Source organism: Lepus europaeus, chromosome 11, assembly GCF_033115175.1.
Source record: "Lepus europaeus isolate LE1 chromosome 11, mLepTim1.pri, whole genome shotgun sequence".
Lineage (NCBI taxonomy): Eukaryota > Metazoa > Chordata > Mammalia > Lagomorpha > Leporidae > Lepus > Lepus europaeus.
In genome coordinates this window covers 104,708,028-104,844,734 of record NC_084837.1, presented here as the reverse complement: position 1 = coordinate 104,844,734, position 136,707 = coordinate 104,708,028, and the positions used below count along the sequence as shown (strand labels likewise).

The following is a 136,707-nucleotide window of genomic DNA, read 5'->3' as shown; positions in this document are numbered from 1 at the left end:
GAGCGAGAAGGGGCCCCACAGCCGAAGGGGCGGCAAGAAGCTGCAGGGTCGCTTCCCCAGAGGCCCCCAGCCCCAGCAGGAACCTACGGAGACTCAGCAGGCGGTGCTCCTGCTTCAGCCCCTTGAGCTCGCGGGACACGAAATTCTTCATCTGCTTAATGTCCATCCCACGCCGGCGCTGTGGGAGACGCCCCTAAGGTCAACTCCTGGGACCCCAGGCACGAGAAACCACCCGCCCTCTGCTGCCACCCACTCTGAGACACACTGGCCCAGGGTCAGAAGGGGAGCCACTGAGGCTTGGAGCCTCACATCATACTGGGCCTGCAGGTTCCGGGCCTTCTGGCTCAGGAAGCCAAAGACATTGGAGAAGTGCTCGTTACGGATCTCGCTGAACACCTGTGTGGGGAACAAGACAGGCGTGGAGGTCAGAACCATAACCTGCTCCTTCCCACCTCATCAGCATGGCGACGATGGCACAGGCCGTGCTCCAGACGTACAGGATCAACAGGTCCATGTCCAGGGCCTACTCAGTGCCCAGGGGACGCTGCCCTCCCAGAGCCGGGGCCCAGTCCGCACCTTGTCCTCAGCATTGAGCAACACCTTCAGGCTCTTGTCCGAGGATGTCACTTCGGGGCCAAAGTCGACACTCCCTTTGAGGATGGGGGGGAAGGGCATCAGGGTCACCAACAGGGCCTTCTCCTACCCTGGCCGAATGCTGGCAAAGATCTCCCTAAGGACTGGGAAGCGGCCGTGCCCTTAGCCCCCCAACAAGCCCTACCCCATGTGCACCTTGCCATGGCACTTACCACACTTGATGCGGAAGGTGTCATCCACCAGGCCCTCGTAAACCACCTGGGAGCAAAGCGCCGTGACGAAGTCCACGTCTGAAACCAACATCCTGACCGTGAAGGCACAGGCTGGCTGGCCTTCCACCCGGTTTGCTGAAGATCAGCTCAGATACTTTCCAAAGGACCCGAGCCGTATTCCTCATCAACACTGGGATTCACAGCCCTGACTTCAGGATCCTAACTTTGCACCATGAGGCCCATGTTCCCGAGCCTTCCAGGGAACAGATGAGAGGAGTGCTGGCCCAATTTACCTCTGTCCAGCAGAAATATATGCCCGATTTCTGGCCTTCGGCCCTTGGTTTCACCATCCTCTTCCTCTTCCAGTTGCCTCCACAATTCATAGGACATCTGCCAGGGCCCAAGACATTCTCAATCTGGTGTGCTGGTCCCTGCTGCAGCCCCACACCTACAGAAGCCAACCGCTCCCACATTGATACTTCTCACTCCTGGGAGGGGAGGCAACTGTGAACAATATGAACCTGTTCTACCCGCCCCAAACCAGTGAGGGAGGAAGAAGCCAACATCAGGTACTGACATACTTCCAGCCCACTGGGCCCCACGTGTGTCCCCATCCCTCGACACCAAGATTCAAAGGCCCTGTCCCCAAGAAAAGGAGACTTGGGAATATTGCATAGGAGGCGCTGGCCCTTTCTGTTAGCTACAGAGCGCTCCTCCCTGAGCAACTCTTCTGGAACAACTGAAGGGAAGTGAAGAATGAGCACCCTATCCCAGCTGCCCCTGGGTGATCCCAGGCCAATTCAGAGCAGGGGCACAGGCTATCGGGCAACAGTGCGGCTGGCGCTCTTACCTTGGCACACCTGCCAATGCCATAGCAGTTGGGAAAGGGCCCATAGAGGGTGCTGAGAAGATGCAAAGCCTGAGCCACGGTGTTGATCCAGCGCTGGTCTCCTTCCTGCAGGGATGGGGATCAACCTGAGGTGCCCTAGCTGGAGAGGCACCAGCCCTAGACACCCTGGAAGAGAACTGCAGAATGTGGGGACACCCGACCCGGCCCACGTGGTCCTGAAGGGGTCTCATGGAGATGAACCTGTAGTCTTTAACCCCCAAATCACTATCATTTGTGATCATGTGTTGCACAGAGGTTAATTCTTATTTCTAGCCCATTGGACCCCACGTTTGTCCCTAACCCTTGATACCAAGATACACAGACCCTCATTTACCAGGAAGTAGTCCCTGAAGAATTCTGGCAGCTCCATGCTCAGCAGATCCACATCAAGAGGCAGCAAAGAGAAGGCCCATTCATCACAGCTCACATCTGCAGGGACAAAGAGTATCAGCCGCCCTGCGGGAGGTAGCGAGCTCCCCATCAAGAGTGCCAGGGTCAGGCAACAGACACACGAGAGCCTGCCACCGCCGGCACTGCATCTACCACGGGAGACTCCAGGAAGGGCAGAACACAGTCCCTGTGCACAGCCTGGTAACGTAAGCAGGCACGCACACAGCAGCCTGTGACCCAGTGTAGCGCATGCTATGTGTGGTGCTGCAGTGCTGGCCAACTGCTGACAATCTAACAGGCCACCTACAGGTAGGACCACGCATGCCAGGGGGCCGGGGTGAGCAAAGTGCACATGCTTCCAGTCGTCGGCAGCTTATCATCTAGTTTGGGAGACAAACTATAACACAAACTCCTTGATTACAGCTGTGCTCCAAAGAGGTAAAACAGCACACAGGAGGCACAAGTGTTAGAGGAAGCGAACCACATCTAGGGGTATGGGAGGCACGGGGGGCCCTGGTAACGGTACTGGGCTTTCTGCTGAGCCACGCCAGGGTGCCATGGTCTGGCTGGGGTGGCCTGGAGAATAGGGTGGGGAACTGTACAGAAAGTTCATGGCAAATGCTGAGATGGAGGCAGGCATTTGGCACAGCAGATGTGACCCTACTTGGGATGCTCGCATCTCACATCAGAGTGCCCCTGGGTTTGAGACCCAACTCTGCTCCCAACTCCAGGAGGCAGCAGGTGGGTCCCTGCCACCTATAAGGGAGACTTGGGTTGAGTTCCAGACTCCTGGCTTCAGCTTGGCTCAGCCCTGGCCTTTGCAAGCATTTGAAGAGTGAACTGGCAGACAGACAATTCTCAGTCTCTTTGCCTTTCAATAAGTAAATGAATAAAATAAAATGCAAGTTAGGGAAAAGACTATGCACAGATGCAAAGATTGTCTGCACCAAAACAAACTTCTCTTCCCAATTTCCCATGAACTTTCTGAAGGGAGGGGAGGCCCAACCGCCCCAGTGGGAGCCTCGGAGGGCGAGAATGGAGCATCCCTTTCAGCCCCTCCCACGACTCCTGTCCTAACGGACAGGAATGAGACCAGGAGAGCCCTGGGTTCAGGCTCAGCCGTTCTCCCCTCTCCCTTCCACTCATGTTCGTCTCCTCTTACCTCCATAGATCCCCTCTTCCTCCAGCACCATCTCACACGCGTAAAACTGAAAGAGAAAAGGACGCTGGTGAGCAGTCATCGGCTTCTTCACTCTTCCCGTGCCTCTGGAGCCGCCCCACAGCCACTGACACAGACAGCACAGCCGTTACTGAACACGGCCAATGAGACTGCAATCCAGAAGGGACCACCGCAGTCCCCACACCCGACTCATTTGCATGCGTTTTATGCACACACTAAGGCAATTGCTTTTTGATCTCTCGGAGGGACAGGAAGAGCCTTGCACGAGGAGGGTGAAGTGTTGCAGGCAGAGGAGGGAGGAACAGCCTGACGTTGTCCTGAAATCACAGAGGAGAGGCAAAAGGGAACGAGCAGTGGGGGCAGAGACTGAGCTGACCCCACTCACTAGTTCATTCCCCATATAGCTCCAATGACCAGGGCTAGGTTGGGGCTAAAACCAGGAACCAGGAACACAACCCGGGGCTCTCCCGTGAGTGGCAGGGGTCCAACCACTCAAGCAATCATCACTGCCTCCCCGGTCACATTAGGAGGAAGCTGGAGCCACAGCCACACTTAAGAACTGAACGCAGCCACTCCAGTATGGGAGGATAACACCCTCCCTCTGTGAACTGCCTTCAAGATTTATTTCTTGGGGTTGGAGCTGTGGCGTAGCGGGTGAAGCCACCGCCTGCAGTGTTGGCATCCCATATGGGCGCCAGTTCTAGTCCCAGCTGCTCCTTTTCTGATCCAGCTCTCTGCTATGGCCTGGGAAAGCAGTGGAAGATGGCCAAGTCCTTGGGCCCCTGCACCCATGTGGGAGACCTGGAAGAAGCTCCTGGCTCCTGATCGGTGCAGCTCCAGCTGTTGCGGCCAATTGGGGATGGCCATCTGCTGGATGGAAGACTTTTCTCTCTTTGTCTCTCCTTTTTTCTCTGTGTAACTCTGACTTTCAAATAAATAAATAAATTTTTTTTTTTTTGACAGGCAGAGTGGATAGTGAGGGAGAGAGAGAGACAGAGAGAAAGGTCTTCCTTTTTGCCGTTGGTTCACCCTCCAATGGCCGCTGCGGCCAGCGCATCTCGCTGATCCGAAGCCAGGAGCCAGGTGCTTTTCCTGGTCTCCCATGCGGGTGCAGGGCCCAAGCACTTGGGCCATCCTCCACTGCACTCCCGGGCCATAGCAGAGAGCTGGCCTGGAAGAGGGGCAACCGGGATAGAATCCGGCGCCCCAACCGGGACTAGAACCCGGTGTGCCGGCGCCGCAAGGCGGAGGATTAGCCTGTTAAGCCACGGCGCCGGCCAATAAATAAATCTTTTTAAAAAAATATTTTTTAAATTTTATTCGAAAGGCAGTTACAGAGAAAGAGAAGAAGAGACAGAGAGAAAATGAAAAACAAGATCTTCCATTCACTGGTTTACTCTCCAAATGGCCACAACAGCCAGGGCTGGGCCAGGCCAAGGCCAAGAGCCTGGAATTCCATCCAGGTCTCTCAAGTGAGTGGCAGGGGCCCAAGCACACAGGCCATCTTCTGCTGCATTTCCCAAGCACATGAGTAGGGATCTGGATTGGAAGTAGAGCAGCCAGGCCTGGAAGCAGCCTCTATATGGGATGCTGGCACTGCGGGCAGGGGCTTAACCCATAAGGCCAGCCCTTCTGTGAGCTTTTTGAAGATCCTGTGTATAGCCTTGGGAGTCAATGACCTACCTGTTGTGTGCGAAATAGATGGTTTGTCCAAGAGAAAAGTGGGTGGGGGAGAGGGAAGCTAAGGATGTGACCCTAGGGGACACACAGAGGGCAAGCCTGGCAGAGAAGACTGAGAAGGAGCACTCAGGCCACAGCAGAGGACAGAACCAGGCAGGGAAGAGAGGAAGGCCAAGGAAGAACGAGAGCAGTGTCAAACGCCAGCCGGAGAAGTCATGTCAGGCGAGCACTAAGGAGACACCACTGGATTCAAGCAGGGATCTCAGGGAGACTAGAGGAAGAGACACGGGAGAGGAAGCAGTCATTGTACACAGGAGTCTGGCCATGAAGGAAGGGTGAACCTGAGCGGAGAGAGAGGAAGGCAGAGTGTGTTTGAAAGGAAGTAAACAAGAGTGAAGACAGACGCAGACAAAGCAAGACAGTGGCAGGGCCAGAGCTGTGGCGTAGCCTGTAAAGCCACCTTCTGCAGCACTGGCATCCCATGTGGATGCCGGTTCAAGTCCCGGCTGCTCAGTCTCAATCCAGCTCCCTGCTAATATGCCTGAGAAAGCAGAACATGGCCCAAGTACTTGTGCCCCTGAATCCATGTGGGAGACCTGCAAGAAGCTTCTGGCTCCTTGCTTCAGACTGGCCCAGCTCTGGCTGCTGCAGCCTTCTGGGGAGTGAACCAGTGGATGGAAGATATCTTCCAGTTTCCTATGTGGAGGCAGGGGCTCAAGCACTTGGGCCATCCACTGCTGCTTTCCTAGGACATTAGCAGAGAGCTGGATCAGAAGAGGAACAACCAGGACACAAACCAGCACCCATATGGGATGCCGAAGTGGCAGGCAGAGGCTTAGCCTACTACTCTGCCATAGTTCCAGCCCAGGGTCTACTTTTAGCTATTGTTTCTATTTCCTCTAGAATTTTTTTAGAAAAGTTGAAGAGGGGGCCAGCGCTGTGGCTCACTTGGCTAATCTTCTGCCTGCAGTGCCGGCATCCCATATGGGCGCCGGGTTCTAGTCCCGGTTGCTCCTCTTCCAGTCCAGCTCTCTGCTGTGGCCCAGGAAGGCAGTGGAGCATGGCCCAAGTGCTTGGGCACCTGCACCCGTGTGGGAGACCAGGAAGAACCACCTGGCTCCTGGCTTTGGATTGGCGTAGCTCCGACTGTAGCATCCATTTGGGGGGTGAACCAATGGAAGGAAGACCTTTCTCTCTGTCTCTCCCTCTCACTGTCTGTAACTCTACCTCTCAAATAAATAAATAAATAATCTTAAAAAAAAAAAAAAGAAGTTGAAGAGGAATAAATCCCTCTCAGCTTTACTTTCTTCCTTTTTTTTTTTTTTTAAGATTTATTTATTTATTTGAAATGCCGAGAGAGAGAGAGAGAGAGAGAGAGAGAGAGGCAGGATTTCCATCTGCTGGTTCACTCCTCAAATGGCTGCAATGGCTGGAGCTGTGTTGATCCAAAGCCAGGAGCCTGGAGCCTCCTCCAGGTCTGCCATGTGGATGCAGGGGCCCAAGGACCTGGGCCATCTTCCACTGCTTTCCCAGGCCACAGCAGAGAGCTGGATCAGAAGAGGAGCAGCCAGGACTCAAACTGCCGCCCATACAGGATGCTGGCACCACAGGCGGCAGCTTTACCCGCTACGCAACAGCACCAGCCCCTCAGCTCTACTTTCTGTGCGCTCTAGGTGTGACACACATTATAGGCCTACAGCTGGCAATACAAAGGCCTGGACCATCCTTCCTTCCAATCTCAGACCGAGACACCTATGATGCACCCAGCTGCTGTGGAGGTGACGGGGAGCTTTGTGGAATCAAGAAAAGGAGTCGGGACGGTTAAGATGCTGCCCGAGATACCCACGATTCACATCAGGGGGCCTGGATTGATAGCCAGCTCTACCCTCCATAGCAGCTTCCTGTAACGTGCACCCAGGGAGGCGGTGCGTCAGGGATGGTGAACGTATAGCTTGTCGGAAGGATAAGGCTCACAAAATCATGAGGCCTGGTCCTCCCAAGGCAACCACGGGTGGGACTTGAAATTCAACAAATCTATAGCAATCTCATTTTTAAGTTAATAATTTTGTATGGCCCGTGAGTGATGGTTTGTAAGAAAGGACCACGGTGTATTTTCGTAACGGACTTGGCTTAGCCTTAGCGCAGCCATGATACTAGGCCTCAGTAGCATGTAGGACAGGGCTGCACACACCCTGCAGGAGGTCAACTGCTGAGCTTGCTTTGCTAGCAGTGTTCTACTTGTTATCTTTGCGACCTTCAGCAATTCTGTAATCTGTAACCACGGGATGCCTGTTACACAGTGCTCTTGCCTCTGGCTCCCGGAGCTCTGAAGATACCAATGTTAACTCCGCTTCCCCTGTCCTAGATCTGCCCAACCCCCACGCCTAGGAGAGACTTGTACTTTACAGGTTTCCCAACCAGTGAGCAACGGAGTGGGGGGAGGGCAGGGACCTCTTCGAGGTGGGGATAGGAGGAGCTCAGTGTCTGAGGGTGGCACCTGCTCCCACAGGCTGCTCCCCTCTCTGGAGATCAGACCACAATAAACGCCTCACTTTCTGCTTCTTTCATGTTTCTGAGTCCATCCTCTGGCGAGCAGGTAGTCTCAGAGGGGCTTATTTCCCTCCGTTATAAATATCCAAATGGCCCTTGGCAGAAAAATGGTCCCGTACCCCAACAGTAGGCAAAGCCTCCGCCTGCGGCACCAGCATCCCTTATGAGTACCAGTTCATGTGCTGCTGCTCCTCTTCCCATCCAGCTCTCTGCTGTGACCTGGGAAGGCAGTGGAAGATGGCCCAAGTGCTTGGGCCCCTGCATCCACGTGGGAGACAAAGATGGAGTTCCAGGCTCCTGGCTTTGGCCTGGCCCAGCATTTGCAGCCATTTGGGGAGTGAACAAATGGATGGGGAATCTTTCTGTCTCTTTCTCTCTGTAACTCTGCCTTTCAAATAAATAAATCATTTTTTTTAAAGTCATAAAATCAGGGCTTTATTTTATGATGCAGTGTTATGGTAAAGAATGTTAACCTTCAAACAAGTAGAAGAAATAAAAAGAAATGGCGACACTGGGACGGTCTGCACCCGGGCGGGGGAGGAGTCTATGCTAAGCCCCTGTGTGAGCGTGAGCTTCAGTTCTCTCAGGTGCTCCAGGGTGGGTGCAGTGATCTGGTCTCAAAGCTGCTTCCCTGCATAAGAAAAGGCCTCCCCCATACATATGTATACTCATTATGTACCAATTAAAAGTTTTCAAAAATAAAAAAGGCTTGTCCAGTGTGTGGCGGTGTGGCTTCAGGAACCCAGGGCCCATCCAGCCACACGACTGGAGGGTCATACAGGGGTGGGCACGAGTACGGTTTGTTCCATCTGCTGTTGAGGGAATACAGGGAGAGTCACAGACCAGCCATACCATCGGACACCAACCCCAGACAGGGATTTGTGTTGCACGGATGCATAGCAGGTTCTACTTCCAAAGTATGAAGCTTTTCATTTACAGAAAGCTACGGCCAGCACCGTGGTGTGGAGGGTAAAGCCACTACCTATTTTGCCGGCATCCTATATGGGCACTGCTTTGAGTCTTGGCTGCTCCACTTCCAATCCAGCTCCCTGTTAATGCACCAGGGTAAAGCAGCAGAGGATGGATGGCCCAAGTCCTTGGGCCCCTGCACCCATGTGGGAGACCTAGAAGAAGCTCCTGGCTTCAAACAGGCCCAGCCCCAGCTGTTGCAGCCATCTGGTAAATGAACCAGCAGATGGAAGACCTCTCTCTCTCTCTCTCTCTCTCTCTCTCTCTCTCTTTCACTCTGTGTCCCTGTCTCTCTCTCACTCTTTCAAATAAATCAATAAATCTTTGAGAAAAGAATGAGAAGTCAACAGCAGGCTCGTGGTTTGGTCACCATAATTTGCTTTGAGGGAGACAGCGCTTCTGGCCCCTGACCCTGCCCAGGCCCCAGGCCTGTCCCTGACACTCCACTGCCACGGGATCTAAGCTCACCTTCTGAGGGCTGAAGATCACCTTGTATTTCCGAGTTCGGCCAGCCACTTTGTCAGCATTGACGAGATCTACAGAGAGAAGGAACAGAGCCTTAGAGCCAGGGCCACCTGTTGCACAGGAAGCAGGGACGCCATCTCCCTCTGAAGGTGCTATGGCCGACCCGAGACTCTCTTCTCATTCAAGGGAGCTTCCACCAAGCCCTCAGATCCTGCCCTCCGTCTCCCCAGGTCTGCCACACAGCGACGCGTGCTGCACAGCGCACTCACTGGCAATGTATCGCATGTTCCTGATGCGGGGTCTCACCAAGAAGCACAACCTACAGGAGAGAAAGAAAAAAGACAGTGAGGAAAAACCATGACATGGTGACAGGAGCTTGGAAGACACTAAAGCAGTATCAGCTCTTCCACCATCTGCCCTTCTAGACGGGGCCTATAGGCCTCACCCCAGCCACAGCGAGGCCAGTCACCTCGGCCTGCCACGACCAAGCACAGAGACACGTCCCACTACAACAGGGGGGCCGTGCAGAGCTGGGACACTGACTGGCTCCACGGTGCAGCTGGGAATTCCTGTTCTCAAATAATCTGCAATTCAGTGGGCAGAAGATATATATATGTATGTATGCAGTATATTAATATTCGAGTGCTAAAATAAATACAAGAAAGTAGAAGAAAATAAAGCTTTTCACACCAGGGTCCACAGATGGCTTTTCTACATATACAGAAGAATTTATTTTCTTTTAAAAGAGGATAGAGGCCAGTGCTGTGGCATAGCAGGTAAAGCCGCCGCCTGCATTTCTGGCAACCCATATGGGTGCCGGTTCAAGTCCCGGCTGCTCCACTTCCGATCCAGCTCTCTGCTATGGCCTGGGAAAGCAGCAGAAGATGGCCCAAGCACTTGGGCCCCTCCACCCACGTTGGAGACCCAGAGGAAGCCCCTGGCTTCAGATCGGCACAGCTCCAGCCATTGTGGCCAATTGGGGAGTGAACCAGTGGATGGAAGACCTCTCTCTCTCTCTCTCTCTCTCTTTCTCCATCACTCTACGTTTCAAATAAATAACCCCCCCCAAAAAAAAAAAAAAGAAAAAAAGGTACAGCATCATGGCATAGTGGGTTAAGCCATCACTTGTAATACTGGCATCCCATACTAGTGCCAGTTTGAGTCTCGGCTGTTCTACTTCTGATCCAGCTCCCTGCTACTGCACCTGGAAGATGGCCCAAGTGCTCAGGCCCCTGCCACCCTCATGGGAGACCAGGATGGAATTTGGCTTAGACCAACTCTGCCGCTGCAGTCATCTGGGGAGTGAACCAGTGAAAGGAAGATCTTTCTCTTCCCTCTCTCTCTGCCTCCCCTGCCTTTCAAATAAATAAATAAATAAATCTTTAAAAGAAAAAAACAAAACACAACAGGGAGTGTTGACTACATGTCTACATGCCCAGTGAGCAGGACACATATAAAAAGCAGCTGTCGCACGAGCAACAAATCCCTGCACGGGGGGACAGGGCTGTGCTCTGAGGGGTGGGAAGATTTTTTTTTCAACTTTTAATAAATTATTTATTTTAGAGGCAGAGAGACAGAGAGAGACAGACACAGAGAGCTGCTACCTACTGGTTCACTCCCCAAAAGCCCGCAAAGCTGGAGCTGGGCTGGGGCCAAGCTGGGAGTCAGGAAGTCGATCCAGGTCTCCCACATGAGTGGCAGGAGCCCGGTCACTTGAACCATCACTGCTGCCTCCTAGGGTCTGCACCAGCAGGAAGCCGGAGTCCGGATCCAGAGCTGGGAGTGCAACCAGGCGCTCCAACGTCGGACAGAGCCTCTGAGCCAGCATCTTGACAGCTTAACCAAATGCCACACCAGGACAGGAATTCTCTGAAGCACTGAGGGCAGGAGGGAGAGGCAGAGGGACTGTGCCTGCACGGAGCTAGGACGGTGTGGAAGCACATGTCAGCCCTGAACCCTATATTCCTTTGTGCTCTACGTCACATGTTTCAGGCCGGTTTAGTAAGATTAGAAATACACATTTTGTTCATTTTTAAGTGAATGAATAACATTTTAAACTTAAAAAAAAAAAAAAAAACCAAGAGGACACCAGAGAGACAGGCTGGAAAGGCAGTGTGTGACCCCACACTGGTGAGGGCCTCGGGGTCTGCGATGAGCGATCTGGGCTGTGTGCGCTACAGTGAAGCCTTGAAGGTTCCAGAGAAGCAACAGTGAGAATCATTTGAAAGGCGGATCCATCTGGTTATAGACAATCACACGGATGAGACGGGAGCTGCCAAGCAGAGGAGAGGCGGCCCCAGCAGGAGGCTAAAGTGATGTCCTAGGCATGAAACTGCAAAAGCCCTGGAAGCGGAGCGTGCCACACCCACACGCTGCGTGCCAGGTCCCTGCAGGACCCATGCGCCCGGGGAGAGACAGACCAGCAGACACTCACTGTTCACTGGAGCTGAGGGCTGGCTTGTTCTCCACCTTGTACAGCTTGTCCACTTCGTGTTGCTACAGGGAATCCAACAAGACAACAGACGCAAGAGCGCTTGAAACGCGCAGAAGCGCAACACAAGACAGCTGACTTCTTAGGAGCCTCCTATTTATTTATGCAGCTTCTAGAACCAAACTGCCCCCCCCCCCCCCACAGCTAACCACTGAACCTTCCTCCCACCTGGTCTGCGGGAAAACCAAAGGTAAAACAATGGAAACACCAGCATCAATCTCCCTCTTCCCCCCCTCCCCGGGGCAGCTGCCCTGTATTTACCCCACAAGGGGAGGCTCCCTTCAGACACCTTACTGTTCATCGAGAGACAAACAGCTCAAAGACAAAAGGGGCCCCACCCCCCCTTGGGAAAGGCACGGTACCTTCAGGATGGACACGTTGGCAATTCGATCCAAAGGGCTCATGAGATCTGCCTCGATGAACAAATCTTTTTTTCCAGGAAGCTGGAAGGGGGGTATGGGGGTCACTCACAGGTCCCGCAGCCTCCCACTCTCATCACACAGAAGCACAGTCCCGGAGTCGGAGGGCTGCCAGACGCCACCGGACCTCACCTGCTCTGTGTCCACAGACCACAGTTCTCTGTGCACTCGCCTACTTCGCCTTCTCACGTTCTGTACCAGCAGGAAGACACTAACTCCTCCTCATTCAGCCCTCCTGCCCGCCCGTGGCCTTGACCTGCACCTTGGTTCCTCTGCCCCACTGCTTCCTCCTCCACTCTGCTTCCCAACAAGCCCCTCTCCTGCTGCACAAAGCCAAACACGGCGAAAGCCTACCCTGCATCCTGCAACCCTCTCGACTAACTGCTAAGTGTCTTTCCAAATAGCAGTTTCCTCCTGATTACAAAAATAACATACGTTCAATACAGAAAACTGAGAAGACCCAGGTCGGGATTAACCCTACCAACATCTCATTCACTCACTCCCCACGCTCTGCCACCTGATTCCTGCACCATCTCTCCTTATGGCGCCCACTCAAGTGTTCAGAGGAAGGAGAGGGCACAGCTGGTGACAGAGAGGGGGAAGGTGTCGGAAGTTGCCTCTCAACCAGGCCTTGACAAATGGGTAGGGTGTTGACAGAGACATAAAGGAGACTCCAAACAGTCATGGAAAATGGAATCTAAAGACACATTTATTTTGGTACAAAAGTTTTGTTTGAGGGACTGGCGCTGTGGCATAGCGGGTAACACAGCCGTCTGCAGTACCAGCATCCCAAATGGGTGTCGGTTTGAGTACTGGCTGCTCCACTTCCGATCCAGCTCTCTGCTATGGCCTGGGAAAGCAGTAGAAGATGGCCAAGTCCTTGGGGCCCTGCACCTGTGTGGGAGACCTGGAGGAAGTTTCTGTCTCCTGGCTTCGGAAAGGCCCAGCTCTGACCACTGCAGCAAACCAGCGGATGGAAGACCTCTCTGTGTCTCTCCTCTCTCTGTGTAACTCTGACTTTCAAATAAATATATAAATTTTTTTTTAAAAAAAGTCTTGCTTGAAATCCATGCATAATTGTTTTTTTTTTTTTCCTTTCACAATACGAACTTTCCACAAACTCGTCAAAGAACCTTCACATTGAGGGCGACCAAGCAAAGGTAAAGGCACAGCACAGGCTGAGCAGCAACAGAAGAACAAGGGCTTCCACGGGGCTGAAGCACAACACACAGGGAGGGCAGTGGCTCTCAGTCAGAAGCAGCTGTGACCCCAGGGGACATCGGGCAACCTCCAGTAACGTTTTTGGTTGTCTGACTCAGACTAGGGGGTGTTATTGGCCTTTAATGGGTAGAAGCCAGGAATGTTGCAAACATCCTGCAATGGCCAGGATAGGACCCCCAGATAAAGAATTATCCAGGGGGCTGGCGCTATGGTGTAGTGGGTTAACACCCTGGCCTTGAAGCAATGGCATCCCATATGGGTGCCGGTTCAAGTCCCGGCTGCTCTACTTCCAATCCAGTTCTCTGCTGTGGCCTGGGAAAGCAGCAGAAGATGGCCCAAGTTCTTGGGCCCTTGCACCCACGTGGGAGACCTGGAAGAAGCTCCTGGCTTCTGGCTTCGGATCGGCGCAGCTGCGGCCGTTGCAGCCAGTTGGGGAGTGAACCATCGGATGGAAGACCTCTCTCTCTGCCTCTCCTCTCTCTGTGTAACTCTTTCAAATAAATAAAAATCTTTAAAAAAAAAAAAAAAAAAGAAAGAAAGAAAGAAAAGAATTATCCAGTCCAAAATGTCAACAGTGCCAAGGCTGAGAAACCCTAAAGGAAGGCTGAGTCAATTAGAAACGGAAATCTGGGGAGCTGGTGCAACAGTCCGAGCAGCCCCAGCACGTGGCATGGTGAAGATCTGACTCAGGCGTGGCGGCGTGCTCAGAAACAGGTGGGAGGTGAGTGCAACACGGACTGCATGTATGGATAGAACATGGAACACACACGGAATACACGACTTCAAACACTTGAGAGACCGTGAAAGGGCTAACAGTACTTGTAACTGACAGTAGGGTTACTGGTGACTTTTCCCTTGCATTTTCCTTGGTCTTCAACATTTCCCGTAATGTGCAGTGTCATTTCACAATCACCACCAAAAACATCACGTGTAAGGAAGTATCCACGGGACTCAGCAGCCCGATGGGTGAAGATGAAACACAGGTGATGCCGACGTCTATTTTCCTCAGTTTGGAGAGAGTGAGCTCCCATCCATTGGCTCATTCCCCAAATGCTCACAGCAGGCAGCCAGGAAGCCAGGAACTCCAGCCTGGCCTCCTATGTGGGTGACAGGAATCTGATTACTTGAGCTATCACTATGGCCTCCCAGGGCCTGCATTAGCAGGGAGCCAGACTGGGATGGGGATCGGGAGTAGGAACCTGAGTCACGAATTGACCCAGGGGCTCCAATATGGGATGAAGTATTTTTTTTTCTTTCTTTGAAAGGCAAAGTTAGACAGACAGAGATTTTCCCTCTGCTGGTTCAAATGCCCACAACAGCCAGGGCTGGGATAAGCTGTAGCCAGGAGCTGGGACTCAACCTGGGTCTCCCACGTGGGAGGCAGAGACCCAGGCACCTGAGGCATCACTGCTGCCTCCCCGGGTGATGCAGCGTACAAACCAGTGTCCTAACCGCTGGGCCGAATGCCCGCCCCATGGTGACGGGTAAGCCCGCACAGCAGTGCTCACTAACAAGAATCAAGTGAGCAGTCAGTGTGGAGAACGCTATTGCACAGAGATGCCCTCTGGCCATGCCGAGTCACCCCATGGTCTCCTCTGCCTCACCTGAAGTCCCCTTGCAAGCTTCAAGTCTTGGTCTCTTCTGCTCTCTTTCTTTCAAGATTTTCTTTATTTATTTGAGAGGTAGAGTTACAGGTAGAGAGAGTCTTCCATCCACAGGTTCACTCCCCAAATAGCCACAATGGCCAGAGCTGGGCTGATCTGAAGCCAGGAGCCAGGAACTTCTTTTGGGTCTCCCACACAGGTGCCAGGGCTAAGGCCTTGGGCCATCTTCTACTGCTTTCCCAGGCCGTAACAGAGAGCTGGATCGGAAAAGTAGCAGCTGGGACACGAACCGGTGCCCATATGGGATGCCATTGCTAGAGGCGGAAGCTTAGCCTCCTTTGCCACAGCACTGGCCCCTTCCACTCTTTCTTCTTCTTCTTCTTCTTTTTTTAAATATTTATTTATTTTAAAGACAGCATTATAGAGAGAGGTTGAGCCAGAGAGAGAGAAAGAGGTCTTCCATCCTCTGGTTCGTTCCCCAAATGGCTGCAACAGTGAGAGCTGAGCTGTTCCGAAGTTAGGTTCCAGGAGATTCTTCTGGGGTCTTCCACATGGGTGCAGGGGCCCAAGGAGTTGGGCCATTTTACACTGCTTTCCCAGGCCACAGCATGGAGCTGGATTGGAAGAGAAGCTGCCAGGACTTGAACTGGTGTCCATTTGAGACGCCGGCGCTGCAGGCTGGGGCTTAAACCCGCTGCACCACAGTGCCGGCCCTTCCACTCTGTTTCATGAAGATCTCACTGTAAACTAGTGGGTTTAATGAAATTGCATCTTTTTTCAACTCCTCAGACTTCTGTTGAGTGTCTTCTATATGCAAATCACTGCGTTATCACTGTATAGGTAGAGCATTTATAAGAGAAATAGATCCGTAGCACATACAAGGGAAATAAAACACAGTCCCAGACCCTCTGAGGTTCTGCGATGTCTCCCGCCTCTGCCTCTTCATCCCAGCCCACGGCATGGAACTGTCGCTCCACATTTCTACCTGCTCCATGTTCCGAGCTCCACTTCCTACTGCCATTGTGCCTTCACCGCAGCCAATCCAAAGCAGTCACTGTCCCCCATCTAATTGTTTTCATTTCCATTCACTGTTCAGACACAAATACTCATTGAGCACAGGGCGCGTGCTCGCTCAGAGCCAGGTGCTCACTGGGTGTACAGTGCGGAACAAAGCAGACAAGCGCCCTTGTCCTTGAGCACTTTCCAATCTAATGGGAAACATGGAAGTAAGCAAATGTCTGAATAACTCAACAAGGAATCTGTCACACGCACAGTGCCAGCGCCATCTTCCTCATAGCAGAGCTTAAACAACCCTGACATAGGTTTGCGCCTCTTTCAACCTTTACCACCGATCCATGAGCCGAGTCTTCCTTCACAAGGACTTAACAATCCATCACTTCCCTTCATCCCAATGCCACCAAGTTTGTGTGGGGCTTTGATCCAGGGTCCTAACCGGCCTCCTGCTGTCCACTGACCCCACCTCGCACATCCCTATCAGAGTCCTCATCAAGGCGCTGGCTCTTGTGGGGCAGCAGGTTAGGCTGCCGCCGCAGCACCATCGTCCCATGCGGCACTGCCAGTCTTGAGCCCTGGCTACGCAGCCTGAGATCCGACTCTGTGTCAGTGCACGCGGAGACACCTGGGCCCCCGCCACCCACGTGGGAGTTCTGGATGGAGTTTCTGGCCGCTGGCTTCAGCCTGGCCCAGACCTGGCTGTTTCAGCCATTTGGGCAAGTGTCCAGCGGATAACAGACCTCCCTTTCTGTCTCATCTTTTCTCTCTGATGCTTTGCTTTTCAAATAAATAAATCTTTAAAAAGGAATCATCATCAAGGACTACTTCATGCCACAATGGGTTAAAAAAAAAAAAAAAACCTCCTGGCTGTCTGGTGCCCACCGCGTAACTTCTGCAAGCTCTTGTCCCTGTACATATCTTGCCCCTCCCTGGGTGTTCAGCGTGGCTCCCCCCAGTCCATCTGAACGAAGCATGCTCTCCAGCTCTAGAATCCCCTACACTCTCCCCAGCTAGAGCTGACCACTCTGAACTCCTAGGGTCCCGAGCTCTCACTCAGTTGCCGCCTGATCCCCTGTGGTGATGTGTTTCCTATGGCTCCCACTGCAGGGTAAGATCCCTAACGGCAAAGACGTCCTCGCCCAGTGATGAGTGAGCTGTGCTGTCACCCTTGCCTGTACGGAAAAACGTGATGTTCAGTAACTCAGGCTCAGCGCCAAGCAGCTCCTACTACCCTCCGAGCTCGCGGAAGCGCTGAGGGCCACACCGAGGCCAAGAACAACAGCAAAGGGCATGCATCCAGGGGGTGCCGAACTATTGGTTCAGTAAAGGCGCCAGGCGTGGGGCACAGACCTGCTCCAGGAGGTAGATGAGTTGGTCTCGGGCCAGCCTCTTGAGCATGGAGAAGTCAGGTAGCTCAGGGGCGTCCGGCCGATGGGGAAAGGCCATGGCAGCGGCCACCTGGGCTGCCCTTCCTACTGAGAAGAGACACAGCCCAGGGAAGAGCAGAGAGCAGCCCAGGAAGAGCTAGCCTCAGGCCCGACGTGGACGCCCACTGCCCCAGCACTCCAGGAAGGAATGGCCACCTCCCGGCCTCACAGCCGCAGCCTCGGGGACCCTCGTCCCAGACCTGCGGCCACAGTGTCCCGCCCGGATGCACTCTGCAGGTAGCAGGTTCAGTCTGTGTGCCTGCACCCCGCGGCGTGCGGGGAACCCCGCCTCCCGCCGGAGACAGGCCACTTCCTGGATCTCCCGGAAGTCCCTTTTGACGGGCTCAGCGCTGGGCATGCCGGGAAGGGGACGGCGTCCCGAAAGGTACATTCGAAAAAGCGGAGGCACGAACGGACGCTTCCATCGGGTTCCTGGCCGCAGGGAATTTTCCGAGGATAAAGTGATTATACTCGAGCTAATTTTTTAAGGCTCCTGGGCTCCCTCAAGCTGGGCCCTTGCTCGGTTTTCAACAACTCCGTAGAATGGGCGAAACCGACGCAGAGTCTGGAGGGCGCGGATCGCTGAGGTCTTTGCTGTCAATCAAAGTGAGCCGCGGGCCGGGGATCCCTGGCTTCAGAGACGGGGAGACCGGGACGGAGGAGGGAGCTTACTCCCGCCGGCTGCGTGGCCCTCTGAAGTGGGAGCTTTGACTCGTGAATGCCCTTTGTGGAAAAATGGGGAGACTGCAGCAGACTCAGTAAAAACAAGTAAGGGAAACAAGCCAGCTGGGATGCTAGGGGAACTAACCTAGGGCGAAACGATTGTCGGAGCAGTGATCGCCTTAGGCATGGGGACTGAGAAGTAAATATAGGGTAACGGCAGACCCGTACCTATCGATAAAAAAAAAAAAAAAAAAAAAGGCAAGCTTATGGGGCCGCCGCTGTGGCGTGGCAGGTAAAGCCTCCGCCTGCAGTCCCGGCTGCTCCTCTTCCGATCCAGCTCTCTGCTGTGGCCTGGGAAAGCAGTGGAGGATGGCCCAAGTGCTTGGGCCCCTGCACCCCCGTGGGAGACCCAGAGGCGGCTCCTGGCTTAGGATCGTCCCAGCTCTGGCCGTTGCGGCCATTTGGAGAGTGAACCAGCGGATAGAGGACCTCTCTCTCTCTCTGCCTCTTCTCTGTGTAACCTTTCAAATAAATAAATAAATCTTTTTTTTTTTTTTTAAAGGCTTATGAAGACAGGGAGGGAGCAGCCTGGCAATGCCTGAACTCTGATCAGCCACACCATCACACTGCTGTGGGCGGAGCAGCAGCATGTAGGGCCACCTTTAAGACACCACAGAAACGAAGTCAGCTGTAATCTAAGATACAAGAAATCACTCATCCTCTCCAAAAAGTAAATGGCAAGGGGAAAATGAGCGAGGGCAAACCACTTTAGAGTAAAAGAGCCCAGGGGACATTGCAACAAAATGTAACGTTGCAGTGAGCCCAAAGAAACCAAGTGTAAAAGTAGCTTCTGGAACAAGGAGAGCCCACTGTCAGCCTATCAGCTGGTGTTAAGGAGCTACCAAATCTTTCCAGGTCTAATAATCGTTTGTGTGTTCATATTAAAAACGAAAATAAGTGGCCGGTGCTGTGGCATAGCAGGTAAAGCCACCACCTGCTTTACTCCTGGCTTTGGTTTGCAGCCATTTGGGGAGTGAACCAGCAGATGGAAGAGCTCTCTCTCTGCCTCTCAAAAAGTTAAATAAATCTTAAAAAAAAAAAAAAAAAAAGGAAAATAAAAAGGACTCCTGATCTCTTGGAACTACATACTTACACAGAGGAAATATGGTATCTGGGATTGCTCTAAAATTACCTAGAGAGAGTAGGGCAAGTATATGGGTAATAAATGAAAAGATGGGCCACTTTTTTAATATTTCAATTTGATAATAATATTTTTATTTTATTTTTTATTTTTTGACAGGCAGAGGGGACAGTGAAAGAGAGAGAGACAGAGAGAAAGGTCTTTCTTTGCCGTTGGTTCACCCTTCAATGGCCGCCGCGGCCAGCGCACCGCGCTGATCGGATGGCAGGAGCCAGGTGCTTCTCCTGGTCTCCCATGGGGTGCAGGGCCCAAGCACTTGGGCCATCCTCCACTGCACTCCCGGGCCACAGCAGAGAGCTGGCCTGGAAGAGGGGCAACCGGGACAGAATCCGGTGCCCCGACTGGGACTAGAACCCAGTGTGCCGGCGCCACAAGGCAGAAGATTAGCCTATTGAGCTACGGCGCCGGCCTATAATTATTTTTTTGACAGGCTGAGTGGACAGTGAGAGAGACAGAAAGGTCTTCCTTCCGTTGGTTCACCCCGCAATGGCTGCTGCGACCCGCGCGCTCCAGCCGGCACGCTGCAGCCGGCGCACTGCGCTGACCCAAAGCCAGGAGCAAGGCGCCTCCCCTGGTCTCCCATGCGGGTGCAGGGCCCAAGAACCTGGGCCATCCTCCACTGCACTCCCAGGCCACAGCAGAGAGCTGGACTGGAAGAGGAGCAACTGGGACAGAATCCGGCACCCCAACCGGGACTAGAACCTGGGGTGCCGGTGCTGCAGGCAGAGGATTAGCCTATTGAGCCATGGCGCCAGCCAATAATTATTTTTTAAAGATTTATTTATTTGAATGTCAGAGTGACAGAGATCTTCCATCCTCTAGTTCACTCTCCGGACCTGCGCTGATCCTAAGTCAGGAGCCAGGAGCTTCTTCCTGGTCTCCCATGTGGGTGCAGGGGCCCAAGGAGTTGTGCTATCTTCTACTGCTTTCCTAGGCCATAGCAGAGAGCTGGACTGGAATGGAGCAGCGAGGACTCGAACTGGTGCCCACATGGGATGCTGGCACTGCAGGGGGCAGCTTTAGCCACTACGCCACAGCGCCGGCCCCAAGGAGAACCACTTGTTGAAGCTGGGTGATGGGTACACAGTTCAGTGCACCATAACATTCTACTTTTGTGTTTGAAAAGTTCTATGCTACAAGGTTCAACAAAAAGCAAACCTTCTCCCCTCACAATGGGCTTCAAAGATTCACCTAGGATTTTATGCTGAGCCCCTCTCCCTCCCCCTTAGTGGGCTTGACTCTTGGCTGAGAGCAAGGCACACCGGGTAGACGGTGGATTTCACTCTGACGCCCCCTTGAAGCACACAAGTGAAGCTTGAGCCCACGGGACACAGGGACAAGTCCCCTCCGCTGTAGTTTGCCGGCCTCTCGAGCAGAGCCCCAACACCGCTGTGAGGCGCTGCCGTGGAGCCTCGTCACCTAGGCCCCAAAGTGCAGCTCCACCTCACCCAGTGCGGTGCTGATGTTCGTGTCCTCACACTGGAGTGCCTGGGGACAGGACCTATGGACTCTCACGACCCTAACCCAGTAGAACAAACAAACTGCCTCCCATACCATATTCCAGCCTCCCAGACGGAAGTTCTGTCCCTCTGCCTTTCAACTAAATCCTTAAAAAAAGAAAAAAAAAGAAAAGAAAAGAAAAAAACAAAACAGTGGCACAGCCCTTTAGGTCGCTGCTGGCAACGCCAGCATCCTACAACGCAGGGCCGGTCTGCATCCCAAGCACTCTGCTTCAGATCCAGCTCCCTGCTAATGCACCCAAGAAAGCAGAGGAAGATGGCTCAAGGACTTGGCCCTAGCAACCTATGTGGCATTTGGAGTAAGTTACTGGCTACTGGCTTCGGCCTGGCCCAGCCTTGGCTGTTGCTGCCATTTGGGGCGTGAGCCAGCAGACGGAAGATCTCTGGTTGTCCTGCCTTTCACAGGCCAGGAAGGTAGCAGATAATTGTTCAAGTCCTTGGGTTCCTGCCACCTGCGTGGGAGCTCTGGCTTTCTCCCTTTCACTTGGCCCAGCCCATTGTCACGGAGCCAGCAGACGGCTAATCTCAAATCCTTTCTCACAAACATCCTTAAAAAAGTAAAACACCACCAAAAGTACCCCACCCTCACCAAGCAGGGTGCTCTACAGAGCCCCCTCTTGGGGATTTCTCTCCGCCCAGCTGTCTCCCCGTGGTATCCATCCCCCTCCTTTCCCATTTCCTGCTCTCCAAGGTTCAGAAACCTCACACCCCAGAGACCACCAGGCAACACAGACTGCTACGTTTTCACTTTATTTTTCTACATGTAAGGAAATAACCAATTGACCGGGCAGTTCCAGAACTGCTAGTGTTCACTCATCGACAAGGAAATGAGGTTAGAAGGCAAACTTTTCACCTCCTCCCAAATGTATATTGCACAAGAATCACAGAAGCTCCTAACACATGCAACACTGGCTTGCAACACAGAGCCCGAGCAAGAAGGGAGAGCATGGAGATTCACAGGGGGCAGACGAAGCAGTGCTCCGGGCAGCTTCCCTCTACCCAAGCAGCTGCTGCTTCCGCCGCCCACTTCCTCTATCGCAAGGTGGCTGATCCACATGCAGAAACCCAGGCAGTTCTGAAAACACCGGCCCACCTGTGCTTCACAAGGCATCGCCACAAGGCAGGCCCCCGCTCAGATTCTGTACAGGAAGTTCCCATTGCTGTCAAAGAACTCCCGCCCCCTCTGCACTACTCTGCTGCTGAAGTTCGGGGCACCAGCTCCCCCCGCCTTCCAGTCTTCCAGCTTCTCGTCACTCGACAGCTGGCTCCCCTTCCTTCTGGGCCCCGTGCAGTCCCGGGTGGGGGGCTTCGCAAGCTCCCTCTGCCGAGCCCAGGCTGCAGCTTCAGGCACCAAGCCCTCCTCCTGCGGGCCCTGGGGTCCTGGATTCCTTCCTTTTTGTCTCCTTGGTGAACCTGCACCAGGCGTGTTTGCGACTGCTCTCAGAGCTGTGCTGGGACTCTGACCTTTGGATGAGGCTTCTCCTGGCACCAGCAAAGCCCCTGACACAGAGTGGCCTGCAGGGAGCCGCGGCGGCGCGTGGGCGAGCCCAGCTCGCTCAAGGACTTTCTGATCCTGCTTCAGTTTCTGTTCCAAGGAGGGTACAAATTTGCTTTTTAAAACCCTTCGGATCACATCAGTGCTGACATCAAAGCCTTCAGCCAACCTGGGAACTGACCAGGTCTCTGCAAACTCCTTATGCAGATACCTGTGGAAAAAAGATTTTCAAGTTGAGTGTCCTATTAGAATAGCTATCGATAATATTAGTGAGAAGCAAAAGGAGGGCTTGAGGAACTGCAGATATTATCACTCTCTGTGCCAGTTAAATGGCTGTGTTCCATTCCCGCGTGCCATCAGCAACATCGCACCCCTCGTGGTGTCAGCTCAACACCTCCCACTGCTGTCTAACACCCACCTTAGATCCTGGGACGAAGGACTCCCCTTCCTTCCAGGGGCACACAGTTTAACACAGATGGCCGAATGGTGACTATTAGGCTGCAGGGAGAACACCAAAAGGGAAACCCAGGGGCGGGCGACCAAGTCACCAACAAACAGCCTGGACTAGGCCCTCATCAAGAAGTCCAAGCTAAAGCTGGTCTGGAGGGTTGAAAAGCAGTCACGTCAAGAGAGGGGAGGGAGGACAGCACGTGAAACGCCGATCAGCAGCTCTGCTGGGACTCGGTTCAAAGGCCAGGCAGGGGCAAGATCACCTTGCATTTAGGTAACGTGAGCCAGGGAAGGATTTCAGGCGCTGCAACCTCATGAGTAGCTTTCTATTCTCCAGCTCTCTCAGTGGTCGATTTACAGATCTCTGTCTCTCCCTCTCTCTGTACCTCTCCCTTTCAAATAAATAAATGAAATCTAAAATAAATAAATAAACACACACACATATTTCCATCTGAAAGGCAGAGTCAACAAGAGGACAGAGTGAGTGAGTGAGAGATCTTCTGTAAGCTGTTTCACTCCCCAATGGCTGCTTCTTCCAGGTGGCCCCCGTGAGCGCAGGGGCTCAAGGACTGGGGCCATCAGCCACTGCTTTCCCAGGTGCACCAGCAGGGAGCTGGATTAGAAGTGGAGCAGCCGGGTCTCCAACCCATGCCTAGACGGGATGCTAGCATTGCAGGCAGAGGCCCAACCTACTCCAGCTGGCCCCAAAGGAACTTATTTATAGTATGTTTCTTTTCATGAGTGAGATGGTGAAAATAATTCATATTTGGGGGGGGGGGGCTGGCACTGTGGCATAGCAGGTTAAGCTGCTGCCTGTGGCGCTGGCATCCCATATGTGTGCTGGTTCAAGTCCCAGCAGCTCCACCTCCGATCTGGCTCACTGCTAATGCACCAGGGAAAGAAGCAGAGGATGGCCCTGGCCCTTGGGTCCCTGCATCCATGTGGAGGCCTGGGAGGGGCTCCTAGCGCAGGACTGGCCCAGCCCCGGTTGTTGTGGCCATCTGGGGAATGAACCAGTGGATGGAAGCTCTCTTTCTCCCTCTGGGGCTCTGCCTTTCAAATAAGTAAAATAAATCTTAAAAAAAAAAACAAACCTTACATTCATATGTGCTTGTATTTGCATAAAGAACTCTGGAAAAAGACACAAAAACTGTTTAAAAAACTGTACCCATAGGCTTTTCGGCCAGAACCCTCATCTTCAGTAACTCGCCAAGATGACGAACAGAAAGGGAAAGAGAGAGGCACCCGATACGTGTTCTCCAGGCATCTGGAGAAAACGCGGGGTTCTTCCTTTGCGCGTTTACAAGAAAGGCGACAGCGCACACATCAAGGGAACGGGAACTGTTCGTAAAGGAGCGCCCCCTAGAGGCCACGGCGCCACCAGCAGAGTGGGCGGCATTACTCGGCTTGCTGTTGGCCCGGCTGCTAACAAAGGCCAGATCCCGGCCAGGAGAATCCTTGTGCGCACTGAGCATGACAAGCACCCTAGGAGGCAAGAGGGCTTCCTGAAACGTGTGGAGGAAAACCATCAGAACAAGGAGGGAGCCAGGGAGAGGCACCCGGTTCAGCTGAGGCGCCAGCCGGCTCCACCCAGGGAAGCCCACGTGGCACACATGGAAAGGGGCCTGAGCCGCCAGAACCCACTCCCCACGAATTCATGGCATCACAGGTGTTAAAAAAATAAATAAACCCTCTGGACTGTAAAAAACACATCAAAAACCGTACCCACAGGAGACCAGCGGACAAATAGTGTTCACTGTTAGTTAGCACAATAACAACAACAAAAAATTACAACCACGGGTGACGGCATTGGCACAGAGGGTACAGCTGCCACTGTGACACTCAGCACCCCATATGGGCACCGGTTCACGTCCCAGCTGCTCCACTTCTGACCCAGCTCCCTGCGAACGGCCTGAAAAAGCAGCCGAAGGCAGCCCAAGTACTTGGGCCTCTGCCTCCAATATGGGAGGCCCGGATGAAGTTCCTGGCTTCTAACTGTGGCCAAGCCCAGCCCTAGCTGTTGCAGCCATCTGGGGAGTAAACCAGCAGATGGAAGATCTTGCTACCTCTCTCCCTCTATCTGTGTAATAAAATAAATAAAAAACTGCAGTTACCAAAATTAAAAAGAGAACATCAAGATCTACTATTCAGAAATTAAATGTTGAGGTGTCTGCAATCTACTATTTTAAAATTTCAGCAAAACTTTCAGCTGTGACCAATTGTGTGACGTCAAAAATTGTGAAACCTAGATGCCAGGCTTACGGAAACAACGCGTTACTCTGTTTTCTGTCAGAAAATTTCAACAATAGAAAGAGAAACGTGGGGTGGGCACTGTGGAGCCGGCGGTGAGGTTGCCGCCTGCAGGGCCTCCGTGGGTTCCGTCATGGCTGTTCCGCGGCCAATCAGGGTCCCCATGACCAGCTTCTAAGGCGAGAAGACGGCCAAGTCCTGGGATGCCCGCCGCCCACGAAGGAGCCCTGGCTGGAATTCTGAGATCCTGGCTCGGGCCTGGTCCAGCCGTGGCTGTCGTGGGCATCTGGGGACTCCATCAGCAGATGGAAGGTATCTCGCTGTCACTTTAAGTTTTCCAAAAAAGAAAAAAAAAAAAAATCGTATAAAGAGACCCAGGGAGTCAAACCCGCGTTCGAGACCCTAGTTATCCCCCACTCGTCATCACGGTACGGTCCCCCCAGCCTTACCGGATCTGCTCCATGGACTCCCACGTCAGGGTTCTGGGCGGGGCACCAGGCGCCTCCATGTGCCTCCGAATCTTCTGGAATCGGATTGCTTTTTTCTGTCGTTTCAGGGTGCTGGGGGAGAGAACCAATGGCAGAAGCCACGCGTGGAAGCAAGATGGGTTTCGAAGAGCCTGGCTCGGGGCTGAACCACGGGGCGGCCGGGCCGAGGGTGCCGGCGTGCAGCTGCTCCGTGCACCGCCCCCTGGAACCTAGCATCTAGAACAGCAACTGCCCACAAGCAAGCCGAACTCTACACACACGATGAAATACGCCACGAGCGAGGAGACCGGCGGTCCCCAGGGAGCCGAACACACCTCCCCTGCGCCCTGACAAAGGGGAAGACGACACCGGGGCCGCTGCGGACGCCACGGCAGGACGCCCGGCGCCAAGGGGCGCGGCCTGGAGCGCCGGGGCGCCGAGAGCCCCGCTTCAAGCCGAGGGCCCGAGGAGAAGCTGGTACCTCTCCAGCTCCTGCAGCTCCCGCTCTTCGGGCTCCCAGTCGGAATCGGGGTCCGGCTCGCGGCCCACCGGGCCCGGGCCCGCCACGCCCCGGGTCGCGAACCCACAGCGAGAGACGGCAGCGCGGACACGCCCGCCCAGCAACAGGCTCAGGGTACCCGCCATGTCGAGGCACACGAAGCTTCTGCTCGCAGCCCTGGACGCGGCAGCACCGGAAGCTGGAGGGCGGGACCGGAAGCGGAAGCAGTGCTGGGACCGGAAGTAGGGGGGTAGCACGTCCGTCCGGCTCGCGGGCCGGGGAGATCTGGGCTCTTGGTTGTTTGCGCCCCACCCTGGGCGCCTAACTGTGGTGAGGGGTTTCCTAGAGGAAGGCGAGGGTCGAATTGAGGTACAGGACGCGCCTGGAAAACGACATAAACTTTAATAAAAAGATTCAATTGCCAAAAGCCGCCCCCTTTTCCCAGCCTGCCCAGGCCTGACTGTCGCCATCACTCAGCGGGAAGGGCGCCCCGTTGGCCGGCTGCTGAGGCTACCCAGGCCCCGTGCGGTGGGCACTCGGCTCCTCCGGGAACGGGGCTGCTTGTCGCCCGGTTGATCTCCAGCCCCAGGCCGCACCCAGGGTTCGAACCCATCGCCCAGCGAGTAAAGCACGGGCTAAGGTGATGAGCGCGATGGCAGCCGTGGCTCCCCTTCGCCGTTGAGTCTTTGTGGATCCCCAAGCACTCTTAGGGCTATTCTTGGTGTCTTTTGGCCTCATGCAGCCGGGGGTCCTGTGTTCAAACTGGAACCCGGTGGCCGTCGTTCGTCGAGCAGGTCGAAGGCCCTCTGGGCACCGCAGGGGCGTCTCCGGGAGAGGTCCGGTGCTGGGCTTTCCCTCCTGCGTTTACCTGTGCTGGGTGATGTTGAGGGCACCGGATGGCTGCGCGGGTGCAGAGGCGCGGCAGAGGGTGAGGCGCTTGGTCGCTATGTGTTCAGAATGTATCATGGAGGGCAAAGTGCATCCAGTCCATGATTCACTTGCCGCTCTCTCCGGTCGCAGAAGGTAGCCCTGCTTTGGGGTTAGGGTGGGCGGCACTGATCCCGTCAGGGTGCGGTTTATGGCTTCTAGCCTTCTGCTGGCTTGGCCTTCTGCAGTGGAAACATGGGTCCCTCAGAGCCGATACTTAGAGACGTCCTTACCTCTTTCCCACCTGTGGTCCAGTTACCAGCACAGGGGAGCGGCTTCCCATGCTGGATGCCGCCCACCAGGTGTTACAGTTGGGGTGTTTCCTTGTCCGGTTCCCTGTTAACCGGTGCTGAGATGCTGTAGCGCTACCATTTCTAGCATTACAAAGAGGGCAACACAGGGGCCCACTCCCCTCCCCGACTCCCAGGACTGCTCTAAGTGCCATATTATCTCTTGGGAGCATCCCGTCCGCGGTAGTTGCTAGTGGGAATTGACACAGGTCGCAATGACCAAAGGCTAGTTTCGTATACTTACTGCCAGTGAGCCTGAATCTAGTGCTGGAAAAATAGTGCCTCCCGGATCTCTTCATTGACAAGAAACGGGGGCTGACTGCTGGGTCTCCTGTCCAGCTGAAGCTCTTGGACTGCAGGTGGCACCGGGGCTGGTGTGGCATCGCAGCGTCCACGTTTGTCAGCGGCCGTAAGATCCTAGGGATCAATTCCTGGGGCCGAACCAGGTGCAGGAGGTGAGGAGTGACCTGCCTCGCAGCAGGGCCTCTCAGGAACATCAGTGGGACCAGATTCGCCATCTGTGGTTCCTGATTGCCCGGCCCGTCCTGGTGACATCTAGGCTAGAGGAGAAGAGCAGCCTCTTACCACATCTCTTGGGAGGCCAGGTGGAGTGTCGGAAGAAACGGGTCACTGAAAAAAATCTCCTCCAGGCCGTGGCCACTGTGTACCCAGTCACTCCTTTGGGGTTCAACCAGAGACAACAGGATCCAAAAGGTTTGCCACCAGCCCGGGGAAGAGTGAATGCAGCAAGACTGTTGACCCAAGACTGTTTACTTCTCTCCCTTTAGATCCGGGGCACTGGCAGTACTTGGGAGAAAATGACACAGAAGCCACCGGGGGGTGGCCTTGCTCTCTGCCAGTCATTGGGTCTGGGGTGACTATAAGACACAAATATATAGAACAAGTCTCTGATAATTGAGAGGGTCGGGGACCACGCCTTGGTGGTTGTCACTATCAAAAACGAGGGAGTCTGGGAACAGGTGAAACCAACAGACCCTCTCCCAGGCCCAGCCGTACTCTGCTTTCCCAGGCTCCGCTGATGGATACCATCACATAAACCTCCTCTGGTGCGACCACCACCATGTGTCGGTCCCACAGCCCTGCTTCCCTGGGTCTGGGGGAGGAAGCTTCGTAAGGACCCTCACCCGATACTCATGAAGCTTTTTCTGGCCCTGGTGACTGGGGTGCAGCATGCGGGTGAGCTGCTGTGTGATACCCATGCTTCGGATAAGATTCTCCCTTTGTATCAGGGCCTTCAACCGCTCCAGCTCCTCCTCTTCCACGATATCTTGAGGTTGCATGGTGTCCAGGTGCACTGGGACCAGCTACAAGGTACAGCAGGAGAAATGCAGGCTCTCCAAGGTGCGGCTCAGACACCTTGGAGCCAGGAGTGCTGCGGGCCACCTGCCCACCTGCCCTCCCTTCCCTGAACCTATGCAAGGCTCCTTTGCTGTCCATTCTCTCACCTTCCTGTTCCAAAAAGTCAGACTCACTGATTAGAAATTCCTCTCTCTCTCCCTCCTCTCTCTCTCTCTCTCTCTCTCTCTCTCTCTCTCATACAAGGGGAGGAGAGGACAGCATATTCCTTCCTCTAGGAGTCCCGACCCATTTGCCTGCAGGAAGGTAAGAGCCACAAAGCCCCCGACACCTCTCTCTCCTGGATCCGGTTCCTGTGAGCCAGGTGAGTGGCAGGGCCCCGGGGCCTCGGCCTGACACGGCTCCTCTCCCCGGCAGATTCGCCCTGGTTCTGGTCCTTGCTTTCCTTTCGCCGTCTAGCACCCGAGGTGTCGTGCTGTTCCTGCTTCAGGCGGATCTCTTCCAGCTGCTGCCTGACAAGACACAGCAGGCAGCTTCAGACACTGGAGAAAGCGTGTTGGGGAGAAGGGGGCTGAGGGAAAACGAGTGGGGAGAGGAGGAAGTTAGGATCTGTTCTCTGGACGAAATAGCCAGCATCATTAAGAGACCGATGACGGGCTGCAGCTCCTCTCCCGCTGCTGGCGAGCAGTGGGCTCCCTGGGTACAGAGGAGCACATGGGGCAAAGTACCTGGCACACTCCTCCCTGGCCTTGGAGGCTGCGGTCTCCTGGAAGAGGGAGCTGTTGTGTTTGAAGAAGGGAGCATACTTCTCCATGTTGGGCCCAGGGTAGATGCGCCGGTATCCCCCGAGGTGGGAATCCTCGTAGCGCTGCTGATCCAACATTGCCAAATGCGATGACTCGACCTGTTCCCGCCTGGGGAAACCAAGCACAGGGGAAACCCGGGGGGACCAGCTGAGGCTTCTAGAACCTCCCACCAGCTGCTTGGCCACCCAGGCCTCTGACCATGTGGGCAAAGCTGCTAGGCCTGTCTTTGGCCAACCCCACAAGTGTAGGCTTTTAGGTTTCTGGTTAGAAAGGGTAATACAGGGGCCAGCATTGAGGTGCAGCGGGTTAAGCCACTGCCTGCAATGCTGACATCCCATTTGAGCGCTGGTTGGAGTCCTGCTGCTCTGCTTCCGATCCAGCTCCCTGCTAATGCACCTGGCAAAGCAGCAGGAGATGGCTAGAGTACTTGGGTTCCTGCCACCCACGTGGGAGACCTGGATGACTCGAGTTCCAGGCTCCTGCCTTCAGCCTGGAGCAGCCCTGTGTGTTGTGGCCATCTGGGGAGTGAAACAGCAGATGGAAGATCTCTCCCTCTCTCTCTCTAACTGACTTTCAAATAAATAAGTCTTTTTTTAAAAAAATGTGAGAGATAGACAGTGAGAGAGAAGAGACAGAGAGAAAGGTCTTCCTTCCATTGGTTCACCCCTCAAATGGCTGCTACAGCTGGAGCTACGCTGGTCCAAAGCCAGGAGCCAGGCGCTTCCTCCTGGTCTCCCCTGCAGGTGCAGGGCCCAAGGACTTGGGCCATCCTCCACTGCCTTCCCGGGCCATAGCAGAGAGCTGGACTGGAAGAGGAGCAGCTGGGACTAGAATCTAGTGCCCATATAGGATGCCGGCGCTGCAGGCAGAGGATTAACCAAGTGAGCCACGGCACTGGTGCAAAATAAATCTTTTTAAATTAAAGACAGTAATACATATTTACTACAGAAAATATAGAAGTGAGAGAGAGATACAGAGATAAAGGTCTTCCTTTGCCGTTGGTTCACCCTCCAATGGCCACCGCGGCTGGTGCGCTGCAGCCGGCGCACCGCGCTGATCCAAAGCCAGGAGCCAGGTGCTTCTCCTGGTCTCCCATGGGGTGCAGGGCCCAAGCACTTGGGCCATCCTCCACTGCACTCCCGGGCCACAGCAGAGAGCTGGCCTGGAAGAGGGGCAACCGGGACAGAACCCTGTGCCCCGACCGGGACTAGAACCCGGTGTGCTGGCGCCGCAGGCGGAGGATTAGCCTAGTAAGCCGCGGTGCCAGCCAAACCTCCCATGATCTTAATGTAATCTTAGTGTATTTGTTGTGTGAAAGGAGTCCAGGGAGGGACCTCTGGAATTGAGATCCTGGTTTTGCCTCTCACTAGCTCATGTGCCTGCTCTTATTCTTGCTCTCTTTCAAAATGGGGCCACACAGCAATATTTTTAAATGTCTGCCTAGTGTATAATTGTACTTCTGTCCATTTAGTGCAGTAGTTCCCAACCATCTGTCCTCACTTTTATGTAAAAAATTTTGCCGGGGCCTTTGCCGTGGCGTAGCAGGTAAAGCCATCGCCTGCAGTGCCAGCATCCCATATAGATGCCGATTTGAGTCCCAGCTGCTCCACTTCCGATCCAGCTCTCTGCTGTGGCCTGGGAAAGCAGTAGAAGATGGCCCAAGTTCTTGGGCCCCTGCACCCGTGTGGGAGACCCGGAAAAAGCTCCTGGCTCCTGGCTCTGGATTGGTGCAGCTCTGGCCACTGCGGCCAACTGGGAAGTGAACCATCAGATGGAAGACCTCTCTCTCTCTCTCTCTCTTTCTGTCTGCAGCTCTACCTCTAAAATAAATAAATAAATAAAAAGCTTTAAAAACAAAAAACAGCTAATAAAATCACATAACATTCCTCATGTTCTAATATGAAAATAAAATACATGGCTAAGCAGGTGGCAGAGAGAGTGGGAGTTAGGCAACTGAATAAATGAAACATTGCTTTGCATGAACACACAGCCAAGTTCCCTCCGTGCTTGGGAACACTGATTGGCTCTGGGGAGGAAGACTGGGTAGAAGAGGGAGAGAAAAGACTTCACTGCTATTTTCTTCTTCTTCTTCTTCTTTTTTTTTTTTTTTAATGTGAGAGGCATAGATAGAGAACTCTCATCAGCGGGTTCATCCCTTGGATGCCTGCCAGAAAGCTGGGAGCCAGGAACTCAATCCAGGCCTCCCATGTGGGTGGCAGGGACCCAAGTGAGCCATCACTGCTGCTCCCCAGGGTCTACACTCGCAGGAAGCCGCAGTCAGGAGTGGAGCCAGCTGGCAAAGCCAGGTCCTCTGATTTGGGAGAGGAGCATCCTGCCCGGTAGGCCAAACGCCTGGCCCTCACCGTATCTTCTGAATGTTGAACAAACTGTTTATGATACAAACGGTATTATTTTCTCTGCCAAAAATTGGTCTCACAAGCGAATCAGCCCCACAGTGTTCGCCTTTTTCATTGTTCTGTTTGTTCCGCAGGCTCCTCTTTCCTGAGAGACTTCCGCTCTAGGGAGAGCAGTAGTGGAGAAGACACATCGCACAGTGAGACAGGGCAGACACCCGGCGCACCTGGGCTCTCGGGGCTGTGCGTGGCACTGGAACAGCCGCTCCTTCACTCGCCGCTTGTCTTCCTCCATCACCTTCTTCTTGTCACAGCCGCGGAGGTTGACCAGGGTCATGGCATCACAGAGGAGCGCGTCCTTCACCTCCCGGTCCAGGCGGGAGTCCGTGGTGAAGCTGGGAGAGTGGTTTACCTGCCGGGAGGTAGGAGGTAGGGGGCGGGGTGGGGAGGGGGAGCCTGGCTCCGCCCAGGGTCGCTGGGATGTTTACATCGCGGCCCACACAAAATCATCCGCTTAAACACATGGTTGCCTTGGCAGGTGGGTCTCTTGCGGGCCTCACTGGAGGGGGTAGGAGAGACCTTCCCTGTCATGGCCTCGGCCAGGGAGGCTGGATGCTGTGGCGTCCCAGGCCACAGGACTCTGACAGAGATCTCTCCAAGTCACAGGCTGGCAGGAGCAAACCGGGCAGTGTGGCTTCTGGATAGAGTGGTGTCTTAGAGGCACAGCTTATGCTAGTGACACAGGGGACCCCACATCTGGATTGCGGCGCTAGAGCCAGAGGCCGCCAAGGTTTGACTCAGCAGCTTCCAAGGGTGGCCATCTCACAGCTGCAGGTTCCCCCCCCACCAGGGCTTCCTCGTCCTTCCCCCCCCCCCCCCCCCCCGTTCTGCCCGTGCCACCACCTGGGTGTCCCGTTCAAGGAGAAGCCTCACCTCCAGCAGCCAGGGCTTTAGCTTGTGGTCCAGCAAGATGTCAAAGCCAAGGATCTCAAAACAAGCACATGTCCCTCCGCTCAGGTATTGGGGGAAGCAGGTTCGGTAGTTGTGGCGGAGCACAGAATGGGCCGAGATGATGGTTTTGATGATGATGTCCTCAATGTCCCCCCACAGCTCTCGAGGCTCGTAGCTGTGCTCACGTAGCCAGGTGTTCAGTGTTGACAGCTTCCTGTGAGGCCCAGGGCTCAGAGGAAGACCTCCCGACAGGCCAGCAGGGCCTGGCCACAGGCAGCAGGCTCTCAGGCACTAGCCCACACTCTGTGCCTGGACCCAGTGCTGCCTTGGGGCCTCTGGCAGCGGGGAGCGGGAATGAGCTACCAGGTGGGGTTTGGGGCTGCACGTAAGAGCTCAGGCCCGGGGCAAGGGGCTCTGAAGGCAGAGTTTTCCTGAGCTTCTGAGGCTGTATGGCTAAGGGGCAGAGGAGGCAGGAACCAAGGAGTCGGGAGTACCTCTTACTGCCCACGGCATCATCCCGCACAAAATTCTCATTGTGCTTGTTGATCGCATAGTTGGTCAGGTGCATACAGACGTCATCCTGGGAAGAGCAGCCCCACGTCTCAGCCTCACGGTCTCAGCCCCACAGTCTGTCTCAGCCCGCCTCGCAGGCCCTTTGTTGCCTGTTTGTCACCCCTGCTCTGCAGGATTGCTTGCTCCTGTCCCTCCCACCAGGGGACTTCTCTCCTCGAAGAAGAAGAGGTTGTGCCGGGCTCCCCCAGAGAGTGACTTTTCCTTAGTCCCCACCCCTCCACAATGCTCTCCTCACAGCTGTCACTGGCTCCTCCCTTCCTTCCTCGTCCTCCAGTGTCAGTGGCAAACCTCTCTACCTAGGACCCTCCTGGAGCTTGGGCCCGTGGCAGTGGGAGGGACGGGGGTGCCGCCCGGCCCCCTTACCAGGTTGTTAGAGCTGGGCTCCACGTAGGGCATGGTGGCAAAGCGGGCCAGGCCCTCCTCGTACATGAAGATCCGCAGGGGGTCACAGGATGTGATCAGGACGTAGACGCGCATGTCGAACTTGAAGCCATCGATGAGGAAGGGCTGAGAGCGTGCAAGGCCGCGAGGGGGTGACGGTGACTCCTTCGCGTTCCTCAAGGCGGGCCCCACACTGCTTTAAGCGCTTCACACACCTAACAGCTCGTGTTAACTTTCACAGCCACGTCAAGCGGTGGCTGTGCCGTGCTCACTTAACAAATAACGCAAACAGGCAAAGCAAGGTAAGAAGCCTGCCCGAGACCACATGATCTAAGAAATGGAAAATCGGAGATTCGAACCTAGGGCTGGTTCCATGCTGCCTCCAAGGTCACTGTGGCGGGGTGGGGTGAGGGAGGGGGGAGCAGGCAGCAGAAATGGTGGGAGCCTCCGACCGGCTTCCTCTGGGGTGTGGGAGATGGGAGGTGCCCCCAAGAGCTGGGGGCGGGACGCCCTTCACCTTGGAGATGTACTGCTGGCAAATCATGTGCTCCCCCGGCTTGATGTCCCGAGGATTTCGAGTGATGAAGATGCCGCGTCCCTGACAGCCACTGTCGGGCTTGCAGATGTAAGTGCGCGTCTTTCGCTGGCGGCCATAGGACTGGAAGTCCCCGTAGCTATGTGCGGGCAGGGGGCTGGTCAAGGGTTGCAGCCTGGCTGTCCCCCTGCCCCCGGGGGTGGCTTCCCGCTATCTAGTGCAGGCTGGTCCTGAGCACCCAGGCTCAGACCCACATCCTTTGACCCAGCTGACACTGTCCTCGTCCACTGCCACCCCGCTGAGCAACTCCTAGGCCGCTGGAGGGAGCGGAGGGCGATGCGGGCTGGGAGCCGGGCTCCACTCACTCGGCCGGGAGGCACCAGGTGCGGGGGAAGATGCTGTACTCGGAGGGGTAGAGTTTCTGCATGCGGTTGAGGTTCCGCGCCAGCAGATCTTTGCGGCAGATTTCCGTCATGCCGGGGAAGTGGTTGATTTTCTGAAACGAGGCACAGGTGGGTTTACGGCCCTATTCCCTACCCGGCAGAAACGGCGGTTCCTGGGGGCTCGGGCAGCCTCAGAGCAGGAGCCAAAGACTGAGCACTGTGGCCAGGACCCTAAGGGGGAAAACCGGAAGCTTCCCTGAGGCCGGAGAGGAACCTCTCCTTGGCCTCCTCCTGACACAGCCACGCTGAGGGTAGGAAGTGAGAGGTGGGGGGAAGAGTGTCCAGGAGCCAGAATTTTGACCTTGGAGCCGCCTTGTAATTTCCCTCTGGACACCAGGACTGGTCCCATAAGCATCAGGGGTGCATGGCAGCCCAAGGTGTGTAAGATGACAGCATTTCTCAAAGGACTGTGGCCAGCAGCCCCGGGACCGCTGCCACGGCCCCCGGAGGACATGGCATTGCTGGGGCGCCTGTCGGAACCCCTGGCCGCTCTGATCAGCAGCACCAGCCCTGGGCTAAGGTGGAGTGCTGCTTGTTGCCTTTCTCATCACCACCTGGGTGTACCTGATCTCTCTGGGCCTGGGGTCCTCTTCTTCACCAAGGGACACCCGCCTCTTGGGGCTGTTGGTGAAGCGAGGCGGTGTGAAAGCACTTAGCACAGGGCCTGGTGCACAGGAAGCCCCAGCCTTCTCAGCTCACAGCTGTTGGCCTGGCCGTCTGTAGCCACTCCACCTCCTGCCCTCTCCGGGGCTCCTCTGCTAAGACTAGTTCTGGGATCCCTCCTGGCTCTCCCCTACCCCCAGATTAGCCTGCAGAGCCTTTGAAATTCCGGCCCTATGTTGCATCGCAACACCTGGGGCAATGGCAGACCACAGATCGAGCAGGGGCCCCTCCGGGTGATCAAGCCCTGTGCCGACTTAGCCATTTAGCCGTCCTAGTTCAGGTAAGCTCATCCTGATGTCTGCACCTCCAGGGATCTCCACCAGGGGGCTCAGCACAAATACCTGTCACCCAGCCACATGTGGCCATCTCAATTGCTAACAGCACCACAAAACCCAATTTGAGAATTAAAAACAAACAAACAAACAAAAAACAATGAGGCCGTCACATTCTTCTTGCGGATCCTGGCCCATCTTCCTCGCTTCCTCGCTGCCTGGCAGAATCCCACCCGGCCTTTCAAGGAAGCTGTCTCCCAGACTGCTCCCCAGGTCCTGCTCATCCACCACAGGTGCCACCAGGCAGAGCACGTTTCCTTCAGGAAACAGACGTGCCCCACACCCAAGTGGAACAGGAGCCCCTAGGGTGTGGCCTTCCCCGCCTGCACGGGGACTCGGTCACAGAGCGGCAGCCTCAGGTGCACCCTGGATGTTGGTACCTGGAACCTCTTCATTTCCATGACTCGTTCCAGCGACACGGAGCAGTCTGTCCAGTACACAGTCCACTCTTCCTCCTCCCCCACCTCCTTCAGGCCACACACTTGGGCTGCCCGTCGCACTGTGAAGACAGCAAGGTCAGGGCAGGCAGCTGGGATGGGTCAGGACCACCCCACCTCGGGGCAGCTCCAAGATCGGCTGCCAGGGCCCTTCCAAAGCACGGGGCAGAGAGAGCTGGAAACAGGGTCTTGGTTCCTGTCTGTCCTCTGGTGCCAGGGGCCCCTTGCACGGATGCCAGTGGGGACAGGAAGGGGGGAAGATTGCTAACCTAGCTGGGAAGTTTTTTGTTTACTTTTTAACAACTGAAGCCCTTCAGACTTCCTTAAAAGGGACTGGCAGAATTACACTGCCCCCTGTGACGCCAGTGTTTCATTTGAGTGCTGCTCCACTTCCTATCCGGCTCCATTAATGCACCTGGGAAGGCAGCAGAGGACCACCTAAGTGCTTGGGGCCCACGTGGGAGACACGGATGGAGTTCCAGGCTCCTGACTTCAGCCTGGCCCAGTCCCGGTTGTGGCCATTTGGGGAGCGAACCAGTGGATAGAAGATTCTCTCTCTGTGTCACTCTGCCTCCCAAAAACATCTTTAAAAAAAAAAATCCTTTAAAAAACTGTTTTAACTTTTTCTCATCCCTGGTAAATTTGGGAAAGGGGGCAGTAGTGACTCTCGGCCATTTGCCTTCCTGGTTACTAACTGTGGCCCTCCCACGGGGAGAGCAGCAGGGGTAGGTGTCCCCTGTGTGAGGAGCCGGGCTCTCACTCACCACTCTCATACTTGCAGCTGGTCAGATTGATGGCCAAGAGTCTGGAAGAAAACCAGGCAGAGTGGGAGACACACACGGACCCCGGGCTGCTAGGCACCCCAGGGAGAGCCCGCAGAGTCACAGCGAGGGGGACACAGATGGGCTGGCATTCCAGGCGCAGCCAGCCCAAGAGTGGTTCTGAGTTTTGCTTCTGTCGCACCAGCTCTTTCCCCGTTGCGAAAGCTACCAGGAGGACCTGAGACCCCGGCCCGTGGAAGGCTGAAGGGACGGCCAGGGGTGAGGGGTGCTGGGAGAGGTTACCTGTGTTTCCGCCTTCTCTTTCTCCTCCCAGCTTCTAAGTCATCGGTTGGGGCTATGATTTTCTTTGGAATTTTCTTGGCTACAATGGATAAGGGAATCCCATTCTCAAATGCCTTACATTCATCCTTTAGGGGTGCCTGCGGTGAAGGGTTAGACGGAACGGGAGCTTCCCCTTCAACACACTCCTCCTCCTCGGGGCCCTCGTCCTCAGCGTAGTCTTCCTCTTCTGAGTCACTGCTCTTACAGGTGCTCGGCTCCATCCTCCTAGGTACTGCGGGAGGAGGTGGGGGTGAATGACCCGGCAGACCTCTCGCGGGGAGTCCGCACCCCCCACCCAGGACCTTGACGGTCAGTGTGGCTGCAGGGGCGGGGGATGCCCGGGGCTGTGGAGCCGTCCCGGACCGCACCGGCTCGTACAACATCACGGCGCACGCAGGTTTGGACAGCGACAGCAGGGCCATGACCTTGGCTTTGTTTGGGGGGGGGGGGGGGAGTTAGGCTGGGGAACGTCTGCTATTAAAGACAACCAGATACCCAAGGTCTCCTAGGCCGGCCCTTTTCCCTGTCCCAGGCTTCTCTTATGTTTTACACACTGGGGCCAGGGCTGGATGGCAGAGGAGACCCCTGGGGCTCTGAGGGCGGCGGGGAGAGCCCGCAGCGGACGCTGCCCACTCCAGGTTCCCAGGAGAGCTGAGGGGCTCGCTCATGTCCGCCCTCCGACAGCTCCAGCTCTTCCTGGGTGCTGCCCGGCTTCCGGGGCCGCCTCGCCGTGCCGCAGGACCGCCTGTCCCCTCCGGTCGCGAGGGGGGAGCCCGCTCCCCCTCAGGGGCCGCGCGTAGCTCCGAGACCCCGGCGGCGGCGGCGGCCGCCCCTCCGTCGGCACGACAGCAGCCGCCGCCGCCGCCGTCGCCATGGACACGGGGGCGGTCCCCGGCGGCGGAGCGTTGTGGGGGGCGGGGCCTCCGGGGGCCACACCCCCAGGGCGCCGCCGGGGCCATCTTGGGCCGCGCCGCAGCGGGCCGAGCCGGCAGGGCGAGGTGCGGGCGCCCGCGCTCTCTGGGCTGCGTCCCGCTTCCCGCCGGCTCCCCCACCCACAGCTCCTTGCTCCTTTACTGCTGCCTCCTCCTTCGCGAGCTTCACCCCTCCACGCACAGACCGGCGTGTCCACTCAGCTTGTCTTGTGTGGCCAGATCCATAGGCCGCTCACATTTGCCCATTCTTCAGGATGTCGTGGACACGGGCAGGTGTCCGGGGTGCAGCAGTGGTGCTGCGATCCCACACCGGAGAGCCTGGGTTCAAGCCGCAGCTCCGCCGCCGCCCCAGCTTCACCCTGGGGAGCCCCAGATAACTCAAGTGCTTGTGGCCTGGCTTCCGCCTGTCCCAGCCCCAGCCAGTGTTGGACATTTGGGGAGTGAACCACTGCATGGAAGATGGAAGACCTCTCTCTGCCTCTCAAATAAATAAAAATGCGTTTTTAAAAATGCCCCTTCTTGGCCGGCGCCGTGGCTTAGGCTAATCCTCCGCCTTGCGGCGCCGGCACACCGGGTTCTAGTCCCGCCGGATTCTGTCCCGGTTGCCCCTCTTCCAGGCCAGCTCTCTGCTGTGGCCCGGGAGTGCAGTGGAGGATGGCCCAAGTGCTTGGACCCTGCACCCCATGGGAGACCAGGAGAAGCACCTGGCTCCTGGCTTCGGAACAGCGCGGTGCGCCGGCCGCAGCGGCCATTGGAAGGTGAACCAACGGCAAAAGGAAGACCTTTCTTTCTGTCTCTCTCCTCTCTGTCCACTCTGCCTGTCAAAAAAAAAAAAAAAAAAAAAAGCCCCTTCTTGAGATGCTTTGCAGTCCCTTGGTTTCCACGCCAGTTGTTTTTCCCATCACGTCGACAGACATGCAGACTTGCAGGCACTGCTCTTGGGATGTGGTCCTCGCCTGGTCCACATTTAGCAGCCTCCTGACGGGGGTCCCTGATTCCTGTTCATCCATGCTTCCCACTGCAGCATGAAATGCAAACAGTGCTCCCAGCACGCCTCCCCAACCCCATCAAAGCACTGCCGAGCACCTGTCAGAACCTCTTCCCATGGCACCCTCTCCCTCGTGTTCCAACATGAGCCCCCATAGACCTTGTCTGGGTTTCACTCTGACCTCTCGTCAACTTGTATGTGCAGGTGAGCCGAGGAATCTGAAGTCAGTAACCACCATGCTCAAAGCTCAGGGTTCTGAGCGTAAAGCGTGCCCCTTCGAAAGTTCAGAAAAGGCTTCAGTCCAAATTCATTTCTTAAAGATTCGCAAAGCGGGGGCTGGCATTGTGGCACAGCAGGTGTAGCTGCTGCTTGCAAAGACATGGGCATCCCGTACCAGATCACTGCTTCTAGTCCTGGCTGATCCACTTCCAATCCAGCATCCTGCTGTTGCACCTGGGAAGGCAGTGAAAGATGGCTTAAATCGGTGGGTCCCTGCTACCCATGCCGGAGACCCTAGTGGAGCTCCTGACTTCGGCCTGGCCCAGCCCTGGCTGTTGCAGCCACTTGGGGAGTGAACCAGCCGATGGAAGCTCTCTCTCTCTCTCTTTCCTCCTCTCTCTTTCCACCTGCCTTCAAATAAATAGATCTCAAAAAAAAAAAAAAAAAAATTCACAAAGCATATAAATGGCTGAGAAACGTCATAGTAAATAAAATCCAATGGCTTTCTTTTTATAGAAAAATGCATTTGGGCTGGGTAAAGCTTTCCATTGAAACATCAGTCCTAGGGAGAAAGAGGGAAAAATCCTGGTATTTAACTTACCATCTCAGACACAAAATCCACTTTCTGGTAATGGTCGTTTGCACTCCTGAGAGTGGAATGAAGTGTTACTGGAGGTTGTAGCTGCAGAAGCTTGCAGAGAAAGGTGTTAAATGTACTGCAATTTGCCAAAACCATGACGGTGGCAAAAAATTAAATTGCTGACAGAATTTTTACAAGCTGTTTTCCTTATAAAATGGCTGAAAGGTACATATTCTGCCTCACCCCAAGGAGGCTGTGTCGTATCTTTGGGGATATAAAACCCCCAACTAAAATTCTACATTAAAGCTTTCTCATATAGGCCTAGACACAAGGAGCCACCTGCCTGAAGGCCTAACTCTGGGCCAGTGCTCACACACCGTGTTAGTGGACACAAGGTGTCTGCTGGTCATTTGGGGTGGCACCAAACAGTGGCAGTTGCTCGTGACACAGAGACAGTGAGGGAGGCAGAGGTCTCTAAAGAAGCTGCACCCAGGGGCCGGCACTGTGGCGTAGCAGGTACAGCTACCACTTGCTGTGCCAGCATCCCACATGGGCACCAGTTTGAGTCCCGGCTGCCCCACTTCCCATCCTGCTCCTTGCTGATGTGCCTGGGAAAGTAGCAGAGGATGGCCCAGTGCTTGGGCCCCCGCAGCCATGTGGGAGACCTGGATGAAGCTCCTGGCTCCCGGCTCTGACTGTTGCACTCATTTGGGAAATGAAGCAGTGGATGGAAGATCTCTCTGTAATTCTTTCAGATAAATAAATCTTTAATAAAAATAAAATTTCCATTTTGACTCACATGTAGATGACTTGGCTCTGGATTTTGTGACTTGCCTACATCATTGGGAGCTTGTGAAGTGCCCCTGCCTGGGGCTCAGGGGCTGCAGGACAGCACGGCCATCAGGGAGAGGCGGTCCCAAGTGCCCACTGTCCCAGCTCAGCCCTGATGTCTGCCTGTAGGTCAGGCTGCTCGTTGTTCAAAGGTCAACACCCGAGAGACAAGAGCCGATGCAAAGACCAGGCTTACCCTAGAAGCCAGCAGTCCAGGGAGAGGGCAGACATCACTGTCACCAATGCCACCGGGTGCGGAGGGGAGGGTGGTTACCGGAGCGCGTTTGATGGGTAATTTTCCTCAGCTCAGCTTAGAAATAAGAAGATGGGAAACAATTTGCAAAGAAGTGGAAACTTTATTTTCTCTTTTGCATGGCGACAGAAAAAGTGTCTCGTCTGAGGAGCTGAGACGGAGAGCCCCGAGCAGGACGCTGGTTTTCAGGAAGTGCACGGGTTGTTAAGGCTCTACTGTTCACCGGGTCATTCTAGGGGGTTGCCCACTGCACAGGGGTTTCACATACTGTAAGCTGACTGGCTCGGGGCCCATGGAGATAGCAGGGGGTGTCTTGGAGACAGCCCGATTTCCCCTTAGGGGGCTCAGCCCCCCTCTGCCAGTTCTGGATGAAAGATTGCAACTTGAAGCTGTGGTTAAAACCACAGGCTCCCACATACAGAACAGGAAGCTACAGTGCAGGTAGGTGCCGGCGGGCCTCGAAGCAAGCCTACCAGTCACAGCCTGCAGCCCACTTGCATGACATTCTCCCAATGTCTGAGGGGCCCACAGACACCCAGCCTCGGGGACGGCCTCCACCAAGACCATCGACAATCCTGAGTAGCAGGAGAGCTTTTGAAGGACACAGAGGTCAGGAACAAGGGGAACAGAGGACAGGGCCAGCCACACGCTGGCCTCTGGCCAGGCGATCGGGGCTGGTGGAGTCACAGGGCTTACTTTCCGCCAACGGACGTATATCTGGTCATGCTGGCCGAAGCAAGCCAGATTATTTTGCAACTTCAGCCGGCTCTGTCAAGGCCAGTTTCTGGAACTCTCAAGCAAGCATTACATTTATCTGTTAAGTTAAACCAAAGTCTGATAAGCTGCAGAGTTGGCAGTCAGCTTTGGTTAAGCAGCATGGAGTCCTCTGATAACAAACGAGTTACCAAATCTGACATTTGTTACTCGGCAACTTCAAGGTTGCCAGGCCACCCCGTTTTCCTGCGGGATGGCCCGTGTGAGGGCATTCCTAACTCAGTGCTGGGGAGTGCAGAACTCAACGTGGATTTCCAGAAGGTGCACCTGGACAGAGCAGGGCCACAGGTAAGGGAGCTAAAGAAATAAAAACCAGCAATAGAGGCAGGCATCGGCACAGTGGTTAACATGCCGCTTACGGGACGCCTGCATCCCTTATGGAAGTGCCCGAGTTTAAGTCCTGGCTCCGTTCCCGAATCCACTTTCTTGATACTGTGCCCTCTGGGAGGCAGTAGGTGATGGCTCAGGTAGTTGGGTTCTTGACACTCACTTGAGAAACCTGGACTGGAGCCGGTGCTGTTGCGTAGCGGGTAAAACCACCGCCTGCAGTGCCAGCATCCCATATGGGTGCCGGTTCAAGACCCGGCTGCTCCACTTCCAATCCAGTGCCCTGCTAATGGTGAAAAACTGTGCAGAAGATGGTCCAGGTGCTTGAGACCCAGATGAAGATCCTGGCTCCTGCCTGGCTCTGCCCTGGCTGTTGCAACCACTTGGGGGTGGGGGTGAACCAGTCAACAGAAGACCTCTTTCTCTCTCTCCATCACTCTATAATTCTAATAAATAAATAAATAAATATTTTTAAAAAATTAAAACAAGGGAAGAAGCAGACAGAGTGAGAACAGAGAAGAGCATGCAGCAGGCTCATGAACTACCATTCTGTTAACATCTGAGAGGTCCAGGAGGACAAAGTCTGTAGAAAGGGGTGTGCGGGGCCAGCGCTATGGCGCAGCGGGTTAACACCCTGGCCTGAAGCACCGGCATCCCATATGGGCGCTGGTTTGAGATCCAACTGCTCCACTTCCGATCCAGCTCTCTGCTGTGGCCTGGGAAAGCAATAGAAGATGGTCCAAGTCCTTGGGGCCCTGCACCCGCGTGGGGGACCCAGAAGAAGCTCCTGGCTCCTGGCTTTAGGAACAGCCCAGCTCCGGCCGTTGCAGCCAACTGAGGAGTGAACCATCGGATGGAAGACCTCTCTCTGCCTCTCCTCTCTCTGTGTAACTCTTTTAAATAAATAAATAAATTTTTTTTTAAAAAAAGAAAGAAGTGTGGAACTCTCGCACACACTCCCTTAAGTTTGCTCCCCACCTGGGGTCTAAGAGGAGGTGAGAAGGGGCAGGCGCTTGGTGCAGCAGGTAAGACAGTGCACTTGGGGGCCTGCATCTCCTGGAATGCCTGGTTAGAGCCCTGGCTGTGCTGACTCCAGCCTCCTCTTATGTTTCTCTGGGAGGCAGCAGGCGACGGCTCAAGCATGCGGGTCCCTGCCACCGACACAGAGACCCGGATCGAATTCCTGGGTTCCGGCTTTGGTCTGGCCCGGTCCTGGGCGTTACAGACATTTAGGGAGTGAATGAGTACACTGAAGATCTCCGCCTCTGTCTCTCCGCCTTTCAAAGAAATACATTCACGAAAGACAGAGAGCGAAAGGCGAGAAGCAGTCACAGGTCCACGAGTGCTCAGGCACCAGATTTATTCCGCGGTTTCTCCCCAGTTCAGGTCTTTACTTCCCTCACACTGCGACAGGCAAGAAGGCACGCGTGAGACCCACACCTGGATGACCGTGATGAGCAGCCCTACGGGAAGGGACTCCGATCAGATAGAAGAGAAATGCTGTGGAAGGGTCATTGTTCCTCCTGCTCCATCAGGGCCACCAGCGCTGCCTGCACCTCGTGTGCCTGGGCTGGGGGCAGCAGGGAGTCCTGAATGAGGGCCACCGCAGCCGTCTCCGTCAGGCTGCTGAAGGCCTCGGACGTTTTGATAGGGAGGTGCCCAGCCAGCTCGCAGAGGGCGACGTTGAAAGCCTCGGCTTCCTTGATTCCAAAGCTGGACTTCCGGGCCCACAGAATGACCCGGACGCCTGTGAGGGCTGAGGAGGGGGATGTCTTCCCAGGCGGGGTGCCCCTGGTCACAAACAAGTTATGTGCAATCTCACGGTCGGTCAGATAGTCAGTGGCCCGACACACTCTGCTTACCAGGGCGTCCAAGTCAGGCCCTGGCCCGCTGGTGTAAAAGAGGAAGCCAGGAGCTGGGAGGGTATGGAGCAGGTGCAGCAGGCCCCCAGGGCCCAGGGGCACGCTCGGCGCCCCCTCCACAGGCAGTCTGTGGGCCAGGTAGTAGCCATGGAGGTGGAGGTGGTTGACTGAGGCCAAGCCGCCCAGGCTGTTGAAGCCGACACGGAAGCCTGGGTGTGCGCTCAGCAGCACAGCCTCGACCCCGGCACGCAGTGCCCCCGGCAGCAGGCGCTGGGGGAGCCCACGGGCGGGCTCGGGCACCAGCAGCACGTGGCCCCACTCCAGGGGGCTGACGTTAATCACCACGAGGATATCTTCTTGCCGGAGAGCCCCGGGGACGCGGGGCTCCCGGCGTAAACGGAAGAGGATTTCTCCTGGCTGGATCTTGTTGAAGTTGAACTGCTCTGGGTCGAAGGGCTGCCTCACGCTCCGGATGTGCTGAGGGCGCCTCCTCTGCACGCCTCGCTCCACATTCAGCTGAGCTATGAGCCCCAGGGCCCCGGGGAGGGACCGGGTCTGCAGCTCCCCCAGGCGGTAGCGGAAGAGCCCGAGCTCCACTCGCTGACTCCAGGCAGAGCGCAGCACAGAGTCGAAGCAAGACAGTGCCCACGTGTCCAGGGCGCCGGCTGCACTCTGGGGCCACTGGATGCCTTCCACCACCAGGTCCTGCTGCCCATAGGTGAAGTCAGGAATCGCTCGCCCTTCCCAGTCCTCGCTGTTTGGAGGCAGCAAGTAGGAAATGTCCTCTGGGCCAGGCTGAAGAGCCATGGAGCTGACCTGAAACAGCCGCAGGACACAGAAAATACAGGACGGTAACCCACTTGCAACGACATTTGCTTTTTGTTATTCCTTTGGAAAACACTTAGAAAACACAGGAACCACTCAGTTTCATCACTTACAGGTGAGCATGTGCTTGTTGTACATTAACAATACACATCGTGGAGCCAGTGCTGTGGTGCAGCAGGCTGGGGCACTGCTTAGGTGCTGGTTAGAACCCCACCTGCTCGGCTCTGACCAGCTTCCTACTGTGCACCTGAGAGCCAGCGGTGATGGCTCCCTGCCACTCACGTGGGAGACTCCGAGGGAGTTCTGGGCCCCTGGCTCTGGCCTGGCCGACCCTTGGCTGATGAGGGCGTTTGAGGAGTGAACCAATGGATGGAAGCTCTGTCTCTTTCTCTGTCATTCTGCCTTTCAAATACATCTTAAATGTATATATATATATAGAGAGAGAGAGAGAGAGAGAGAGAGAAAAAGAGAGAGAGAGAGAGACTAATTTTTCTTTGTAAATACATATGCTTGTTTGAAAGCATACATATGTAAATACTCCCCTAGTGGAGGAAAAATGAAGATAAACTACGCCCCTTATTCTAATACCCAGGAAAGCATCACAATGTACATTCCGCCTCACTGTCAAGTACAGGTGGATCTTGATTTTTTAACCAAGCTTCAACTGCTACACGTTGTTGGTTTCACCCTTTCATACATATTTTGTGAACATCCTGTACATTCATCTTTGCAGCTGTATTTTTATTTCCCTTTAAATAAAATCCAGGGCAGGCTTAGCAGAACAGCAAGTTAAGCCTCTGCTTGAGACGTCTGCATCTCATTACTGGAGAGCCACTTCGGGTCCAAGTTCCCCACTTCCAACCCAGCTTCCTGCTAATGCACCTGGAAGCAGGTGACAGCCCACTTAGCTGGGAGACCCTGGATGAGCTCCTGTCTCCTGGAGCCCCGGACTCAGTGGCTTCAGGAAGGGGGCCTGTTAGTGACCCAGACAGGACTTCACTGTTAGGACCTGGTGGGCCACTGGGACACCAATGGTCAACTCCGCACCTGGAAAACTGGACACAAGCAAAACATCCCTGAGGATAGCACTGTGGCACGCCACTGTCTAAGATTCTGCTAGCTTGACTCTGACATTGACAGCTCCTTGCCAGGGACATCCTGGCCTGGCCAGACCACTGTGCACATGGTTGATCCCGATAAACACCTACCAAGGGGGCTTTCTGCCCGTATAAGCCCACTTCCTCATGGTGGATGATGGGCTCAGCCATGTCCACATGGCCCCCTCCCAACAACATAAATAGGCCACTGGCCACTGCCTGGAAGGCTGGGCACTCCCTTCAGCACGCCCCAACCCCCCACCTCCGCCAACCACCTGCTCTCGAGCTGGCTAGACCTCGAACTCCACTGTGCTGTCCTTTCTACAGTGCAAGTCTTTCCTGCTTTAACTGGCTGCCTTCTCGCCTTCTTCAAGCCCTAAATAATCCTAACCCTAACATGCACAAGGAGGAATTATCTCAGTAGCATCACTTCGGTCCAGGTTTGGGTTGCCTCTGCTCTGCTGGTCTGGAAAGTCTGACATTAATATAACAAAAAAAGAAACACAGAAAACATACAAAATCGCCTGTCGCAAGTCAACTTGGGGAGTGGACGTTTAGCCTGGCGGTTAAGATGCCCACAGCTCACACTGCAGTACCTGGGTTCAGTTCCTGCCACCCACAGGGGAACTGGAGTGCATTCCTGGTTACTGGCTTTGGCCCAGGCCAGGACCAGGCACTGCAGGCACTGTAAGGGGTTAACCAGCAGATGAGAGCTCCGTCTCTCAAATTAATTACTAAAAAAACAAGTCAAGCTAGGGGCTGGCACTGTGGCATGGTGGGCAGAGCTGCCCCCTGCAACACCAGTACCCCGTGGCCTGGGAAAGCAGTGGAAGATGGCTCAAGTGCTTGGGCCCCTGCACCCACCTGGAGGAAGCTCCTGGCTCCTGGCTTTAGCCTGGCCCAGTCCTGGCCACTGGGGCCATCTGAGGACTGAACCAGTGGATGGAAGATCTCTCCCTCTCTCTCTCTAACCCTTTCAAATAAAAAAAATATATATATATTTTTTAAAGTCAAGCTGAGTTTAATGGGTACATAGTTTCAGGCTTTTTTAGGATTTATTCATTTATTTTAAAGAGTTATGGGGTGGGATGAGAGTCGGGGGAGACAGAGATCTTTCATTTTTTGGTTCACTCCCCAGTTGGCCTCAACAGCCAGGGCTGGGCCAGACTAAAGCCAGGAGCTTCTTCCAGGTCTCCCACGTGGGTGTAGGGGCCCAAGCACTTGGACCATCTTACCCTGCTTTTCCCAGGCCATTAGCAGGGAGCTGGATCAGAAGTGGAGCTGAGACACAAACCGGAGCCCATATGGGATGCCGGGGTCGCAGGTGGCAGCTTTACTGGCTACACCACAACACTGGCCCTAACGTTTCAGTTTTGTAAAGCTAAAGTTTTGGAGACAGGTTACACAACAATATGAATGTACTTAATGTACGGAACTGCGCATACACTTAGAAAGTTAAGGTAGTCAACTATATGTGAGATTTTTTTTTTTTTAAAGATTTATTGATTTGAAAGAGTTACAGAGAGAGGGACAGAGGGAGGGAGGAAGAGAGCAAAATCTTCCATCTGCCGGTTCATTCCCCAAATGGCCGCAACAGCCATTGCTGAGCCAGGCCGAAGCCAGGAGCCAGGAGTTTCTTGCAAGTCTCCCATGTGGGTACAGGGGCCCAAACACTAGGGCCATCTTCTGCAGCTTTCCCAGGCACGTTAGTAGGGAGCTGGATCAGAGGTGGAGCGGCCAGGACTCAAACCTGCCCCTAGGTTTTTTTTTAAACTGCTATAAATTTTTGTTAGTTTTTAAGTCAAGGGAAGGAGTGGGCTTGGCCTTAGGATACTGGTGGCATTTCCAAGCAGGGAAATGGAGGAGTTGGGGTAGGAACAGGCTGACTAGGGGCAGCCATTTTGGGCCCGATGTGGTGGTGTAGTGGGTTAAGCCATTGCTTTGACACTGGCATCTCCTATCCCAAATCTGAGTGCCAGTTTGAGTCCTGGCTGCTCCACTTCCGACCTAGCTCCCTGCTAACGCACCTAGGAAGGCGGCTTCGGCCTGGCCCAGCCCTGGCTGTTGTGGTTGTTTGGGGAGTGAACTAAGTGGATGGAAGATCTCTCGCTCTTGCTTTGCCTTTCCAACCAATAAATACATAAATCTTAAAAAAAATAAATACCTTGCGGCGCCGGCACACCGGGTTCTAGTCCCGGTCGGGGCACCGATCCTGTCCCGGTTGCCCCTCTTCCAGGCCAGCTCTCTGCTGTGGCCAGGGAGTGCAGTGGAGGATGGCCCAAGTATTTGGGCTCTGCACCCCATGGGAGACCAGGAGAAGCACCTGGCTCCTGTCATCGGAACAGCGCGGTGCGCCGGCCGCAGCGCGCTACCGCGGCGGCCATTAGAGGGTGAACCAACGGCAAAGGAAGACCTTTCTCTCTGTCTCTCTCTCTCTCTCACTGTCCACTCTGCCTGTCAAAAATTAAAAAAAAAAAAAAAAAAAAAAAATAAATAAATAAATAAATAAATAAGTTTTGATTGTTGAATTTTAGATGCAGCCTGGGCACCCAAGAAGGGAAGTGGTGTAGGCAGTGGGAAAGTCAAGGCTGGAGGCCAAGGGTAAGGTCTGGTCTGGATATAACTTTGGAAGTCAACGACATTTAAAGCCAGAGCCTGGGACAAGACTAAGACAACACCCAAAGGTTAAAAATATGAGTAAAGACACATCAACAGATAGATCTACAGAAAGTAAATCACTCAGCAAGAAGCATTAGGAACGAAAGAGGAGCACTTTATGGCGACCCATCAGGAGTGACTCCTAGCAGGATTAAACCTTCAGGGAACCGGAAAACACCGTTAGAGGGACACCAAGAGAGGGAATACTGGTAGCGCATCTATCTTGTGCCAGGCATGGGCTGGGGGCCTTCCAAACCCACTGTGAGCTGGGGATCCCATGCCAGCCGCCGTGCGCATCCCACCTTTACCATTCACCGGCCCTGTGGGCCCGCGTCCCTGTAAGGACAAAGTCTCCCTCCCGACGTGGCCTGCGGGCTGTCTGTGCCCACACATGCCATCTCATCTCGTACCACCCCTTCCCTTGCCCACTCTTGTCCTTACTCTTAGCAAGCCTGTTTCTGCTCAGGGTCTTGGTACTTTCTATTCTTTCAACCCCAGTACCCACTTTCCAAATGGAAAAATCTCTCTCAGTTTCTGCCTTCTAAATGCAAATAAATGAAAATTAAAAACAAGATAAAATGAATGAGCAAGGCAGGCGTTTAGCCTGGTGAAGCCGCGTTTGTCCTGCAGCAGAATTCCCAAGTTCAGTGCGCAGTTCCGGCTCGATTTCCGGCTAGAGCAGTCCCGGAGGCGGCAGTGATGGATCTCCAGTAACTGGGTCCGAGACACCCATGTGAGAGGCCTGGACCGCGTTCCTGTGTCCCAGCCTCAGCCCAGCCCGGTCCCGGGCTCTCTCGCTACCTCTCACATATATCAGTGTATCAGCAACTCAACTCTCCTCATTGTGTGGGGAGCTGGCCAGGCAGACCAAGTGGCACATCAATACGGTCCATATTGTACAAAACCCAGCAGGACGCAAAACGATGAGCAGCTTGTTCTGTGGTGAGAGGTTCAGAGGCAGCCGAAACGCCTGGGAGACATGGACTGCAGCTGACCGACCACCCGGGCCCAAGCCCAGCTCCCACATCTTCACCGTGAAGGGCAGCCCTTGGCTGGCCAGTGCTTCCTCTCCGCAGGCAGCGCCGGACACACAGCAATGGCTTCTTGTTCTAGAAAGACCCGGTCAGGACAGGGCTCTCAGGCTCTGCAGCTCACACAGGATCTAGCGAGCACTGCTGGAGGCGCTCTCAGACGACCACCGTATTTGGAAGTGCTGGGAAAACTCAGTGGTTCGGCAAGCACCTGCTGAAAACCTGCTACGCATCCGGTCCTGAAAATTCCTTACAGAGCAGGGGAGGGAACAGGCCAACCCAATACCACCGAGGGGCCACCAACAGGCACTCGCTCTACCGCTGTAATCTAAGCCTGATCTAGCCTAGCGAGTGAGGACAGCTTGCCCAGGCCGGGACAAGTCACCGAAACCTACCTTGTCCGACTGTCCTAAGAACCGAAGATAGCTACGCTCGGCGTTTGACACCCAGCGCTCCTCGGGGGCTGCAAACACGCGGCTGCAAGGTGCCGCGTGTGGGCCGCACCATGGAGAAGGCGCTCGCCGCGCACGCGGGCAGCCGGCGCTCTCGGGCCACCCAGCCAGTCGGGTTTCCCGGACACGCCGCCTCCAGCAACCTCCCGGACGTCGCTTTCCAGCCCCGCCCGGGACCGCCCCCTCCACCGGCCCCAGGTGAGGCGTGCGCCCCGGGCGACCTCCCGCGCAGCCACTACCGGGGCCATAGCGAGGTCGCGTCGCTCTTGACGCAAGCGCGGCCTGCGCGCGCGCACGCACGCACGCACGTACGCACGCGGCGCGGCCCGGCCCGCCCACCGGGAGGCGGGGCCGTGCGGCCTGGGCTCCGCCCCAGCGCGTCCGGCCCCGCCCCGGGCCCCGCCTCCGGCTCGCCTGGGACCGCCGGGCGCCCGGAGCTCGCCGGCTACGCCCGCCTGGGAGCGCCTGGGCGCTTTAAGCAGGGGCGGGCCCGGGGGCGGCAGCCCCGGGCGGTTGCCGCGGGGACGGGGCGGGGACGCGGCCCGAGGGCGGAAGTGAGAAAGTTGTCGGCGTCCCGAGGAAGAGTCGTCGGGACGGATCGGTGCGCGCGACGCGGCGATGGGGGGCTCGGGCAGCCGCCTGTCCAAGGAACTGCTGGCCGAGTACCAGGTGCGCGGGGCGCCGCTCCCGGACGCTCGCGTGCGGGGCTGCACCCGGGAGCGGGCCCCGGGCGTCGCGGGGCGGCCCGCTGACCCTGTCCGTGGTTTGCCTTCCAGGATTTGACGTTCCTGACGAAGCAGGAGATCCTCCTGTAAGTGCCGCCCCCAGCCACCTGCGATCTTGACGGCCCCGACGGGCCCGCAGAGGCCTCCCGCGGGGGAGAGCCCGAATGTCAGGCCAGGAGTCCGTGTCCCGGCTGCCCTCGTCACCCCAGGCTCTGCCCCCACGGAGCCGCCTCGCAGGCTCCAGGAAGAGCTGGGCGCCCTCTGACCCGGCCGCCCCGGCTTCTGCACGGCCGAGCTTCTCGCCCCGGGTCCGGCGGGGGCTGACTGGGTCGCTGGAGCAACCGGAGAAGCCCTGCGGAGGGAGCCTGGCCCCTCCCTCTCCTTCCGGCTGCACTTGACCCAGGCAGTCGCTGTTAGCTTAGGGAGCCCGCACCCCTGCGGGAACGGTCTCCCGCGCTCCCTCATTTAACCTCCTGGAGGGAGGCCCAGGGCAGGGACCCAGGGCGCCCGGCAGCTTCCCGCAGCCCTTGGCCGACAGAATCCTGGTGGGGCCGGGATTGCACAGTCGGTGTGGAGAACGGGTAGAGGGATTTGGGGTTGGCTCCTTTCTCGCTGTTCTTCGGGGCCAAATTCTGGCTCCTTCCTCAACGTCCCCAAGCCTCCAGGATCCGTGTGCTGTGCCCGGCTCGCGCCTGGCTCTCAGAAGGGCCTCAGGAAAGACCCACCCCTTGCACGCATGGACTCCCAGCCTGTGGGGACCTGGGACACGTCTCTCCCGGGCTGCGCCTGGCTCCTCACCTGGCTTCACCGGGGTGGGGAGGCCAGCCGCAGGGGCTCATAGGCGCCCCTTCTGTCCAGAGCCCACAGGCGGTTTTGTGAGCTGCTGCCGCAGGAGCACCGGAGCGTGGAGGAGTCCCTGCGGGCACGGGTGTCCTTTGAGCGGATCCTCAGCCTTCCGGAGCTCAAGGTGCACGCCCCCACCCCCACCACTGGCCGTGCGAACAGGGGCTTGCTGCCCCCCCCCCCCCACTGGCCATGCGATCAGGTTCGCTGCTCCCACCCCAACCCCCACCACTGGCCGAGAGATCAGGGGCTCACTGCCCCCCCACTGGCCATGTGACCGGGGCTCACTGTCCCCACCACCCCCACCACAGGCCGTGCGATCAGGGGCTCGCGCCCCCACCCCCACTTGCCATGCCACCAGGGGTTTACTGCCCCCACCACTGGCCGTGCGACCAGGAACTCGCTGTCCCTACCACCCCCGCTACTGGTCGTGCCATCAGGGGCTCACTGCTCCCCCCACCCTCCATTCTGGTCTTTTTTTTGTTTGGCTCTTAACATGCAGGCAAAGGCTTCACAGAATGATCTAGAACCGGTGCTTTTCACATGGAGGGGTCTAGGGCACCCTCTTGGGGTTCTGTAGGATTTACCTTTGTGGACAGGAAGAGCAGGCCTGCTGTTAGGAGTTGGGCCCGTGGAAGGGCCTGGCCGTCACACAATAATTGTCCAGTGAAATACTTGTGTCCCAACATAACCAGCAAGTGGAGTAAGTGAGGCAAGCCAGGCATAGAAAGACAAACACTGCGCATTCTTGGGAGCCCGAACAACCTATCAGAAGCAGCGAGTGGGCCCTTGGTCACCAGAGACCTGGAAGCAGGGGAAATGTTAGGCTAGGAGCACCTCAGTGCGGCTGGATCGCAGGGGTCACTGCTGTGTGCTGGAGGGCAGCCGTGGTCTACAATCTCACGCTGCCTAGCCGGTGGAAGTCTGGGAGTCCCCAGTACACAGAAGTCATGCTTGGAGAGGGACATGTGGGCCACCCCGATTGGATCGTTACACCTGCTCTTAGGTTAAACACCGACTCCCAGGAAGCATCCCCTGGCTGGGTCAGTGGCCACCCCAGGCCTCCACGGCCCTCCGTGCTGGCTCCCAAGTGCGAACAACCCCCCCCCCCCCCAGCTGGAGCTCCACGGTGCTGCCCGTGCCGGGCCCCACCCCCTCCCATGGCCAGGCTGTGCCTGTGGCATTCACCGGGGGCAGGGCTTTCTCGCCTAGGCCAACCCCTTCAAGGAGCGGATCTGCAGGGTCTTCTCCACGTCCCCAACCAGAGACAGCCTGAGCTTCGAGGACTTCCTAGACCTGCTCAGCGTGTTCAGTGACACGGCAACCCCAGACATCAAGTCCCACTACGCCTTCCGCATCTTCGGTAGGGGACCAGGGGCGGCTCCCGTGGGCCCCGTGCTGGCGGAGCCTCGGGCAGCCCCCTGACCGCCTCCTTTCGGCTTGCCGGGTCTCCCCTGCAGACTTTGACGACGACGGAACCTTGGACAGGGAAGACCTGAGCCGCCTGGTCAACTGCCTCACGGGCGAGGGCGAAGACACGCGGCTCAGCGCTTCGGAGATGAAGCAGCTCATTGACAACGTGAGCTCCCGGGCCGGGGGAGGGGGGGCGCAGGGGGGAGGCGGCCTGTCTGAAGCCGGCCCTCTCCCAGATCCTGGAAGAGTCCGACATCGACCGGGACGGCACCATCAACCTGTCAGAGTTCCAGCATGTCATCTCACGTTCACCAGACTTTGCCAGGTGTGACGGGGGTCCCCTGCGGTTAGGAGCCCAAGCTCCCCATCTGCACAAGCGGTGAGAGAAGCCTGACTTCTCTCTGTGTCAGGGAGGGGGCTGTCTCCCAGACACGACACCCCGGGCCCAGGTTCTGGGGGCCAAGGGGAGGTGAGTGAGCCCGGGTTCGGTCCCTACCATCCTCTCACAGCAGAAACCCAACCCACCCTTCCCTCGTTCAGCTCCTTCAAGATTGTCCTGTGACTGCAGCCCCCAAGTGTCCAAGAACCCGTCCACTGCGGAGCTGCGGCCAAGGGGTGCACCTGCGGTGCCAGAGCCGGCCATGCCGGCCCAGCCTGGAGCTGGCACCGTGCAGTCTGGGCCTCGGGCAGGGGAGGGCACTCCTCGCCAGGGTCTCTCCCCTTCTCACTGCCATCGCCAAGTGCTCTGTTTGTGTTTCTACTCAGCAGTAATAAAGGTTTAGAAGTTTTGGCCCCGTGTGCGACGATAGCAACACCGGGGTGAGGCACGGACCCCCGGGCGCCTTCAGTCTCACCAGGAATCTGTAACCTCAGAAGCAGGGGCAGTGGGGAAGTCCAACTGGACCCCACCCCCACCCCCACCGTGATGGGGGGTGGTGGTGTGTGAGTCGGAAGAGGTAGCACAAGGGATTGGTATCCTGATGGCAGTGCTGGCGACATGAATTTCTGCAGCGTTAGAACGAGTGGGCGTTGTGGCCCGGTGGCTTAAGCCACTGCTTGGAACCTCCACGTCCCACGTCGGCCTGCTGGTTCATGTCCTGGCTCCTCTGCTTCTAACCCAACTTCCCGGTAATGCAGTGTTCAGACCCCTGCCACCCAGGGGGAGACCCGGATGGAGTCCCAGGCTCCTGGCCTCCGCCTGGCTTGGCTTTAGCTGTTGTGGGCATTTGGAGCCTGAACCCGTGGGTGGGAGATAGCTCTCTCTCGACTGAAACATTACAAAAGGCCTCGGTCCCAGCTCTTGTGTCCCACCCCACCAAACTGAACTGGGGATGCAGAGTGTGGGGGCTGAGCTCCCCTCTTAAGACCCACGCTCCTTAACCATCCCCTAAGCTCCCGACCACCCCCATCCCCGTGACTGGAACCAGACCAGCTTCCGAGAGCACCAGTCCTCTCAGAGGAGAGGCCCGGATTAAACAGTAGTCCAGGGGCCGCCACCTGCAGCACCGGCATCCTATTTGGGCGCCGGTTCGAGTCCCGGCTGCTCCACTTCCCATTCAGCTCTCTGCTATGGCCTGGGAAAGCAGAAGATGGCCCAAGTGCTTGGGCCCCTGCACCCATGTGGGAGACCAGGAGGAAGCTCCTGGCTTCACATCGGCTCAGCTGTTGTGGCCATTTCGGGAGTGAACCAGTGGATGAAAGACCTCTCTCAGCTTCTGCCTCTAATTCTGCCTTTCAAATAAATCAATCTTAAAAAATGTAAAGTGCATTTTATTAAAAACATACAAAAGTCACATAAAGCCCAGGCCCCTGTGCTTGGCTGGGCAGTGTCGTATCCCTTAGAGTGGAGGGGCGGGCGAGGGGCCTGGGGCGACGGCGCAGGGAGGTTCCTAGCTTGGATCTGAATAAAGTTCACGGCTGGGAGGCTGACTGCTCTCCTCCCTGGATCCACAGGAAAGGCTGTGTAGCTCAGGCTGCCCTCCCGTGTGGCCGCAGCCTGATACAGGCCGGAAAGGTCCAGAGGTGGGGGCTGAGCCCACGGCCGGGGAGGGCTGCGGTGCCGGCCCAGCCCTCTGATCCCTGAGCAGGGACACTGGCAGCCATGGCGACGTCCTCGGCCGGCTGGCAGAGCAGGCCCGGACTCTGCGGTGGGAAGGCAGCCTGCGGCAGTAGGATAAGGCGAGGGGTCACCAATTCGGTCCCAAACGGCCACTCGGAAGGAGTCCTAGTAGCCCCTGCTGTGTGCATGGCCTTCCATGTCTCTCCGATTTCACATTTTCAATTATTTCTTACACGAAGGGCTCAGTTTACACCAGGAGCACTGTTCTGCCACCTGGGCAGCCCCTTTGCAGCTGGACCCTGGGCACGGCTCTGCACCTGGCTGAAGGCCGGCAACCAGCTGGCTCCCAGGCTCCCGCCGGCTGGGCACACGGGCGTGGCTCCAGGCGGGCTACGGGCTCGCGTGGCCTCCTCTCAGAGTCGGCTCTCACACCACGGAGTCCCGGATCTCAGAGCCCAGGCGGACGCGGGGCCGGGGGCACACAGGGGACACCTCCACGAAGCTGTCCTGGATGCTGAGCGGCCTCTTCTCGGACTCCGTGAAGACCCGGGGCCCCGGGGAACTGTCAGACAGGGCCTGGTAGCCTCGGTGGTCGAGGGGGGTGCTGGGCGGGCCGACACCGTTGAGCGGCCGGGTCTCGGGCGGCAGGGCCACGGGGCGGGCTTTGGGGTGCACGCTGGCGCACTCGCCCTGCTTCAGGAAGACCTTCATGCTGTCGCGGTGCCGGTAGAGGAAGAACAGGACGAGCAGCACCACCGCGAGCCCGAAGAGCGTGCACATCACCAGGAACTCGTTCCAGTAGGACCTGTCGGCGCCCCAGCTGGCCTTGCCGGCTGCGGGTGCGCTCACGCGCGAAGTGTTGATCACGACCGGCACACTGCCGCCCCGCTCCGTCTGCTCCGCGGCCCCATCTTCCACCACCTCCGGGCAGTAGCTGGCCACCAGCTGCCGGAAGCCCCCCTCCACCGCCCAGCACTCGAAGCGCCCCAGCCCCTGCTGGCCGCCCACCAGCAGCAGGTCCCCCGTGGGCAGCACACGGCAGGAGGCCGAGGAGTTGACGGGGGCACTGTTGTGCAGCCAGAGCCGGGTGGCCAGGTTGGACAGCAGCGGGCAGGCCAAGGTGTTCACAGTGTTGGGCTGGAACTGGATCTGCTCACAGGGCTTCTTGCCTGCGGGCAGAAGAGGTGCCCAGGGCTGTGTCTGTGGTGCCATGGGGGCAGCTCCAGGACTCCCAGGACCGCGTGAGTCTCCCTCCCCAGGGCCCTGCTTGCAGGGAAAGGCCCGGCAGCCACTGGGCCTGGCCCGGCTTCTCTTGTCCACCTCTGAGGTGCACCTTACCTCTTGGTATGGGAGACAAGGGGCTGGCCGAGGAGGTGTCGCAGAGGTCCTTGGCGTTGGCCCCCTCGACGTCCTGGATCCACGGCCTGAGGACAGGAGAGGCTGGGATAAGCCAGGAAGCCCCGGGAACCCCGGGAGCCCCTGCTCTCCACCCACAATGCATGGGACCAGGCCTGCAGCAGTGAGTGACTTCCCTGAGCTGACCCCGCCCCCACAGGCTCTGCTCAGCCTCTCTGCAGCCACCACTGGACTTCCCGTTACAGGAGCAGCAGGTGCCCGCAGGAAGCGTGCGGGCCGGCTACGCCTGTGTGGACAGAGGTCTCGTATTTGGCATTGCTTTGTTTCATGAAAAATACAGGAGTTAATCCTCCGCCTGCAGCGCCAGCATTCCATATGGGTGCCAGTTCGAGTCCTGGCTGCTCCTCTTCCCATCCAGCTCTCTGCTGTGGCCTGGGAGGGTGGTAGATGATGGCCCAAATCCTTGGGCCCCTGCACCTGGAGGAGGCTCCTGGCTCCTGGCTTTGGATTGGCACAGCTCCAGCTCCTGCGGCCATTTGGGGAGTGAACCAGCGAACAGAAGACCTTTCTCTCTGTCTCTCCCTCTCACTGTCTGTAACTCTACCTCTCAAATAAATAAATAAAATCTTTAAAAAATTAGGGTTAGGGGAGAGGTGCATTTAGCCTGGTGCCGAAGATGTCCACGACACATTATCAGTTCCCGGGCTCAACACCCAGCTCTGGCTCCCAACACCAGCTTTCTGCTAATGCAAACCCTGAGGAGCCGCAGTGACGGCTCAGCTGGGGTCCCGGCGCCGGCGGGAGACACCCGAATGGAGTTTCAGGCTCTGGGCTCCAACCCCAACGACTGTAGCCACTACAGATGGCAGCTGTCTTGATCTGTCTCTCACACAGCCAAGTGCAATGACATCAATCATGTATTTTTAAAGCGGTACGTTTTGTTTAAAAGTAATTCTTGATGAATGCAAAAAAAAAAGGACAAGAAACTCAACCACAATCAGTAAAAAAAAATACGGCAAATGGGACAGATCCCTTTTTTTTTGGACAGGCAGAGTGGATAGTGAGAGAGAGAGACAGAGAGAAAGGTCTTCCTTTTGCCGTTGGTTCACCCTCCAATGGCCACTGTGGCCAGCGCATCTCACTGATCCGAAGCCAGGAGCCAGGTGCTTCTCCTGGTCTCCCATGCGGGTGCAGGGCCCAAGCACTTGGGCCATCCTCCACTGCATTCCCGGGCCATAGCAGAGAGCTGGCCTGGAAGAGGGGCAACCAGGATAGAATCCAGCGCCCCAACCGGGACTAGAACCCGGTGTGCTGGCGCCGCAAGGTGGAGGATTAGCCTGTTAAGCCACGGCGCCGGCCAAGATCCCATTTTTATCTAAAAGACATGGACTTCTGTGTTTGTTTCCCACGTGTACACTGCGCTGCACTGTGGCTCGGCTCCAGGTGGCAGAGCGGGGGTGACTGTGGCTTGTGCTCACCCCTGCCTGCTAGGTGAGCATTTTGTACTCTAAGTGGGTTTGTGTGGCTTCGTCGAGGGGCTGTTCCGGTGCCCTTGCTGCCACTGAAACACGGTCCCCAGCCAGGTCACATCCGGTGGCCTCTGTGCCGCTGTGGCCCTCACACCGGGCCACTTACGGGAGGTGAGGCAGAGCCGACTGTGGCCAGAAAGCGGGCAGGGAGCCGATGGGAGAGGAGCCGAGGCAGAGGCCCGGTGCGCGGGGACAGGCGGGTGTGCAGCGGGGCCGGGGGCTTTCACCTGGAGGCCAGCTCAGGCTGGTAGAGGCTGACGCGGCGGCAGGCGGAGCCGTCCCAGGCGCAGTAGGGGTCGCGGGCGAGGAGGCAGTCCCCGCAGGTCTGGTACAGGCTGCAGTTGGCCACCGGCACCTGGACCACGCCCGAGTACGAGGCTGCGTACAGCAGTCCCTGCGCAACCACAGGCTGGGGTCAAAGGCGGGCACGGGCACCAGAGCTGTCACCCAGGCCACCCCCCAGATCCCCACCCTCCCCCGTGCCATGGCCAGGATTCCCTTTTTCCCCCTTGCTGGGGCGAGCCAGGTGGGGACCGCGTGGTGATGGTGCAGAGACCCCTTGGCCGCTCACCCTGTGGGTGTCCAGGAGCAGGTTCTGGACAGGCTGTCCTGGCTGGAAGACCTGCAGCTCCTCAATGATGTGCACCTGCGGGCCCACCTTCACTGCCTTGTGCAGCCGCCCGTCACCTGCCATGGGACAAGAGTCAGGCCCAGAGGAGAGGCCACGGCCTGTGACGCCCCCTGCCCGTCACCTGCCGCGGGACAAGAGTCAGGCCCAGAGGAGAGGCCACGGCCTGTGACGCCCCCTGCCCGTCACCTGCCGCGGGACAAGAGTCAGGCCCAGAGGAGAGGCCATCGCTGTGACACCCCCTGACCCCTGGCCTGGCTGCAGGCACTCACCGGTACCCAGGAACAGGACGTCATAGGTGCGGTTCAGGCCCGAGACGCGGTGGACGGCCACGCGCTGGTAGCGGGCCTGAGGCTGCAGCAGCAGCAGGTGGCTGCGGACCTTGCTGTCCATCAGGAAGTGGTCCTTGAGGAAGTTGAGCACGCGGTCGGGGAGCTGCAGGGACGAGTTGATCTTCCTCTCCCGGGCACTGTTGGTGATGCACTGTGGCGGGAGCGGGCGGTGTGAGGCGGCAGGCAGCACAGGGCCCGCTCCCCTGCGGCCCCGGACACGTCCTGCGGTCATGCAGGGAGCCAGCACCAGTCTGAAGGCCCAAGGGCCAGGCCAGGGCGCTGGGAAGCCAAGAGCCGGGAGGGCGTCCTGGCTGGGCCTCCTCCCTGCCCAGTGCTCAGCCTCACGCGCATAAAGGCTTCCAGACCTCTGACCCCTCCTCTGCCCCCACCAGCCCCCAGGATGCCCTGGCAGTGCAGGCCAGCTCCTGCGCCCGCTGAGGTTTCTCTGTCCGGGACTTAAAACACGGAGTGGCCCTCGCCCAACAAGGCACACAGTCGACAGCTCCACTGGGCCCGTCCTGAGGTCCACTGCCCCTCTGCCGGAGCTGCCAGTCGTGCTGGCCAACACGCCCCCTCGTGGCTATGCCCGACCCTCGCTCTCCTTTGCCCTCTGGCTGGTCCCTGGGATCCCTCCCTGTGCCCACATCTGTGTCCAGGGTCTGCTTCCGGGGAGCCTGCTTGGTGAAAACACTAGCAAGGTCCCACACCTGCTCACCAGGCCGCCTAACTAATGAGGAGCCCCCAGCTGAGCGGGAGAGGGGACCAAGGGGACAGACATCCCTGACAGCGTCCAGCTGCCCCGGCCCTGGGTGTGAGGAGCCCGCACGCACCGCTCCAGGCCGGGGAGAGGGCACCGGGTGGGTCACGGTGTACCACTGCTGCGTCTCCCGGTTCACCTCCTTGTAGAGGCCGTTGAAGGCGTGCTGCACGTCCTCCATGGTGAACATGCAGATGGCCGAGCCCTCCGAGGCGCCCCTGTGCCTGCGAAGGAAGCAGCCGATTAACCCTGGAGCCTGGCCCCAGCCCCCTCCCCAGGAAGTCCCGGGGACTTACCACTGGGAGGTGAAGACCCCGTAGAAGAGGGTCTCGGGCCAGGCCTCGGGGCTGGGGCTCAGCGTGAAGACGTCCTGCAGCACGTTGAAGGGGAAGCCGTCCTCGGGCCGCGAGCACAGCAGCTGGGCCTTCAGGAAGGACGTCCAGCGCTGCTGCAGCACCCGCTCGCCGCCCTCATCGCCCTGCACGGGGAAGGACGATGGTCCGGGGCTGTGGGCTGCGGGCCTGGGCCGCCCTGCTGCCCCACCCCGCGAACCCAGCGTCAGTGGAAGCCTGTATGCCGACACGGGCCTCGGAGAAACCAGGGCGCGGGGCGCCTGTCTAAACCCTGCGTGTCTGTGACCACCGAGCACACGGGAGCCACAGCGCCCCAGAGTGGCGGTGCACCCACCCACACACACACACACACACACAGCCCCCCACAGCCACATGTTGTGCCAATACTCCGAGACACCCACGGCGCCACGTCGGGTGTTATGACACCAGTGGTTTGCACGCGGCCAACGCCGATCACATTTCTAAGCTTTCTGTGGATTCATGCATTTAACCTGCTGAGGCTTGTGTGGTTACCATTCCCATTCAACAGACGAGAACCTGCTCAAGCAAGAGGCTCAGGGACTTCCTGAGATCCTAAGAGCAGGAGGGGCTCAACCGAGGCAGCCGCCCGCAGAATCTCTCTGTCTCTGTACCTTTCCTATGTATGCACGCACGCATTTCTATCTGAAAGGCACAGCAACAGAGAGACCCAGAGAGACAGACAGACACAGAGAGAGAGAGAGAGAGAGAGAGAGAGAGAGAATCTTCCACCTGCTGGTTCACTCCCCACATGACCAAAACCGCTGGGGCTGGGCCGTGCAGAAGCTAGGAGCCAAGCATCTGAGCCATCATGGGCTGCCTCGAGGGCATGCATGAGCAGGAAGCTGGAACCCGAAGCGAAGCTGGAATTGTGATAAGGTACGGGGGCACCTTAACTGCCGTGCCAGATGCCTGTCCCCAGAGCCTCCTAAGCAGGATGTACACCCTTCTTCACCTAGTAGCTGATCTGCGTGTATACTTCTGTTTTCACACTTTTTTTTTTTTTTTGGACAGGCAGAGTGGACAGTGAGAGAGAGAAAGACAGAGAGAAAGGCCTTCTTTTGCCATAGGTTAACCCTCCAATGGCCGCTGCGGCCGCCGGCACACCATGCTGATCCGAAGGCAGGAGCCAGGTGCTTCTCCTGGTCTCCCATAGGGTGCAGGGCCCAAGCACTTGGGCCATCCTCCACTGCACTCCCGGGCCCCAGCAGAGAGCTGGCCTGGAAGAGGGTCAACTGGGATAGAATCCGGTGCCCCAACCGGGACTGGAACCCGGTGTGCCGGTGCCGCAAGGTGGAGGATTAGCCTATTGAGCCGCGGCGCCAGACAACACACTTTTTAAAGAAAACAGTGAGAGAGATTTCAGCTGGAAAGGAAGGAGAGGAAGGCCACTGGCCAAGCTGTCCCCCTGCAGGAGGGCGGAGGCTGCAGGTGCGGGCGGCCCTTCGGCGGGCCCAGCCCCTCACCTTGCAGATGCGAGCGATGCGGGACACGATGGTGTTCTCGATGAACTCAAACCTCTGGCCGGTCTCGCTGAAGAAGAAGTAGATCTTGTCGTCGTCCCCCTGTGGGCTGCCCAGGCTCTCGGGAATGAAGGCTGAAGCCACAAAGGCTGGGTCTGTGGGAGGGGGTGTGGGGCGCGTGCAGTCAGCCGGGAAGGAGCCCTGAGATGGGGCCACCGCGCCGCCCGCTGGCACCCTGCGAGTCCCCACCTTGCAGCCAGTTGAGGGAGCTCTCGGTCTTGGTGGGGCGGTGGCTTTGGCTCCGGGAGATGGCCGGGTCGTTCCCCTGGAAGCTGCTGACTGTTCCAGTGTACAGCTCGCCGTCTGCCAAGAAAACATTCCCATGGGAACGGCCCCTTCTTCCGGCTCAGAGTAGCCCTGGCACTGCCCATCACAGAAGGAAGCTGGAACTCGGAAATGCCAAACCTGAGCACAGCCCGCGGTGGCTCTGGCCCCTGGCAGTCGGTGTGGCATGGACTCAGCAGCCCTCCGGCCCTGTGCACCTGCTACCCCCACCTGGAGCCTGCCCTGCCCCCCACACTCACCAACCACCAGGGCTGTGGACTTGAAGTTGGGGTCAAAGGGACAGCGGCCCTTGCCATCTTCTAGAAGAACATTCCCGGCTTGGTCCCGCACCAGAGTGAAATTCCTCACGTTCTGCAGGGGACAGATGGGGTGGGGGGCTCAGGGTGAGCTGGGGAAGGGAGGGGGGTGCCAGAGCAGGCAGCTCTGCGGCAGGTGTCAGGGCTGTCCCCACGCTGGGCCCCCAGGGCACTGCCCCGCTGTCTCCCGGTCCTGGTGAGCACCACAGCCCCTGTGCAGGGAGCAGACGAGGCTCGGAAAGCAGTGCGAACCAGGACAGCGAAAGGATTCAAGCCCAGGTGTCTCACCCCAAGGCTGGGGCCTGCTAGGGTGCGGGGGGGCAGGGGCCCAAGGGGGGCATGTGTGTGCTGTGAGTAGGGGCACAGTCGAGAATGACATGCGGCGATGGATCCACCCCCCACCCTCACCCCATCACCATCCCATTGTGCGCGTGGTTAAACGGCACCCTGGGTGGGTGCTGTGGCACAGCGGGCTGAGCCACTGGTGCCTACATCCCGTATCGCAGGGCCTGGCTGGAGTCCCGGCTACTCTGCTTTCAGTTCTGGGAGGCAGTGGACGGTGGCTCAAGGCTTGGGCCCCTGCCACCCACACGCGAGATCTGGATGGAGTCCCTGGCTTAGGCCTGACCCAGCCCTGGCTGTTGCAGGCATTAAACTAGCAGATGGATGATCTCTCTCTCTGCCTTTCAAGAGGAAAGGAGAGAGGAAGAGAGAGCGAGAGAGAGAAAAGAAAAAAATAGCACGAGGCCAGCGGAAAAGGTTAAGCCTCAGCCTGCAGAGCTGGCATCCCATATGGGCACCAGTTCAAGTCCCAGCTGCTGCACTTCCTATCCTGCTCCCTGCTGGTGGCCTGGGAAAGCAGCAGAAGATGGTCCAAGTGCTTGGGCCCCTGAACCCCTGTGGGAGACTGGGAAGAAGCTGCTGGTTCTTGGCTTTGGCCTGGCATAGGCCTGGCCGCTGCAGCCATTTAGGAAGTGAACCAGCGGATGGAAGACCTCTCTCTCTCTGTCCCCCCCCCCCCCCCCCGTAACTCTGCATTTCAAATAAATGGACCTGGGCTACTGGGGCTGGGCACCACCTTGGGAGCCTCACGTCCCCCTGCTACTGCCCCTACTCCCACCACGCCATAGCCCACCCACGGTGTTAGGGAACGGCTCCCTGGGGCAGGAGGAGGAGTGGGCCCAGGCCTGAGGGACACTCACGATGTAGGTGCACAGGGGGCTGAAGGCGGCCGTGCCGCAGGCGAACAGGTGGCTGCTGTTGAGTGGCAGGAGGATCTTGACATAGTTTTGGCAGTCACGCTGGAGGGAGGGGTGCGGTATTCAGGGTCAGGCTCCAGCCCAGGCCGACCACCAGGGGGCGCTGCCCAGCCCTCTCCACCAGCTCCGGGCCAGGCCCGGGTCTGGGAACCAGAGGCCCCAGGAAGGCCACAGAGCACAGGCAGGGCCTGGTCAGCCAGGGGGCACATGTGCAGGTCTGCCTTCCGTGGGGCGGCAGAACCCCACTCCTCTGGCTGAGGGTCCTCTTCAGAGGCCCTGTGAAAACCCCCAGCTTCCCTCCAACACCCTGGCGAGGAAGGCGCCTGGGCCGGGAGCCGGAGCCCCACGGTCTCGTCCAGCACCAACCCACACAGCCCCACGCAGCCCCAGGCGTGGAGCTGACTGGGCCTCCCACCACCCCCAACACAACCCCTCTGCAGGCTGCCCCACCTGTCCAGGAGCTGAGGCCCCACACTCTACAGGCTGGCCGCTCCAACGGCAGCCACGGTCATCTCCCGCCCTGCTCTGGCCTCCCTCAAAGCCCCTGCCCACTGAGGCCTCTCTGCCACCTGACCTCTGAACCCAGGGCGGCCGCACCACTGCTCAGCCCTGCGCGGCTTCCCCGGCATCTCTCAAGGTTTAGGCCAGAGTGCCGCTCCTCCCCCAGGTCCACCTGGTCCACTCCCTCACCTAACCTGGGCTCTGGTGGCCCTTTGGTGATGATATAACCTGGCCGCCCTCTCAACAGATTTCTCTCTCACACACACCCACACACACCCCCGCAGGTGCATCCCCAGTGCGTACAGGCACACGAGCACAGACCAAGTCCTGATAGGAGTCTGCTGTCATGGGAACGGTGAGTCGTCGGGTTTGGTCCAAACCAAACCGGCACCTATCAGACCTGCGCAGCCCCGCCCCCACCCAATCCCTGCTCAGGCTGGAAGCTGACACTGGGTGCTGGGTGCCTTCTGCCTCCGGCCCACCCGAGGCTCACAGCAAGCCCAGGGGACAGGCGCCAGCAGCCCCATCTTACAGGGGTCCCAGCAGGGCTCGGAGAGATGAATCTTCCCACCCAAGGTCATGGAGACAATACACCCAGGGCTGGGTGCAAACCCAGGCATGGCCCTCATGGCAGAGGCCTGCACCCTCGCACCAGGCCTGGCTGTACCCGCTCCCGCCTCCCGCCACTCCCGCCGCTCCCTCTCCGCCCAGGCGGCCTCCAGGTGCCGGCTCACCTGAGGGTCCTTGCCCTTGAAGCTGCACTGCTGCTTCCTTTCTGTATCTGCCTTCCACGGCAGCTGGGGACAGAACGGGGAGGTCAGGGGCGCGCGGGAAGGACGGTGCGCCGCGCCTCCCCTCGGACCCAGAGGGCCAAGCTCCCAGGCCATCCTCCCTCCGCCCAGCCGGGCCAGCCCCAGGCCACCCCTCTCACCTGCTGGTACTCCCCGCCGGGCAGGAAGCTGAGGCTGCTACTGAGGGCAAAGAGGGCCTCCCGGGCCCCCACGTACAGGGTCCTCCCATCCTGGCTCAGCAGAAGGGCTGTGTAGTTGGACACGTCCTCAGCTTCAAATCGGAGCACCGGCCGCTTTTCCGAGCCTGGGGAGAGGAAGACGGCCGTCACCTGGGCGGGCCCCTCGCACCAACCTCCAGGAGGCTTGATGGAAGGCAGTGGGCGGGGGGCGCCATATTCCTCCACTCAGACATTCCAGAACATTCCGTGGGAGCCAACTGCAGACCCGGGATGGGCAGCCGTTTGCAGTTGTGAGCAACTGTGTGCCCCAACCACGGGGCACCAGGTGAGAAGCAGTGACGATGCCGCTTCCCAGGGATGCTACGGAGCTGGTGAGTCGCGCTGAACATCCCAGAGGAATAGGCAAAGCCGGACGAGAAAAGCCTGAAAACGTAAAAAGTCGTAGTCTGAGCACATGATGGGATCCATGAAAGGAAAACCCACGGAGCACTCTCCCTGCGGGGGGAGCAGACAGGGACAGCTCTCCCTGCGGGGGGGGGGGGGGGGGGCAGACAGGGACAGAGGAAAGCAAACACAGCCTGCGCTGGCCCCGCAGCAACCGGGCCGTCACTCACAGAAGACTTCCGGAATGTCCCAGCCTCAACCGTGGACACGGGGACCCATGACAGACAGAAACCCAGAGCACCGGTGGTGGGCGGGGTGTCACTGAGCAGAGTGGACACCGGCACCCCTGGGCAAAGGCCCACCTGCCGGAGGCTAAGATGTACTATTTTTTTTAAAAAATAATTATTTATTTATTTGAAAGACAGAGTTACAGAGACAGGTAGAGCTAGAGAGAGAGAGATCTTCCACTCCGCTGTTTCACTCCCCAAATGATCGCGATGGCCAGAGCTGGGCTGATCTGAAGCCAGGAGCCAGGAGCTTCTTCTGGGTCTCCCACATGGGTGCAGGGGCCCAAGCACTTGGGCCATCTTCTACTGCTTTCCCAGGCCATAGCAGAGTGCTGGATTGGAAGAGGAGAAGCCGGGACTCGAACCGGCACACATATGGGATGCCAGCGCTTCAGGCCAGGGCTTTAACCTGCTGCGCCACAGCGCGGGCCCCAAGGTATACTATTTAACACCGTTTAAAACTGCAAAGGTGGGGCCCATGCTGTGGTATAGTAGCTTAAGCCTCTGCCTGTGGTGCTGGCATCCCATATGGACGCCGGTTCTGACCCAGCTCTCTGCTGTGGCCTGGGAAAGCAGCAGAAGATGGCCCAAGTCCCTGGGCACCTGTGCCCACGTGGGAGACCTGGAGGAAACTCCAGGCCCCTGGCTTCGGATCGGCGCATCTCTGGCCATTGCGGCCAACTGGGGAGTGAACCATCGGATGGAGACCTCTCTCTGCCTCTGCTCTCTCTGTGTAACTCTGACTTTCAAATAAATCAATCTAAAAAAAAAAAAAAAAAAGGCATGGCAGATGTAACTCAGAGCAAGGTAAAAAGAAACCGTCCCACCCACCTACCCATCACCAGGGGCCTGGTTATGCCTTGAAAAAGACTAATGGGATTGGAGAGAAATTATTTTAAAAATTCTAAACAGCTAAGAGCAGGAAGAAAAAAAAAAAAAGCCAGAAGCAGCCCCCACCGAGCAGCCCCAGGCCTGTCCTTAGTGACCCGTAAGTGACCAGTGGGTCATGACCAGGCAAACACAGCCTCGGGCAGCAGAGGAAGCAGAGCAACGAGCCGGCAAGATGGCCACGCACACAGCGTCAGCCCTGGTGTCCTACGAACCCTCAAAGGCAAGGGGACACACAGAAGACAGAGCAGTGAGATATGCACATGCGAATCAGGAGAGGAGAGACACAGAGCCGAGACCACGTCTGAACCAGGAAGAAGGAAGCAGGCCCTGAGGGTCTGCACAGATCCCAGGGCTGGCCTGTACGTCGGCTGAGCCTCCTGGTGGGCAGAGGGAAGAGGAGAACGGAGCCCAGGCCTCCTCAGAACCTCTCCTGGTAAGGGGAGAAGGCACCCCCGTGGACCAGTACAGGACTTCGTCAGGGATGTGTGTGGCTCTGCCTGGGAGCTTCTGTCACGTTCTGCAGCCAGACTTAGAAGTGGCGCTGTGGAGCGGTGGGTAAAGCCGCCCTCTGTGACGCCAGCAGCCCACGGGGGCACCGGTTTGTGTCCCAGCTGCTCTACTTCTGATGCAGCTCCCGGCTGATGTGCCTGGGGAAAGCAGCAGAAGATGGCCCAAGTGCTTGGGCCTGGCCCAGTCTTGGCTGTTGCAGCCATCTGGGGAGTGAAGCAGCAGATGGAAGATCTCCTCTCTCTGCCTCTTCCTCTCTGTGTCTGTATTCTACATCTCAAATAAATAACTAAACTATTTCAAAAAATAGTTATTTAAAACCAAAAAGCAACTCAGAGAACTTAAGCAATTTATGCAAAGCCTCACAGCAGAAAAGGAGCTGGCATGGGGGCAGCCCAGGAGGCCTCCTTCTCGAACCCCAGGTCGCTCCCCAGAGTGCAGAGGGTGGGGGCGGGGGATGAAGTCACCTGGAACAGGTAACCTCTGATCCTGGGCCCGCTCCCAGAACCTGAGCCTCCAGTGTGGCTCCTGGGGGTTCCGAGGCAGGCGACCCTCTGCGTGGCATCAGGGAGGCCCTGCTGCAGACGCACCACAGGGACATGCGCACAGGTCCCAAAGCAGCTGTGAGCCCAGGGTCAGGCCAGCGCTTATCTGCCTGCGCAGGAGGGGCACTTCTACCTGGGCGGGCCCCGAGTGTCTGCGGGAGGCCGCCCTTGGCCTCTGCCCAGACACAGCAATGCCCTCGGTCGGAGATAAGGCCTGGGTGGCAGCTCAACCCCACTGAGGCCCGGGAGAGGGCTTGGAAGCCAGCACAGCCGGGTGCCCGTCGGGCCCTGGCTGGCCCACTGCTCCAGCCGAGGTGGGATCCACTGTGAGATGCGGCAAAGGCACAGACGCGGGACGTGCCGTGGAGAAGTAGGCGCAGGGCCCCTCCCACCAGGCAGTCCTACTTTGTGGTGGGGAGGAGAGGTTCCCCTCCATGCTTGCCCATCCCTCTGCCCTGAGGCTCAGGCTCAAAGCTACGGTGCACCAAGGGCCTTGGTCCCCAGGACCCCCTGGCCCTGTGGACTTCACTGGGACTGGTCAGTGGGGCTGGCTTCCCCACCTGTGAGTCTCAACACGACAGAGGTGAGGAAGGCAGCCACTCTCCAGCTGTGCGCCACAGGCCATGCCACTTGGCCTCTCACAGCCTCACTTTCCTTATCTGTAGAATGGGGACACTGATAGCGCTTTGCCTCACAGGTGGTTAGGAGAAATGAGACTGCACGTAAACAACACAACACATAATAACCTGCAGTTAGAGGGTGCTTGCCTCGGAGCACCTCCGCACACGTCCTCCCCACGCCGGCACGGGGGCTGGCGCGTGACCAACCCCCAAGTGCCTCAGAAACAAAATCCAAAAGCCCTGCAGGAAAATCCAGCCCAGCGAGAGCCGCCACACCGGCAGGGCCGCCTGGAGAGCCTGGCTCTTTATGGGGTTGAACACCTCGGCCTGGGCGCCGGGAACCCAGGTCTGCCCGGGCCCCAGCTCAGACGAGCGGATGTGTATGCTGCGGGCTGGGTGCTGTGTGTGGCGCGCCTGTCTCGGCGCCCAGGGGCCTGGGGTCACCTCCGGGGTGACCACACAGACATCTGCGCTGCCCTGCCTGAGCCTGCCCGTGCTCGTGCCCGTGCGTGCGTGTGTGTGTGCGCAAGTGTGTCTGTGCACTGTTCCACAGGGCTTGTCTGTGCCTGTGCCCCGTTCCCAGGCGCTCTGCGGAGGGGAACCCCTTGGGGCAGTCCCAGCTCTCTGTGGCTCTCCACCGGGGCCAAGCTCCAGACAGTGCAGCTCGCTGGGGCTCCTGGGCTCCAGGCACTGCTCCCATGTCCATCTGCCCCCTGGGGTCTCCCTCAGCCAAGACCAAAGCACCCCATCCCCCCAGGGCCAGCATCCCCTCTGGGCAGACCACACTCTTAGAAGGCAGGAAGGGGGCCAGCAGGGGCTGCCCGGCACCAGGTCTACTGGGAAGGGCACTCTGGGTTGGGTACCTCAGAGCCACCTGCAGGGCCTGGCTCCCCACCCAAGGCAGGAAGTGATGTGGGAACCACTCAGCCCCCAGCCCCATCAGGAGTTTCTCCCCTTCTTCCCGTGACTCAGCCGGAAGCTAGGTGCTGCGGGGTGAGACGGGAACAGGGCTCAGCTCTGTCCCACCCCAGGCAGTCCCCACCCTGGGCCAGCCAGCCGGAGAGCTGGAGAGTGAGGTGACTCAGAGCCGCGCCCCACCACACACTCCTGTGTGGCTCGGGGCACCGCACTGAGACGCTGACCTGCTCTTAACACCCTGCCCTCCGCAGGCCCCAGCAGGACTGGGCTGGAGAGGAGCAGCCTCCCTGTGCAGGGAGAACAGGGAAGGGGCTGGCGCTTCCTCCCCGCGACGTCACGCCGAGCCACCAGACCCTTGGACCCGCCTGTGGCGGCAGGGGCAGTACTGCTGACTGGGCAGCCTGGCCACCCTTCCTTCCTGCACCTGGCCACACTCTGCCCTCACCAAGGCCAGGGCTGGCCGGCAAACACGCTCCAAGAGGCGGAGGCTGCAAACAAGGCGAGAAGGGCAGGGGGCCCAGCCTCACAGGGTCGGTGCCGCCCCCAACGGCCCTCTGCCAGGGCCTCAAGAGAGCAGGCCCGGAGCCCTGGCCTTCGAAGGCCCAAGCGGCCAGCCCTAGGGTGGGACCTGCACCACGGCCGTGCTGCTGTCCCTGCTGCCTCACGAGCCCGGCCGCCTGCCTGCCCGTCCCACAGGTCTGCCCCGTCTCCTGTGGCCTCTGCCCTGGGGTCTGCCTCCAGCCCTCAAGGGTGTGTCCGCATTCTGAGGAGACACTGGGGCTCCCAGGCACAAATAATACAGACCTCCCCCCAGCCCGGGCTCCTCGGAGGCCATATCCCGTGTCACCAACTCTTCTCCCAGAAGCACCTTCTCCCTCACTGTCCACTCTGGACCAACTCCTGAACCCAGCAGCTGCCAGAGCCCTCTCTGCCCCGCCCTCAGGGCAGTGAGACTGGCAGGGTCCACCTCCCTGCCTGGCCCTGGCGTCTGTGTCCCAGAGGTCACCTCGCAACCCCTCCGGGTGGGCTCCCTCAGACCTGCGGCATCTCAGCCCCTGCGGCCTCTGCTGCTGGGGGTTCTTGCTCTCTGGGACCTTCCTTGGCCCTGGCCCATGCCCCCCGGCCACACACCCAGGCCCAGGAGCCCGGGGACCTGGGTGCCGGCAGCTCCCCAATGTCTGCGGCCAAGCTCAGCGCTTCCTCCAGCTTGCCACACTCTAATCCCCTTGGCGGCACCTCTCACCACCACCTCCGGCAGGGCCTTCCGGGGTCTGGGGCCTGGTATCTCCGTGGCACTACTCACCTGGGCGTCACTCTGGTCTCCCGGCCTCCCCCTCACCCAGGGACCCCCCACATCTACCACCAGCTCCCGCCCGTTTCCCTCTGCGGTGGTCTTCAGAACGTTGTCCTCGCTGCCCCTCGAGCACAGCCCTGAGTAGCCAGGTCGCTGTAGCAGCTCCCAGCAGGGCTCCATCAGCTGTGGCCAGTGGCTCTTAGGAACTGTGTTGGTCCAGTACAAAACCCTCACCCCAACCTCCCCGCACCTCAGGGCCCACTGCGCACCTCCAGTCTTGGCTGGGACCACTGCCCGCAAGATCCTTCCTCTCGGCTCACACTCATCCTGGGAGACCCAGCTCAGCCCCGCCTCCCCCAGGAGGCCTTCCAGGATGGCCAACTGGGCAAGTGCCCTTCTCTGGGACCCTTGCTTCCTGCTCACACCCCCTGCAGGGCACTGGTGAGCCGGTTTGATGACAAGGACAAGCGTCCTGTGCCTGCCTCTTCTATCAAGCCCAGGAGCACATATCTGCATCACCTGGTCAGGGGAGGTCCAAGCTGTTTAGCAAACGTTTGTTGACTGAATGAACGAAAGTGCTCTGCTCCAGGGAAGGGCCCAGCTTCACGGGGGACAGCGCGGTGTGGGTGCCGCGGGGAAGCCTCTGCTGGGGATGCCCGGGTTCCATGTCGGAGTCCCAGCTGCAGTCCCCATGGCTTTGCTCCCCATCCAGCTTCCTAACGTGCACCCTGGGAGGCAGCATGCTGATGGCCCGAGTGCTCTGGCCTCTGCCACCCCCGTGGGAGACCTGCATGGCTGGGCTCCCGCCTTTCCCAGCCCTGTCTGTTGTGGGCATTTGGGGAGTGAACCAGTGGATGGCAGATAGCTTGCTCTCTCTCTGCCTTTCAAGTAGATGAAAATAAATAAAGCAAAGGGGACAGTGCGGGTGTCCAGAAGCACCATGTTCACGTGTGTCTGAGAAGCTCTGACTACCCCACCCCCCACCCCGCAAAGCACTGGTCACTCAGCCCTGCACTCCCGGAGTCCACAGACACAGTGTGACAGCTGCAAGGGCCATAGGAGACATAGGGCAAGCCACAGGTGTTCCCAAGACCTGGGTGTGAATCCGGACTTCACTCCTGACCGGATGTGCGACCCTGGCCCTGCCTCCTGCCCTGAGAGGCGGCCTTGGGGGACTGCTGGGATTGAAGGTCAGAGGAAGGCAGCACATGGGTGCCAACACTCCAAACCGGCCCTGCCCTCGCTGGCCCTCCTCCCCACCCTGCTCTTGACCTTGCACACACACACACACACACACGCCATCCGGGATCAACGGGGTCAACACGCAGCAGTCTGGGCCATGGGCAGGGGAGGGAGCGGCCATGCCAAAGGGCGGCCACTGAACAGCCCCAGCCACTTCTGCTCTATGGGATGGGGGCCCAGGCTGGCCAGGGGTTCAGGAAAGCTGGACACCTTGCGTTTTTACATAAAATTTCCTAAATTTTAAAGAGCAGCAAGTTATTCAAAACACTCGGAGACCAAACAAAACCTCCCTCCAGGCTGACTCTGGTCCAGAGCCCCAGGTGCTTTGGCTCCTGGCCCCTGTGCTGGTTCTGCCACCGTCCCCCATGGGGCCATGCCCCCAGGGGCCTCAGCTGGAAGCTGTGCCCTGTCCAGGAAGTGATCTCAATGGGTTCCTTTAGCAGAGGGAAACACATAACCCATCGCTATCTGAGGGCTGAGCTGCCACCTTGCTGCGGTGGCAAGACTTGCCCGCGAGGCGAGAGGCGGCTGTGCACAGGGCAAGGATGAAGTTCCTGAGTTAGAGGCCACAGCCTGAGGACTGGTGCCGACTCTCCTCGCCCCCGATCCCTGACCACACACGGAGCTCCGGAGTGGCAGGGTCCCAGCAACAGCACCCCTCCACACCACGCTGGTGGCTGCATGCGGCAGGTGTGCTTTTAACTATTTGAAAGACAGAGATGTCCCATCCGCTGGTTCAGGCCCCAGATGTGTACCGCAGTCAGGGCTGGGCCAGGGTCTCCCACGCGGTGCAGCCAGCTGTTGTAGCCATTTGGGGAGTAAGCTAGCAGATGGGAGCCTCTCTCTCTTTCTGTAACTCTTTCAAATAAATAAATAAATCTTTAAAATAAAAGAGCGACCAGGGGGACCCTCCAGGGCTAGGAACAGAGGAAAGGCATGTGGCCGTGGGAAGAACAGGTGCAGGGGGTCTGTTATGGACTACCTCCTTCCCTGACACAGGGAGCACTCCTGGGTCCGGGAGGTGCAGCTGGGGAACAAGCCCAAGGGAACAGGCTGTCCACGAAGTTGACCTGTATGAGGGCAGGCCCGGACCGTGCAGCCTCATATTCTGTTGTCCCCCCCCACACCCCCGACCCCAAGGGAAGGCCACAGCAGAGGCCTTTCCAGCCCAGAACCGGCCCTGGAGGTGGGGTGGCCCTTAGAAGGGGAAAGGGAACAGCAAGTGACAACCTGACTGGCTCCGGCCTTCCACCGGTCCTGCGTCGCCCTCTGTCTCCCTGACCAGGATGGTGACTAGGTGGGAATATCCAGACGTGGCCTGCAGCTGGACACGCAGAAAGCTTTCTGGCTCTCACCAACTCAGGTGGGCCAAGCAGAACCAGGATCAGGGAAGGAGGCTGCAGGCCAGCCCCATGCAGAGGTTCTTGGGGCAGAGGGGACTTGGACAGGGTCAGACTGGGTGCACCTGACAAGTGGGCTCCGTTAAGTAGGACCCCTGGGAATGACTGTCAGTTGGCCCCAGGGCCCCTGCTCTGCTGTCCACGCCAGGGCAGACGGTGAGGTCTGCATTCCTGCAGGCCCTGTGCACGGTGCAACCCTGGCCTGGCAGGGAGCTGCTGCCTTGTGCCGGGGACGCAGCACGCGCCAGGCCCGGTGCCAGACACTTTACATACATTACTTCCTGCGGTGCTCCCAGAACCTGGGGAGACAGGTGCTGCTATCGCCTGTGAAAACCCGCCTGCCGCAGGCTGGAGCCAGCCCAAGGCCATGCCATACGGGCAGCCAGCACTCTCTCTCTCTCCCCTGGGCTCTGGGAGAGAGATGTGTGCCCACAAGGCAGAGCTGAAAACAAAGGATTGAGCGAGTGGGAGGCCGGGAGTGGGAGGCCAGGAAGGACTCGCAGGCGCAGGCGCCAGCATCAGAGGCTCTCTCAGCGCAGCCTTGACCCCTGGGGCCTGCTCCGGGGTCAGAGGACAAACAGCCCGTTCCTGCCAACCGCCCCGTTCTCTCTGCTCAATGGGGTTTTGTTGCCTGCAATTTGCAGGCCTACGGATTTCTATCCAATCTGGTTCAGAAATCCTGTGTGCACAGCTGCCCAGCCAGGCACTTCTAGGGCAAGGGAAATTAGGAACTCGCTGTAATTGCCCAAATAAGGGGACCCCGGGAAGACTCCGGGGAGCCAGGGGAGCAGGTTTGTTTTGTTTCTCCCCGCATGGCCCCCGCTCAACCTCCCCCCTGCTCCTGGGACTCTCCCCACCGCAGGCTGCAGGGCAAAAGAACCCGAGTGCCACGTGCTGCTCTGAAGGATTCTCTTGCCAGAGACTGCCAGCTGACCTTGGAGCCCCTAGCACCGGCCCACTCCTCTCCCTCCTGCCACTGGGTGAGACCACAGGCGCTGCCCCCTAGGGCCCCAGCAGCCTGCTGCTCAACAAGCAATGAGGGTCTCGGGCGAAGGACCCCAGATGCAGAGCCAACTCCATGCTCCCCTTCAGGAAATTTTATTTTTTTTAAATGTATTTATTTATTTGAAAGGCAGAGAGAAAACATCCACTGGTTCACTTCCCAGATGGCCGCAACACCTGGGGCTGGGCCGTGATGGAGCCAGGAGCCAGGAACTGTATTAGGTCTCTCATGTGGGTGGCAGGAACCCAAGTTCTCGGGCCATCGCCTGCTGCCTCCTAGGCGCATTAGCGGGGAGCCGGATGTGAAGTGGAGCAGCCGAGACTGGAACTGTGGGCATCCTGTGCAGCGGCTCATCCCACTGCAGCACAACACCTGCCCCAAGGGACTTTGTTTTAAAGCAGACACAGCTCACTGTTCCAAGGCAAGTGGGGTCCTGGGGTGGGAGGAGGCATGGGTGGGGATTCAGCAGGGGTGGACGGGTGGCAGGAAAAGGAGGTGTAGTCTTCAGTTCTGGGCCTGCGGCCTTGGGAAGCACTAAGGGAAGGGCCTTGGGGCCAGGGGCTGGATCCCATGGTCACCATCCTGGGGCCCACTGCCAGGGACATCTAACGAGCCCCCAGGGAGGACACAGGAAGCCACCACAGGCGTCGCTCAGAGGGACGGCCAGCCCAGCTGTCACCAGGGCATTCCCCTCTGGGGCTACAGGCTAGCAAGGGCCTGCCTATGGAGGGGGGGTGTCGTCCAGGGTGTAGGGGCAGCTCAGCCAAGTGTGGCCGGCGCCACTGAGTCATCCCAGGGCTGAGGGGCTGGAAAAAGGGGTCATTCTGGACAGACTGAGCCCGGAGAACACAGCAGAAGGGGTCGTTTTCTCTGGATGCTCAGCCTGGAGAACAGGATACGGACAGGCACCCCGAGCCCCTCCCCTGGGCACCTTTGTACAGTCCACAGAACGCACAGCCATCTGTGGCGGCCATGCAAAGCGGGCCCGGTGACCAGAACGGTCACAAGCTTGTGGAAGTGGAGCTGCGTGAGTTAGCAGAACCCAGGCGCCCTGGCCGCTCCCAGCTCCTCGGGTCTGCCTGCTGGCCACCCTGCACAGGGCCTCTTCCGGCTCCAGCCCCCCAGCATCGGCCACAGCCCTGCGAGCTAGCCCGCGCAGCGTCTGGTCCCAGCTCCCGCGCAGCGTCTGGTCCCAGCTCCCTTCGGAGTCAGGGGTGGCAGGCAGCAGGCCAGAACCCCCACCCCCACCCCCTACACCAAGCCCACTCCAGCAGGAGTAGTCAGACCTTAATGCATAACAACAGTGCCGGCTGACACCTACTGAGCAGTTTCAGGACCAAGCCCTGTCCTGAGGACTTTCCAAAGGAGAGCGATTTAATCCTATTATTATCCCTATTGCACAGACCAGGAAATCAAGGCCACAGAGGTTAAGTTGCCTGCTCAAGGTCACACGGTAACCCAGAGGCAGGATTTGAATCCAGGCCACCTGCTAGGGTTCAGAGAGGGCCACTAGGGCTCTGCCTTAATTGAGCTGCTGGTTCTATTATTTCCTTGTGTAAATAGGATGCTTCAAGGGGTGCGGATGCTGCGGCGAAGGGAACCCAAATTTACAATGCGTTCCCTGAATTCACACAATCAACAAGTTACAGACTTGGGCACCCATGTGCCTCATGTCTGTGTCTACACCTGGTCCCATGCCGTGCCGGAGACGGCCTGTGCCCACTGTGCAGGGGAGGAAAATCGGTGGGGGAGCAGATGGCGTGGGCTGGGGATCCAGAGCCAGAGAGCCCCAAGAGGGGATGGAGAAGGGCACGTGGGGAGGGCTGGAGGAGGAAGTGGCCGCGGAGGTACGCACCAGGGACCTCTCAGGAGGCACTGCTCCTAGGGCAGCCCAGAGGTGCCCCCCCATGCCCAAGGCTCCTAGGGCCTTGGGGGTCAGCGGTTGCGCTAGCCAGCCAGGGATACGCTTGCTGGGAATGGCAGAACCCCAGCAGTCAAAGCCCCTGGGAGGGGAGGGGGGACGCGAGGCACCGCGGCCAGCTCTGGTCAGCATCACGGACAGGCAGAGGGGCGGGTGGACAGCAGGGGGCCCCTGCCACCGCCGACAGCGCGCTCCCCGAAGGGTGGGGGGCGGCAGAGCCGGTGACGCCCCCTCCTTGCCCAGAAGGGGCCCGGAGCCCCCGTCTCTCACTCGCGCCCTCTCGGGCTCTCTCCTTTGTCACGGCCGCCGCCGCACGACGCCCCCCGCGGGCCCCCGGCACTCACCCAGCGGCAGGCTGATCCGGGCGCTGAGCGCGCGCGTCGCGGGCAGCAGCAGCAGCGGTAGCACGAGCAGCAGCGGCGGCGGCCCGGCCAGCAGCGCGTCCCGCGGGGTGGCGGCCCGTATCCCTCGGCCCATGGCGGCGCGCCGGCGTCCTCGGGTCGCGGCTCAGGTTGCTCCGGTGGACTCGCCGGGAGCTGCCCCGCCCCGTGGACCGGCCCCCTCGTCGCGCCGCGGGCCTACGCCTCCAGACCTGGGGGGGGGCGGGGGACACGCGTCACGTGGCCAGCCGGGCCCGCCCCCAGCCCAGGCCCCGCCCCCCGGGCCCCGGCCCCCGCCCCGCCCGGCTGCGCCCCGCCGCCTCGCCTGGGTCTCCTCGCTGCGGGAGGCGTCCCAGGGAGGAAGAGGGCCGGGTAGGCCTGCCTCTCCCGGCTCGCCCGCCTTTCTCCCCGGGCTAGAAGCACGAGGGGAGCCGGGTGGTTGCTCCTGGGTCGCAGCGCGCCCGCAGGAGCCGAGGCCTCCGCAGCCGCTGGGGCGCCGGGACGCGAGCGAGCCGGCCCTGGGTCCCTCGCCCACCTCTTAAACCCTCCACCGCCGCTCGGGCCCTTCTGGCGCCTGAAGACCCTGGGGGGGGGGGGGGGACGCTGGTTTGGGAACCCGCATGCGCCCCTCCCCTGGACGCTTCCGGAGGTGAAGACCCCGGCCCCTCCCTCAGCACGCCCCCTGCTCCCAAGCTCCCGGAACCCACTTGTCTGCAAACGCTTGAACCCTGCCGGGGTTCGCTGGTAGGGGGTGGAGGTGGGGGCAGTCAGTCCACCCAGCCGGGGCGGGCTCCTCTGTCCGCGCTTGGCATTTTGCCCACGCGAAGCCCCCCCGGAGAGGAAAGGAGGGCGAGCTTAAGTGGAATAATGAGGTTTAAGGTACTGCCAAGGAGAGACCGTCCCTAGACGTGCACGTGATCCAGCAGGGGAAAAGACCCCTTAAAGGCAGCCACAAAATCCGATGGGCACCCCCCCCCCCAGGAGCTTGGCTCGGCTAAGACCGAGGGTTCCCACTACAGACTGGATCCGGGTGGGTTCTGAAGTCAATTCGGCGACTCCCTGTTGCCCTGAGGGGTGGGGAAGACCCCGAAGTAGAAGGTAGAGAACATCACAAAGGGTACTGGCTACAGGGACAGGAGTACGTTCTGGGCAACCTGTTTCCATTTTTCCAAAATGTGCACAGGGTGACAGCAAATGGTCAAAAGCAGTGTGAAAGCCCCTGCCAGTCATCTCCGTGGCCGTGGGGGCCACCCTGCAGGAACTCGTGCAAGTCAGGAAAAGCCCCCTTCGCCCTGCGCAGAGCCACCCCGGGGCCTGCACACACATGGGCCCAGGTGCCCCTGCACCTATGTTGTGCCCATGGTGCAGGCTGGCAGCACCAAGCACCAGGTCCTACCTTACCCAGGTCTTGGATGCTACTCCCAGGCCCCCCAGACCTCTGTCCTGTCCTCCAAAAGGCCTCATCGTTTCCACCTGGCTGTCCCACAGGCACCCCGAACTGGACATGCCCCAAAGTAACTCCTCCCCAGAGATGTGCTCCTTTCCTGTCTGATGAGAATCCCGTTACTCAGGCTGGACCCCTTGTCCGTTCCGTCTTCTCTCATTCCTCACATCCGGTCCACCAGCAGCCTGGACTCTGACCCCCTCACCAGGGCTGGCGCCACCCTGAGGACCTCCAACTGGCCTTCTGGCTGGGGGCAGCCCTTCCTGCCCGGCCCCCACAGCTCAAGGCAGCAGCCACGGTGACTGCTTGGAGCTCCCAGGTGGGTCCCCATGTGACCCAGCTGGAAGGCCCAGGCCTCACTGGCCACGGCTGCGAGGCCCCTATCACCCTCCCCCCGCCCCGGCCCCCTCGCGCCCTCCACCACTGGCTGCCCAGGCTAAGACCAAGGGTTCTCACTACAGACTGGATCCAGGTGGGCTTGCACACAGTAGGAGCTCTTGTGCGGAAGCCCTGCTTAGAGCATTCTTCCACCAGACAGCCAAGAAACTGAGTCCAGGGCTTCCAGGGATCTCCCCCCTTCCTTGTTGTCTGGGCCCACCCCCAACCTTCCTCTTCCAATGTGGGCAGGGGATTGGCTTGTTTGCTTTGTGAACCTATCCCAAGCCTCCAGGATGGCCAGGGGTGGGCAGAGCCTCAGTTAGTACCTGCTGAAGAAGTGAATGAATTAATGAATGAGTGTGCCGGAGTCACAGGATGCTGCTGGCTCGGACACTTAACAGCCAGAGCTCATTTTTAATATCACCTTCGGGCCAGCAGAGTTCCCCCAAACCTGAAACGCTGCAATTGACTTTTTCAACCAAGCACAGGACTTCACAATGATCTCTAAAAATCGATTGGTTCTGGCCCAGATTTCATCCTACTGAGAGCACTTTGAGTGTTGACTGTTGCCCTCCATCCCCTTCTCGGTTTTGTCAGATGATGCAAAATCCGTACACACGGGAAGCATTCTGCGTACCCTTACTCAGGCTGCTGATAGAAATACTGGGTTCTGGGGCCGGCGCTGCAGCGCAGTGGGTGCCAGCATCCCACATGGGCACCAGCTTGAGTCCCGAGTGCTCCACTTGCACCCTGCTCTCTGCTATGGACTGGGAAAGCAGTGGAAGATGGCCCAAGTCCTTGGGCCCCTGCACCCATGCGGGAGACCCAGAAGAAGCTCCTGGCTCCTGGCTTTGGTTTGGTGCAGCTCGGGCCATTGTGGCCAATTGGGGAGTGAACCAGCCGATGGAAGACCGACCTCTCTCTCTCTGCCTCTCCTTCTCTCTTTGTGTAACTCTCTCAAATAAATAAATATATCTTTGAAAAAAATAAATAAATCTTAAAAAAAACATACCGGGTGGGCAGATGAGTACCCAGTCAGAGGTTTCTCTAACAAAAGGAACCAGACTTCCTTGGAGAACGAAAGGGAGAGTATAAAGTAAACCCAGAACATCTTGCTGGACAAGAAGGCAAAGAAGTTTGACCAAAGACTAATGGGCCCAGGAGCCAGCTGGATGACCAGTCCAAGCATCAAAGGCATAATGAAGCAATGGATTCAAATGCATCAAATTAAATGACAGTCCATTTGTCCCCAGCGGAACTGCAGGCAAACTTGCCTTTACGGAAAACAAACGTAAAGGAGAAATGTCGAGGAAATTACACAGTTAGAAAACCCCGATGCAAGTTAGGGTCATCAACGGACACCAGACCACTGGGTGGAAGACTGGTGGGAAACTACTAACCGAATCTGTTGGCAGGTAACTCGCTAATGAGCTGACGGGCAACGTGGCTCTGCTGGGGCACGTGGTGGCCGCCTGCAACGGCGCTGCCAGACGTAATCCAGCTCCGGATGCGATGGAGGAGGAAGGACACACATCGGTCCTTGCTGTATTCTTGCCCGCAGTGTCCGACCCGTGTCTACTAACAAGGACGCATCAGGTGCCCTCCCCACGGGCGGCCTGGGCGCTTCAGCAGAGCTCAGCCTGGTGAAAGGCAGCAGTGACGGGGGCAGTTCAGCCTGGGAGACTAAAGAGGCACAAAGCCAAATGCGGTGCGCGAAGCCTGACTGGCGTGTGTATGTGTGCACGTGTGCGCGTGTGTGCGTGTGCGCGCGCGCTCTGGGAGGGAGTAGCTCCAGAGCAGCCGGGAATATTTTCATGGGGTTTGTGCACTGGATGACGTTAGGGCTGGATCGCTCCTTTCCTTGGGTATCATAATTGTATGACAAAGTCCTTATCTCCCAGAGACACCTGCTGGCATTGACAGGCGAAGTGTCAGGTTGTCTGCTGGTTACCTTCTAGGACTCAGCAAGAGTGTGTGTGTGTGTGTGTGCGTGTGTGTGACTATGGCAAAATGTTCACAATTGGCCAATAAAGTTGAGTTACAGAGTTTCTATACAAATCTTTGGGTTCTTGAGCTGGGAGAAAGGGGAGAGGAGGCAGAGCCAAAGCAACGGCACGCCACTAGAGACCTCCAGTAACTCTGCCCAGCATCCTGTGTAGGCTGAGCAGTGAGCTGTGAGTCCACCCAGTGCTGTTCCGTCCCTGTTTCTCCATCTGATCCCCAAGATTATTATGGGAAAAACTGCAAGCAATCTTGTGCAAACCAAGCCACTGGCAGCAGCGTTGCCTTCTGCCTCCTGTGCTTAGTGAGGATGGCACCTGGTAGGTGGCCACGTGCTCAATTACTGTTTGTTGAGGGCCCAAATCTTTGTCTCCGGTGCCTCCTAGAGCCGCGGTGAGCCTGCCTGGCCCGAGCGTCGTGGCAACACCTGGCTTGCTGATTGCTGTGCTCGCGCCAGGGTTAATTACATCCTGCTCACGGCTGCTCGGGAGCCTCCCGAGTCTGTCTTATGCCACGTGGGCAGCAAGGCCCCAGAGGGCAGTGACAGGTCCTCGGTCTGCCTTCTGGGGGTGGGAGGGGGGAACCGCCACACGGCTGGCAGAGGGTCCCCAGCAGTGACGGGGGGAGCCCGCCAAGCCGTGCCCCATTCAGCAGCCTCGCTCTGTGGCAGCGTCACTGTCTTTCGGGGGGGGGGGGGGGGGCTAACGTGCCCTCCAGCCTGGAACACGCAGGACGAGCACCGACAGAGAAAAATCTCATGGGAGCCAACTTCCTGTGGGTAGAGAGGGTCCCAAGCCAGCGGCGTGTCGCCTGCTCCCCTCGGCCGCTCTTGGATGTGGCCGAGCCTTTCCTGGCCAGAGCAGTCGGGCTTTCCCCAGAGCTCGGCGGGCAGCTTGGAAAGGGGGTACAGAAAGGAGGCAAAGTGATGCTTCCTGGGGCCCTGCTCCCCCTCTGCAGCCACTCTCCTGCCCCTGCCCTTCAGCCCCTGCCTCGCCCTCCTCCTCTCTCTCTCTGGGGGTCTCTCTCGTGCACAGGACACGCAGAGGGGCAAAAGCACCAGCATGAGAGGCCCCGTGTGGACAGGAACACAACCAAGCTGCTCCGTGGAGCGTGGAGCGACACCTGTCCCGTGCACACGCGTGTGGGCTGGGGGACATTTCCAGGGCGGTGGCGATATTCTGGATCTTGACCTTGGTGTCGGTTTTCCAAGTGCATCCAAGCGTTAAACTACACGGGGGCCTACACTAAACAGCTGTGCGTTTTATAGTACTTAAGCTTATACCTGTTATCATGGAAAAACACAGAAGGAAGAAAAAACACACCTGGAGCAGCACGTGAGAGGAGATAAAAAACAAAACAAAACAAAAAACAGAGGAGCCACGGGAGAGGGAGAGGGAATGAAGTAAGAAGGGCCCGGCGAGGAGAAGGAAGTAGAGGGAGACAGCTGAGGGTAGGAGCACTGGCACTCCCGCCTGCCCCTCGATCTTACAAAGGGCCAGGCGTGCAGCGGATCCGCCGATCCAGCGAGCAATACTCGCCAATCACCCCGAGGTCCAGCCTCTGCCCAGTGTAGCCAGACCACGGCCTTGGGCACGGACGGAGGCGCCCGAGCCAGGCCTGCCTGCTCTGATTCCCACCGAGGGCAACCCACTTTTGTCTGCTGCTTTTGTCTGCTGCTCGCAGGGGAGGGGGACTCCTTGCCAAGCCCAGTGGAGCCCGAGCTCGAAGATCCCCCCGCCCCTCCCGGGGTGGCACTGGAGCTCCTCCTCATTCCCGGGTGCTGCTGGCTGACTGCCCTGCAAGGCCTCGCAGACACACACTGGCCACGGCCCAGCTCCCCAGGTCCTGGCCCCCTGCCACCACCCCCTCGTAGCCCGGAGCCCTGCCCCGCCTGGGCCGCTGCTGCTGCTGTCTCCTCCCCAGGGGCTGGGCGGCAGCGCAGCTGCAGCATCAATGCGTTTTGATGAGGAAGCGACACCAGCTGGCACACCCTGCCTATGCTTGCAGATCAGCCAATGGCTGCCAGCTCCTGGGGGCTGGGCGCTGCCTTGGGGTGGTGCCCTTTACAGCTGAGGGCATCTATACCCAGGGTCTGCACGAATCCTGCCTTCCAGTCTCCCAGGCAGCTTTAAGCCAGGCTCTGGCAATCCACACAAATAGATGGCCCTGTCCCTGTTCCCCAGACTCTATTCCCTCCACCTTGGGGTGCTTATTCTTCTTGCTGCACAAGGTGGGTTCCTTGGGTTGAGCCCGTGCATTCACCTACCAGGAGCACAGAGCAGCACTGCCTGCCAGCAGGGGCCCCTCCAGCCAGCCCCACGGTCCCTCTGACCCTCGGCTTCCCCATCTGGGACCAGTGCAGAGGAGAAATGCGGCAGCACTGGTGGACAAAGCCACACAGGCGCTGTCACTGGTTCTCCCATCTGGAAGTGGCCCCCACCGGGCTGCAAGAGCCATTGGCCATCTGAGATGCTCATCCCCAAGACCCCTCCTGGGCTCTCCCCGCAGGCTCGGCTGCCTCCCGCAAACCTGCTGCTGATGCTGCAATCCCGGGGAGAGGGAACCGGCCTGCCCAGCCCCAGCTGCGGTGCACCAGCTGTGGTGAGGAGCCCGCCGCCCAGCACCGCCCCCACGGGGCCTGTTGGGGCTTGAGCTGGCCACTCCCTGGGAGGGGATCCCCTCCGCCCCACAGGGCTGTGGTGCAACCAGCAAGGCTCAACCTGTCCCTGCCCCGACAGGGTAGAACATGAAGTTGCCACTGTCACTCCCCTGCCCCCCAGCTGGGAGTTCAGGAGGTGCGGTCTGCTTGGGCCTCCAGGCCTGCTCACCTGGGGCCTGGGGAGCCTGGCTGATGCTTGGCGCCCATCACCCTGGACGGGCACACAGGCTGCTCATCGACCTGTTTGCCTGCTCTCAAACCGCAGCTGCTGTCATGCCCAGGTGGGAGGCAGGTGTTCTAGGCCAGCTGAGGACAGGAAGCAAGAAGGGTGAGGGGCCAGGAGAGGGCCTTGGCTTCTAAGACCTGGTTCCTGAGAGGCCAAGAAGTGGGTCTGCCCCCTCCCACAAATCCCAGACCACTGGCCACTTCCCTGTGAAGAGAAAGAAGACCCCCAGAGGGTCTTCTTTCCTGCCCAGAGGCTGGAGGCTCTCCCCTGGGCCCCTCCCTTCCCACGAGGTGGGCTGCCGTGGAGCTCCTGTGGCTCCCAAGATTATATTATCTCCCTGTTGGCCAGGGTGGAGGCTCCGAGGACTGCCCCGCCTAGGGAGGTGTGCCCACTTGCCACACTACAGCATGGCACCAGGAGATAAAACTTGCAAAATACTCGTGTGAGGGTGGCTCCAGAAACCCATGCCCTACACAGGGATCTTGCACACCAGGTACCCAGGCCTGCAAGCGAGCAGCCTGGCCTCTCACGGGGCTGGCCCACCCAGCCACATGCCTTACCTCCAGCTTCCCAGCTGTGGTCTCCACCGGCCCCTAGAAAGAACAGCCTTAGCCTGCTCCTTCCAGGGCCCCTTCCACTCCGGCCACAGGTGGGCTTCAGGGAGCCCAAGAATGACCCGGAGTGAGCGGACCCGCGGCCCTCACCAAATCCAGCCCGAAAGAAAAGGGGAAGCACCATTCTTTCAGGTGTGTGCAGCCTGCAGACGAAGGGGACTTTCCAAATTTGCCTTCCTCCCTTCTAAAGGAAACACCATAGCTCCTTTTAGAATAGAGAGAAAAACTCGACAGGAAATAGCCAACTCCCTACGGCGAATATTAATCGGGCGTTTACCCTAAGGGCAGCAGGGCGCTGAACTTTTTTACAATTCGATGGTTTATATAATTCTCACAACAGGGACTGCAGCTACGGTCCCACTGCACACACACAGAGGTTCGGAGACTTGCCACTGTCCCTGCAGGGCCAAGTCAGGACCGGGACCGGCTCTCCACCTGCCCACACAAACAATCCCTCTGTGGTCACAAATGCAACCAGGGTGGGTCTCCGGCCCCACCTGTCCTCCGCTTCCGGCAATTTCAGCCGCCCCTGCTTCCCTCCCTCTCTCCTCCCTCCCTCCTCCCTTCCTTCCTGCTGTCAGTCACTCAACAAACTTTCTCCTGTGCTCGCTGCCGGCTAAGCGCTGCTGAAACCCAAGGGGAGAGACGCGGCTGCTGCCTCTGCCGCGCTCACAGGTGGCCAGCACCCCTTCAGCGCCTCTTTCCCAAGGACACCTGCCCTGGCCCACGTTTCTTCAGATGCCCTCACCACTCAGCCCTTTGTCCCCAACCCTGGGTCAGCCCGGCAGCGCTCCCGAAGTGCTGGCTCCTCTGGGGTCCCTCCACAGGGGCTCCGATTTCCATTCAGACACTCCTTAGGTTGCAGCAAAACGCTCCCCTCACTCCTGTGCACCCCAGCTCCCAGACCGCAGGGGGCTGGGCCTGCCTAACTCCTGCCCCAGGGCAGATCCTGCAAAAAGCAGGCATCCAGTAAACGTTTACAACGTGAACACAGTCTCAAATCACCTCTTAATGATTCCTCTACGTGTTCCTTCCTGGATCCCTATCCCCCTCCATCCTCCTGTCCTGCGCAACTTGGGTGGGGAGACACAGGCCCCACCTCCCTGCTTCACCTGCCCAAAAGGTTTTCTTGCTCATTCAGCCCCAGTCCCAGCAGCTCTCTGGCTAAGAAGAGACAGGGTTTCGAAGGCTCTTGGGGACTGATTTTGGGCAATCTTGTCAGATACTGCATTAAACCCAGAGCCCTAGAGCACAAGATCTGTGTGCTGGGGTGGGGGTGGGGGGCGCCCCATCTATGGATCCGTGGGAAAAAGAGCTTTTCTGTCTTTTCATTGTACTCATTTCAGTCCTTGGTGGCATGGGGCCCTTCCAAGAATCCTGCGATTCTTCACGCAGTTAGCACCCTCCCATTGCGGGTAAGGTCTGGCCACCGACTGCAGGTGACCCAGGGCTCCCCAGAGCACAGTGGCTCGGCAGACATTCCAGGGCCCTGGGTCCGCTGTGACACGGGGGTTATGCCCACGGCCAGGCCTTCTCAGAATTCCGAACGCCTCCCGCCGCCCCCGGGGCCGCGACGAGCGTCGCAGGTTTAGGAGCGGGGCTGGGCGCGAGAGAGTCGGCGCAAGCCCCCGGCTGCCATGGCAACGCGGGCCCCACCTCCCGGCTGCCATGACAACAGGCGCCCCCAGTGGCGGGCGCCGGTGCCCATCAGAGCGTGCAGGTGGCGCCCTGCTGGATGAGGGACTGGCAGCTGGGCGGCCTCGGCCTGGTCGGGGCACCCTGGACCGCGACCCCCAGCCAGCCGTCCCCAAGCCTACCTGGCGCGGGTCGCGACCGCGAGGTCCTGAGGTCCCCAAGCCTCGGTCCCGCCGCCACACAGGCCCCACGCCGTCCCCGGGGACCCGCAGTGTCCGGCGAGCGCTGTCGGTCCGCGCGGCCTCCCCGGAAACGCTGGGCCGCGGCCAAGCTCCGCCCCTCGCCCCGCCCCGCGCGTGTTCGCGGGAACTGTCCCGAGGCGCCCTCCTGGGCGGCCGCTGCCCGCGGGCCGGCCTCGCTGCAGCTGGGCTCCACCAGCTGGCTGTGCGCCCTGGGGCCGAGCCCCCTGGGCTCTCTGAGCCCGCAAGGTGGGCGCCGCACGCGTGGGGACGCCCCCGGGGCTGCGTTGGAGGCACACACCTGGCGCAGGGTGTGCCCTGGATAATGGCCGCGCTTGTTTACGGCGGGGAGGCCAGAGCCACCCACGTCCCCGCCCCGGGTCAAACGACCTTGGGCTCCCGGTTGGCCCTTCACCTGCACGGGGCCCGCGGAAGGGACAGGACAGGCCGGTGGGAGGGGTGAGAGACCGCGCGTTTATCGAGTGACCTTGGCCACTGCGTGGCCGGCCCTTGAGGCCTGCTTCTTCTGTGTCTTCCAGGAAAGTGACAACAGCTTTCAGGGCGGTTCCTGAAACAGCCAGTTCTCGGCCTCTAAGTGGCCCGGCTGGCCAGAGCCGGCTGATCCCGGGACCCAGAGCCAAGTGCCAGCCTCTTCCTGGGCCACGCTGCGCCCTGGTGCACAGCTGTGCCTCTGCCATCACCCTGGGCGGAGCTGCCCGACCCCGGGAGAGGGTGGGGCAGCTCCTCCGGGGAGAGCAAAAGGTGGTTATTTGGCCTGCCGTCTGCCAGAGCTGCGTGCACAAACTGAGTTGAGATCAGCTTGTTTTGGTGCAAACACATTTTGAAATCTGTCCACGTGGGACCTTCAGGGAGTTCATGGAAAATGCCTTGTGTGTCAAAACTACTTGTGGATTTCAGCGTTGTTTTGGGCCAAAATAAACTTATCTCTTTATTCAGTGTTCCCACAAGCATTTTGAAGTTAGCGGTGTTTACTGCCGAAAAGTTGTAAAACGTAATGAAAAATACAATCCCCCGTAAGTTCACCTTCCCCGGGGACTGCCAATGTTAATATCTTCTAAAAAACTGAGATTTGACTTATGTGCTGTAGAGTGCACAAATCTTAGTCTTACTGGTGCTGATATTTTGGTGAATATTCTCTCTTCTATGCATAATTGTACATTTATATTTCTTAGAAAAAATTATTCAATAGATATCTCTGTCATTTTTCCCTAGGGCAGTCAAATGTCACATTTTCCCATAGCATTAAAAATCCTTGTACATGTTCATTTGTATTGCTTTTCTAAAAATTTATTTACTTAAAAGGCAGAGTGACAAAGGGAGAGAGAGAGAAAGAGAGATCTTCCATCTGCTGGTGCACTCCCCAAATGGCCTCAGTGTTCAGGGCTGGGCCAGTCCCAAGCCAGGAGCCTAGAACCCCACCCGGATCTCCCACATCGGTGGGCAGGAGCCGAAGCACGTGGGCCATCCTCCGCTGTTTTCCCAGCTGCGTGAACAGGGAGTTGGATCAGAAGCAGGGCAGCCAGGACTCAAACCTGTGCTCCCATATGGAATGCAAGTGCTGCAGGCGATAACTTAACCCCCTGTGCCACAATGCCGGGCCCCCACAGCTTCATTTCTCATGCATCCTTTTTTTATTTGAAAGGCAGAGTTACAGAGAGGCAGAGGCAGAGAGAGGGAGAGAGAGGGAGGGCCTCCAACTGCTGGTTCACTCCCCAAATGGCCACTCCCTGTTGTTCCTTGTCCTAAGTCTTATCGGGATGACTAGCCCTGTCAACCACCTTTCACACACTTCCTCAATGACTTCCTTTTGCTCCTTGTGTTTTTCCTTCATCCTCATAGGCATCCCATTCGGAAAACATACAGCGGTTATAGCTCAGGCGGCGCGCGTGGACCCACAGCTTCCAAAATCGTGCCATCCATCTGTGAGCTTAGGAGACCTAGCTTGCTACATTAGGGGGTCCCGCCTTGGGTCACCCAAGCCCCTGGAGGCCAGGGTGCAGGAGGCGCTCAGAAAATGCCCAGCACCCTGGGAACCCCGGCTGCTCTGCAAAGCACCTGGAGTCGTGGCTCCTTGTGGCACTCAGGGCTTGGGGGTGGGGCTTGGCTTCTGCCATCCGTGTGGCCCTAGAGCAGCCCAGAGCCCTGAGAGCAATGCACTCTGCAGCCCCCTAGCCGGCCTCTGCCTGCCCACCCTCTTCTCCTTCTCCTCCTCCTCCATGCTCCCCCCAGCCTTCTCCAGAACAAAGGGAAAGATCTTCAGTGTTGCTGACAAGAGGTCGCGTGGTTAATGGCCTTGATCCTGCCCCGCCCCCTTCCCTCGCTGCTGGACCCCAGGTGCAGGGGGTTTCATCACTCCGCTCACATCACCCAGGGGCTCCTGATTAATGGGGCTGTCTGTTTTCTTTCATTCTCATTCCCCTCCCACGCCCCCCCCCCCACGTGCTCCTTTTCTGAAGTGTTCCATACGTGTGTGGTTGTTCTTGGAAAATGTGCCTTGTACAACTGCACACGTGGTTTTTCTTTTTTGACTTTTCAATGTTGAAATAATGATCAACTCAGGAGAAGTTGCACAGACAGTAGCCATTGTCCTGTGGACGCCCGTCCAGCTTCCTCCCATGGTGAAGTTATACAACTGTGGTTAAAACAGCAAAACCGGGGGCCGGTGCTGTGGCATAGTAGGCTAAGCCTCTGCCTGCAGTGCCGGCATCCCATATGGGCGCTGGTTCGAGTCCTGGCTGCCCCTCTGCCGGTCCAGCTCTCTGCTTATGGCCTGGGAAAGTAGTGGAACATGGCCCAAGGGATTGGGCCCATGCTACACATGTGGGAGACCCAGAAGAAGCTCCTGGCTCTTGGATTTGGAGCAGTTCAGCTTCAGCCATTAGGGGAGTGAATCAGTGGATGGATAGACCGTTCTCTCTGCCTCTCGCTCTCTTTGTAACCCTGCTTCTCAAATAAGTAAATAATGACATTTTTTAAAAAACCCAGGAAAACCAGAAACTGGAACAGCCAGTTAAAAACAGGCCTTATCATTCTTTTTTTTTTTTTAAACCTGTACTTGTCTATGTGTGTACACAGTGCTGTGCAATTTGACGCCATGAATAGGTTTGTGTGCAGGGCAAGCCTTTGGCCTAAATGGTTCCCACATTCCACATCAGAGGGCCTGGGTTTGATACTCAGCTCTGGCTCCTGACTCCAGCTTCCTGCTACCGCAGACCCTGGGAGGCAGCAGCAGTGGCTCAAGGGCCTGGGTTCCTGCTACCCACATGGGAGACCTGGGTTGAGTTCCCAGCTCCCAGAAGTTGGGCCCAGCCTTGACCAATGCAGGCATTTGGGCAGTGACCCAGCAGATGGCAGCTCTCTGTGTGTCCGTCTGTCTGCTAAGTAAATTAATAATACAGAACTGGGGGGAGGGGGTGGGGGGGGGCATTGTGGTGCAGAGATTAAACTGCCACCTGCCACACTGGCATCCCATTTTGGAGCGCTGGTTGAAGTCCCGGCTGCTCCACTTCTGACCCAGCTCCCTGCTGATGCACCTGAGAAAGCAGCGAATGATGGGCCAACTACTTGGGTCCCAAGATCCAGATGGAGTCCAGGTTCCTGGCTTCAGCCTCAGCCTGTATTGCTGAGGCCATTTGGGGAGTGAACCAGCAGATACAAGATCTCTTTTCTCTCCTCTCCTCTTTCTCCTTCCCTTCTCTCTCTCTCTCTCTCCCTCTCCCTCTCCCTCTCCCTCTCCCTCTCCCTCTCCTTCTCTGTAACTCTAACTTTCAAATAGATAAGTAAATCTTAAAAAAAAAAAAATACAAGGGCCAGGGTTGTAGCAAAGTAGATAAAGCCGCTGCTCGCTGCCAGCATCCTATGTGGGCACTGGTTCGAGTCCTGGCTGCTCCACTTCTGATCCAGCTCCCTGCTGAAGGCCTGGCAGTGCAGTAGAAGATGGCCCAAGTCCTTGGGCCCCTGCACCCATGTGGGAGACCCGGAAGAGGCTCGTGTCTTTGGAGCCCAACTCCAACCATTGCAGCCATTTGGAGAGTAAACCAATGAATGGAAGATTTCTCTGTGTGTCCCCTCTCTTTCTCTCTCTCGGTAAACTCTGCCTTTCAAATAAATAAATAAATTATTTTTTAAATGACAGACTCTCCCAGCAACACCACAAGGGACTACTTTGTGGTGTGCCTTTACAGTCATACTCCTGTCCCTGTCCCCTGACAGCTGTCATCTCTTCCCTGTCTCTAAAGTTTCCTAATTTTTTTTAACTTCTTCTTTTCTTTTTCTTTTTTTTTTGGAGTGGCTTCTTGACTCTTTTTTTTTTTTTTAAGATTTTATTTATTTATTTGAAAGAGAGTTACACAGAGAAGAGAGGCAGAGAGAGAGGGAGAGAGAGAGAGAGAGGTCTTCCATCACTGGTTCACTCCCCAATTAGCCAGGAGCCAGGAGCTTCTTCTGGGTCTCCCACGCAGGTGCAGGGGCCCAAGGACTTGGGCCATCTTCTACTGCTTTCCCAGGTCATAGCAGAGCTGGATGGGAAGATGAGCAGCCGGGACTAGAACTAGTGCCCATATGGGATGCCAGGGCTTCAGGCCAGGGCTTCTGGCCACAGCGCTAGCCCCTAGTTTCCTAATTTTTTTTTAAAAAAAGATTTATTTACTTGAAAGAGAGAGAGAGAAAGAGAGAGAGAGAGAGAGAAGTCTTCCAACTGCTGGTTCAATTCTCAAATGGCCACGACAACTAGATCTGGGCAAATTCAAAGCCAGCAGCCAGGAGCTTCTTCTGGGTTGTCCCACGTGGGTGCAGGGGCCCAAGGACTTGGCCATCTTCTACTGCTTTCCCAGGCCATAGCAGAGAGCTGGATCAGAAGAGGAGCAGCCAGGACTCAAACCGGTGCCAATACGGGATGCCAGCACTGCAGACTGGGCTTTATCTGCTGCACCACAGCGCCAACCTTAGTTTTCTAATTTTGAGAGATGTTGTATAAAGAGAATCGGCCAGTGAATAACTTCTTGAGACTTTTTTTTTTTTTTTTTTTGCTAATCCTCATGCCCTTGAGACACACCCAAGTCATTGTGTTCATCAGTTTTTAGTTCTGTTTGCTCAGTAGTATTCCATGCGGACTCCCAGAGCTGCCCTCTGCTCACTCGTTGAGCTGACGGATACTTGGGAAGTTTCCAATCTGGGGCTATTATGAAGAGAGCCACTAGTAATGTCGGTGTGCAGGTTTTATGCGTGTGTGGGTTTTCACTTCTCTGCGATATTTGCCCCCAGACTGTAACTGCCGAGGTTTCCACCGTGCGCGTGCGTTTCATTTTATAAGCAGTTTCCCGCTGTTTTCCATGGAATTTCGCACCAGGAATGCAGGAGAGAGCAGCGTCTCTGCAGGCTCACCAGCATTTCCTGTTACTGCTGGCCGTCCTCATAGGTAGACAGCGATTTTGTGTCTTTAATTTCAGCTCCCTGGTGGCTAATCATGTTTGTTCGGCATCATTTCCGGGGCTGTTCCCCCCACGTCACTCCTCTTGGGCAGGTGTCTGATAAGACCCAAGGCTCTTTGGCTTCAGGCAAGGGTTCCTGGGGGCGTATTTATGCTGGAATGCAAGGCAGACTCTGCAGGTAGAGCCGCCCAGGTACCACAGGCTCAAGAAGGGGAGCTGGGCAGGGCTGTATGATGGACGGGAGGTGGACCGGCGCCCCCTCAGCTCCCAGCACCTGGATCCATTCCTAGCCTTGCGTTCTGCAAAGGTGCCTTTGTTTTTTATTCTTGCACAAGACTCACTCCAAAGCCACTCCACCAAGGTCACCTATTGGCCCCATTGGGCTGCTCTAGGCACGTGTCCAAGCAGCAGGGGGTCTTTTGTGGCTAGGGTGTGGGTACTCATCTTCTCTGCCTGGCCTGGAGCTGGGTGAGCGGCCCACGGCCACAGATTGTGGGAGGTGGACTTGGGTCAGGTCCTGATGGGCTTTTCAGTGCTGCTTCTGTCCTGTTTCCTGTTCATGGCTTTGGCCCATTTTCTAATTGGATTGTTTGCTTTGTATTCTCAAGTTACAGAAATGGCATTTTGTTGCACGCTTTGCTTTGTTGCCTAGTTTTTTAGCCCACAGGCCTGTGCGTGCTGCTTGGAGCACATCTAAGGATGCATCCCTCTTTGTTGCTCAGGGTCCTCCCAGAGGTGCACCTCCCACAGTTCATCTGTCTGTGACCCCAAGAACCCAAATTGCCTTCAACCCCAAATGCCATACATTACTGTACCCAAGGAAGAATGTATTTATTTTTAAAAAATTTACTTTTTAAAATATTTCTTTCTGGGGCCGGCGCTGTGGCCCCTGCCCACAGCGCCAGCATCCCATATAAGCACTGGTTCATGTCCTGGTTGCTCCATTTCCAATCCAGCTCCCTGCTAATGTGCCTGGAAAAGCAGCAGAAGATGGCTCAAGTGCTTGGGCCTCTGCACCCAAGTGGGAGACCCTGAAGAAGCTCCTGGCTCCTGGTTTCAGATCGGCCCAGCTCCAACAGCTGTGGCCACTTGGGAAGTGAACCAGCAGATGGAAGACCCCTCTCTCTGTCTATAACTCTGCCTCTCAAATAAATAAATAAATCTTTATATATATATATATATATATATATATATATATATATATTTCTTTCTTTCTTTTTTGTAGTTCACTTCATAAATGGCCACAACAGCCAGGGCTGCACCAGACCAAAGCCAGGAGCCAGGAACTCCATCCTTGTCTCCCACATGGGTGGCAGGAGCCCAAGTACTTGGGTTGTCTTCTGTAGCCTTCCCAGGTGCATTAGCAGGAAGCTGGATCAAAAGCGGAGCAGCCAGGCCCTCGGAACCTGCATTCCAATATGGGATGCTGGTGTCACAAGCAGCAGCTTAACTCACTGTGCCACCATGCTGGCCCCAAGAAGGTCTTTGAAGTCATTCACAAGTGATGAATTGCTGGGTCACAGGCTGCCTGTACCCAGAGCCCCAGCCTGCACCTTGCCGACTCCTGGAACTATCCAGCTAAATTCCCAATGTGAATGATATAAAGTGATAGCAAATTATTCTAATCAACTTTATTAATATATAATTTCTATATAGTAACATAAACACGTTTAATGAGCACATTTTGGTAACACACACAACTGTGAACACAGTCCTGATCCAGCTATGAAGTATTGCTATCACCCCAAAAGTTCCCTGTGTGCTTTCCCACCATCTCTTCTCCTTGCCCCCCAAAAAACCATTCATTTCACTTTTTTGTTGTAGTTGTTTAAGATTTACTTAAAAGGCAGAGTTACAGAGAGAGAGAGAGATCTTCCACCTATTGGTTCACTCCCCAAATGACCAGGGCTGGGCTAGGCTAAAGCTGGGAGCCAGGAACTCCATCTGGGTCTCCTGTGTAGGTGGCAGGGACCCAAGCACTTGGAGTCATCTACCACTGCCTTCCTGAGCACAGTAACAGGAGGTAGATAAGAAGTGGAGCCGCCAAGACTCAAACTGGTGTTCACATGGGCTGTTGGTGGTGCAGGAAGTGGCTTAACCCACGGTGCCACAATGCCAACCCCTCATTTGACTCCCACCACTGTAAATTAGGCCTTCCTGTTCCAGAATGTTATCACAGCATTAAACTTTGTGTGTTGGGCTTCTTTCACTGTGCAGGGAGGTGTTGAGAGTTAAGAGTATAAACAGCTCATTCCCTTCTATATATATATATATATATATATATATATATATATATCTTTAAGTAGTATTTACTGTGTGAATATCAATTTGTTTCGTTTACTTCTAGTTTGGGGAATTTGAGGCTACTATATCTAAAACTGCTATCTATTGCTTTTCTTTTCTATCTGTTTGCATTTTTTTGCTACCTAATACAGTTTAACGTCCCTGTTTCTGAACTTTAAAATATCCTCACCCCGGGGAGGGTCTTTGGGCTGGCGGGTAAGGTGGTGTTTTAGAGGCCCACCGCTCCATCACAGAGCCAGGGTTCAAGTCCCAGCTCTGCCTCCTGATTCCAGCTTCCTGCTCATGCGCCTGCTGGGAGGCAGCAGGTGGAGCTTTAAGTACGTGGATTCCTGCCACCCACATGGGAGCCTGCATTGTTTGTCTTGGGCCTGCCCCAGTCATGGCTGTGCGGGTATTGGGGGAGGGATTCAGCAGAGAGTGGTTTTGTGTCGCTGTGTGTCTGTCTCTGTAAGTAAGTACGCGCACACACAGAAACAACTTTCCCTTCTGCAAATCGCCTGTTTTTATGCTTTGTTCCTTTCCCCCCATTTGAGCCCTGTCTTTTTCTCCTTTGGTAGATTCTGGATCTGGATAGTGGTTTCTCATTGTCTTTTGAGGTCACAAGTACATCCTCCCAATTGGTGTCATTTCTCTGTCGTCATCCTGGGCAGAGAACTCTAATTCTGATTAATCAAACTGACAGGTTTTTTTCCTTATAGTTTGTGCTTTTGAAATTTTCTTTGACTCTATCTCCTGTGTCTTGAGAACACAGAGATAATCTTCATTTTATGTGATTATAGAATAATACTGCAGGGCTAGCACTGTGGTGTGGTAGGTAAAGCTGTTGCCTGCAGTGCCGGCATCCCATACGGGCACCCGTTCGAGTCCCGACTGCGCCACTTCTGATCCGGCTCTCTGGTATGGCCTGGGAAAGCAGTGGAAGATGGCCTGAGTGCTTGGGCCCCTGCACCCACGTGGGAGACCCAGAAGAAGCTCCTAGCTCCTGGCTTCGGATTGGATAAACTCTAGCCATTGCAGCCATTTGGGAAGTGAACCAGAGGATGGAAGATCTCTCTCTCTCTCTCTCTCTCTCTCTCTCTCTCTTTCTCTCTCTCTCTGCCTCTGCCTCTCTGTAACTCTGCCTTTCAAATAAAAAATAAATATTAAATAATAATAATAATAATACTCTTCCGTGAAGTAGGTGATGTTCTTGGAATAGATGAATGGCTAAAGAGCAGGTTATATTATTCTTTGAAGTTAATGGATGTTCTTTTTTAAAGACTTATTTATTGTTTGTTTATTTATTTACTTGAAAGGCAGAGTGAAAGAGAGAGAGAGAGAGAGAGAGAGATCCATCTTCCGTTCACTGGTTCACTTTCCAAATGGCCACAATGGCTGGGGTTGGGCCGGGATGAAGCCAGGAGCCTGGAGTTCCATTCAGGTCTCCCAGATGCGTGGCAGGGGTCTTCCCTGTGTCCCCCACGCCCCTGAGTCACCTCTCTCTACTGTCTCGCACTGACGTTCTTAAGTCTTCTCCCAAGCTTCCAATAGTATCCACTTTCATCTCACCCCAAGCAGCAGTCATCAGAAGGGGGCTCTCCGTTATGGTTTTTCAAGTTGTAGGGAGGATACCAGGCCATGGTCTTGGAAAGGGTGGAGATCTCGGGCTGGCTGGCTGGATAGCAGGTGAGACAAACTTTACGTCTACACAGCACCGGTTGGTGCATTTCTCTCATTGGCCTGCACCAATACCGTGGTGACAGGGACAGATGTATTTTGCAATAACTCGGTTGGGACTCAGAAAATGAAAGCCCAAAGCATGGCGCTTGGGCACGCTGGGTGCTGTTCACCAAAGGGCTGTCCAAGCCTCTGTGACCTCCTCCTGCCCAGCAGTCTCTCACCCCTGATTCTAAAAACTCTCTCTGCGTATCCCTCACCTGCCCTGGGACCAGATCGTCCAGAGAGCGTTGGACTCCATCGTGGGGAGAGAGGTCTGCAGGCAAGCACCGTGTGCGGACGGACTCTGTCCTGGGCCGTCACCTGCTCTCCAGCCCCACTCCTCCCTCCCCAGCATCACCTACTCTTCTCAAAGTTGCCTGCCTGCCCCTCTCTCCCCCCAGGAAGACAGACAGTGACTCCTAAAGGTCACGGGTTGTTGGGCACTCACTGTGTCTGGAGGCGTCCCTGTGCACGTAACACATTTGGAAATCTTTTCCCCCCGTTGATCTGTCTTATGTCAGCTTGGTGCAGAGATTCAACTGACTGGAACTTCAGAGGGGGGAGGAAGATCCTCTTTGTCCTACATATTCCAAGGGGACATCTGGCCCCCCCTTCCTTGTTTTAAAAGATCTAGTTGTTTATTTGAAAGGCGGGGAGGGAGGGATAGGGGAGAGAGAGAGATAAAGAGAGAGGGAGAGAGAGAGAGAGATCTTCTATCTGCTGGTTCACTTCCCACTGGCCCTAACAATCAGGGCTGAGCCAGGCCAAAGCCAGGAGCCAGGAGCTTGTTCTGGGTCTCCCATGGGGTGCAGGGGCCCAAGGACTTGGGCCATCCTCTGCTGCCAGGACTGGAGCTGGCGCTTGGATGTGGGTGTTGTGTCTCCGGCAGTGGCCTGCCCTGCTGCTCACGGCGCCAGCCTGTGGGGCCCTTTCTGAATGGACACTGCCAGGATCCAGCTCGAGGGGACTGTGGCCGTGTGCGATGCAGCCACCATCTTGGTCATGACTGCCTGCTTGCCTTGTAGGTAGAGGTCATCCCCAGTCCCAGGACAGGGGAAACAAAGCAGCTGAGATAAGCTGTGGCCCTTGTCTGATGGTCTTATCTCCCCCTGGAATGTTTCTTTGAATGTTCACATTTCTTGAAAAATTCCTGGCGCTCTAATTAGCACTGCCTTTGGCAGCCCCTTCTACGCTGGTTTTTTCCAAAACAGAGACCCAGCTGACAGGTTCATCCACTAGCAAACCATCCCTCTCCCCATCTTCTCCCCAGAGATTTGCTGCTACAGACTCTTCCGTCAATCCGGGGAGTCCCCGGCAGGTGCCCCAGCCAGCAGCGCAGCAGAGTGCCCCCCACTTCCCATGCCTCTGTAGTACTTTATCTCCCATTCTCTCCCACTCCTCCAATTTAGCCCTAATCGTCTTTAAACAACATCAAAGCTTTCCCACATTAAAAAAAATGTTTTATATATTTATTTGAGAGAGAGACAGAGACAGAGACAGGCAGAGTACTCATCTACTGGCTCACTTACCAAATGCCTGCATTGGCTAGGGCTGAGCCAAGCCAAACCTGGGAGCCAGAAACTCTATTTGGGTCTTCTATGTGGGTGGCAGCGGCACAACTCGGGGTGTGCATTAGCAGGAATCTGGACGGGAGTGGAGCAGGGGACTGGAACCCAGGCACTCCAATATGGGATGCTGGAATCATTTATCTATTTGAAAGACAGAGTCACACAGAGAGAGTGAAAGAGAGAGAGAGAGAGAGAGAGAGAGATCTTCTATCCTCTGGTTCACTCCCCAAATGGCTGCAATGGCTGTGTTACCGGGGAATGGCAGGGTCCTTGTCTTCGTGCAAGAAAGAATTCAGGCGTGAGACAGAGAGTAGTGGAAAGTAAAATAGCAAGGTTTATTAGGGCAGGGACATCCGTAAGAACGGATGAGCACCTCTCCAGACAGAACCTGAGAGAGAGTGCGCAGTCGCTAGGACTGGGGGAAGAGCAAGGTTACATGGCTGAGTGGAGAGAGTACACCTGGGCAGGCCAGGTGGGCAGTCAGCAGAGAGGCAGAGGGCTGAGCGCACAGTCTGGTTGAGGCGCGCCGGGGGTGGGGGGTGGGGTGGGGGTGGGGGGGTGCTGTTAAGGGGATGGGTCTTGCCTCCCCACCTCTGCTCCTCTTGGAACAAAGGACTTCTTGGATGTAAACAGAATTCCTATCTGAGTTTTCCCCCTGAAGTTATCAGACAGGGGGAAGCCTGGCTGGCATCGCCCTGGGTTAGAGGAAGGATGGGCAGGACCCCCTGGGGGATCAGGATCTTGAGAGCAGGATATTTGAAATGCAGATATCAGGCAGAAGGGGCGGGAACCCCCACCTGGCAGCTTGTCAGACAGAAGGGGCAGGGCAGGATGACTTTGAGATGCAGATACTGGACCTAGGTGTCTCCTTAGGCCTTTGTCACACACACATAAACTCATATCTGACTTCCTACCTAACAGCTGGAGCTGGACCCAGGCCATAGCCAGGAGTTAGGAGCTTCTTCCGGGTCTCCCACTTGTGCACTGGGGCCCAAACACTTGGGCCATCTTCTGCTGTTTCCCCCAGGCCATTAGCAGGGAGCTGGATTGGAGTGGAGCAGCTGGGGCTCCAACCGGGGCCGATAAGGGATGCTGGCCTCGCAGGTAGAGGCTCAACCCATGGGGCCACAGAGCTGACCCCAGACCTGAACCCTTGTGGAAGGTCAGGAACTGCCACCCCAGAACAGCCTTCTCGGGTGACAGAGGCGCTCTCTGAGCTCGCCCATCTGCCCGCACAGCCTCCCAAAGGGAGCCAACAGTCCCCAGTCATTGTCCAGGAACCCCAACCAGGGTGCCCAGGCAGGCCACCCCCTGCCCAGCGGGGGCTGCTGGGGCAGCGTTATCACCTCAGCCGGGAAATTGATCCATGGTCGGGGAAATTGATCGATGATCGCTTCGCGCCCCCACCCCCGCACTCCTCTGCAGCTCAGGGACCACCCCTTCCCTCGCCTCTGTGGCTCTCCGGTGCGCCTGCTCAAGATTACGCCTGGGTTTCCCCCGTGAATCTTCTTCGTGTCAGTTTATTTCACAGCCACCTGGAAAGGTGGAGGGAAGCCATCTTGCTCCCCCACACCCCGTTTTTGAGCCTAGCGCTTGCGATTGCGTAACCGCGGTCCGTGCTGCCCGAAGGCACGCAGGCCCTGGGTGTGCAGGGTTTACAGCGCGCGGTACTGTCCCGGGGGGCCTGGAGGAGTCGGGGGCGGTCCCTGCTCCCCGAGTGGCCGGCCCCGGGCCCTGCAGGTGCAGCTGCCCGCGCGGGTCTGCTCCCAGCGCCCCGCACCCCGCCGCCGCCCCTCCGCGGGAGGGCTCTGCGCGGCCCGCAGCCACCTCCGCCTCCGGATAGCCTTGCGTGGAAAGGGTTAACCATTTACAGAAAGCCAAGCGCTTCCCTCTGCTCCCCGCCCCACTCTTGAGATGCTCTGCGAAAGGTCAGATGTTTCCAGCGTCTCAACAGACGGCCTGTGTCTGCTTAAATGGAAAGACAGCGAGTCCCCGGCACGCAGCCAGCCCTCGTGGGCAGCTCTGGCCCGGTCCCGCGGGCACCTGGCTGGCTGCCCGCCCCGTGCACCCCACCCCCACCCCGGCCCGGGCTCAGTCCCACTGAGTCCCCCTGCCCCGGGGGGGGGGACAAACAGGGCACGACCAGGGAACCGCAGAGCCTTTGTGGAAAATACCAGTAAAAATTCCGTTTATTCTGTTGCAGAAAAAACCCAGGCTAAGCTGTTTATTTAAATATATATTCTCCATGCAACATTTGAAGACCTTCTCCTGTGCATGAGTTTCAAACTGTTTTTGCACCAAAAGAAATTTACTTTCTAATTCCATTGTCGATGTACACTTTTTAAATAACTGTTTTCAGAGGGAGACAGAAAGACAGAGCTGTCATATCCTAGGTCACTCTGCAAATACCCACCCGGGGGAGGAGAACTCGATTCAGGTCTCCTAAGTGGGTGTAGGGAGTTGAACTACTGGAGCCATCACTGCTATTTCCCACGGCTTCACTAGCAGGGAGCTGGAGCTAGGAGCAGGAGCCAGACATTGAACACAAGTACTCTGATAGGAGACTCAGGTGTCAGGGCCTGTGCTGTGGTTTAGCAGGTAAAGCCACGCCCTGCAAGGCAGGCTTCCCATATAGGTGCTAGTTCGAGTCCCGGCTGCTCCACTTCTGATCCAGCTCCCTGTTAATGTGCCTGGGAAAGCAGTGGAGGATGGCCCAAGTGCTGGGGCCCTGCGTCCACATGGCAGAGTTAGAGAGAGAGACAGAGGTAGAGAGAGAGAAATCTTCTGTCAGCTGGTTCACTCCCCAAATGGCCCCAAAGGCCAGAGCTGGGCCAATCTGAAGCCAGGAGCCAGGAGCTTCTTCTGGGTCTCCCACACAGGTGCAGTGGCCCAAGGACTTGGGCCATCTTCCACTGCTTTTCTAGGCCATAGCAGAGAGCTGGATCAGAAGTGGAGCAGCTGGGACTCGAACTGGCGCCCATATGGGATGCCGGCACTGCAGGCAGCAGCCTTACCTGCTACGCCACAGCGCCGGCCCCAACATTTTCAGATTCTACACACGCGATGCCTGGTCTGCCAGGTACTAAACGTGCTTCCTTGAAACCAGGGTGCTGATTAAACGGCAAGGACAGCGTCATCTCCTTAGTCTCTTCCGGTAAGTTCCTAAGGGCTGAAATACCGTTTGCAGCGTAATTAGGGACCTGAGGGCCTGGTGCTGAACTCGCTTGGTTATTGGCTGAGTTGGGTGTTGTGTGCTCAGGCTTTCTCTTTGCAATGTGATTTTGGCTTTTCTGTTTGCCAGCCAAGTGCCACGCAATTTAGATATTAGATCAGAATCTGTTTTTGCAAACTGGACTCGCAGTGGAAGTCCTTGTAAGTGCTCAGAGCATCTGCGAGATAACCGAGGCCTGCCCCTCCCCTTCATGGTCTTTGCTGCCGCAATGTCTACCATGTGGCCAGGCTGAGAACGCGGGGAGTACAGGGATCTCTTCGATTCTTCTTTTTTAATTTTTGTCATTAATATTATAATATAAATCGTATGATCTGGTCTGATGTCTATGTTCAAATAGCCAGAGTGCTATGCTCTCTCCAGTAGGAACCAAAAGTTGGAAAACAAGATACAGGTGTCGGGGCCAGTGCTGTGATGCAGCGAGTTGAACCCCTAGCCTGAAGCACCGGCATCCCACATGGGCGCCAGTTCTAGTCCCAGCTGCTCCACTTCTGATCCAGCTCTCTGCTATGGCCTGGGAAAGCAGTAGAAGATGACCCAAGTCCTTGGGCCCCTGCACCCATGGGGGAGACCCAGAAGAAACTCCTGGCTTCAAATCAGCACAGCTCCGGCCTTTGGGGCCGTTTGGGGAGTGAACCCCAGATAGAAGACCTCTCTATCTCTACTTCTCTCTGTAACTCTGTCTTTCAAATAAATAAAATAAATCTTTAAAAAAAAAAAAAAAAAGATGCCACGGCTAGGTCAGACTTTAGCCAAGAGCCGAGAGCTTCTTCCGGGTCTCCCACATGGGTGCAGGGGCCCAAGGACTTGGGCCATTTTCCACTGCTTTCCCAGACCATAGCAGAGAGCTGGATTAAAAGTGCAGCAGGTGGCTGGAGGTGTGGCACAGTGAGTTAATCCTCCGCCTGTGGCGCTGGCATCCCATATGGGTGTCAGTTCAAGTCCTGGCTGCTCCTCTTCCCATCCAGCTCTCTGCTGTGGACTGGGAAAGCAGTAGAAGATGACCCAAGTCCTTGGGACCCTGCCATATGTGGGAGACCCAGATGAAGCACTTGGCTCCTGGCTTCGGATCAGTGCAGCTCCAGCCGTTGTGGCCATCTGGGGAGTGAACCAACGGACTGAAGACCATTCTCTGTCTCTCCCTCTCACTGTCTCACTGTCTGTAACTCTACCTTTCAAATAAATAAAATCTTTTTTTGAAAAAAAAAAAATAGTGGAACAGCTGGGACTCAGCATTTGAAGAGTGAACCAGTGGATGGAAGATCTCTCTCTCTCTCTCTCTCCCTCTCCCTCTCCCTCTCCCTCTCCCTCTCGGTTTCTCCTTCTCTCTCTGTAACTCTGACCTTTGAATAAATAAATAAATCTTTAAGAAAAAAGAGAGGGGCTGGCACTATGACACAGTGGGTTAAACTGTCATCTGCAGTGATGGCATCCCATATGGACAACAGTTCAAGTCCCAGCTGCTCCACTTCCTATCCAGCTCCCTGCTGATGGCCTGGGAAAGCCGTGGAAGATGGTCAAAGTGCTTGGGCCCTGCACCCATGTGGGAAACCTAGAAGAAGCTCCTGGCTCCTGGCTTTGGCCTGGCCCAGCTCCAGCTGTTGCAGCCATTTGGGGAGTCCTCTCTCTTTGTAACTCTGACTTTCAAATAAGTAAATAAATCTCAAAAAGAAAAGAAAAAGGGGCCAGCGCTGTGGCATAGTGGGTAAAGCCGCCGCCTGCAGTGCCAGCATCCCATATGGGCACCGGTTTGAGTCCCAGCTGCTCCACTTCCAATCCAGCTCTCTGCTATGGCCTGGGAAAGCAATAGAAGATGGCCCATGTGGGAGACCCATGTGGGAGACTGGGAATAAGCTACTGGCTCCTGGCTTTGGATCAGCACAGCTTCGGCCATTGCAGCCAACTGGGGAGTGAACCATCAGATGGAAGACCTCTCTCTCTCTCTGCCTTTCCTTCTCTCTATGTAACTCTGACTGACTTTCAAATAAATAAATACATCTTCAAAAAAAAAAAAAAAAAGATTAAGACATCCCTCTCTCACACTTCAGGTCTCAGGTGACATGCAGGCTACGGGATACAGAAGCTGGAGCAGAGACTGTCCTGGAAGACTCATCCAAGGAATTAAAGGGCTTTTCTTGGTTCTTGTTCCTCTGTGCACCCGGCTTCCAGGCAGTCCGCATCAGCTGTTACCGTGGTAACGCTTTCCACTAAGCTGCTGGGTATCCAGGACCTTGTTTATGACATCACCTTCAATCCCCACCTGCACCCAGGAAGCAGGAACAGGAGTCCCGGCAAGATCCAGGAGCTTGTCTAAGGGGCCACAGCTGGTAAACAATCTCTTTGGGATTCAAACCTAGGTCTGACGAGCAAACCTGCATTCTATTCTAAAATTTTTATTAAACGACTGGGGTGGGCATTGCAGCCTAGTGAGTTCAGCCGCTGCTTGGGATGCCTGCATCCCATAGCAGAGCGCCTAGGGCAGGCCCAGCACTCCGTGCTTCTGATCCAGCTCCCTGTCCAGGCACCTGGGAAGCAGCAGTGGTGGCACAAATGCTCGGGCCCCTGCCACCCATGTGGAAAATCCGGATGGAGTTCCAGGCTCCTGGCTTCAGTCAGGCCTGCCTCTGGCTATTGTGGCCATTTGGGGAGGGAACCAGTGGATGGAAGCTCTCTCTCTCTTGGGGCCAGCGTTGTGGCATATTGGGTAAAGCAGCTACCTGTGTCTCCGGCATCCCAAATGGGCATTGGTTCGAGTCCCAGCTGCTCCATTTCCAATCCAGCTCCCTGCTAATGTGCCTGGGAAAGCAGTGGAAGATGCCCAAATGCTTGGGCCCTTGCACCCAAGTGAGAGACCTGGAAGAAGCTTCTGGCTCTTGGCTTTGGCCTGGCCCAGAACCAGCTATTGCTGCCCTTTGGGGAGTGACCCAGCAGATGGAAGGCCTCTCTGTCTCTTTTTTTTTCTCTCTGTAACTCTGCCTTTCAAACAAGTAAATAAATAAATCAATCTAAAGAAAAATAGTTCTCTTTAAAAGCTTCATGGAAAATGCAAACACATGATAGCTTTATTTGGGTGCACAAGAATTTTTTTTTTATAGATTTATTTTATTTATTTGAAAGACAGAGTTACAGAGAGAGGTAGAGACACAGAGAGAGGTCTTCCATCCGCTGGTTCACTCCCCAGATGGCCACAGTGGCCGGAGCTGTGCCGATCTGAAGCCAGGAGCCAGGAGCTTCTTCCAGGTCTCCCACGTGGGTGCAGGGGCCCAAGGACTTGGGCCATCCTCCACTGCTATCCCAGGCCATAGCAGAGAGCTAGATTGGAAGAGGAGCAGCCAGAACTAGAACCGGCGCCCACATGGGATGCTGATGCTTCAGGCCAGGGCGTTAACCTGCTGAGCCACAGCGCTGGCCCCGGGTGCACAAGAACTTTGAAACCCACATAGTTTTTCATGATGTGTAATTTTTCTGAAGACCTCCCTCCAATCTGTGTGGATTCCAAAATGTTTTTGCATAAAGTTAAAAATAGATTAATGGAATTATTTGAAAGACAGAAAGATTGGGAGATTATCCACCTGCTGGATCACTCCCCAAATGCCTGCCACAGCCAGGGCTGGGCCAGGCCCAAGCCAGGAGCTGGGAGCTCCACGCAGGTCTCTCCCATGGGTGACAGGGACCCAAGTACTTATCACCTGCTGCCTCCCAGGGTGCACGCTGGCAGGAAGTCGGTATTGGGAGAGGAGCCAGGAGTCCAATATGTGACGCAGGATTGCCAGGCATTATCTTAACCACTTGACCACACACCTGCCCCAGCCTTATCTTGTATTTCCATTTTTCCATGAACTTGTTGAAGTCAGCTCATTTATCACTGTGTGCAGGAAGGCCAGGAAGGACACATCAGTGGATACCCCCTGGGGGGAGGGTGTGCCGTGGGTGGCCGGCTAGTTCCAGCTCTCTCCGCCTCCAGGGGAAAGTTTCACTTTCACACTCGCTGACGTTAGGCCAAGGAAATGAGAGGGAAAGAGAGGGGCAAGTGTCCCTGCTGGAAGTGTCCTGTGGGGGGATGTCCCTGTGGAGGTGTCCATGGGGACGATCACACACTGGGCTCGGCCCCATGAGCCCCTCTGGGGGGGAAGCTCGGGCAGGAAGTTCACGTGTGCTGGTCTAAGCCTCGGAGATCTGAGGTGTCTGTTAGCCCAGCGTAACTTAGGCTGCCCTGCCTAGTGGTGCGCTGATGGGGGCGTTTCGTGTCCCCTGCTGAACGTCTCTGTATTTTTCACCTTTTCACCATGAGAAAATGTGCAGTTATAAATTCTTTAAAAAATATTTATCTGGCCGGCGCCGTGGCTCAACAGGCTAATCCTCCACCTTGCGGCGCCGGCACACCGGGTTCTAGTCCCGGTCGGGGCGCCGGATTCTGTCCCGGTTGCCCCTCTTCCAGGCCAGCTCTCTGCTGTGGCCAGGGAGTGCAGTGGAGGATGGCCCAGGTCCTTGGGCCCTGCACCCACATGGGAGACCAGGAGAAGCACCTGGCTCCTGGCTTCGGATCAGCGCGATGCGCTGGCCGCGGCGGCCATTGGAGAGTGAACCAACGGTAAAGGAAGACCTTTCTTCTCTCTGTCTCTCTCTCACTGTCCACTCTGCCTGTCAAAAAAAAAATCTATTTATTTGAGAAGCAGGAGTGGGGGAGAGCAAGCGAGCTCATTCATTGCTGGTTTACTCCCCAAAGGCCCACAATGGCCGCTCCTTGGGGCTGGAACGCAATCCGGGTCTCCTGTGTGGGTGGCAGGGACCCATCACTGCCACCTCCCAGGATCTACATTAGCAGGAAGCTGGAGTCAGGAGCTGAGGACTCGAACCCAGACACTTCAGTGTGGCAGGCGGGCATTTAAACCAGCACCCTTCCTACTAGGTCACATGCCTACTCATTTGTAATTTTTAAAATGAGAGTAAGGGGCTGATGCCATGGTGTAGTAGGTTAATCCTCCGCCTGCGGTGCCAGCATCCCGTACGGATGCTGGTTCTAGTCCCGGCTGCTCCTCTTCCAGTCCAGCTCTCTGCTGTGGCCTGAGAGGGCAGTAGAGGATGGCCCAAGTCCTTGGGCCCCTGCACCCACTTGGGAGACCCGGAGGAAGCTCCTGGCTCCTGGCTTTGACCTGGCCCCGTTCCAGCCACTCAGGCCATTTGGGGGGAGTGAGCCAGCAGATGGAAGATCTCTCACTCTCTTTCTGTCTCTCCTCTTCTCTCTGTAACACTGCTTTTCAAATTAAAGACAAATCTTAAAATAAGAGTAATAATAGACATTCACAGAAACCGGATGGGAGCATACCCACTGCTCTGCAACTTTCCTCTTACCTTTAGGCCTATTTCCTACATCACCTTCTGTCAGTCTGACTCACTTTTTTTTTTTTTTGGACAGGCAGAGTGGATAGTGAGAGAGAGAGACAGAGAGAAAGGTCTTCCTTTTGCCGCTGGTTCACCCTCCAATGGCCGCTGCGGCTGGCGCATCGTGCTGATCCGAAGCCAGGAGCCAGATGCTTCTCCTGGTCTCCCATGCGGGTGCAGGGCCCAAGCACTTGGGCCATCCTCCACTGCCTTCCCGGGCCATAGCAGAGAGCTGGCCTGGAAGAGGGGCAACCGGGATAGAATCCAGCGCCCAAGCTGGGACTAGAACCCGGTGTGCCGGCGCCGCAAGGTGGAGGACTAGCCTGTTAAGCCACGGCGCCGGCCCTGACTCACTTTTTTCAGCTGTCTCCTATTTTCTCCTCTGGCTCTACCACGATGCCTGAGAATGGACACGTGTGTTGCTTCCTATTCTTCTCGAAGCACTACTTACTACTAAGCTGCAGCCTGCCTGCCGCACCATACGCGAGACGCTGTTCGTTTTCCCTTCTTTGGTTCCTATCTGCCAGCTGCAGCCCGATCTTGGCACCCAGGAGGGCTGTGTGTACCCCCCGCAGCCAGAGCGCCTCCCAGGATCTACGGATGAGGAGGCTGCTAAGTGCCTGGGCTGCGGCCGGCCGGGCAGGAGCAGGGCCGGGACGCATGTGTACACACAGCCAGCGCTGACTCGGCCTGACTCACGAGCGCAGGCAGGTTAAGTTAACAGTCTGGAAACTCCAGAGCCGTGAGCGCGGGTGACTCTGACTCAGGGACAGTCACCCCGTAAACAAGCATTTTCGCTGTTTCCCTTAAGGGCTTGTGACATCAGTCACTGGGGATCGAAGGAAGCTGAGGCTTGTTTGAAGGGAGTGCCGGGGGGCCGGGGGATTAGGGTGTCTGTGCCTCACGCAGGGGGAGACATCCGCTTGGTCCTCATCCGTGCCTGGAGTGTGCCCCACGTGCAGGGCCCATGGCAGCTGGCACAGAGTTCCAGCTGCCAACCATCCCAGAGCTACTGGACCTGGACTGCGAACCCCGTCACGCGTGGGTCGCGACCTCTCCCCCTCCCTTCTTCTATCAGTGGCATTTTCACTTTCTTTTCAAAATGAACTTGGCTTTATTCTCTCTTTTTTTTTTTTCCTGGTTATAAAGGAAATGCTTGCTCATTGTATAATGAAGTTTTAGACAATACCGAAAAGAATTAAGAAGAGTGAAAAGTCACCCACAAGTTTTCCTGGAGATGTTCCATGGGCATTTTCCTTTAAAAGATTTATTTATTTATTTATTTATTAAATATTTTATTTATTTATTTATTTGACAGGTAGAGTTACAGACAGTGAGAGAGACAGAGAGAAAGGTCTTCCTTCCATTGGTTCACCCCCCCAAATGGCCGCTATGGCCGGAGCTATGCCGATCCAAAGCCAGGAGCCAGGTGCTTCCTCCCGGTCTCCCATGTGGGTGCAGAGCCCGAGCACTTGGGCCATCCTTTACTGCCCTCCCGGGCCACAGCAGAGAGCTGGACTGGAAGAGGAGCAACCGGGACTAGAACCCGGTGCCCATATGGGATGCAGGCGCCGCCGCAGGTGGAGGATTAACCAAGTGAGCCATGGTGCCGGCCCTGATTTATTTATTTATTTATTTGAAAGGCAGAGTTACAGAGATAGAAACATCTTCCATCCACTGGTTGACTCACCAAGTGGCTGCAATGGCCAGGACTGGACCAAGCCAAAACCAGGAGCCTGGAACTCCATCTGGGTCTCCCATGTGGGTGGCAAGGGCCCAAGCACTCGGGGGGGATCACCAGCTGCTTTCCCAGGAGCATTAGCAAGGAGCTGGATCAGAAGTGGAGCAGCTGGGACTCGAACCCACTCTCATATGGGATGTTGGTGTTTCAGATGGTGGTTTAACCCTCCGTACCACAACGCCAGCCCATACTATTAGCATTTTTTTTAAAAAATTATTATTTAGGGGCCGGCACTGTGGTGTAGCTGGTAAAGCCACTGCCTGCAGTGCCAGCATACCATATGAGTGCCAGTTTGAGACCCAGTTGCTTCACTTCTGATCCAGCTCTCTGCTGTGGCCTGGGAAAGCAGTAGAAGATGGCCCAAGTCCTTGGGCCCCCGCACCCACAAGGGAGACCTGGAAGAAGCTCCTGGCTCCTGGCTTCGGATTGGCGCAGTTCTGGCCATTGCAGCCAGTTGGGGAATGAACCAGCGGATGGAAGACCTCTCTTTCTCTCTCTCTCAGCCTCTCCTTTTCTCTCTGTGTAACTCTGACTTTTTTTAAAAAACAGGTTTATTTTATTTATTTGAAAGACAGAGTTATAGAGTGAGGTAGAGACGGGGGTGGGGGGAGGTCTTCCATCCACTGGTTCACTCCCCAGATGGCCACGAAGGCCGGAGCTGCGCCCATCTGAAGCCAGGAGCCAGGAGCTTCTTTCAGGTCTCCCACGTGGATGCAGGGATCCAGAGACTTGGGCCATCCTCCACTGCTTTCCCAGGCCATAGCAGAGAGCTGGATGGAGTTTCCTTTCAATCCCTTCCTGACCCCTTTGTGAATTCCCTCGTGGGTTTCTTAGTGGCTCCTTTGTGTGTGGGTCCCTCTGTGCGTGGATCCCCTCCTGTGTGAGTCCCTTCATCATCGCCAGAAATGTCACAAAAGGAAAGGCCGTGGAAGCCGTGGGGTTCTTGTCTCCATGCAAGAAAGAATTCAGACAGAGAGCGGAGTGAAAAGGCTTTATTGGGGATAGGGCATCCATCAGAACGGCAGGGACAGAGAGAGCGCCCAGTGGCTGGGGCTGGGGGAGAGTGAGGTGACGTGGTTGAGTGGAGAGAATACACCTGGGCAGGCCAGGCGGGCGGCCCAGCAGAGAGGCAGAGGGCTGGGTGCCTGACTTTTAAATACATAAATAAATCTTTAAAAAAATCATTATTTCAAAGTCATAGAAAGAGACAAAGGGATAGGTGGAGGGAGATCTTCTATCCACTGGTTCATTCCCCCAGTGCCTACAACAGCTGGGCTGGGCTAGGCTGAAGCCAAGAGCCTGGCACACCATCCAGGTCTCCCATGGGAATGGCAGATACCAAACACCCGAACCATCACCATTACCTCCCGGGCTGTGCATTAGCGGGAAGCTGGATTGGGGGCTGAGTAGCGGGACTGGAACAAGGCATTCCGATCTGGGATGTAGGCATCCCAAGCAATGCCTTTCCCACTGCACCACACACCCGCCCCTACCTTTGGCATTTTGGAGACTTTCTGGAAACTCCAAACTTTCCATGTGCACCTGCACCTCACATAGGCACATATTTACAAAGTTCTAATATGCATCAATTTCTTTTTTTTAATTTTAATTTATTTTCATTTCATTTGAAAGAGAGACACAGAAAGACTAAAAGATTTTCCATCCGTTGCTTCACTCCCCAAATGCCCGCGACAGTTAGGGCTGGGCCAGGCTGAAGTTAGGAGCCTGGAACTCCATCCAGGCCTCCACGTGGGTGGCAGGGGCCCAACTGCTTGGTCCATCGTCTGCCTCTCCCCTGGTGCATTAGCAGGGAGCTGGATGCAAAGTGGAGCAGCCGGGACTGGAACCTGTGGTGCCGCAACCCCTGTGCCCTCCTGTGTGCCATGCATCGATTTCTGCCCTGTGATCCATCAAGCAGGTGTGGCCAGGAGTCTCTGGTCCCCTCCCTCCCTTGCCAAAAGACCTAGCAGAAGGCCATCCAAAGACTGACTAAGCCCTTAATGAGCTTAACACGCTGATCCAAAGGCTGTGTGATGACTTTAACAATTTAGCCAGGAAGAACTTCATTTTCCACGCAGCTGGGAGTGAGTTCACACCCGCTTGGAGTCAAACTGGCTGGGTTCTAGACCTGCCTCTCTGCCATCACCGTGTGAGGGCAGGCCCCTCTGAACTGCACGTGTAGCTGGTATGTGGGAAGGTGGCGGAGCACACGCTGGCACTGCTGGGATTCCAAGGCAGGAGAACGGGGAACAAAATGGGACTTCCCAGCCCCAGAAGAGGGCAAGAATTTTAGGCAACATTTGTGCAGCCACCCTCCATATCCGCCAGCTTTGCTTCCAAGGATTCAGCTAATCTCAGATCCAGAAGGTAGTTAGCCCTACTGTGGCTACATCTGAACAGGCCCACTTCTTTTCATGTCATTATCCCCTGAATGATACAATGTAACAACTATTTATACAGCAACAACATTGCATCAGGTGCCATAAGTAATCTAGAGAGGACTGACAAGAGGAGATTGACAGGACTGAAGAGGAGAGGGTATTGTGGCACAGCGGGCTAAGCACAGCTTGGGACCCCTACATCCCGTATCAGTGCCTGCATCCCATATCCAAGCACTGGTTGAGTCGTGGATACTGTTTCTGATCCAGCTCCCTGCTAAGGTGCCTGGGAAGCACTGGGCAGGTGCCATCCGTGTGGGACACCAGGATGAAGCTCCTGGCTCTTGGCTTCAGCGTGGCCCAGCCCCAGCTGTTGCAGTCATCTGGAGAGGGAACCAGTGGGTGGAAGATCTCTCTATCTCTCTGTCACTCTGTTCTCTGTTCAAATAAATAAATCATTTAAAAAGATAACAAAGTCTGTGGGAGGAGGTCCTGAGCTTCTTTGCAAACACCACACCATTTTGTATAAGAGACTTGCGCTTCTGAGGATTTGGGTGACTGCTGGGGTCCTGGGGCGGGGGGCGAAGGCATCCTAGAGTCCTAGAAAAATCTGGAGCAAGAAAGAACCTCAGCGACCAGAGGACACCGCCCCCCCGCCCATACACCATACAATGATTCTGAACGTGTTGTATGTCTGCCATAACCCACAGAAAGGTGGGACGTGTGGCTTCTGTCCTCGAAGGCAGTCCCCTGTCTGGCTCGGGGTCCTGCAAAGAGCTGTCTGACGTGGCACCGTCATTCCATAGACGAGTGGCGGTCCTGGCTGCTCCACTTCCAGTCCAGCTCTCTGCTGATAGGCCTGGGAAAACAGCAGAAGATGGCCCAAGTGCTTGGGCTCCTGCACCCACATGGGAGACACAGATGGAGTTCTAGGCTCTTGGCTTCGGCCTGGCCCCACCCTGGCTGTGGTGGGCATTTGGGAAGTGCACCAGTGAATGGAAGATCTCTCTCCTCTCTGTCTTGCAAATAAATAAATGGATCTCAAAAGCAAGAGACCTGCCTGAGTCGGGCATTCGAGTCTTGGTGTGGCACTGAAGAAGGCAAATGGTGCAAGACAGGCGCGTAAGCCTCTGGTGCCTGCACTTGCTTATCCATGCAGTCAGGTTTATGATCCTGCTCGACCTGTCCCTTGGAGCTGCGAGGTGCAGCGAGGTGCCACGGGGGAGTGTTTGGGGAACCTCTGGAGCTGCTCCCCCACTCAGAGCTGCCCTGTCACAGCTGTATCCATTGCAGGGGACAGAGAGGACCCCCATTCACAGGGGTCACAGGGCTGGCACCATGGCGTAGCCAGTGAAGCTGCCATCTGCGGTGCCAGCATCCCATATGGGCTCCAGTTCAAGTCCTGGCTGCTCTACTTCTGATCCAGCTCCCTGCTGATGGCCTGGGAAAGCAGTGAAAGGTGGCTCAAGTAGTGGGCCATTGCACTTACGTGGGAGACCCGGATGGGTCTTACGTGGGAGCCAGGCTGTTGTAACCATCTGGGGAGTGAACCAGCAGATGGGAGATATCTCTCTGTCCCCTGACCCCCATCCCACCCGTGACACTGCCTTTCAAATAAATAAAATTAAATTAAAAAATAGATCTTAGAAAAAAGAGATGGGTTGCACAGGGAGGGACACCACCAGGGAGTTTTTGGGGGTGCAGCTCTGGACCCTGGAGGGCAGCAGGAGAAAAGCCCCTGTCCTCACTAAGCTTAGGATCTGGTGGACGAAGGCAGTGCCCCCAAAATGGGGAGCTGTGGGGGAGGGGGTTCCTAGGCATGAAACGAAACAGGGATAGGAACACGGGTCAGGGGGTCACCAAGGAAGGCTTCTCTGAGGAGGGGGCACCTGAGGGCAGGGCCTGAGTGACAAGGACAGCCATGCAAAGACCTGGAGTGCCAAGTGTTCGGGACAAGGGGACAGAGAGCTCAGATGCCACAGACAGGCGCAAACTGCACAAGGAGGGCAAACAGGACAGGGGGCCGGGAGCAGCGGGGCTGGGGGAGAGGCGTGCAGGGGCAGGGTTGCTCCTGGGCAAACACGCTCTCAGCTGGGTCTGAAGCTTTGGGTCCTTTAGGTTGTGACCGGGGGCTTGCCGAGGCCTCATCCGTGGCCAGCACAAGGTCTGCAGCCCACCACTAGACAGCGACATACAGAGACAGCGGGCTTGCCCCAGACCACCTGCTGCTCCCTTCTGCAATACCAGGTCTTGGGCCCCAGCCTCTGTGCCCTAGCCAAGGCTCTGGGCATGGGTGAGGGCGCTCGGAAGGGGGTTTGCAAGGCCACGGGGCAGGAAGGAGGGCCCAGAATGGACCCTCCCCATGTCTCAGGGCTTCCTGCTACAACAGTGACACCCCAGCACTGGGCTCCCAGAGGGAAGTGTGTCGCCCAGGCTGGGCCCAACCCTCAGGGCTCAGCTGCCAGGGGCAGAGAGGAGGAGGGGTCAGCTCCAGGAGCCCAGCCAGCCAGGAGCAACCTGAGCCAGCAGGAAACTGGCCCCCCGCCAGGCCAGGCATGACCCAGCAGCTGGAGCCTTTGTTCCCTGTGTTGGCCTTGTAGACTTTCCCAGGCACCTGCACTGGGCCCCAGGAGCACCTGGGCCGGGAAGGGGCTCCCACGGGATCTGGTTCTCCTGTCGCAGGGAGTGGCCAACTCGTGACCCTGAGCGAGGCCCCGTGCTGTCATTACAATAGCGTCCACTTACAGATCTGCTGCCGCCGCCGCCAGGGGTGTCATTTCACTTAACCCTGGGGACCAGCCCGGGAGGCACGTACCACTGTGGTCCCTGTGTCACAGAATACGAAACAGACGATGCAGATTTAGGAGAAAACCCCTCCCCCACAGCCACACAGAGAGGCCGTGAAGCCCCTGGCGTCCTGGGTCCCGGGGTCCACAATCCCAGCCTGCCTGCTTCTGTGACCTGGGACATGACGTCAGCTTTCCCCAAGCCTGCCCTGAGGGGACCCATGGAAAGCCTCAGGCAACACAGAGATTTCATTTGTATTTATTTGCATTTTATTTGAAAAGCAGAGCTCTTCCAGCGGCTGGCTGGCTACCCGAATGCCTGCCAATCAATAGCCAGGGCTAGGCCAGGTCAAAGCCCAGAGCCTGGAACTCCATCTGAGTCTCGTATGGTCTCCCATATGAACGCTGGTTCAAGTCCTGGCAGCTCCACTTCCAATCCAGTTCTCTGCTGTGGCCTGGGAAAGCAGTAGAAGATGGCCCAAGTCCTTGGGCCCCTGCACCCACATGGGAGACCCAGAAGAAGCTCCTGGCTTCTGGCTTTGGATCAGCCCAGCTCTGGCCTTTGCAGCCAATTAGGGAGTGAACCAGCAGATGGAAGACCTCTCTCTTTCTCTCCCTCTCTCTCTCTTTCTCTTTCTCTCTGCCTCTCTTCTCTCTCTGTGTAACTCTGACTTTCAAATAAATAAATAATTATTTTTTCAAAAAGTGAGGCTGGGAATTGAACCAGGCACCCTGATGTGGGATGTGGGTCCCCCAGCCAGCGGCTCCACTGCTGGACCAAATACTCAGCCCAGTGCACGGGTCCTGATGTGGGCTCGCTGCTTCCCAAAGCTCTGTGCCTTGGGACGGCCCCACCCCCGAGCCTCAGTTTCCCTGCCTGGTAAACAGGTATACTAGGATCCCCTAACAGGGCTGCGGGAAGCCTGGAGCTCTCTGAATGGTCTCAGGAAAGGGGCCGTGCGCCGGAGGCCATCAGAGGGAGATGCCTTTCTGTACAAAGGTGCCCTCTTTGCTTTCTCTACTGAGACAAAGAAGAAACACAAGTAGGAAATCCAGTCTTGGCGCCATTCCCCGCGCTGGCAGCCGGGCTCGGAAGATTTTCCCAGAAGGAAAACCAGAAGTGGCAGCTCAGGTCGAGCACTGTTTGTAGTGGCAGGGGGACGGAGAAGAGGAGCCAGCGGAGTGGCTGAGCGTCCCGCCTCCTGCCGCCCTGGGCTGTGATGTCAGAGATGGACACGACCACCTCGCTCATTCAGTCAACAAACACCAACTGAGTCCCTGCAGACGCTGCGGGGACAGGGAGGGCCCAGGGACCTGGCGAGTTTCCTGTAAAGGGGAACGAGTATGAAGAAGGTGACGGTGACTGGGTCTACATCCGTGAGGGTGCTTCCACCCCGGTGCTGGCTGCACCAGGCATTCAGTAAGCGCTCCATGTGTGCATAAAGAAGCCGATGAATAAAGCATGCCACTCATGTTGTCTTGGGGAAGAGCGGGTCCCGGTCTCACTGCGGCTCCTGCTGGGGTGGGGACACCGAGACTGGACTTTGCCTTGACCACGTCACACAGTCCCCACCCCTGCAGGGCTGCTGGCCAGGCTCTGCGTGGCGGCCGCACCCACACACTCTCTCTCTCGGCCTCACCAGCCAGGCTCCACCCAGCACCCTACCCAGTACCACCGCTTCCCAGGGTCATGCCCCAGACACTCCCGCCCTGTTGGCTCCTGGTACAGCCATCAGCACAGCTCTCCCACCCCGTTTGTCACTTGAAAATGACCTCCTCCAGAGCCACTCCACTCGTGGCCCTCAGCTCTCTTGAGCCCCCCAGGAAGAGGTCCGTGGCCTGCTGGTCACAGCTTCAGGGTTGTCCTGGCCCTGCTGTTCTGAGACTGGGAACCGCTGGAGTCCCCGGGCAGCGCCTTCGCCCAGGCCTGGGGAGAACCCGCCCCCTGGTGGCCAGGAGCTGCCCAGCACCTTGGGTACCTGCAGAGAGAGAATTCGCCTTGGTCATGATTGTTTTAAAAGAAAATCCATTTCTAAAAAGCTGATCAGGTGCATCTCTCAGGGAATCCCACACTCTTGGAGAACGCCGTTTTGGATTTTGCAAAGTCAGAGGCAAGTTTCCTGACTCTGGATTCCCTTAACACTGCTGAGTGGGGGAGGGGTGCCTGTGAATTGTGGCTTTAGTGATTGGCAGCTCTGCAAAGGCTCTCCCCAGGGAAACAGTTTCTGTAAATGTGGAACCTGCCTTCCACTCTTCTTCTTCTTCTTCTTCTTCTTTTTTTTTTTTTTTTTTTTGACAGGCAGAGTGGATAGTGAGAGAGAGAGAGACAGAGAGAAAGGTCTTCCTTCACCGTTGGTTCACCCTCCAATGGCCGCCGCGGCCGGCGCATCTTGCTGATCCGAAGCCAGGAGCCAGGTGCTTTTTCCTGGTCTCCCATGGGGTGCAGGGCCCAAGGACCTGGGCCATCCTCCACTGCACTCCCGGGCCACAGCAGAGAGCTGGCCTGGAAGAGGGGCAACCGGGACAGAATCCGGCGCCCCGACCGGGACTAGAACCTGGTGTGCCGGCACCACAGGCAGAGGATTAGCCTATTGAGCTGTGGCGCCGGCCGCCTTCCACTCTTTAAATGGATCTAACAGCCCTGTCAGGGCGAATATCGGGCTACTTTGAACAGGAGGCAGAAAAATGGAATTAAGTTTATTTTGGTCCAAAAAAATTCTAAAACCATGTATTTTCCATGAGCTTTTGGAAGACCCCCCATATGCACAGGTTCCAAGTTTTATTTATATATATATATATATATATATATATATGCGCGCTAAATTTTATTCCAGGAATGACTCTATTACCCTGAACTGGCAAATTAAGATTTCCATCAGCAGCAAGACTGCTCGCTCAGATATTAGGTCAGTCATTATCAAGTCTAAAAGTTGGATTTCAAAATTTTCTGCGCCAAAATAAGCTTATCTTTTTTTTTAAGGAAAAGATTCATTTATTTATTTGAAAGGTAATTGCAGCGAAAGAGAGAGAGAGAGAGAGAGAGAGAGATCTTCCATCCACCGGTTCATTCCGCAAATGGCTGCAACAGCTGAGGCTGGGCCAGGCCAAAGCCAGGAGCCTGGAATTCCCATGTGGGCGGCTGGAGTCCAAGCCCTTGGGCCGTCTTCTGCTGCTTTCCCAGGTGCATTAGTGAGGGTGCTGGATCGGAAGCAGGGCGGTGAGGATTCGAACGGGATGCCACAGTCGCAGGTGGCGGCTGTGCCCGGATGCTGGCCCCTAACCTCGTCTTTGAGTTCCATTTTCCGTGCATTTTTGGAGTCTCCTCGTCAGCACGTCATCTATTAAATGACCTGTAAAAGCAGCGCCCGCCCGTGCTCGCATTCCTCAGCTTTTGGCTGGACGGTGTTTATTTGTAGTGGGAGCAGAACTCTGAGTGCCTGCCGTGAACTCATTTACAAGCATTTTTGTCCCTGTTATGTAATGCCCTGGATCGGGTGCTGGCTGTTTGGGTGTTACTGGGGGCAGGGGGTGGTTGTGGAGGAGGAGGAAGAAGATTGGAAAAGACCTGAAGCTCCCCGGGGGGGCTCTCTCCCGTTCAGACACAACATACACAGATGACACCATCAGCCAACAATTGCAACACAGAAACAGAGTAAGGAAACAGCCATGCGCTGAGAGCCGCAAGCAGCGTGGGCGGCTGCCGATGGCAGCAAACCGGGCTTGCGAGGAGTCTGGAGGGTCGCCAGGCCCACCAACTGGGGCCTTCTAGGGGCTGGGGGTGGGGTGGGGAATGTCGAGGAAGGAGCCAGCATCCGCACCTCCTTGGGGGTGCAGCCAGCATGCCTCCTGCGGCGGGCGCTGAGACACATCTGGCAATGACCCTCATGGTGGCAGGGACCCCACTCCTTGTTGCTACCGTGTGGCTGCCACTCACCATCACATACAAGTCACGTCCCCTACCCTCCCGGCCCACTGATGCCTCTTCCTGCCCGGACAGACCTATGCCTTCACCAGGAACCGTTAGGGCATCCCCCACTGGCACAGCCCTGGCGAGGTCCCGCTGGGTAAGCCCTTGTCCTGCCCCTGCCTCTGTCCCCGAAGGGAGAAAGCTGAGCCCTTGGGTCCCCGCAGCCTCGAGGGCTCCCAGTGTCGGAAGCCAGGCACGCCATACAGAGGACACGGGCGGCTGGTGCAGTTCCTGCCTGCACGGGCTCTGTCCGACTCCAGGGGGCAGCTGTCCACTTGGGATGTGCTGCCCCACAGGGTTGTTCGTCCTGGTCACTGAGCTGGTTACCGAAGGTAGCACCCAAAGCCGGGGGGGGGGGGGGCGGCTTGAGGGCAGGAGGCGGTTGCTTAGGACAACGAGCGAGGTTCAGAGGGAGGTCCAGGAGGGCCTGTCCGTTGCTGGTAATTTCTCAAAAGACAAACAGAACGCAAGCGCATTTATTCACAACGGAGTAATGCGATTGCCACACAATCTGGAAATGTTCCGGGATCAGAAAGTTGCTGAGTGAGTGAGAAACACAGCTGAAGACAATCAGGTGAGCAGAATACCTAGAGAGTTCAGGTTCCGGCTCCCGGGAGCCGCTGTCAGCCGGCCCACTGCTTTGCAGCCGCTCGCGGCCCCAGGGAGGGCTTCTGCTCTGGGCGCAGTCTTCAGCCTTTGGACTTGAACCTGGCTGTGCGCCGGATGGCCCAGCTACACTCTGTCGTGTGGGCTCGGTGAAGAACCACTGAGCTCCCGGGGCTCGGGCTGCGGGAGCAGGGGCATCCTTTGGATGCTTTGTCTCCCAGGTAAGAGAACCCCGAGCCACAGACGTGCTCAGAGGCGACAGTCCCTGTGTCGCTTGACGGGTGGTGAAGGCGGGCCCCAGGAGCAGCTCCTTAGTGAAGGCTGCAGACCCCAGGTCCTGTGTCCGTCTGTCCACCCCTCCCCCTCGCTAGATGTGTGTGTGTGCGTGCGTGTGCATGCCATTCTTTTGAAAAAAAAAGTTGACTTATTTATTGATAATTACTTGAAAGGCAGAAAGAGAGGGAGGGGGAGAGAGAGCAAGAGAGAGAGATCTTCCATTTGCTGGTTCACTCCTCTCCAAATGCCTGCATCAGCTAGGGCTGGGCCGGGCCCAAAGTCCAGGAGCCCAGAACTCCATCCAGGTCTCCCATGTCGGTGGCAGGGGCCCAAGGACGTGCGCCATCACCTTCTGCTTCCCGGAGTGTGCATTAGCAAGGAGCTGGATTAGAAGCAGAGCAGGGACTTGAACCCCAGGCCCTCTGCTGCGGGACGCAGGTGTGGCACATGGCGGCTTACACCCCTGCACCGCAGCGCCGTGCCAGAGAGTGCCTGGTCCCCGCAGCCTCACCAGCACAACGTGCTGCCAACCACGTGGACACTGGCCAGTCTGACCGGTGAGACGTGGCATCGAATGTGGGGTTGGGCGTTTGTTCTTTAATTTATTCTTTAATTTTTAATTTTAATTTTTTTGACAGGCAGAGTGGATAGAGAGAGAAAGAGAGAAAGATCTTCCTTTTTGCCGTTGGTTCACCCTCCAATGGCCGCTGCGGCTGGCGCATTGCGCTGATCCGAAGCCAGGAGCCAGGCGCTTCTCCTGGTCTCCCATGCGGGTGCAGGGCCCAAGGACTTGGGCCATCCTCCACTGCCTTCCCGGGCCATAGCAGAGAGCTGGCCTGGAAGAGGGGCAACCGGGATAGAATTCGGCGCCCCAACCGGAACTAGAACCCGGTGTGCCGGCGCCGCAAGGCGGAGGATTAGCCTGTTAAGCCACGGCGCCTGCCCAGGTTGGGCATTTGTTAATGAGCGGAGGAGCTGTCTGCATTTCCTCCTCTGTGAATTTGGCCTCCACACGCTCGGCCCCTCTGGGTTGTGAGCCTTTGCCTTTCCGGTACTGGCTTCCGGCTCAGGCTGGAGCAAGATTGGCAGCCACAGCTCCAGAGGTGGAGCTGTCCAGGAATTGGGAGTGCCTCCCCCCGTTTGTCACTAACCAGGTCCCGGCCCCCCTCTCCCTCTCCTGTCTCTTCTAGGGACAGGAAGAGCTCACTTTCCCAGCCTGCCTTGCAGCTAGGAGCAGCCCTGGGACGCGGCGGCGACCAGGGAGATCTAAGGGGACTCTGGGAAAGCTCCGGGTGCCCTACAGGAACAAGCGTCAGGCGTTCTTTCCTCCTGCTCTGTGCAGACAGGTCCCTTGGCACCACGTGACGGAGGCCAGAACAGTCACAGAGACGCCATCTCACGTGATCCCAGCCACCGACCACACAGGAACTTGGTCTGACATCACTGAATACCTCTACGCCGTGGATGGTGGCTTTCTCCTGGGAGGGAGAAGACTTTCCCAGGAGTAGCCCTACCCCTGCCCTGGACTTCTCCCCAGGATACGGATGAGATGGGTCCCGAACCCTTTCCTCAGTCCCTCAGTCTCCAGGGGCAAAGGAGCACCCTTAGGCCCATTACTCGGCTAGACACCTGCTCGGCAACACGGGCAGGTGTTGGTCTGTGCCGGGGGCTGAGGCACCTGTTTTGGTTCCCATGGCTCATGTGTTTTTCTGGGGGTTCCCAAATCACCCCTTCCTTCTTGCTCAACCTCAGGTCCAATGTTTGCTGTTTCTGTGTGTGTGTGTTTGTGTGTGTTAAAGCATTATTTATTTGAAAGACAGAGTGACAGAGAGAGGGAGATCTTCCACCTGTTGGTTCACGCCCCAAATGGCTACAATAGACAGGGTTGGGCCAAGCTGAAGCCAGGGGCCAGGAACTCCAGCTGAGTCTTCCGTGTGGGTGGCAGGGGTCTGTGTACTTGGTTCATCTTCTGCTGCTTTCCCAGGCACATTGGCAGGGGGATGGACTAAAAGCAGCGAACCCGGGACTTGCACAGACACTGTGATATGGGATGCTGGTAGCTTAACTCACCGCGCCGTAATGCCAGCCTCAGGCCAGTGTTGGAGCTCCCATCTTCTCCTTTCAGAAACTGGAATGGCCTTTAATAGTCTTGTCTTCTGCTCTCTCTCTTTTTAAAGATTTATTTGAAAGTCAGAGTTACACAAAGACAGAAGGAGAGGCAGAGAGAGAGAGAGAGAGAGAGAGAGAGAGAGAGGTCTTCCATCCACTGGTTCACTCCCCAATTGGCCGCATCATCCAGAGCTGTACTGATCTGAAGCCAGGAGCCAAGAGCTTCCTCCAGGTCTCCCACGCAGGTGCAGGGGCCCAAGGACTTGGGCCATCCTCTGCTACTTTCCCAGGCCACAGCAGGGAGTTGGATTGGAAGTGGAGCAGCCGGCTCTCGAACTGGTGCCCATATGGGACGCCAGCACTGCAGGCAGCAGCTTTATCCACTATGCCATAGCACTGGCCCCGTCTCTCTCTCTCTTTTTTTATGATTTGTTTGTTTGACAGGCAGAGTGACAGGGGTGGAGAGAGAGCGAGCGAGAGAGAGAGAAATCTTCCATCTGCTTGTTCACTCCCCAAATGGTCACAACAACCAGGACCAGGCCAGGCCAATGCCAGGAGCCTGGAACTCCATCCCGGTCTCCCATGTAGGTGGCAGGGCCCCAGTCACTCAGGTCATTTTCTGCTGCTTTCCCAGGAGCACCAGCAGGGAGCTGGATCAGAAGTGGAGCAGCCGGGACTCAAACCCACACCCTTATGGGATGCCTGCACTGCAGGTGGCGGCTTTACCCACTATACCACAGTGCCGGCCCCCACCCTAGTATTCTATGACAGCTGTTTATGTCCCCCACCATACAAGGTAACAGAAGCCCATGAAGGAAAAGGCAGGGGCTCCAGCTAGGTAGGAAGATATAGCAGGAGCAGCAGGCACCAGCCCAGGGCCTCGAGTGCGCTTGCTCACACACCTCCCAGGAAGCGGTGCTAACCGTCTCCATGTCTTTATGTACCTCGCTTCTCATGTTTCCTTTTAGAGCAGGGCTCTGATCATTAACATTTTCTAGAGGCTTCAGCAATACAGTCCTATGGAATCCTTGTGAATGTGCCCAAAGCTGCCATGCACCAGCAGCCCCAGCACCAGGAGCCTGTTTTGTAGGGCACCCACATGAACAGGTGCAGGGACACGGCTGCTCCCAGTAGTAGCTTGTATGGTGGAGGGGAGGGGCTTCAGACAATTTCTTAAAAATGTGTATTATTGGGGCCTGCACTGTGGCATGGCAAGTTAGGCCTCTGCCTGCGACACTAGCATCCCATATGGGCATCAGTTCAAGACCCAGCTGCTCCACTTCCAATCCAGTTCCCTGCTAGTGCACCTGGAAAAGCAGTGGAAGATGGCTCCAGTGCTTGTGCACCCACATAGGAGACTCGGAAGAAGCTCCTGGATCCTGGCTTTGGCCTGGCCCAGCCCCAGCTGTTGCGGCCATTTGGGTAGTGAACCAGTGGATGGAAGACCTCTCTCCCTCTGTCTCTGTCTCTGTCTCTCTGTAACTCTGTCTTTCAAATAAATAAATCTTTTTTTAAAAAATGTGTATTATCAAAAATTATGTATAGATTCCAAAATCTTATTTTTGCAGCAAAATCAACTTTTATTTATTTATTTGAGAAGGACACAGACACATGGGGAGAGAGGGAGAGAGAGAGAGATTCCGTTCACTGGTTCACTCCCCAAATATCTGCAAGGGTCAGGGCTGGCCCAGGCTGATACTGGGAGTTGAGGACTCCATCCAAGTCTCCCACGTGGGTGGGAGCGAAGACCCAAGTACTTGAGCCATCGCCTGTTGCCTCCCAGGGACTGTGTTAGCAAGAAGCTGGAATCAGGAGTAGAACTGGGAGTTGAACCCAGGCTCTCCCAAGTGGGATGCAAGTGTCCCAACCAGTGTCTTATCTTCTGCACACTAAGGCAGGGCATTTGTGTCTTCCTGTCTCCAGCATCTCATACCCTCATTAAAAACCTGTGCACTCTGGGGCCGGCGCCGTGGCTCACTTGGCTAATCCTCTGCCTGTGGTGCCGGCATCCCATATGGGCACTGGGTTCTAGTCCCGGTTGCTCCTCTTTCAGTCCAGCTCTCTGCTGTGGCCTGGGAGGGCAGTGGAGGATGGCCCAAGTACTTGGGTACCTGCACCCGCATGGGAGACCAGGAAGAAGCTCCTGGCTCCTGGTTTCAGATCGGCACAGCTCCGGCCATAGCGGCCATTTAGGGGGTGAACCAATGGAAGGAAGGCCTTTCTCTCTGTCTCTTTCACTGTCTAACTCTATCTGTCAAATAAAAAAAAAAAAGTTAAAAAAAAAAAAGCCTGCGCACTCATTCACAATATAAAATAAAGCAGCGAGTGATGGACCTGTTTCAGCTGGGCTCCCGCCAGTGCAGAGACTGCCCAGAGAGCAGGAGATAAGGCCAGGCTGGAAGGTGACAGGAAGGCGGGGATCCCTGCACAAGCATCGCCATGACACAGATGCCGGCAAGCAGGGAAGGCGTCCCGGGGGCAGAGGGAGAACAGAGGACTTGGGAGACGAATGTCCCGTGTCTTGTGTCCTGTGCCAACAGGAGAGCTGCCCGCAGTCCCTGTGGCCCCAGCACGGCTCCCTTTGGAGCTGAAGCTCATCAAAGTGCAAGACGGCTGGACCCATGCCCAGCACGGATAAGACTGGCCGGTGTGATGAGAAGACGGAATTGTGGGCGTGTTTGGTTCCTGTACCGGGGTTTTGTTTTTTTTTCTGAAGATTTATTTATTTATTCAAAAGGCTGAGTGATATAGAGGGAGACACACACACACACACACACACAGAGATCTTCCATCTGCTGGTTCACTGCCCAAATGGCTGTAACAAAGTTAAGTTTAGGGACCGGCATTGTAGCAGGGTGGTTTAAGCCACCACCTGCAGTGCCAGCACCTCATATGAGAGCTGGTTCCTGTCCGCTGCTCCACTGCCTATCCAGTTCCCTGCTGATGCGCCTGGGAAGGCAGCAGAAGACGGCCCAGTGCTTGGGCCTCTGCACCCACATGGGAGACCTGGATGGAGTTCCTGGCTCCAGGCTTCAGTCTGGCCCATCCCAGGCTGTTGCAGCCTTCTGGGGAGGGAAGCAGCAGACGGAACATCCCTATCTCTGTCTCTCCCGCCCTCCTTGTCACTCTGCCTCTCAAGTACAAATTTTGAAATCTATGCGTTTTTTTTTTTTCATAGTGCACATTTTTGCGAACTTTTTGAAGATGCCTGGGACTCTGCATTTCAGACAATTAGGCAATGGAGGATTAGAGGGTCTTGCCTGCACGTTGAGTTACTAGAAAAAAGTAATTTCTGAGAGTGTTCATTGCAGGGCAGTTGGTGTTAGTGACAAGCTGCCCCCACTAGAAGACTGATGAAAGGAATGATGATGGGCGGGGCATTTGGCCAAGTGGTTGAGAGGGTGGAGAAGATGCTCATATCCACAATCGCAGTGCCCGGGGGCCCTATTGGGTTCTGGCTCCCGGCTACAGCTTCCTGCTGGTGCAGACCACCGGAGGCAGAGATGGGGGCTGTATTGGTTGGATCCCTGACCCCCACACTGGAGACTTCGATTGAGTCTCAGTCTCCCGACTTGGGCCCTGCTCCGGTTCTGGCTGTTGCAGGCATCGGGGGAATAAACCACTGGCTGGGGCTCTCTTTTTCTCTCAAATAAAAACGAAACCACAGGTAATTTTAAAAATTAGAAAAGATAGAAATGGTATATAAAATGGTGCAGAGAAAGGGAGAGACACAGAGAGAGAGAAAGATCTTCCATCTGCTGGTTCACTCCCCTAACTGACCACAATGACCAGGGTGGGGCCGGTCAAAGCCAGGAGCCAGGAGCTCCATCCGGGTTCCCCACATGGGTGAAGGGGTCCAAGAAACTGGGCTGTCTGCTGCTGCTTTCCCAGCTGCATTAGCAGGGAGCTGGATCAGAAGTGGAGCAGCTGGGACTTGGGACTCAAACCATTACTCATACGGGGTGCCAACATCACCAGTGGCAGCTCCACGCACTGCGTCACGATGGCGGCCCTTCCTTAAGTGTGGGACACAGGTCGCCACACCCAGCCTTTTCCTCCCTGGCACACACTTCAGGCAGAAAACGTCACCGATGCTGTCTCCCAAATTTCCACTCCATCTGGATTCAAACCCCAGCCGGGCAAACAGCCTTTCGTCTCCCTTCCACAGGTGTCGTACGAGCCAGCCAGGAGCCGAGGTTTGTGATGGTGATGGCAGGACACACTGGTCAGCTCTGTAGTTCAGGCTCCGGTTTGGCCGTTACCCTTCTAGGTGATGCTGGGCAAAGTGCTTGAGCCCTTGTGGTTCCAATGACCTCATCTGTAACACGAGGAGGCCAGCAGGGTGGCTGTGAGCACTGAGTGAGCTCACGAACCCGACATGTGTAGCTTGCCCGGTCCGGTGCTGGCGGCCCTCAGTCACAGGTGCCCACGGAGCACTTGGAATGTGAGTTCTTCAAATTGAGATGTAAGTGTGGTTTCACATAGGATTTTGAAGGTTTAATACAAAACCAGGTAAAATAACTCACTGATAATTTCTTAGAGTGATGACGTGTTGGAATGATGATATTTTGCATCTACTGGGTTATATAAAATATGCATTCCATATGGGCACTGACTTGAGTCTCGGATGCTCCACTTCCAATCCACCTCTCTGCTATGGCCTGGGAAGGTAGTAGAAGATGGCCCAAGTCCTTGGGCCCCTGCACCCACGTGGGAGACCCAGAAGAAGCTCCTGGCTCCTGGCTTTGGATTGGTGCAGCTCCAGCCATTGCAACCATTTGAGGAGTGAACCATCGGATGGAAGACTTTTCTCTCTCTCTCTCTCTCTCTCTCTGCCTCTTGTAACTCTGCCTTTCAAACAAATAAATAAATCTTAAAGAGAGAGAGAGAGAGAATTTCAGGGGTGGGTGTTCTGTGCAACCGTTGAGACACCACTTGGGACGTCTGCATCCCAGATCGGAGCCTGTTTGAGCCCTGGTTCTCCTTCCCATCCCAGCTGTCGGCTAACACGCGCCCTGGGAGGCAGCCAGCACCTGCTGCTTCCAGTGGTTGAGTCCCTGCCGGCATGTGGGAGATTGGATTGAGTTCCAGGCTCCTGGTTTTAGCCTGGCCCAGCTACGGCTGCTATGAGCAGGTAGGGAAATAAACCAGAAGGCCTTTGTCTCTGCCGTTGATATAAAGTGAAAATGGATAAAAATGTAAAAACATATAAAATAAAAGTTTACATGTGGGCATTTGTCCTAGTCGTTAAGATACCACTGAGCTGCCTGCATCCCATATTACAGCGCCTGGATTTGGGCACCGTTCTGCTCCTGCTTCCTGCTTGCTGCTAATGCAACCCCTTTCTGTTGGCTCAATTTCTTGGGTGCCCCCCCCCACGGGAAATCCAGGATCAATTCCCAGCTCCTGTCTTTGCCCTCAGCCCAACCCCCACAATCGTGGAATTAGGAGTTGTAAACAAAATAAAGAAATAAACTTATAACAAGACAACGTTGGGGACCGATGTTGTGGCATAGTGGGTAAAGCTGCTGCCTGCAGTACCAGCATCCCACATGGGTACCGGTTCAAGTCCCGGCTGCTCTACTTCCGATCCAGCTTCCTGCTAATGGCCTGGGAAAGCAGTGGAAGATGGCCCAAGTCCTCGGGCCCCAAAAGAAGCTTCTGGCTCTTGTCTTGGGATTGGTTCAGCTCTGGCCATTGCAGCCATTTGGAGAGTGAACCAGCGGATGGGAGAGCTCTCTCTGTTTCTCTCGCTCTCTCTCTCATCTCTCTCTCTGCCTCTGCCTCTCCGTCTCTGTAACTTTCAAATATGTAAATAAACGTTTAAAAAATGAAAAAAGAAATTACAGGTTCTAAAAAAAAAAAACCAAAAAAGTGTATTTCAAAAAAATGGTGTTTTTGTATCAAAGAAAATTAAAATCCATGCAATTTTTTGGGTAATATTCACTTTCTTTTAAAATTTTTTTTAATTTTAATTTTTTTGACAGGCAGAGTGGACAGTGAGAGAGAGAGAGAGACAGAGAGAAAGGTCTTCCTTTTTGCCGTTGGTTCACCCTCCAATGGCCGCTGCGGCCGGCGCACCGCGCTGATCCGAAGGCAGGAGCCAGGTGCTTATCCTGGTCTCCCATGCAGGTGCAGGGCCCAAGCACTTGAGCCATCCTCTGCACTCCCGGGCCACAGCAGAGAGCTGGCCTGGAAGAGGGGCAACCGGGACAGAATCCGGCGCCCCGACTGGGACTAGAACCCGGTGTGCTGGCGCCGCAAGGCGGAGAATTAGCCTATTGAGCCGCGGTGCCGGATGGTAATATTCACTTTCTGTGAACTTTATAAAGACCTCTTGAATTGTTACAGCTAATTCCCTGTAGGGTTTGTATTAGCTTTTTAAAGCACAGCTACTGGACAGCTTGAAATTCCATCTGTGGCTTGCACCTTGGGCTTGTTGGACAGCGGCTGCCTGGAGCGAGGCCTGGCATGGGGCCACAGCTGGGGCCACAGCTGAGACCGGCAGCCGCCATCGGTGTGGAGCCCCTGGTGTGCGGTGAGCCCTTGGCAAAGGGCAGCCCTGTGTCCTGAGGTCTCCTGGCCACTCCCCGGGCTGCCGGCAGCTTCCCTCCGCTCCCTACAGGTCTGGTTCACTGCACTCGCCCACGAGAGCCCTCGCTCTTGCCCTTCCCCTCCCTGTCCCCTGAGACCTCTGGGCACGTCCCCGCTGTACCCCCGACAGACGCAGTATGGGCCCCGGCTGTCCCCTCAGCCTGGCAGATGCTGGCGAGGAGACCCCGGCCCCAGCGGGGCGTGGGGACCCATCCATTGGTCAGGAGACTGCCGTGTGCACCCCAGGCTGCAAGTCATCCATGCATCAGGCGGTGGAGGGGGGGCAGTTTTTGTCCAGGAAAGTGTCTCGCCAGCTACTTGGGTGGAAGAAGGGCAGGGGCCAAGGGCCTGGGGGAGGGGAGACGGATGAACATGCAGGGACTGCACAGCTTCACAGAGAGGGGCAGCCAGAACGGGAGCTTGGTGACCCCCAAAGAGAGGAGGAGACAAGAGAAGATGGCAGAGGTGAAGGCTGGGAAGACCAAGGGGCAGGGCCTGAGCCTTGGTGGGGCTGGGGGCCAGGGAGAAACCTCCTGGTGATGGCGGGGCCAGGGATGGCTGTTTTATTGTAACAAAACACACATGAAATTGACCATCTGCATAATTTTTAAATGTTTATGTTCATCTACTTGAAAAGCAGGGAGAAAGAGAGAGAGAGAGAGAGAGAGAGAGTCTTCCATCCATTGGTCCCCTCCCCAGAGGCCAGACATGAGCTTGAAGCCAGGAGCCTGGAGCTCCATCAGGAGCTGGATCAAAGCAGAGCCAGGACTGCGCCAGGCGTCCGGAGCGGCAGCTTAGCCCACCCCTCGCTCCGCCCATTCTGGAGCACCCACTCCGACGGTGTTAAGTGCAGCCATCACCACCATCCACCCCCAAGCTCCATCTTCCCGGCTTCTCAAACCAAAGCTGTCCGCATCAAAGGCTGGCTCCCCCTCGCCCCCTGCCCAGCCCCTGGCCACCCCGTCCCGGCACTTCTCAGAAGTGGAAGCCTCCAGCGTTTGTCCTTCCCTGGCCGGCCTGTTTCCCTGAATCGAATGCCCACAAGGTTTGTCTGTGTTGTAGCAGGTGTCGGGATTTCCTTCCTGTCTGAGACAAGGAGGTCTCATTGTGTGTGTCCTTGTGGTTTGGCTGTTGGGCACTGCACTGCAAAGAGCATAGAACAAAAGCCTTTTCAGGTCCCTGCTTCTGGGTCATTTAGGCACACCCCCCGGAAGAGACGCGTCTGCGGCGGAGGTAGCTCTGTTTTGGATTTTGTGAGCAGCTTCCAGATTGTTCCACGGGACTGTGTTACTTTTCCTGCCAGCAGTGCACAGGGTTCCAGTTTCTCCACATCCTTCCCATCCCTGATTTTCTGTTTATTTTGTTCTGTGGCTTAGCTAAGGTTCTCCGAAGAAACAGACTCAGTAGGCTTTCTACAGTATGGGGGTGGTGATGGTGGTGGTGGTGGTGGAGAGAATGGGGCTTTATTCTAAAGAATTATAAAAGGGAGGTGTTTGGGGGCCAGTGCTGTGGCGTAGTGGATAAAGCTGTTGCCTACAGTGCCACCATTTCATATGGGCACCGGTTCGAGTCCCGGCTGCTCCGCTCTGATCCAGCTCTCTGCTATGGCCTGGGAAAGCAGTGGAAGATGGCTCAAGGGTTTGGGCTCCTGCACCCAAGTGGGAGACTCAGAAGAGGCTCCTGGCTCCTGGCTTCAGATTGGCCCAGCTCTGACCATTGTGGCCAACTGGGGATTGAACCAGCAGATGGAAGACCTCTCTCTCTCTGCCTCTCTAACTCTGCCTTTCAAATAAATAAATAAATCTTTGGGGCTAGCGCTGTGGCAAAATGGGTTAACGCCCTGGCCTGAAGCACCGGCATCACATATGGGAGCAGGTTCAAGACCCAGCTTCTCTACTTCTGATCCAGCTCTCGGCTATGGTCTGGGAAGGCAGTAGAGGATGGCCCAAGTCCTTGGACCTCTGCACACACATGGAAGACCTAGAGGAAGCTCCTGGCTCCTGGCTTCAGATTGGCGCAGCTCCAGCCATTGCAGCCAATTGGGGAGTGAACCATCGGACAGAAGACCTCTCTCTCTCTCTCTCTCTCAGCCTCTCCTTTCTCTCTGTGTAACTCTGACTTTTAAATAAATAAATAAATCTTTAAAAATATAAATCTTAAGAAAAAATAAAGGGGAGGTGTTTGGTGCAGAAGGCTTCACCTGGGATGCCGCACCCCTGTCAGCGCCCCTGGGCCTCAGTCTGGGCTCCGTTCTTATCCCCAGCTCCCTGCTAAGGTGCTCCCTGGGAGGCAGCAGGGCATGGCTCCAGGGGCTGGGTCCCTGCCACCCACTGGGGAGACCTGGCTGATAAGGGCATCTGGGGGAACGAACCAGTGGATAGACGATCTCCCTCTCTTTCTGTCTCTCAAATTAAAACTAACTAACTAAATAAATAAATAAATAAAATTTTAAAAAGATATGAGGTCTGGCACTGGCTTAACAATTATGTTACAAAGAACAGCAGCAAAGAGACCAGGAAGAAGCTCCTGGCTCCTGGCTTTGGAGTGGCTCAGCTCCATCTGTTGCAGCCATTTGGGGAGTGAACCAGCAGATGGAGGACCTCTCCCTCTCTCTCTGCCTCTGGCTCTCTGTAACTGTGCCTTCCAAATATATAAATAAATGTTTTTTTAAAAAAAGAAGGAAAAAAGATATTTATTTATTTGTAAGGCACAGTTAGAGAGAGAGAGAGATCTTCCATTTGCTGATTTACTCCCCAGATGGCCACACCTACTGTGTCAACACCAGTCGCTCTTGTCTTCTAACATTAAAAAATATCTATTTTTAAAATTTATTTGTGTGTGTGTGTGTGTGTGTGTGTGAGAGAGAGAGAGAGAGAGAGAGAGGGAGAGAGAGAATGTTCCTACCTGCCCCCAAATGCCCACAATGGCCGGGGCTAAGCCAGGTAGAAGTGGGGAGCCAGGCACTCAGTCCAGGTCTTTCGCATGCGTGGAGCCGGGGATGGAGCCCAGCCACTCTTTGGTGAGGGATGTGGGTATCTAAAGCTGCATCTTAACTATTGGCCAAACGCCTGCCCCGACACCTGTTTTGTCTCTATTTCTGGACTCCTTGATTTGTCAAAAATCATCAGTGAGTGGGCAGAAATGAGTACTCGTTAAGGAGAAATGGTTAGGGGGTCATGGATCATCATTCAGTGAACTCCCATGGGGCTGGTGCTGTGGCCTAGTGGGTTAACTCACCACCTGCCATACATATAGTCCCGGCTGCTCTACTTCTGATCCAGCTCCCTGCTAGTGCGCCTGAGAAAGCAGCGGAAGATGGCCCAAGTGCTTGGGTCCCTGCACTCACATGGGAGACCCGGAAGAAGCTCCTGGCTCCTGGATTCAGTCTGGTCCAGCTCCAGCTGTTGTGGCCATCTGGGGAGTGAACCAGCAGATGGAAGATTACTCTTTCTGTGTCTCTCCCTCTCTCTCTCTGTAACTCTGGCAAATCAATCAATCAATCTTTAAAACGAGGGGAACACTCATTTAATCCCATGCAGTTTGGGCTAGTGTGTGTGGAGATTTGCGTGACATTTTGGGCACGGTGTTAGGAGGGTTCCGTTTCATTGTCTCGTGAGCAGAAGCCCAGTTCCCCGGGCTCATTCTGCCAAACTTGGCGAGGGGTCCCTCTCAGCTCCACCCTGCCTGCTGGTCTTTGATGGCCCAGGCTCTGCGGGGAGCCGGGAAGCCGGGGTGTGACTCCTGCAGCCTGGCTCTCTCTCAAGACCCTCCTGGTCATGCAGGACCCCTGGAGCTGCCGTGTGAATCCTGGGACAGTTTTCTCTGTGAGGAGGAGCAGGTTGGGGTGGGGGCTGCACAGGGCAGGCAGGGGGGCTCAGGAGGGCAGCAGTGGGGGCCTGGGGCCTGGGAGGGCGTCAGGGTGGTGATGGGGGTGGGGGTCTCCCTGCCGGCGGGGTGGGGGGCCAGAGGAGCTTCTGTTTAGAATGCCGTGGTCATCCCCGCAGCTGGGCAGGTGGCCCAGCCTGGACGGTTGTCACTCTCAGGCCCCGTGTCCCTGCCTGGCCTCACCCAACAGGCAGACCAGTGTGAAGACCAGGCCTGGGGGAAGGGCAGTGGGGCTCTGGCTGTGGGAGGGACGGTGCCCCAGCCTGGGGCCCTGCCTGCTGCCCCTCCCTGGGGAGACACTGCCCCCTTCTGGCTCTTTGTCAACCGACTCCTCCCACACGCGACAGGCGTTCCGGAGGAGGAAACCATGAATGGTACAAGGCTTCCTGTCCTGGCTAACATCTCCATCTTGTTTTTTTTTTTTTTTAATCTGTTTGTTTTTGAGAGGCAGAGAGAGAGAGAGAGAGAGCGAGAGGTCTTCTATCTGCTGGTTCACTCTCCAGATAGCCACAACAGCCAGAGCTGCACCAATCCAAAGCCAGGAGCCAGGAGTTTCTTCCGGCAAGAGGCCCAAGCACTTGGGCCATCTTCCACTGCTTTCCCAGGCCACAGCAGAGAGCTGGATTGGACGTGGGAGGAGCTGGGACTCGAACTGGTGCCCATATGGGATTCTGGCACTGTAGGTGGCGTTTTTACCGGCTATGCAACGGCGCCAGCCCCCAAGAGTAGCTCTCAAGTAGTCTCAACAACAACAGAAAGGGAGGTGTTGGATGTGATCATTAACTTGATTGTGGTAATTATGTCACAATGTATAATGCATGTATCAAACCATCACACGGTGTAGACCTCAATAAAGCTGGAAAAAAAAACCTACCCCAGTCTTTTGCCCTCCTGCCACTGGAGTCTTCCCAGGACTATCACTGTTATAATTCTCCTGAGGGAGCTTTGCTGCTTTGGTCTGGGCAGGGCTCGCTGTGGGCTCCCAATCCCCCAGGACTGTCACTATGGCTGGTGAGGGGGCCTGGTGCTGTGGCATGGCGGGTTAAGCTGTCAATTGCAACACAGGCACCACACACCCTGTATGGAAGCACAGATTCGAGTCCTGGCTGCTCTACTTCCAATCCAGCTCCTTGCTAACACGCCTGGGAAAGCAGTGGAAGATGACCCAAGTCATCCTGGCCCAGCCTCAGGCATTGTGACCATCTGGGGATGGTCAAACAAACAAACAAACAAACAAACAAAAATGAAAATAAAGAAGAATAGGGCTGGCCGGCTCCGCGGCTCAATAGGCTAGTCCTCTGCCTGTGGCACCGGCACACCAGGTTCTAGTCCCAGTCGGGGCGCCGGATTCTATCCCGGTTGCTCCTCTTCCAGGCCAGCTCTCTGCTGTGGCCAGGGAGTGCAGTGGAGGATGGCCCAAGTGCTTGGGCCCTGCACCTGCATGGGAGACCAGGAGAAGCACCTGGCTCCTGGCTTCGGATCAGCGAGATGCGCTGGCCGCAGCGGCCATTGGAGGGTGAACCAACGGCAAAGGAAGACCTTTCTCTCTGTCTCTCTCTCTCACTGTCCACTCTGCCTGTCAAAAAACAAACAAACAAAAAAAACTTATTTGTAAAATTAGGGAGAAAGAGAGAGAATCTCTCATCCATTGATTCATTCCCCAAATACCTGCAGTCGCTGGGGCTGGGCCAAGCTGCAGGCAGGAGCTGGGAACTCCATCCAGGTCTCCCACGTGATTTGTTATCTCTCTCTCTGAACTGTGGACACTTTCCAGCCTGGCCTCCCGTGAGCCATGAGCCTGAGGGGCTGGGGCTGGGGTGGGCGGATGGCTGGCTCCTTGCCTGCCCACACCCCGCCCCCACAGAAGGCCAGTGGAGCATGCTGAGTTAGTCCCCGTGGGAGCCTCCAGCACCAGGACCTCAAGCTCCAGGCAGGTTTTTGAGCTTGGGTTTGATGAGGAAGGGGGGGCGGAAAGAGAGTGCCCAGGGGGAGGTTGGCCTCAAGGCTTGGAGGGGCACCTGTGCACGGGCTCTCTGTGTGCGCCCCGCCCCGTATGGGGCTGCATCCCTCTGAAGGGGTGGGGGGTGTCTCGGAATCTCCCAGCAGACACGGAAGGCTAAAAGTTTCTTCCTTTTCCCTCCTCCCTCCCTCCCTCCCTAAGATTGATTGATTGATTTGAAAGAGTTACAGCAAGAGAGAGAGAGAGAGAGAGAGAGAGAGAAGAGATCTTCCATCTGCTGGTTTACTCCCTTAACTGCCTGCAACATCTCCATCTGGCTCTCCGGGGTGGGTGCAGCGGCCCAGGCACTTGGGCCAACGCCTGTTGCTTTCTCATGCACATTAGCAGGGAGCTGGATCAGAAGCGGAGCAGCCGGGACTTGAGCTGACGCTCATATGGGGCACCTGTGTCGTCACAAGCAGTGTCTTCATCCCCTGGGCCATACATCCATTCCCACCCCCCCACCCCCACCCCCAGCCAAGAGTTTCTTTGCCACCAGCTCTTGCACCCAGAGAGAGGGAAGGTGAGTGCAGTATTTGCAGGTGTTATGGGTGTGTGTGGGGCCAGGAGGTTCTAGCTTCCAGCACGCATGGGAGGGAAAGGCATTGCAGGGTGTGGCTGGCCTCCTGGGAGAGGAAGGGCAGGGGACAGTCACCCTGAGACTACTTCTGAGGCCCCTCCCTTGTCGCAGCCGCAAGTACTCGACACACCAGAGTGCCACCTTTGGGGTACTGATTTCTGAGCCCCTAGCAGGCACCCCGGGGAGACTCAGCTGTTCAGCTCCCCTCCCCACGTGCCAGTCTGGGAGGGCACTGGGTGACCACACTGACTGGCGTCCTGCCTTAGACTCTGGGATCTGTGAGGACAGTGCTGCCCTTGTCTGGGGAGGCCCAGGCCCCTGCAGGCTCTTCCGGGGTGGGTGGGGTTCCCGGGCGCCCCTGAGACACCAATAACCCCGTGTCTGCTGCACAGCCATCCACGCCACGCTGCCCCCTTCCCTGCCTTGAGACCCCTGATCTGTCGCTGCTCCCTTTCCAGGAAGCTCCCTCCCCCTCCGCACAGCAGACTGACTCATGAACTGACTCCAACATCCGGGTCCTGGGTCCCCACCCCAGCCAACCGTGGCACATGTCTGACCTCCGGCCAGACACCTCAGAGATTACCCCCACCCAGTCATGGGCTGGCTGAGCAGAGGGCCAGCTCCCCCTCCCACCCCAGCCGTGGCTGTCAGATGTCTTGGAGGCAGGGGGCACCCTCCTGGGGTCCCTGGGGATTACTATGGGACCCTTGAGCTTGCCTCTTTCCCCTGGATTTTGACCCGGGACTTCTGAAGCTGTTCAGACCCAGGCTTAGCAGTGCTGACTCAGGTTCACCTCTTGGCTCCTTTGTGGGTCCACCTGGGGCCTGGGTGGGGCTTATCAGAGGGTCCTTCATGGGAGAACTTCTACACCCATGGGGCTGGGTGTACTAGCACCCAGCACACACCCGGAAGTGCTCCCAACCACGTCCTCCTAAGTGAAGCCGAGGCTATCTGCCCATGCCGCTCTCCCATCCCATCCTAACCCACCTGCTACTCGGAGGCCACGCAGGAGCCCCCAGCCTCCCGCCAGCTCAAGTGTACAAGAAGGCAGTGGTCACCTTGGAGACCGCAAGCATGGAAACAGGGATAAAGACCAGGTATGGATTTTGGATCTGAACCACAGCGTCGGTCCCACTCAGCCTCAGTTTCCTGGGGATCTTGGAGGATCTTGGGGATCCCGGGGATCCTGGAGGAGGCGCCCTGAGCACTTAGCTCACCACCCTCTGCACACGCATCATCTTCTCCGACCTTGGATTGTAAGCCTGGTTCAGCCCCAGGGCCTTTGCACATCTCCTGTTCTTTCTGCTCAGCACGCCCTCCCCCTGGGGGGTCGGCTCCTTTGTTCTTTGGTTTGCAACTCAAAGGTCATCTCCTGGGGCCCTCATTGGTCCTCCAGCCTGGAGCAGCCTTTATGGTCCCTTCCCGGCTTGATGTTCCCCTCTGGAGCTAACAGTTTGGGGCCCTCCCACTTGCACAGGCCCCCGTCCCGGGCTCAGGACTGAATTCTGGATCATCCGCTCAGAAAGGACGTCCCTGCCCCACGCAGGCCTACAGAATCCAAATCCACAGGGACCCAGAGCTGCGTTCGGTACACGGTGTGCCTGCCCCTGGCAGGGGTACAGACCCAGCATACTTCCCGCCAGTCCCCTGGCTGCCCCAGCTCCTGGGTTCTGGGTGCCAGGAGGCGGCCTTGCCAGGGAGTCGTGCCCACGGCTGCCGGTGCCTGGCAGGAGGGGACGCGTCACTGGCAGGAGCTCTGCTGAATGGCGCTCTCTGGAGCCCACCAAGTGGGCGCACACACGCTCAGTGTGAATCGCTCTGCAGAGAGCCCACAGGGAGCCCATAGACCTCATCCCTTTGAAGACTCCAAGGCCAAGTCCGGTCTCCATCACCTGCTTCTCTCGAGCTCAGCAGCCTGAGCAGAGGGCACGCAGGCCCAGGCTCCCCATGGCCGCTGACCACAGAACTCGCTGCAGGTGGCGTCAGAGGCGGCCGACCAGGGGGCGCACCTGTTAGCTAAGGCGACTCCGGCCCGAATGACTGGAGAGGCAGACCTGCTTCCAGCGGAAGGGGCCGCTGCTGGCAATGAGCTCTTCCACCCAGGCTGGGTGTGGGAGTGCCAGTTCCAAGGACATGGCTTTTATTTGACCAAGCAAGGGGCGGGCTCGGGAGACTTGTGCGACATCTCGTGACACTGGAAAAAATCACTCACCTGGAACCAGAAGTCCGGCTTGTGTTCCGGGCAGAAACAAGAACTTGCTCATCCTGCACGGGGTGGAGGGGGGAGGTGGTGATGGTGGGGCAGGTGACTATGAGGCCGCAACTCTCACGAGGAAGGGAAAAAAAAAGAAAGAAATCCAGACATGTGGTCTCACAGGGGGCCAGGGTGAGCTGTCCCCAGGGCCTAGGGGGAAGGGAGCGGAGAGCGTCACCCCCAAGGGCGAAGGAAGCAAGAGAGGAGATGAGGAACAGGCTTAAGAGCTGGAGACACAGTGAATGCAGGGGCGGCTGACCCGGGTGCCGGCATCACTTCCCACCCCTGCTGTCTTCCCCAGCGCTGCTTCTGCGGCTCCAGGGCTCACTCACTGCTCCGGGGCAGGGGCCTCGGGCTGGGCCTTCCTGGGAGAGACACCTGCTCTGTTGTCACCTCCCAGCCTCTCCTGCCCTGGCTGCCAGCGGCTCCCACCCGCCTAGCTTGGCTGCCTTGGCTGTCGTGGTCGCCGACTGCCTCTTGGTCCATGGCATGTTTGGTGCTCTTCACAGCCTCCCTGCGGTGGGCCGGCCCCTGCCAGTGTCTCCCCAGGGACATTCCACGCCTTCTGTGCCAGCATCTTCATCGGGCTCCTCTGCCACGTCCCCTGTGGTCCCCTCACAGCCCTCTCTCTCTCTCTCTCTCTCTCTCTCTCTCTCTCTGTCTCTGAGCCATCTTTTCAGAGCCATGTATGCCAAGACCAAAACCCTTTGCTGTAAGCAGCACAGTGAGCAATGCAAGACCATCGTGTCTGAGCTGAGGACACCACATGGTGGAAGTCCCTGGAGGGCGGGACTCAGAGCATTGGTGTTGTGACGTGGCTGGGCCACGGCCTGTGACGCCCGCATCTCTTATGAGCTCTGATTTGAGTCCCGGCTGCTCCACTTCCCATCCAGCTCCCTGCTAATGCGCCTGGGAAGGCAGCAGAAGATGGCCCTAGTGCTTGGGCCCCTGCCACCCACATGGGAGACCCAGATGGAACTCCAGGTTCCTGGCTTCCAGCCAGGTCATTTGGGGAGTGAACCAGCAGATAAAAGATTTCTCTGTCTCTCTCTCTCTGTCTCTGTCTCTGTTTCTCTCTCTCTCTGTCTCTCTGTGTGTGTGTCTCCCGATCTCTCTGTAACTCGACTTTTTTTTTTTTAAAGATTTATTTATTTATTTGAAAGCAGTTACACACAGAGAGAAGGAGAGGCAGAGACACAGAGAGAGAGGTCTTCCATCTACTGGTTCACACCCCAATTGGCCGCAGAGGCCAGAGCTGGGCTGATCCGGAGCCAGGAGCCAGGAGCCAGGAGCCAGGAGCTTCTTTTGGGTCTCCCATGCAGGTGCAGGGGCCCAAGGACTTGGGCCATCTTCTACTGCTTTCCCAGGCCATAGCAGAGAGCTGGACTGGAAGTGGAGCAGCCAGGATTTGAATTGGCATCCCATATGGTTCGATTCTGGGCCCTTCTGTAGGACTGCGGGGTGAGTTCGAGCCCTATCCTGTGCCCCGAGGCTCTCAGCACAGAGCTGGGAGATAAGAATAGTGCTGGCTTCACAGGCTTGTTAGGAGGATCCGGCGGGGTCAATCCAGAGCGAGCACCTGGTGCGGGCAGCTGTCAACACGGGGCCTGCCCCTGTTCTGATGTGCAGGGGAGAGATGCGGTGGAGTGAGATTAACCCGAGAACTGGCCGTTGGTACTCCCAAGGGCAGTGGGTGACCTGCTGGGGTCTGGTGCCAAGGGCCTTGCTAACCCAGGAATGCAGATGGGTCGAGAAGTCTGGATGACCTTGGGAGCACCTGACAGGCGGGCGGGCTGGCCAGCCAGCCAGCGGCCACAATGCCCTCTGTGCACGCACGCACGGCCCAAGCATTCCTGAGGCCGAGGGGGAGGTGCTGAGGGATCACAGTGTTAACCAGCTTGGAGCCCGGAAGGAAAAGGTGACCTTCGGGGCTGTGCCCTGGGGGAGGGGATCCAGCCGCCAGGGGATCGCACACCAGCCCTGGTTGCTATGTACCCGTAATTACAGGCTCCAGGAAACTGACTGGTTGTGGCTGGTGCCGGGAGCCGCTGTTAAGTTGTCAGGAATTTTGCAAGCCTCTGGTTAAACACAGCCATTATGAGAGGATAACTTACACGAGGGTAATTTAAAAGGTTCCGGGGTGGGGGAGTGGAAGTCAAAGCTTATTTTGGTGCAGAACAATTTGACATTGGTGCATAGGCGGGGTCTTCCAGAACTTTGTGGCAGGATGGGTGTTTGACACAGCTGGTGAAGATGCCCATATCCCACGCTGGAGTACCTGGGTTTGATACCCGTGACCAGTTCCTGGCTCCAGCAGGCCCAGGGAGGCAGCGATGATGGCTAAAGTGCTTGGGTCCTTGCCCCCCATGTGGGCGACCTGGGTGGAGTTCCTGGTTCCCAGCTCTGTCCCCGATCCAGCCCCATCCATGGCGGGCATCTGGGGAGTAAATTAGCAGATGAGAGCTCTCACTCTCTATCTCCTTCTTTTTCTCCTCTCAAATAAGTAACAAAAATTTAAAATTTTTTAAAGAGAAAAATCTCATAGAAAACCTATGCACAAATTTCAAAATTTTGTTGCACCAAAATAAAATTTTTTGGTCTCCATTTTTCTGTGAACTTTTTGAAGTGTCCTTGTATAAACTTACCACTACATAAGTCATATTAAAAGATTCAGAATCATCCACTCTGTTCTGACCACATTTATGGGGTCTGTGCATTTGAGGCGTCCCCGCCATGTCTGTATGGTGGGGTGCTGGAGAATGTGATCCTACACAACTCTGCAGTGACATCAAGGTGGGAGTAGTTATTCCACACAAATCAGCTAATGCAGGGGCCAGGACTGTGGCACAGTGGGTAAAGTCGCTGCCCGCAGTGC

At 56.7% G+C, this 136,707-nt stretch overlaps 7 protein-coding genes across 12 annotated transcripts in view; 1 reads left to right on the top strand and 6 right to left on the bottom strand.

The window, feature by feature from the left end:
• The window catches only part of VPS33B (VPS33B late endosome and lysosome associated), a 24,570-nt gene extending 7,155 nt beyond the window's left edge, over positions 1-17,415 (bottom strand). For both annotated transcript variants that reach the window (XM_062206260.1, XM_062206259.1), the window contains exons 1-13: positions 17,029-17,415; positions 11,783-11,863; positions 11,364-11,425; positions 9,199-9,248; positions 8,933-9,000; positions 3,248-3,293; positions 2,030-2,124; positions 1,657-1,761; positions 1,100-1,196; positions 807-884; positions 577-650; positions 310-396; positions 88-178 (exon numbers count right to left, since the gene is read on the bottom strand). In XM_062206260.1, the coding sequence (XP_062062244.1) occupies positions 88-178; positions 310-396; positions 577-650; positions 807-884; positions 1,100-1,196; positions 1,657-1,761; positions 2,030-2,124; positions 3,248-3,293; positions 8,933-9,000; positions 9,199-9,248; positions 11,364-11,425; positions 11,783-11,863; positions 17,029-17,124 (1,030 nt within the window). In that variant the 5' untranslated portion in view covers positions 17,125-17,415. The remainder of the gene's footprint in view (positions 1-87; positions 179-309; positions 397-576; positions 651-806; positions 885-1,099; positions 1,197-1,656; positions 1,762-2,029; positions 2,125-3,247; positions 3,294-8,932; positions 9,001-9,198; positions 9,249-11,363; positions 11,426-11,782; positions 11,864-17,028) is intronic.
• Positions 17,416-21,220: 3,805 nt separating this feature from the next.
• On the bottom strand, positions 21,221-25,840 carry NGRN (neugrin, neurite outgrowth associated). The gene is made up of 3 exons (XM_062206258.1): positions 25,633-25,840; positions 25,134-25,244; positions 21,221-22,195 (listed from the first exon to the last, which is right to left on the bottom strand). Exons 1-3 carry the CDS (start codon positions 25,794-25,796, stop codon positions 21,622-21,624), a joined length of 849 nt encoding a protein of 282 aa, XP_062062242.1. The 5' UTR covers positions 25,797-25,840; the 3' UTR covers positions 21,221-21,621.
• A 256-nt stretch (positions 25,841-26,096) lies between these two features.
• TTLL13 (tubulin tyrosine ligase like 13) lies at positions 26,097-39,577 on the bottom strand. 5 transcript variants are annotated; one of them, XM_062204832.1, is made up of 16 exons: positions 39,503-39,577; positions 39,077-39,135; positions 36,724-36,994; positions 36,424-36,464; positions 35,603-35,721; positions 34,150-34,280; positions 33,767-33,923; positions 33,232-33,375; positions 32,790-32,875; positions 32,278-32,509; positions 31,572-31,756; positions 28,913-29,098; positions 28,516-28,696; positions 28,013-28,192; positions 27,112-27,427; positions 26,097-26,759 (listed from the first exon to the last, which is right to left on the bottom strand). In XM_062204832.1, exons 3-16 carry the CDS (start codon positions 36,981-36,983, stop codon positions 26,515-26,517), a joined length of 2,463 nt encoding a protein of 820 aa, XP_062060816.1. In that variant the 5' UTR covers positions 36,984-36,994; positions 39,077-39,135; positions 39,503-39,577; the 3' UTR covers positions 26,097-26,514. The 5 variants fall into 5 exon arrangements, with proteins under 5 accessions (XP_062060816.1, XP_062060818.1, XP_062060817.1 ...); XM_062204834.1 differs by lacking the exon at positions 39,503-39,577 and adding an exon at positions 38,864-38,956 and having other exon boundaries at positions 39,077-39,100; XM_062204833.1 differs by lacking the exon at positions 39,503-39,577 and having other exon boundaries at positions 39,077-39,229.
• A 3,015-nt stretch (positions 39,578-42,592) lies between these two features.
• GDPGP1 (GDP-D-glucose phosphorylase 1) lies at positions 42,593-49,842 on the bottom strand. The gene is made up of 2 exons (XM_062206257.1): positions 49,535-49,842; positions 42,593-44,344 (listed from the first exon to the last, which is right to left on the bottom strand). The coding sequence occupies exon 2, from the start codon at positions 44,333-44,335 to the stop codon at positions 43,178-43,180; it is 1,158 nt and encodes a 385-aa protein (XP_062062241.1). The 5' UTR covers positions 44,336-44,344; positions 49,535-49,842; the 3' UTR covers positions 42,593-43,177.
• A 285-nt stretch (positions 49,843-50,127) lies between these two features.
• CIB1 (calcium and integrin binding 1) lies at positions 50,128-53,362 on the top strand. The gene is made up of 7 exons (XM_062206256.1): positions 50,128-50,260; positions 50,368-50,402; positions 51,175-51,283; positions 52,372-52,522; positions 52,620-52,738; positions 52,809-52,897; positions 53,113-53,362. Exons 1-7 carry the CDS (start codon positions 50,210-50,212, stop codon positions 53,132-53,134), a joined length of 576 nt encoding a protein of 191 aa, XP_062062240.1. The 5' UTR covers positions 50,128-50,209; the 3' UTR covers positions 53,135-53,362.
• Positions 53,363-54,326: 964 nt separating this feature from the next.
• Positions 54,327-85,071, bottom strand: SEMA4B (semaphorin 4B). Its single transcript, XM_062206255.1, has 15 exons — positions 84,970-85,071; positions 75,795-76,042; positions 64,400-64,563; positions 64,203-64,265; positions 62,911-63,009; positions 61,652-61,763; positions 61,317-61,430; positions 61,071-61,222; positions 59,530-59,711; positions 59,307-59,457; positions 58,417-58,627; positions 58,088-58,203; positions 57,744-57,910; positions 55,970-56,055; positions 54,327-55,800 (listed from the first exon to the last, which is right to left on the bottom strand). The coding sequence occupies exons 2-15, from the start codon at positions 75,925-75,927 to the stop codon at positions 55,058-55,060; spliced, it is 2,493 nt and encodes an 830-aa protein (XP_062062239.1). The 5' UTR covers positions 75,928-76,042; positions 84,970-85,071; the 3' UTR covers positions 54,327-55,057.
• A 12,630-nt stretch (positions 85,072-97,701) lies between these two features.
• Positions 97,702-134,318, bottom strand: LOC133770622 (U2 small nuclear ribonucleoprotein B''-like). Its single transcript, XM_062206673.1, is given in 6 exon segments — positions 97,702-97,890; positions 99,073-99,326; positions 99,329-99,601; positions 133,791-133,843; positions 133,954-133,982; positions 134,265-134,318. Coding segments are annotated over 6 exon segments (852 nt in total).
• Between the last annotated feature and the right edge of the window lie 2,389 nt (positions 134,319-136,707).

Coding starts and splice junctions, on each gene's coding strand:
- NGRN (XM_062206258.1), bottom strand. CDS start 25,796: ATGGCGGGTACCCTGAGCCTGTTGCTGGGCGGGCGTGTCCGCGCTGCC. Junction 25,245..25,632: donor GAGCTGCAGGAGCTGGAGAG/GTACCAGCTTCT, acceptor TCTCTCCCCCAG/CACCCTGAAACGACAGAAAA. Junction 22,196..25,133: donor GAGTCCATGGAGCAGATCCG/GTAAGGCTGGGG, acceptor TTTTTTCCACAG/GTATCTGCATAAGGAGTTTG.
- TTLL13 (XM_062204832.1), bottom strand. CDS start 36,983: ATGGAGCCGAGCACCTGTAAGAGCAGTGACTCAGAAGAGGAAGACTAC. Junction 33,376..33,766: donor GCCAGCAGTACATCTCCAAG/GTGAAGGGCGTC, acceptor GCACGCTCTCAG/CCCTTCCTCATCGATGGCTT. Junction 29,099..31,571: donor GCACAGCCCCGAGAGCCCAG/GTGCGCCGGGTG, acceptor TGGTTTCCCCAG/GCGGGAACAGGTCGAGTCAT.
- GDPGP1 (XM_062206257.1), bottom strand. CDS start 44,335: ATGGCTCTTCAGCCTGGCCCAGAGGACATTTCCTACTTGCTGCCTCCA.
- CIB1 (XM_062206256.1), top strand. CDS start 50,210: ATGGGGGGCTCGGGCAGCCGCCTGTCCAAGGAACTGCTGGCCGAGTAC. Junction 51,284..52,371: donor TCAGCCTTCCGGAGCTCAAG/GTGCACGCCCCC, acceptor TTTCTCGCCTAG/GCCAACCCCTTCAAGGAGCG. Junction 52,523..52,619: donor CTACGCCTTCCGCATCTTCG/GTAGGGGACCAG, acceptor TCTCCCCTGCAG/ACTTTGACGACGACGGAACC.
- SEMA4B (XM_062206255.1), bottom strand. CDS start 75,927: ATGGGCCGAGGGATACGGGCCGCCACCCCGCGGGACGCGCTGCTGGCC. Junction 61,764..62,910: donor GCCCCCTGTGCACCTACATC/GTGAGTGTCCCT, acceptor TGTCCCCTGCAG/AACGTGAGGAATTTCACTCT. Junction 55,801..55,969: donor CTTGTCTCCCATACCAAGAG/GTAAGGTGCACC, acceptor TTCTGCCCGCAG/GCAAGAAGCCCTGTGAGCAG.